The following is a 144179-nucleotide window of genomic DNA, read 5'->3' as shown; positions in this document are numbered from 1 at the left end:
GTGATTGGTGAGAAGTTTTTATTTTTCTTCTTATATTAGTCAGTAACTTTTAACATTGTTGTTGCCAATTTAAGGGTATCTAAGTGTTAATTCATGGCAGGAGAGCTCGTTCGGGTGTTATGCTCCTCCTGCACCATGTGGGAACTCAGGGACACTTTCGGTGTCCCTGACGACTACGTGTGCGGGAAGTGTGTCCACCTCCAGCTCCTGACTGGCCGCGTTGCGGAGTTGGAGCTGAGGGTGGATTCACTTTGGAGCATCCACGATGCTGAGAATGACGTGAGTATCACGTGTAGCGAATTGGTCTTACCGCAGGGAAAGGGTCCACAGCCAGCGAGGGAATGGAAGACCAGCAGGAAGAGTAGTGCAACGAAGGTAGTGCAGGGGTCTCCTGCGGTCATCCCCCTGCAAAACAGATACACTGCTTTGAGTACTGTTGAGGGGGATGACTCATCAGGGGAGGGCAGCAGCAGCCAAGTTCATGGCACAATGCTGGCTCTGTTGCACAGGAGGGCAGGAAAAAGTGTGGGAGAGCAATAGTGATCGGGGATTCAATGGTGAGGGGAATAGATAGGCGTTTCTGCGGCCGCGACCGAGACTCCAGGATGGTATGTTGCCTCCTTGGTGCAAGGGTCAAGGATGTCTCGGAGCGGGTGCAGGACATTCTGAAATGGGAGGGAGAACAGCCAGTTATCGTGGTGCACATTGGTACCAACGACTTAGGTAAAAATAGGGATGAGGTCCTACGAAACGAATTTAAGGAGCTAGGAGCTAAATTAAAAAGTAGGACCTCAAAAGTAGTAATCTCGGGATTGCTACCAGTGCCACGTGATAGTCAGAGTAGGAATCGCAGGATAGCGCAGATGAATACGTGGCTTAAGCAGTGGTGCAGCAGGGAGTGATTCAAATTCCTGGGGCATTGGGACCGGTTCTGGGGGAGGTGGGATCAGTACAAACCGGACGGTCTGCACCTGGGCAGGACCGGAACCAATGTCCTAGGGGGAGTGTTTGCTAGTGCTGTTGGGGAGGATTTAAACTAATATGGCAGGGGGATGGGAACCAATGCAGGGAGACAGAGGGAAACAAAAAGGAGGCAAAAGCAAAAGACAGAAAGGAGATGAGGAAAAGTGGTCGCGGAGAAACCCAAGGCAAAGAACAAAAAGGGCCACTGTACAGCAAAATTGTAAAAGGACAAGGGTGTTAAAAAAAACAAGCCTGAAGGCTTTGTGTCTTAATGCAAGGAGTATCCGCAATAAAGTGGATGAATTAACTGTGCAAATAGATGTTAATAAATATGATGTGATTGGGATTACGGAGACGTGGCTCCAGGATGATCAGTGCTGGGAACTCAACATTCAGGGGTATTCGACATTCAGGAAGGATAGAGTAAACGGAAAAGGAGGTGGGGTAGCATTGTTGGTTAAGGAGGAGATTAATGCAATAGTTAGGAAAGACATTAGCTTGGATGATGTGGAATCTATATGGGTAGAGCTGCAGAACACCAAAGGGCAAAAAACGTTAGTAGGAGCTGTGTACAGACCTCCAAACACTAATAGGGATGTTGGGGAGGGCATCAAACAGGAAATTAGTGGTGCATGCAATAAAGGTGTAGCAGTTATAATGGGTGACTTTAATATGCACATAGATTGAGCTAGCCAAACTGGAAGCAATACGGTGGAGGAGGATTTCCTCGAATGCATAAGGGATGGTTTCCTAGACCAGTATGTTGAGGAACCAACTAGGGGGGAGGCCATCTTAGACTGGGTGTTGTGTAATGAGAGAGGATTAATTAGCAATCTCATTTTGCGAGGCCCCTTGGGGAAAAGTGACCATAATATGGTGGAATTCTGCATTAGGATGGAGAAAGAAACAGTAAATTCAGAGACCATGGTCCAGAACTTAAAGAAGGGTAACTTTGAAGGTATGAGGCGTGAATTGGCTAGGATAGATTGGCGAATGATACTTAGGGCGTTGACTGTGGATGGGCAATGGCAGACATTTAGAGACCGCATGGATGAATTACAACAATTGTACATTCCTGTCTGGCGTAAAAATAAAAAAGGGAAGGTGGCTCAACCGTGGCTATCTAGGGAAATCAGGGATAGTATTAAAGCCAAGGAAGTGGCATACAAATTGGCCAGAAATAGCAGCGAACCCGGGGACTGGGAGAAATTTAGAACTCAGCAGAGGAGGACAAAGGGTTTGATTAGGGCAGGGAAAATGGAGTACGAGAAGAAGCTTGCAGGGAACATTAAGGTGGATTGCAAAAGTTTCTATAGGTATGTAAAGAAAAAAAAGGTTAGTAAAGACAAACGTAGGTCCCCTGCAGTCAGAATCAGGGGAAGTCATAACGGGGAACAAAGAAATGGCAGACCAATTGAACAAGTACTTTGGTTCGGTATTCACTAAGGACGATACAAACAACCTTCCGGATATAAAAGGGATCAGAGGGTCGAGTAAGGAGGGGGAACTGAGGGAAATCTTTATTCGTCGGGAAATTGTGCTGGGGAAATTGATGGGATTGAAGGCCGATAAATCCCCAGGGCCTGATGGACTGCCTCCCAGAGTACTTAAGGAGATGGCCTTGGAAATAGCGGATGCATTGACAGTCATTTTCCAACATTCCATTGACTCTGGATCAGTTCCTATGGTAACCCCACTTTTTAAAAAAGGAGGGAGAGAGAAAACAGGGAATTATAGAGCGGTCAGCCTGACCTCAGTAGTGGGTAAAATTATAGAATCAATTATTAAGGATGTCATAACAGCGCATTTGGAAGGAGGTGACATGATAGGTCGAAGTCAGCATGGATTTGTGAAAGGGAAATCATGCTTGACAAAGCTTCTAGAATTTTTTGAGGATGTTTCCAGTAGAGTGGACAAAGGAGAACCAGTTGATGTGGTGTTTTTGGTCTTTCAGAAGGCTTTCGATAAGGTTCCACACAAGAGATTAATGTGCAAAGTTAATGCACATGGGTTTGGGGGTAGTGTGCTGAAATGGATAGAGAACTGGTTGTCAGACAGAAAGCAAAGACTAGGAGTGAATGATACTTTTCAGAACGGCAGGCAGTGTCTAGTGGGGTACCGCAAGGTACCGTGTTTAAACGCAGAGAAGTCTTGCTGCAACTGTGGAGGGTATTGGTGAGGACACATCTAGAGTTCTGAGTACAGACTGTTCTCGTTATTTAGGGAAGGAATTATTTGCATTGGATGCATTTCAGAGATGCTTCACGAGGTTGACTTCGGAGATGAGGGTGTTGAATTATGAAGATGGGCTCAGTTGGTTAGGCGTATACGCAATACATTTCAGAATAATGAGAGGTGATCTTTTCGAAATGTGATAATGATGGGGTTTAACATGGTGATTCCAGAGTGGATATATCCACTCATAGGGAGTGCTAAAACTAGGGGACATAATATCAGAATAAGTCGCTACCCATTTAAACCTGATATGGGAAGGAATTTATTCCCTCAGCGGAATGTAACTCCATGGAATTCTCTGCCCCATCGAGCTTTGGTTGCTGGGTCATTGATTATATGAAAGGCGGAGATAGATAGATAGATTTTGGAGCGATATGGCTAAAAATGTTTACTTGGAAACGGGCAGGGAAGTGGATCTGAGTCCGTAATCAAATCAGCCATGATCGTACTGAATGGCGGAAATGGTCCACTCCTGCTCCTATTTTCTATTGTTCTTATGTTCTCTGTTTTAACAGCAGCGACTGCATTCAGCGGATATAAACATAAATCGACCACAGCATAATAAAAGGGGGCTGCACCTGCGGCATCAGTTGGGCTGCAGTCAGAGAAGGCAAGATTGACAATTTGGCAGAACTCTCTCAGAGCATCCGTTGTACGGTGACTGCGGGTCTGAGGACGGTGACTAAACACTTTATTATGAAGCAGTTCAGAGTGTGGGGAATTGTTAATGTTTTCCAGCGAGCTTCATCACTGAATATTTTCTTGCATTTTCTCTAAGATTTAATATACGGCCCCAGTGCAGTGACAAACTAAAACTTTACTAAGCCCGCAATGAGAATGTTACAGCACAGTCTGCCAATTGTGTTGTTCCGGCTCTATGACAAAGCTCGCTGCATAACCCATTCCCTGCCATTTTCGCGCATAATATATGTCTCCTCTTTTCAATTCTTTACCCACTTCCCTTTCAAAGATTACACCTGGTAAGGCAACGTTCGAAAGCCGAAGAAATTAATTGATCGCAATAAGCGCATCTGAATGCATAGATGTCCCGGTGGAAATATTCACAGTATTTCGCACTATACAAATCGGGCATACTCCCGTAAAGGGCAAATTCCCAACTTGCGCAGTAACACACCCGAATGCCACACAGGGGCAAAATCCCCACTTGTGCAGTTACACACCCGAGGGGCATGCATTGTGCAAAATCCCCACGTGTGAAGTCACACACCCAGACAACACTTGGGGTAAATTTCGCACTTGCGCAGTTAAACAGCACGGAAAATACATGTGTCAACAATATTTGTTTTATTTCAAAATATACTTTATTCATAGCAAAATTTGCACAATACATTGGAGAGCAGTTCAGTACATTTGCATGCGGACAGCAATTCCAAACCATACATTTGGATGCTTACTGCAGTTCCGTTCAATGCATTTGCTTGCTTTACATTTCCACGCACAGTTCAATATTTTCAAGTATACACTGTAATACTGTCATCAAATTACGCTACATATCGCATTAAACGGTAAGGGATAGTGGCAGTATACGATACAGAGGGTAGCGTTACATTTCTTTGCAACATAAATTACATAACACAATTTGCATTATACATGGCACAACATTGGTTCTTTCAGATCATGGTGCTCTATGTATACAAAAAGTTTACTACAAGTACAGCCCGAGGGGAGTTTTATATTGATTCCAGCCCCTGGGCTTACCGTGGCGGTAAGGCTTTAAACTATGGCTCTTCACCATCGTGCTTTTGCAGCGACTGCACTGATTTTTAGTGCGTCCCTCAGCACGTGTATCTGGATCTTGGATTGCATAAGTCTGCCACACGCAGACGTGGAAATCTCCTTGCACTAGAAGACCAGAAGGTTTTGGCAAGACCAAAGTGCACCACAGGAGCGTGAGATGATCCAGACGTGCGCCTAGAACAACAACACCGAGAGCACCTCACTCCTGTTGACCAGGTTCTTTCCTGCAATGGAGCGGGAGCGCAGCTTCCACCATCCCAGTTTTTGTTTCCCTTTAGCGATACGCTCTTCCCAGTTTTTGCCATATGTCCCTTCCGCTCCGAACAATATTCCCAACACCTTCAGGAAAACTGGCTTCACGGTGAAGGGAATAAAGGATCGGTCGGCCCAATTGCCAAAGAGCATGGCCTCGCTTTTGCTGCATTTGACCTTCACTCCCGAGAACAGTTCAAACTGGTCGCAGATTGTGAGCAATCTGCGGACCGACTGCGGATCCGAGCAAAAGTTGGCGACTTCTTCCATGTACAGGGATGTCTTGACCTGATCCACTCCACTGCTAGGGATCATGACCCCTCTAATGCCGACATCTTTCCTGATGGACTGGGCAAAGGGCTCGACATGGCACACCAACAAGACAGACGAGAGAGGACAGCCTTGCCTGACTCCAGATCTGATTGGAAAGCATTCAGTTTCCCATCCGTTGATAAGAACTGCGCTACTGATGTCTGTGTAGAGCAGTTGGATCGAATTGCGGATACGCTCCCCAAACCCCATTTTGGAGAGCACGTTCATCAGGTACATGTGCGATATCCTGTCAAAGGCCTTCTCCTGGTCTAGCCTGATTAAGCAGGTGTCGACCCTCCTGTCCCGCACGTAGGCCATCGTATCCCTGCGTAGTGCGAGGCTATCAGAGATGTTTTGCCGGACACAGCGCAGGTCTGGTCCAAGTGAATCAAAAGCTCAAGAGCAGACTTGGCGCTGCTGGCGATGACCTTTGACAGGATCTTGTAGTCCACATTGAGCAGCGAAATGGACCGCCAGTGTTTAATTTCCTCCACTCCCCTTCTGCTTGCAGATGAGGGTGATGATGACTTTCCTCATCGATTCTGACATGCTGCCGGCCAGAAGCATATCCTCGTGCACTTACAGCCGTTCTGGGCCCATCCTGTTCCCAAAGAGCCGAATACAACTCGACCGGTAAGCCGTCGCTTCTCGGAGTTTTATCCGTCTCAAAGGACCGGACGACCTTTGTCAGCTCGTCCAGAGTTAGGGGGTGGTCCAGACTCTCCTGCTCGCTGTCGTCTAAGACTGGGAGGCCGCGTGTTCTATGGGCTTGATGTCATACAGCCTGGCATAGAAGGATTTGCTGAACCTCAGCATGTCACGCTGTGAAGACGTCACAGAACCTTCTTCTTCCTTTCTGCTTGTGATCACAGAGCACCCCCTGTGTACCTTTTGGAAGAAGAAATGCTTACACGAGTCATCCTGCTCGACGGAGCGGATTCTGGAGCGGAAGATGATTTTGGAGGCATATGATGCAAAGAACGAGGCTTGCTGGTCCTTCACCTCATCGAGTTCCTCTGCGACATTGACAGCCATCGAATGCAGCAGGAGCAGCTTTTTCATACTCTTCTGGAGTTGGGACAATTCCCCCTCTCTCCCTCTCGCCTCCTGAACACCTTTGAGGGTGAAGAACTTATTATTGTTCATCTTGATTGTTTCCCACCAGTGCATCGGGGAATCGCAGAGATGGTTTACCGTTCTCCAACCTTTGTAATGCCACAGAGCCGAATAAAACTCGACCGGTAATCCGTCGCTTCCTGGGGTTTTACTCGTTGCAAGGGACTGGACGGCCTTTGTAATCTCGTCCAGAGTTAGCGGGTAGACTAGACTCTCCCGCTCGCTGTCTTCTAAGGCCTCTGAGATAGACGACAGGGAAGACAGGGAGGCCACGCAGCCTGTGGGCTTGACGCCATGCAGCCCGGCATTCAAGTATTTCACTTCCAAGTTCATGCATCAACTGCACCAACTTTAAAACTCTCCAGACTATTAAAATGTCAAAGCAGCCGCCCTTTGTGAAAGGGGACATTGTGCATTTTTATAAATGAGTCGTTCAGACGTTAAGAATCAATCAGAGAACTCTGGGAGTGGAAGCAAGTCTTCCTCGATTCCGAGGGACTGCCTGTGATGATCAAACCGAGAGATTCCTTCAGGGGGCGAGGGAGAGGTGTGTAACTGATGTGATACAGAGGGAAACCAACAGGGGGCGATGGTGAGGTGCCTAAGTGTGATGTGATACAGAGAGAATCCAACAGCGGGTGAGGGAGAGTTGTGCAACTGTGATGTTTTACCGAGTGAATCCAACAGTGTGCGAGGAAGAGATTTATATCTGTGGTGTGATATCGAGACTATCCTACGAGGCGGCGAGGGTGGGGGGAGAATCTTTCAGAATGCCGGTTCAAGGTAACAACAATAAATCACATTTCAGTGGCTTAAATGTCTCCCTTGCATCTCGGGGACCAGAATTGCAGACAGTAGGGAAGGTGTGGTCTGAGCAGAACATGACGCTTTTTGAGCATGACATCCGTTAACTTGGGTTACCCACATAGTTCAGTATTCTTTAGCTTTCTTAACTGCTACTTTGAAGAAATTGGCCATTTTGAGCATTAAATCAACTGGAACCCATAAATCTCTTCAAATTCACAGGTAGCTATTTTAGCACACTTAATTTCGATCATTTCGGTAATGGGCACGTGTGCAGACACAGCAGGAGCGGCGAAAGACTGTGGAGGGACGTGATCGGGTCCCAGTTGAAGCGAGAGTTCTCGGCCAGCATCACAGGAGCAGCACGGGCCAGCCCACACTGCGATATAAAAAGGGAGGGTGAGAGAAAGCTGGTAATTATAGACCGATTAACCTGACATCTGTGGTGGTGAAAATGTTGGAATCAATTATTTATGATGAAATAGCAGCGCATTTGGAAAGCAGTGACAGGATCGGTCCAAGTCAGATTGGATTTATGAAAGGCAAATCATGCTTGACAAATCTTCTGGAACATTTTAAGGATGTAACTATTAGCGTAGACAAGGGAGAACCAGTGGATGTGGTGTATTTGGACTCTCAAAAGGCTTTTGACAAGGTTCTGCACAAGAGATTGGTGTGCAAGATCAAAGCACATGATATTGGGTGTAATCTACTGACGTGGATAGAGAACTGGTTGGCAGAGAGGAAGCAGAGAATCGGGATAAACGGATCCTTTTCAGAATGGCAGGCAGTGACTAGTGGGTTGCCGCACTGTTCAGTGCTGGGTCCCATATACACCTTTCCAATATACATCAATAATTTGGATGAAAGAATTGAGTGTAATATCTCCAAGTTTGCAGATGACACGAAGCTGGGTGGCGTGTGAGCTGTAAAGGGGACGCAAAGAGGCTGCAGGGTGAATTCGGCAAGTTAGGTGAGTAGGCAAATGCATGGCAGATGCAGTATAATGTGGATAAATGCGATTTTATCCACTTTGTGGCAAAAACGCGAAGACAGACTATTATCTGAATGGCGGCAGATTGGAAAAGGGGAGGTGCAACGAGATCAGGGTGTCATGTTTCATCAGACATTGAAAGTTCGCATACACGTGCTGCAGGCGGCAAATAAGGCAAATGGAATGTTGGCCTTCATCGCTATGGGATTTGAGTATAGTAGCTGGGAGGTTTTACTGCAGTTGTACAGGGCCTTAGTGAGGCATCATCTGGAACATTGTGTTCAATTTTGGTCTCCTCATGTGAGAAAGGACGTTCTTGCTATTGAGGGAGTGCAGCGAAGGTTCACCACACTGACTCCAGGGATGGCTGGACTGTCGTATGAGGAGAGACTGGATCAACTGGGACTTTATACATTGGAGTTCAGAAGGGTGAGAGGGGATCTCATAGAAACATACAAGATTCTGACGGGACAGGACAGGTTCGATATGGGTCGATTGTTCCCGAAGTTGTGGAAATCCAGAACCAGGAGACACAGTCTTAGGATAAGGGATAGGCCAGTTAGGACTGAGATGAGGAGAAGCTTCTTCACTCAGAGCATTGTTAACCAGTGGAATTCCGTGCTGCAGAGAGTTTGTGATGCCAGCTCATTGGATATATTCAAGATGGGCGTTAGATATTGCTCTTGCGGCTAAAGGGATCAAAAGGTATGGAGAGAAAGCAGAAAGGTGCACTGAGGGAATGATCAGCCATGATCTTCTCGAATGGTGCTGCCAGCTCGAAAGGCCGAATGGCCTACTTCTCCACCTATTTTCTATGTTTCTATGTTTCTATTTGTGCGCACTGGGTCCGTGCAGCAGAGCAGGTTTCCCGTGGTCTTGTTTAACCCTTGCCACAAGACCAAATCTAGCTTTGTCAAAAGCGTTTGGAGTCTGGTGTGCAACGGGCATCACACGTTTAAAAAAAATGCACGCAGAGGCAGCTTCCAAATGGAGGATGACGTTCGGGTTCTTCCTTCCAAATACCTGTGAACTCATCGTTTTTTGGGGGGTGGAAGCAAGCCATCCTCGTTTCGAGGGACCGCCTAAAATGAGATCTTAACAATTCAATTTGGTGCTCGGAATGTGTTGGGCAAATCTAGTTTCTTGATCTGAATGATTTAAGTGTTTAAAATTGACTCGGATTTGGGATCAGAGGTTGGTTCAGACATTCCTGCATTGTATAATATCTTCGCAGGGGCAGGAAATGCGATTATTGAATGAAGTTTCAGGTTTTTTTGGATTGAATAGTATGAGGATTCATAGATGTCCCTCGCAGATGCACAGGGCTGAAGCTGTTTACAGTCAATGGTCTGAGGGAATGGAGTTCTTCAACAGTGCCTGACAAACTTCAAACTCTTGAAACACATGAAGCAACCAGAGATGGGGGCGATATGCAAACCTGAGACCCCAGACGAGAGCAGAAGTAAGGTATGTTCACAGTCAGCCATTCTCAGTTGTGGGAGTTTCAGCATCATAGGAAGTCCCTCGGAACCGAGGAAGACTTGCTTCCACTCTTGGCATAAGTCCTTAGGTAGCTGAACAATCCAATTAGAGAACCACAGTCCCTGCCACTGGTGGAACAGATAATCGTTGAGGGAAGGGATGGGTGGGGAGTGTGATTTGCCACACGCTTTTTCCGCTGCCTGCGCTTGATTTCTGCATGCTCTTGACAATGAGTCTCGAGGTGCTCAGTACCCTCCCGGATGCACTTCCTCCACTTAGGGCAATCTATGGCCAGGGATTCCTGGGAGCCGGGGGGGATGTTGCATTTTGCCAAGTTGGCTTTGAGGGTGTCCTTGAAACTATTGTGTCTGTGAGCACTCTAGTAATGACACAACGAGGCAAATTATAGTACTTGAACTGTGGTGACCTTAGTCCATTTATTACAGCTCCTGAGTGAGGGTATATCATGGTGAGCTCCCTTATATTCGTAGTTACCGGTCGTGAACAGGTGACCCCCTAGTTATCCACCAGTTGCACCCTCTGGTGCTACATGCATAAGGTATACAATGTGAAGATACATCCAGTAGTCTTATTTAACTGTACATTGAGTGTACAGGATATATACTTATGGAAAATATACACAACATCACTCTCCCCATGTCTTGTGCCACTGGCCTTGGCATTGGGTGCTCTGGCCCTAGACTTGAGTGACCAAACCCCTTGCATTGTGTCTATGCTTTGACTTAGCTCTCTCTCCCTGCACACCCCCAAGCCCTTATTGCCACAACATTGGAAAATGTTCAGCAGTGGAAGGTTAGAGGTTGCAGTGGTGGTTGAGTGGGTTGTGGCTGTGATCCTTGTGTGTCTATAGCTGCATACAACCATTTCCCTCCCTCCCCATACATGGACCATGTGTGTGGCTCAACACCTGCATGTGCACACTTGTACAAAAGGAAAGAACAAAAAAAACATATGATTAATTACATCACTCTTTGGGTTTTGCAGTAGAGTAAGAAGTTCATATTACAGGTATGTTACATGCGTGGCATCAAAAGTCTTGCCACTGGGTTATGTAGGTGCAGGTGGGTGACGACGCTAGTTCCAGAGTAACCGGACTGTGTCCAGATTTTCTGATTGCGGTGTTGCGCCCGACCCCCGCCAGTTGGGTGGGCTCGGATAGCTTACCTGGGCCTTTGCCATTGCCTAGTGGTGGGTAGAGCGACAGGAGTGTGCGGCGTCACTGTCATCATTTGAGGGCTGCTGTGTCTCCTTGGTGCTCTTCAGCGGTAGTGGGAGCTTGGTCATCCCAGCTGCCGTCAGGGGGGCAGGAGGGTGCTGGCTAATTGCTCCTGGTACTGGCCCTGGTGGCCAGAGAGGTCGAGGCGATCTGGTGTAGGGTACCAGTGGTGGTGCCTTTATCGTCCGCTGATTACTGGCCCTGCAGTTGGTATGCTCCCTCTGTGAGTGGCCACACTCCCTGCAGCATCACATTGGTCCTGGAGGCGCAGGCTCAATGATCAGGTAGCCCGTTGGACCTGGGTGCTTCCGACAGAAGGTTGCCGTGTTTTGTCCGCGAACATTTAGAATACAGCATCGCTCATCATTTCTTCATTTGCTGTCATAATACATTGGCTCCAACCGCAATCGCCCGACTCAACACGGTTCGTTAATCCACATACTTGCCTTTGTCAATTACATATTTTCTATGTGTATTATTGGCATCGCTGTACCAAGTTACATTTGTATCATAATCATCATCATTTGCAGTCCCTCGGAATCGAGAAAGATTTGCTTCCACTCCCAAGATGAGTTCTTTGGGGGCTGAACAGTTTTTCTTCAGCATCGTCATCGGCAGTCCCTCGAAATCTCGGAAGACTTGCTTGCACTCTTAGCATGAGATCTTAGGTGGCTGTACAGTGCAATACGAGAACCACGGTCTCTGTCGCTGGTCGGACAGATAGTCATTGAGGGAAAGTGGCGGCAGGCAACCTGCTTCTCCGCACGCTCCTTCCACTGCCTGCGCTTGATTTCTGCATGCTCTCGGCGACGATGCTCGAGGAGCTTAACGCCCGCCCGAATGCACTTCCTCCATTGAGGGCGGTCTCTGGCCAAGGACTCTCAGGAGTCAGTGGGAATGTCGCATTTCATCAGGGAGGCTTAAGGGCGTCCTTGTAACGTTTCCTCTGCCCGCCTTTGTTTCGTTTGTCTTGGACGAGTTCCGTGTAGAGCGCTTGCTTTGGGAGCCTCGTCTCTGGCATGTGGACTCTGTAGCGTGCTCAGCGGAGCTGATCAAGTGTGGTCAGTGCTTCAATGCTGGGTATGTTGGCCTGGACGAGAACGCTAATGTTTGTGCGTCTGTCTTCCCAGGGGATTTGCAGGATCTTGCGGAGTCATCGCTGGTGGTATTTCTCCAGCGACTTGATGTGTCTACTGTACATCATCCACGTCTCTGAGCCATACAGGAGGGCGGGTATTACTGTGACCTTGTAGAACATGGATAGCAGGAAAGGGGTACTAGGGAATGATCAGCCATGATCTTATTGAATGGTGGTGCAGGCTCGAAGGGCCGAATGGACTACTCCTGCACCTATTTTCTATGTTTCTATGGGGGCGGTGTTGGATCTCATCATCAATGCCTGCTCTTCTTGATAGGAGGCTCCCGAGATTGGGGAAGTGGTCCACAGCTGAACGGACCACCGCCTAATCCGATCAATCAACATCAACATAGACCCAAAGCGAAGGGGGCAGCAGAAGCAATGTTGCAAAAAAGACAAAGCCGGAGCAGTTAAGGTTCCAGCTGAGCATGCCATTTACAATCAGCGCCTCACAGCTAACCTGGCGTGCCTTGATGACCCCGAGATGCAGCATGCCCACCGCACTTGTTCTGCCCTCCAGGCCTCCATAACCTGTGACTGCAAGGAGACGCTCGCTCACTCAACCAGGAAACACCAGAACTGGTTTAATGAAAATTATCAGGAAATTCAAGAACAAATAGACTGCAAGTGCAGGGCATTAAACAGCACCCCAACTCGGGAGCATCAAAGTAGCTTTATAGAGAGCTAAAGGCTAAGTTCCAACAAAACACCCGGGACAAGAAGAACTGGTGGTGGATGGAGAAAGGACAGGAGATACAGCATCTGGCCGACTGCCAAGATGTGCGAGGAATCTTCACCTCATTCAAGGCCACATACGGACCAAGCTCCCAAGGCCCCACCCCTCTCCTGGCCAAAAACAGGGTAACACTCATCAAGGACACAAAGGCAGACAGGGCCCGCTGGAAGGAACACTTCGAAGATCTCCTCAACCAAAAATCTTCCTTTGACGCGAGGGTTCTCGATTCCATCCCGTAGCATACCACCCGCCATCAACTCAGTGAGCCCCAACACTAAATGAGGTAGAAAAGCTTATAAGACAGCTAAAAAAACAACAAGGCTACGGGAGCGGATGGAATCCCTGCTGAGGAACTGAAGTATGGCAGAGAGGCACTGCTAGCGCGAATGCACAACCTCATCTCTAGCATCTGGAGAGCATGCCGGGAGATCTTAGAGATGCAGTGATCGTGACCATCTTCAAAAAAGGGGACATGTCCGACTGCGGCAATGAGAGAGGAATCGCCCTGCTATCAACCATTAGGAAAGTCGTCGCTAGTGTCCTCGTCAACCGTCTTCTCGCTGTGGCCGAGGAGCTTCTCCTGGAGTGAAAGTGCGGATTTCGTCCCCTCTGGGCACAAGGGACATGATCTTTGCAGCATGACAGCTACAGACAAAATGCAGGGAATAGCACTTGCCTTTTTACATAGCCGCCTTCGACTTTACAAAGGCCTTCGATCGCGAAGGTCGATGGAGCGTCCTCCTCCGTTTTGGATGCCCCAAAAATTACGTTACCTTACTCCACCTTCCCCACGACAACATTCACGCCGTGGTCCTTACCAACGGATCAATCACGGACCCAATTAATGTCCGTACCAGAGTCAAGCAGTGTTGCGTCATCGCCCAAAGCCTTTTCTCAATCTTCCTCGCTGCCATGCTCCACCTCACAGATGTAAAGCTCCCCGTTGGAGTGGAGCTAAACTGCAAAGCCACTGGAAAGCTGTTCAATCTTCACCAACTCTTGGCCAGGTCCAAGACCACTCCAACCTCTGGCGTCGAGCTACAGTGCGTGGACGACGCCAGCATCTGTGCACACACAGTGGCTGAACTCCAGGACATAGTCGACGTATTTACCGAGGCGTATGAAAGCATGGGCCTTACGCTAAACATTAATAATTCAAATTCCTCCACCAGTCGGTCCTCGCCGCACAGCACAGCCCCCCAAACATCAAGATCCATGGTGGGACCCTGGTCAAAGTGGCTGAACATTCCAATACGAGAGTCACAGATCCTGTTACAGGTGGGACAGACATTCATCAAGGGAAGGAGTCAGTGGGGCTGGTTTGCCGCGTGCTCCTTCCACTGCCTGCGCTTGACCTCTTCGTGCTCTTTGCGCTGAGACTCGATTAACCCTCCCTGATGCATTTTCTCCACGTCGGGCGGTGTTCAGCAAGGTCTCCCAGATGTCAGTGGTAATGTCGCACTTTACCAGTGGGTCTTTGAGGGTGTCCTTGTAAAGTTACCGCTGCCCACCTTTGGCTCATTTACCATTTGAGCAATTGCTCAGGGATTCTCGTATCTGGCATGCGAACTATGTGGTCTGCCCAGCAAAGCTTATCGAGTGTGCTCAGTGCTTCAATACTGGAAATTTTAGACTGGACAAGGACATTGATGTTGGTGCGCCTGCCCTCCCAAGGGATTTGCAGGATCTTGCGGAGACATCGTTGGTCATATATCTCCAGCGACTTGAGGTGCCTTCATTCTATCGTCCATGCCTCAGATCCATACAGGAGGGCGGGTATTACTGCAGCCCTGTAGACCTTGAGCTTGGTGGTATATTTTCGGGCCTGTTCTTCAAACACTCTTTTCCTCAGCTGGTCAAATGGTGCACTGGCGCACTGGAGGCGATGTTGAATCTGCGCATCAATGTCTGCCTTTGTTGATAAGAGGCTCCCAAGATGTGGAAAATTGTCCACATTTTCGAGGAATACGCCGTGAATCTTGACGATTGGAGGGCAATGCTGTGTGGCGGGGACAGGCTGGTGGAGGACCTTGGTCTTATTGATGTTAAGCGTAAGCCCTGTGCTTTCATATGCCTTAGTGAATAGATTGACTATACCTTGGACTTCAGCCTCAGAATGCGCGCAAACGCAGGCGTTTTCCATGTACTGCAGCTCAACGACATTTGTCATTTAAATCGTTGAAATGTCTATCACTGGCATCACTGTACAAAGAGTGGAACTGTCCCTTTAATTTCGATGGATTGCCGGTTTCCATTAAGAAGGCGTTGCAATCTTCACTCCAATCCGATTTGCTGCTCGGCATCATGTGTTGCTCCTTCAACGTTGCCCATCGCTGTCTGGCCACTGCCATCTGTACTTCAGGTGCTTCACCTCGTGGTGCGGGCGCCAACGTTTTTCTCTTCACGAGGTAGGCTGCGCTGATTCTTTTCTCCCCAGGATTTGCCAATAAGCAGGAAATTAGTTTCTGCGCCGATTTTCTTCCTGCCAGTGGAGCATGGAAGGTGAGGTCGGGTCCTTTGAGATGGATCATCTCGCCGTTGGGTTGAATGGTCTGTGTCGTCTCCACGCAGTTGAGTTGAGTGGCTGGTTTCTCAGATGCTGTGGTGCATCCAAATTCGGGGCCACGTCGTAAGTCGATCGCCGGAGGCGATAGGCTTTCCTAGCTCCTACGGATTTTTTTCATCCATCATCTTCCTAGCAGCGTTGGACCATCACCAGCAACGACCCACAAAGGTAACTTGTGCCTCGCGCCATCATGGGACACCTGAACATCCTCGCTTCCAACGACTGGGAAGGTGCCCTTTGGGAAGGTCTGCAGCTTCACTTGGATCGGGATCATTTTAGATCGTTCGATTGGTTTGTCACAGAATTTCTCAAAGGCTGCCTGATTCATTGCAGCTATTGGTTCGCCCCTGTGGTCACATTTTCTTTTCCAAAATATACTTTATTCATGTAAGATTTTCACGATACATTGGAAAATAGCTCAGTACCTTCTGGTCAGCAAATCCATCCAATTCGTTTGGATGCTGACAGCAGTTCCATATAATGCACTAGCTTGAATTGCATTTCAAAATACAGTTTAGTACATTCCATAAGTCACATTACATGCAGGACTGTGCAAATAAGAGAGATAATGTAAATAATGGAGCAGATGAGAACAGGTTTACATTAGATTCCAGGATACATTTCAATACCGGTCACGAATCATGTTACAAGTGGCAGTATGCAGCTGAACGCATACACGGAATGGATGAGAATACATTTATATTTCTTTACAAGTTACTGAACCGTGCAGAGACTTTCATCATACATGGCACAACACAGGTGTTTTTTAGTACATGGTGCTCTATATATACACGCAGATTAACAAGTACAGCCCTAGAGGGGCCAGACCTGCGCCACGTACAACAACACCGAGAGCACCTCACTCCTGATGACCAGGTTCTTTCCTGCAATGGAGATTGTGCGCAGCTTCCACCATTCCAGTTTTTGTTTCACTTTGGCGATACGCTCTTTCCAGGTTTCGGTGCACGTCGCATCTGCTCAGACCAATATTCCCAACATCTTCACTGTAGTCTTGTGATCGTTAGGAAAGGCCGGGTTTAAAATAAACCCAAGGAAAGCATAAATCGGACAGGCCATCGTACGAAACCTGGGGCATGACATTAGTCAGGGGATCAAAACACTCCCGACCGATCGGAAAGCAGCGACCGCCAACGTGCCCCGACCCCACCAAGTGGGCGGCGTACGGCGGGTAATGGGATTGTTTAATTACTGTAGGAATTTCATTTCCCAGTTCGCAACGATCGCAGAGCCCATTCAGCGTTTAGTAAAGGGCGGAGTGGAACAAGAGAAAGCCTACGAACGATTGAAAGCCAGGATTCAATCAGCCCCTGCCCTAAAACTACCAGATATGTCTGAACATTCCACGCGTATTACAACTGGAAGGGGGCTTTTACAGTACAGTAGTGACTGAAGAGAACGGGGTCGCAATAAGAACTGTAGCTTATTACTCCACCCAGGAGTCCCCAATATTAAAAGGGCTCCATCGATGTGTGGCGGCCCTCGATTGTGCAGCTTGGGTGCGAGAGTTTGTGAGCCCGTGACAATGTCAGGATAGTTGGTCATACACACGAAGCACACGATAGTGGAATTGTTGAACACGGGAAGGCTAAAAACAGTGTCAGATGCCCGATGGGCTACGTGGGAAGCATTGTGATTACCCAAAGACCAGTCAGTGCAGTTATTAAGAGATGTCGGGTTTAACACAGCCGAGGGATTGGTGGCTGAAGGCGAACCCCACCAGTGTCAGATAGAGATCGATCAGGAAGAGGAGGGAGAAATACGCGACGAACCCCTAACCCACTCCGCCATGACCCTTTATGTCAAGGTATCCCATCGGCACATCAACGGGTGGGTTCGGACTGGATGGGCTGTAGTAGACCAAGACAGGATTACACACCGGCGAGGGGGGCTTGAAGGGACGGTTTCAGCTCAAGTAGCCGAACTAGTACCGCTAACAGAGGCCTTGAAGCTAGCAGAGCGAAAACGTATAAACATCTACACAGATAGTCGATACACGTTCGGGGTGGTCCACGACTATATGACAGCCTGGAATAGACGGGATACATTATACCGGGGGGGACATATCAGACACGAGAATATAGTCCGAGAATTAATAAAAGTCGTCAAATATCCCCTCGCAGCAGCCGTAATAAAGGTTGAGGCCCACCAGAAGATTGAGAGCAAAGAACAACGGGGAAACATGTTAGCAGACCATGCAGCCAGAAGCGCCGCTGAAGAGGATGAACCCCACGCTATCCTGGTAGCCACAATAGGGCCGGAGGAATTAAATATACAAAAAATACAAGAAGAAAATAGCCCAGAACAGCAGTCCATGTGGGAAGAAAAGGGGGCGGTAAAGGGGGGAGACAGTGTGTGGAAAAAGGGAAGGCAGGTAGTGGCCCCATCATCTACCCAAACTGAACAACTGAAATTTGATCATGAAACAGACCACTCCAGAAGAGATGGAACTTTAAACTGACTAGTGAAGGACAGGTGGTTGGAGGGTATGGGACAAGATGTCGCAAAACATTGTCAGCGATATCTGATATGGGCGCAACATAACCCCGTAAAACCTATAAGGATCAAATTGGGATATCAACCACGCCCAAAAGGACCGTGGAAAAATTAACAGATTGATTTCAACCAGACCATTACCCAACAGTAGAGGGAAGAAATATTGTTTGGTTATCATAGATCAGTTCACCAGATGGGTGGCGACATTCCCCACTCGGGGCTGTGGGGCCACTACAGTGGCCCGCATCCTCGCCTTCGATATCATCCCACGTTGGGGGGTATCCCTTCAGATTGATTCAGATCAAGGCACGCACTTCGCAGGACAAGTCATGAAGCGGGCCTGCGGATTATTAGGAATCCGGGAACTGTTCCACATTCCCTATCACACCCAAAGTTCGTGAATGGTAGAACGTATGAAACGTACCCGTAAAACCGTAATTGCAAAGGCAATAGCTGAGACGAAAAAAGGATGGGTGGACGTCTTACCCTGTATATTGAAGAGGCTCAGCACCACCCCGAACCGAACAAAGGGCCTGACCCCTTTTGAGTTAATGATCGGTAAGCCATGAAACTCCCCGAGAATGTAATAGTGGGAGGGGAAGATATGGGACATTTACGAGATCGTATTAAACAATATGTTAAACAATTAGATCCACAGTTAAAAGAATTGCGACAGGAAGTGAGGGACCAGCAGACCATATGCAACCTGGAGAGACAAGACCAGGTCACGACCGAGCCTCACCTGCCACATGTCAGGGATAACGTCTTAGTTCAAGTCACCGCTGAATGCACTGATTTCGCCCAAAAGTGGATAGGATCCTCCGTGATAATTTTAACTAGTTACATATGTGCATACATTGACATGAAAGGGAAGGGCCAGTGGAAACGCTGATCTCAGTTGAAAAGATATAACTAAAACTATGTCGAACCCCGAGGTAGTTCCTCTCAAAGAGACCGCCTGGTATACCGTAAAATACCAGAAGTGGCAAAACATCTTCAACGACGGAATGTTTACAGGTGCAATGGTAGTCCTGATATTAGTAGGAGTATGGATAGTATTTAAATGGGCGACCAAACAAGCCTGAGCTCGGCCCGTGCGATACAGAACAATCGAATATATAGACCAGGACAGGGAGAGGTGGAGATGGAGCGGATATAAAAATTTGGATAATCTAATTTTCACCTCAAATCTTACAGAACAACGTCACTGCGAGCAAATCAGAACATAACACCTGGTGACGAAAACTGCTCAAAATTTTCAGATAAAACGTTAACCGAGATGGAATCGCAGTGGCCACTTCAGCTCTGCAGCATGATACAAGGGAACTCAGCACTCATACAAACATCAGATAACTCGGATTGACTACGAGATATAAAGCAAACACAGGACATTTACTCGAACTATGGGATTTTGTTTAATTTAGCTGATGGGATATGGATCCCGGCAGCCAAAGACTGGAGCAAAGACAGGAATTATTTTAATGCCTGGCTGAGGGTATATTCGAGCAAAAATATGGTATGCGTACACTACTCCGCGGATACAAGGGTCACCTGCATCAGGAGGGAAGATGCCCGGGGACCTGATGAGAGCACTTTCGGGATAATTTGCGCGCCCCCGTTAAACCCGAACTCCAACTGGTGGACATTTACCTAAAAGGGGTGGAGATATATGTGATTTTGAAGAGATGGGAGCAGCCGCCCGATCTCTGTACGTTTGTTTTTCACCACACTCGACACCGCCCCTCAGAATGACTTTCACTTCACCCGGGGTCTTGCCATGCCCTTAAATCGAAACTGGACCGCAGAACGGAATTGCATTACTTAACGAAGGTGAACTATTATATGTTAATGTTAAGCATGAAATTATCCTGTTCTGATCATTATTTCAGGCATAGAAATGCCGGAGTATTGTACAGAACAAGGGAGGACGATGTATAGTGTAGTAAGTAGGGTTGTAAGGCAGCAGGCTGCCGATGCCTTGCGTGCCAGTAGGATCCGAGGACAAGAGCTGGTGCATAGGCATAAGATGGGAAGAATTAATGACGCAGCTACCGGCTTTAACACCGGGACATCCATAGTCAACTCACTGGATATACAAGGGCTGAATGAAAACGTGGACCAATTTAAAGAGGTGATGAGTGAACTGTTAGAGCGGACAGAGCAGAATCAGAAAGACCCAGCCGAGTTAGGAAGGGAACATAATAAGAACATAAGAAGATAAGAATTTGGAACAGAAGTAGGCCATCTAGCCCCTCGAGCCTGCTCCACCATTCAACAAGATCATGTCTGTTCTGTCCGTGGACTCAGCTCCACTTACCCGCCTGCTCCCCATAAGCTTTAATTTCCTTATTGGTTAAAAATCTATCGATCTGTGATTTGAATATATTCAATTAGCTAGCCTCAACTGCTTCCTTGGGCAGAGAATTCCACAGTTTCACAACACTCTGGCAGAAGAAATTCCCTCTCAACTCGGTTTTAAATTTGCTCCCCCGTATTTTGAGGCTGTGCCCCCAAGTTCTTGTCTCCCCGACCAATGGAAACAGCCTCTCTGCCTCTATCTTGTCTGTCCCTTTCGTTATCTTAAAAGTTTCCATAAGATCACCACTCATCCTTCTGAACTCCAACGAGAAAATACCCAGTCTACTCAATCTATCATCATAAGGTAACCCCCTCATCTCCGGAAGCAGCCGAGTGAATCGTCTCTGTACCCCCTCCAAAGCTATTATATCCTTCCTTTAGCAAGGTGACCAAAACTGCACACAGTACTCCAGGTGCGGCCTCACCAATACCGCATACATTTGCAAAAGGACCTCTCTGCTTTTGTGCTCCATCCCTCTCGCAATGAATGGCAACTTTCCATTCGCCTTCCTGATTACCTGCTGCACCTGCAAATTTACTTTTTGGGATTAATGCACAAGGACGCCCAGGTCCCTCTGTACCGCAGAATGTTGTAATCTCTCCCCATTGAAATAATATTCCCTTTCACTGTTTTTTTTTCCAGAGTTGATGACCTCACACATTCCGACATTGTATTCCATCTGCCAAATCTTACCGCATTCGCTCAACCTATCTAAATCTCTTTGCAGCCTCTCTGTGTCCTCGACACAACCCGCTTTCCAACTAATCTTTATATCATCTGCAAATGTTGTTACATTACACTCTGACCCCTCTTCCAGGTCATCTATGTATATTGTAAACAGCTGTGGTCCCAGTACCGATCCCTGTGGCAAACCACTAACCACCAATTTCCAAATCGGAAAGGACCCATTTATCCCGACTCTCTTCTTTCTTTTATCCAGCCAATTCTCTATACATGCTAATACATTTTCTCTGATTCTGCATACATTTATCTTCTGCAGTATCCTTTTGTGTGGAACCGTTTCGAATGCCTTCTGGAAATCTAAATACACCACATCCACGGGTACACCTCTATCCACCATGCTCGTTGTATCCTCAAAGAATTCCACTAATTTCGTAAAACATGATTACCCCTTCATTTTTCCATGATGCGTCTGCTTGATTGCACTATTCCAATTTAGATATCCCGCTATTTCTTCCTTAATGATAGCTTCAAGCATTTTCCCCATTACAGATGTTAAACTAACTGGCCTATAGTTACCTGCCTTTTGTCCGCCCCTTTTTTTAAACAGAGGCGTTACATTAGCTGCTTTCCAATCCGCTGGTACCTCCCCAGAGCCCAGAGAATTTTGGTAGATTATAACGAATGCATCTGCTCTAACTTCCGCCATATCCTTTAATACGCTGGGATGCATTTCATCAGGACCAGAGGACTTGTCTACCTTGAGTCCCATTAGCGTGTCCAGCACTGCCCTCCTAATGACAGTGATTGTCTCGAGGTCCTCCCTTTCCACATTCCTGTGACCAGCAATTTTTGGCATGGTTTTTGTGTCTTCTACTGTGAAGACCGAAGCAAAATAATTGTTTAAGTTTTCAGCCATTTCCACATTTCCCATTATTAAATCCCCCTTCTCATCTTCTCATGGACCAACATTTACTTTAGTCACTCTTTTCCGTTTTATATATCTGTAAAAGCTTTTACTATCTGTTTTTATGTTTTGCGCAAGTTTACTTTCGTAATCTGTCTTTCCTATCTTTATTCCTTTATTATTCATTCTTGGCTGTCGTTTAAAATTTTCTCAATCTTCTAGTTTCCCATGAACATTGGCAACCTTATACGTATTGGTTTTTAATTTCATACTCTCCTTTATTTCCTTGATTCTCCACGGCTGGTTATCCCTTCTCTGACTGTCCTTCTTTTTCACTGGAATATATTTTTGTTGAGCACTGTGAAAGAGCTCCTTAAAAGTCCTCCACTGTTCCTCAATTGTTCCACTGTTCTGTCTGTGTTTCCAGTCTACTCCAGCCAACTCTGCCCTCATCCCACTGTAGTCCCCTTTTTTAAAGCACAGCACGCTCGTTTGAGACACGACTTCCTCACCCTCAATCTGTATTCCAAATTCAACCATACTGTGATCACTCATTCCGAGAGGATATTTTACTAGGAGATCGTTTATTATTTCTGTCTCATTGCACAGGACCAGATCTAAGATCGCTTGCTCCCTTGTAGTTTCTGCAACATACTTTTGTACTAAACCATCCCATATGCATGTTATGAATTCCTCCTCAAGGCTACGCCGTGCGATTTGATTTGACCAATCGATATGTAGGTTAAAATCCCCCATGATTACTGCCGTTTCTTTTTCACATGCCTCCATTATTCCCTTGATTATTTCCGCCCCACCATGAAGTTATTATTTGGGGGCCTATAAACTTCGCCGACCAGTGACTTTTTCCCCTTACTATCGCTAATCACCATCCACAATGATTCAACATTTTGTTCATTAAAGCCAATATCTTCTCTCACGACTGCACTGACATCTTCCTTAATGAGCAGAGCTACCCCATCTCCTTTCCCTTCTTGTCTATCTTTCCGAATTGTCAGATACCCATGTATATTTAATTCCCAGTCTTGGCCACCCTGCAACCACGTTCCTGTAATGGTCACCAAATTATAACCATTTGTTCTAATTTGTGCCGTCAACTCATTTACTTTATTTCGAATGTTGCGTGCGTTTTGGTCAAGCATTTTAATACTAGTTTTTAAACCATGATTTTTAGTGTTGACCAATCCTGCAGCCCCTTTATATTCATACATATTATCCCTTCCGATCACCTTGTGGTTTACACTTATCCCAGTGCTACTCTGCTCTGTTGCCTCCTGCCTTTGCATCCTTTCTTGGGATCCTGTTCATCTGAGCACTCACCCATTCTAACTAGCTCATACCCTCTCCTATGTTCCGAATACTCCTTGCATTGAGGCACCGAGCCTTCATGCCTGCCTTTTTATTACACTTTGACGCTTTAGAATTTTGCTATCCAGTGGCTCTTTTTGTTTTTTGCCTTGGGTTTCTCTGCCCTCCACTTTTTGTCATCTCATTTCTGTCTTTTGCTTTTGTCTCCTTTTTGTTTCCCTCTGTCTCCCTGCATTAGTTCCCATCCCCCTGCCATATTAGTTTAACTCCTCCCCAACAGCGCTAGCAAACACTCCCCTGAGGACATTGGTTCCGGTCCTGCCCAGGTGCAGACCGTCTGGTTTGTACTGGTCCCACCTGCCCCAGAACCGGTTCCAATGCCCCTGGAATTTGAATCCCTCCCTGCTACATCACTGCTCAGCCACGTATTCATCTGAGCTCTCCTGCGATTTCTACTCTGACTAGCACGTGGCACTGGTAGCAATCCAGAGATTACCACGTTTGAGGTCCTAAGTTTAAATTTAGCTCCGAGGTCCTTAAATTCGTCTCGTAGGACTTCATTCTTTTTTTACCTATATCGTTGGTAGCAATGTGCTCCACGACAACTGGTTGTTCACCCTCCCTTTTCAGAATGTCCTGTAGCCGCTCCAAGACATCCTTGACCCTGGCACCAGGGAGGCAACATACCATCCTGGAGTCTCGGTTGCGGCCGCAGAAACGCCTATCTATACCCCTTACAATCGAATTCCCTATCACTATCGCTCTCCCACAGTTTTTCCTGCACTCCTGTTCAGCAGAGCCAGCCACGGTGCCATGTACTTGGCTGCTGCTGCTTCCCATCAATATTACTCAAAACTGTTTATCTGTTTTGCAGGGGGATGACCACAGGGGACCCCTGCACTACCTTCCTTGCACTGCTCTTCCTGCTGGTCTTCCATTCCCTAGCTGGCTGTGGACCCTTCACCTGCGGTAAGATCAACTCACTATACGTGCTACACACGTCATTCTCAGCATTGTGGATGCTCCAGAGTGATTGCACGCTCAGCTCCAATTCCACAACGCGGTCCGTAAGGAGCTGGAGGCGGATACACTTCCCGCACACTTCATTGTCAGGGACACCGGACGTGTCCCTGAATTCCCACATGGTACAGGAGGAGCATATCACGTGACCGAGCTCTCCTGCCATGAATTAACCCTTAGATACACTTAAATTGGCAACAACAATGCTGAAGTTTACTCACTGTTATAGAAGTGAAGAAAGAAAAACTACTCACCAATCACCAGCCAATCACTTACCCCCTTGGCTGTGACGTCACCTTTCTGTTTCTACTTCTTTTTTGCTTTCTGCCTTTAGCTGTCCAAGCAAGCCTCTCCTCAACGCTGGGCCCCGGACTCCCTGCTGTGCCTTTTATAGGCCTCTCATCGAAGTCCCAACTGCCTCTTCACGCACCTCCTAAACGCTGGGCCCCGGACTCCCTGCTGTGCCTTTTATCGGCCTCTCACCGAAGTTCCGACTGCCTCTCCACGCATTTCCTCGACGCTGGGCACTGGACACCCTGCTGTGCCTTTTATAGGCTTCTCACCGAAGTCCCGACTGCCTCTCCACGCACCTCCTCGACGCTCCTTGATGGCATGGAGATACAATTCGATGGAATTTCAGTGACCGAGACACATGTCAAAACAAGTAATCGTCGAATTGACAGAGAAAAGAAATATGACGTATAGCTCCGACAAGGGCCACTCTCTCATGCTTATGGTCCGTGGATGGTCTGACAGATACGACAAAATCTCGATTAGATCCAAAGCGGGCAGTTACCGGACGGTATCAACAGCTCACATCTATCTTCGCTAGCCAAGCTGGAGGGGACACAGGATAACTGCACTCTGAAGGGACTAACCAGAGCATACCCAACGATTCCAAACTGCCAGAAGGACACAACAGCGGGAGTGGGGAGTGTCTTGATGATCCCTATAGTCACATGAGTCTCAGGTCAATTTTCCCTTTATCAACGGGAGAATATTGAGGTTGTATGGGACAATGCCTCCCACCGTTACTACTTGACTGCAGACTCCTCTGTACGTAGAGATAACACGCTTTACGGCGTCTCCCTGACAGGGTGCAGACAAAGGGTGGAGATCACGGTGTGCCCCCACCCGGTGGGATAGGGAGATTTAGATAAGTGTGGTTTTAATCGAACCGATAGATGCGTTTTGGAAATAGTACCAATCCCTACACATTTTGCTCAGGCCGGGTACGGAAGAAAGGTAACTGCAATGACTCCACCACGGAACACTCATATCAGTATAACAGCTTGCAATGCCAGTTCCCGCAACCAAACTTCTGCTTTATACCTCTACGACCCATTACTATAGGGCAAGGCCGTATTATCCAAGTTAGACGGTGAGGTACCGAAATCATTAATGCCACTGATCAACTACATGATCACCTGCAGGACTATGACGAGCTAGAACAGGTCCTTATTCCCCATTTAGCAGAGGTATTAAGGGAATTAAGACTTAGAGTCGTACAGTCTGTTAAGTTCTAACACCAACTGTGGACAAAGGTTGTGATACTGGAAAAAGACACAGACATCGAGCTGCAGGTTGAGAGTTGGTGGCGGAGGGTGTGGAACTGGGGGATGAATGTAACATCCACCCTTGGATTCAAATTATATCACACATACTAGTCTGAATACAGCTTCTACTAGCGGTAGCATGAGGATTCATGGCTTGCCGATCTTGCAGACATTATGCACAACAACGGAGGTTTAACACCAAAGCTCCGATAAGCAAGGTGTTTCGCGTAATAGGCGAAAGGGGTAATTCTAACTATATTGATTTTATTTAACAACTGGGACTCCTGAAATCGCGTGACTGGCCAGCACGTTGAAGCAGGGAGTACCAGTTGATACAAAACTATAACAGAAGAGAAATTAGTGTAGGTTTCAGGGGGCTAGGACGAGCCCCTTGACCGAAAGGGGGTGTTGTTATCGCTGAAAAATCTTCCCCTATGGCAACGGCACAAGTAGCATAATGTTAGAACTAAATATGTAACTGTAATATTAAATGTATGTGTAAAATGTATAAAGATGGGTGCCCGTAATTTAGCAAAGCTTCAAGGGATTTTCTATTAGCTGAAGGAGACTACATTCATGGAAACTGATAACTGTTATTTCCCTAACACAGGCCCAACAAGCAGGTTTTGCAGATGTCTCGAATCAGCCAGGCCTCAGACATGATGTTCTATTTACAACATGTTAGGACAATACGACACTGTAACAGGACGAAGATACGGAGGGTACCCAAACACAGCACGCAAGGACAGTAAGATAAGCGATGCCTGGACCATGTCACAAGATACATGAATAATTCTTAGCAACACAACTCTTAGCAACACATGAGGCAATTCCACAGTCACCCAATGTTTAGCGACCACTTCTATTGGTTTAATTGAATCTACATGTAATCTATAATCAATATGATTGGATAGTGTCCGGCCGAAATGGGCTGATGTAACTGGAGTAAATTGCAGTAAAGTGTTGTATTACATATAAAAATCCATGAAATCATTTGTTCGGCGGAGAGAGGTACCTGGACCCACCAGTTGCTTCATCTCCCCGCTGGCGTAATAAACCGTTTTGATGTATGGACTGACCTGAGTGATGAGTGATTCTTGGAACGGTACTTTCGCGCTAACAGCGCCCAGAGAGGCACCAAGAAGTTTGTGGTCCTGGCCCTCCAGACCCTGGTCGGGAATCGATATCGACTATGCGGGCCCGTTTCTCGTTTCAATGTTCCTGATGGTGGTGGCTGCTTTTTCAAAATGGATTGAATGTGAAATAATGTTGGGAGGCACCGCCCCTGCCACCATTGAAAGCCTGAGGGCTATGTTTGCCACCCACGGCCTGCCTGACATACTGGTGAGTGACAACCGGCCATGTATCACGAGTGCAGAATTAAAGAATTCATGACCCGCAATGGGATCAAACATGTCACCTCGGCCCCGTTTAAACCTGCCTCCAATGCGCAGGCAGATGGGCCAGTACAAACAATCAAACAGAGCCTTGAAGGAATCACAGAACGCTTACTCCAAACCCGCCTGTCCCGAGTACTGCTCAGCTATTATACGAGACCCCACTCGCTCATTGGGGTGCCCCCGGCTGAGCTACTCATGAAAAAGACACATAAAACTAGAGTCTCCTTGGTTCACCCCAACCTGCATGATCAGGTAGAGAGCAGGAGGCAGCAAGAAAATGAAAACGATGTTCGTGCCACGGTTTAACGGGAAATTGATCTGAATTATTCTATTTGGTGCTGAAGTAGCGATATGTTGACAAGTGGATCTCGGGCACGGCAATAGCTAAAGAAGGGAGTAGGATGTTTGTAGTCAAACGAGAAATTGACATATTTGCAGAAAGTACCTGGAGCAAAAGAGGTTGCAGTTCACAGACTGCCCTGAACAACCCACCTCAGAAACTACCTTTTTCGAGCCCACAACACACACCCAAAGGATCAACGACACCACGCCAGAGCAGGAAGTCTAACCGATCACGCCCACCAGCCCAGCAAGGCTAGGCTCACCCAGCAGCCCTGCAGACCCAATAATACGCCAGCCAAGCGAGGGGACAGCCAACACACCAGCACAGACATTCTTACCGAGGCGGCCCTCCATGGAAAGAAAGGTTCCCAACCGCCTCACCTTGTAAATAGTTTTCACCTTCACTTTGAGGGTGAGTCATGTTGTGTATCTGTTAAGCACAAACTCCCATCTTCCGCCACCTGTAAGCTCATCTCCTGAAGTCCCAACGGATTCCAGCAACCCTTGGGAGCACTTTGTATAAGCCAGCTTCTAAGGCCTGTTCCTGACTCTGGAGTGCCTTATTAAAGAATGAGCTCACTGTTACTTTAACCTCTCTTTGTGCCGTCTCATCTGTGTTACGAACACAACAGGCAGGCCAGTTAGGAAATGTTGCATGCGCATTTTGTTCTGAGCATGAACACGAGAAACGTTATGTGTACTGTATAACCAAGAGATCAGGATTCGTCAGCATTCACTCGAGCTCGATCACCCAGTTTCTGAGCTTGATCAATGGCTTGAGCCACTGCTGTGTATCCGGGAATCTGAGAACAACTTCCTCGACAATACTTTCCACGCTATGTTCACCCCACCGTTACTTGAGGTGCAGGATGAGTGTAAATGGCTGCCCACGGTTCAGGATAGGGGAATCCACAGTGCAAAACAGGAACCACTTTTCACCTGGCGCAAGAGGTCTTTCGACCCATTTTGACTAAGTTAGATTGGTCGACATATCCAATATTCACACTCCCTTCTCTTGACCTGCAGCCATCTAATGGAGCAAGATATTGAATACCTGCTATGGGTTTTGAAAGCTATTCGGAGTATCATATATAAACTTAACATTTGTGGCAAAGTATTCGAACCACATCCATAAGTTACGATAAAACATTGAACGGATGTTGTGGGCAGCAAATCTGGAATTTTCGATTTGTCAATTTTCATCCTCGCTGATACAGGCCATCCCTGGGAAATTGACACGCGCTGGCGGATAGAAACATAGAAACATAGAAAATAGGTGCAGGAGTAGGCCATTCGGACCTTCTAGCCTGCACCGCCATTCAATGAGTTCATGGCTGAACATACAACTTCAGTACCCCATTCCAGCTTTCTCACCATACCCCTTGATTCGCCTAGTAGTAAGGACTCCATCAAACTCATTTTTGTATATATTTAGTGAATTGGCCTCAACAACTTTCTGTGGTAGAGAAATCCACAATTTCACCACTCTCTGGTTGAAGAAATTCCTCCTCATCTCGGTCCTAAATTGCTTACCTCTTATCCTTAGACTGTGTCCCCTGGTTCTGGATTTCCCCAACATTGGGAACATTCTTCCTGCATCTAACCTGTCTAACCCCGTCAGAATTTTAACGTTTCTATGAGGTCCCCTCTCATTTTTCTGAACTCCAGTGCCTACAAGCCCAGTTGATCCAGTCGTTCTTGATAGGTCATTACCGCCATCCCGGGAATCAGTCTGTTGAACCTTCGCTGCACTCCCTCAAAAGCAAGAATGTCCTTCCTCAGGTAAGGAGAGCAAAACTGTACACAATACGCCAGGTGTGGCCTCACCAAGGTCCTGTACAACTGTGGGAACACCTCCCTGCCCCTGTACTCAAATCCCCTCGCTATGAAGGCCAACATGCCATTTTCTTTCTTAACCGCCTGCTGTACCTGCATGTCAACCTTCAATGACTGATGTACCATGACAACCAGGTCTCGTTGCACCTCCCCTTTTCCTAATCTGTCACCATTCAGATAATAGTCTGTCTCTCTGTTTTTACCATCAAAGAAACTTTATCTCAATGCCTTCTTGGAACTAGAAACTACACATTTCCAAATAAAACTTTAACAGAAACTTAGATCAAGTCAGTCACTCAGCTCCGATATCAGTAAGCACCTGGTTTGATAGTTTAACTTTTAATTCGTGTTAGCTGCACTTCGCACGCTAATAAATACCCTCGTGGCTAGCAGGAGCGTATACCACTTGAGTGTAATTACCACTTCGGTCGACAGCACAGATACAATCTGCAATCTGTAAATAAAGTTGCTCTCATGTCATATCAGCAATTTTAGACTGATGGTCTCACGTTTGCTGTTCTTCCCGATAGTTGCTCAAACAATGTTCTTTGCTTTTAGGAGTTAAGCATTCCCTCTGTGTAAACTTAGGTTAAGGAGGATTCATATTAGAGGATAATTGGGCTGCAAGTGTTCAGCTGAACATGATTGTTCACTGACTCTGATTGACATCAGTCTCCTCTGCCGCAGACATTCTAACGGGAGTGTCTCTCTCTGGTATACATAAGAGGGTGTTTCCCTGTCTTCTCTCAGTATCAGTTGAAGCATTGACTCCTGCACACACTGGTATTACCGTTTCACAGGAAAACCGAAGTAATGGAAAGATGTCAATCCAATGCAGCTGGAATAGTCAGCACGCTTTATTCCGTACAAAAGTTTTACGACCCGATACTCGCTGCTGTCGGTGTTCCTGGTGAGTCTTTCTATACAATCATAGCATCTTCCAATATAGATAGAAAACTTATAACCATCTGTCAATTGAGCAACCTTTTTCATGAGTTACAAGCTAATTAACCGAACCCTGACATCCGATTATTAATATTATTTAGCTCATTAGATTGTCTCTGCATAGACCCTGCACTTCCGCTCTGTGACTGTCTCTCTCGTCACATAGTCAGCGATCTCCATTCAATGATTCATGATCCTCGACTAAGCCATGCTTTCTCCATGTGGTTGAATCGTGTTAGCATTTGTGTTATCTTCAACTGGGTTATGCTTCTTTCTTTGATTGATAAAGAGTTCTGCCTTCTGGCTCCAATCAATTTACTCTTCAACATCTGCATAGAAAGCAATTCATAGGCGGAGTGTCGCAACATCTAAACCAAAAAAAATAGGTGTGATTCCTTTTGAACGGCCTGAATAAAGTAATAGCGTTAAGAGCATAGAGTTTTTTATTATCAAACTGGAGTTGCCATACTATAATATGGTAGTCTCTGGCTACTGCATAGTCCAGTGACAGGTGTAAATTCACTTCATCATTCATCAACAATGTTAGATCCACATCAAAACAGCGTGACCCTACTTTGGTAAATAAAAATCTTTTGATATCATTTCAAGCTTAAACCTTACATTCTGAAAATATCGAACGCTGGTTGGTTTACAGCGCCTGCTGTTGTTAGGAAATTATCTCTCTCTCTCTGTCCCTCTCTCTCTCTCTCTCTCTTTGAGTCTCAAACCCCAACCTAATGCGATTGAACATCTCTCAGAAGTTGTTTTAGCTTAACATGAGATTATAAGAACTAGAAGCAGGTATATGCCATTTGCTCCTCAAGGCCGCTCCGCCATTCAATAAGATCATCCAGATTTGATCATGGACTCAGCTCCACTTCCATGCCTGCTCCAAAAAACCTTTTATTGCTTTTATAGCTCAAAAATCCGTCTTTCTCCACGTTAAATATATTCAATCTCCCAGCCCCCACAGCTCTCTGGGGCAGAGACTTCAATAGTTTTACAACCCTCAGGGTTTGCAGTTTTAAATTGGTGGCCCCTTTATCGAAGAATGCGCCCTAAGTTTTGTTTCCACGATGAGTCGAAACATCCTCTGTGCAACCAGCTTGTCGAGCCCACGCATTATCTTATGTTTCAATAAGGCCACCTCTCATTATTCTGAAATTCAATGATTTTAGGCCCAAACTAAAAAAACCTATCCTCATAACTCAAACCCTCTTCTCCAGAATCAACGTAGTATAACTTCTCTGAACAGCCTCCAATCCAAGTTTATCCGTCCTTTAGTACAGAGACCAAAACGGTATTCGTACTCCCCGTGTAGTCTGTACAGTTGTAGCACGACTTCTCTGCTTTTATACTCTATCCCCTTTGCAATAACCGCCAACATTCCATTTCCTTACCTGATTATTTACTGTCCCTGCATACTTAATTTTTGGGTTTCATGGACAAGGGCCCCCTAGTTCTCGCTGTACTGCAATACTTTGCAATTGTTTTCAATTTAAATTGGTCGCAAAGATAATTATTTCGTCAATAATTCACAATATTTTTAATGCAGCGGAATCTCGCTCTTTCCAGCAGAGTCTTCGTTACATCAGTTTAGCCTTTTCCCGAATGGTTGTGGATCGGATTATGTGTTCCAATAACATGTCTGTTCAGACATATTTGCGTGAAGTTATTCCAATTAATGATGGTCCATCTCTGAGATAGCCATTTGCCATAATATGAAAAAGGTAATTTGAATTGAAGTCCAAAATTTTTATTAAATAAATTGATAAAAAATTTGCTATCACTGATTTAATTTTCAATTTTATTTCAAGTCATGTAGACTTAATCATACTGTGTAATGAAACAGGACTAATAAGCAATCTCCTAGTCAAGGGTCCTCTATGAATGAGCGACCATTACATGGTTAAATTTCAAATTGAGTTGGAGGGTGAGAAACTTGGATCCCAAACCAGAGTCCAAAGTTTGAACAAAGAGAAGATAAAGGTATATTGGACTGGGAAAATAAATTAAAGCATGGGACGGTTGATGATCAGTGGCAGACATTTAAGTAGATATTACAAACTCTCAGCAAATATATTCCAATGTAAGAGAAGGGATAACCCTCTGTGGTCAATATAGGAAATAAGGATTTGTATGAAATTGAAAACAGGGCCTACAATGTGGCCAAGACTGGTGGGAGTCCAAAGGATTGTGGAAATTTTAAAAGCCAACAACGACAGTCTAAAAATAATAAAGAGACGAAAGATAGATAATGAAAGCCAAGTATTACGAAATATCAGACAACTTGTCAAAGATTCTACAGGTACCTGAAAATGAACTATTGGCTAAAGTAAATGTCGGTCCTTTTGAGGATGTTCCACAGTAATTAATAATGGGAACAGGGAAATGACTTAGAATTTGAACAAATGTTCTGTATCGCTCTTCACGGTGGAATACACTGAAAACATCCCAATCGGCGATAATTAAGGGGCTATGCGGAGGGAGGAACTTAATACAGTCGCTATCACTAAAGAATTGGTACCAAGTAATATAATGGGTCTAAAGCCGAACATGTCCCCTCGTTTGCAGTCGAGGGTCTTAAAAGAAGTGGCTGCAGAGAGAATGGAAGCATTGGTTGTAATCTACAAAAATTCTCTCGATTCTGGGGATCTCCCAGCCGATTGGAAAAACCGCAAAATTAACAAACCTATTTTAAAAAAATGAGATAGACAGAAAGTAGGAAACTGTGGACCAGTTAGCCTAACATCTGTCGTTGGGAAAATGGTGGAGTCCTTTATTAAAGCAGCAGTAGCAGGACATTTGGAAAAGCATGATTCAATCATGCAGCGTCAGCATTGTTTTATAACCGGGAAATCATGTTTGACAAATTTGCTGCCATTCTTTGAGGATGTGACGAGCTGGGTGGATAAGGGGGAGCCAGGGGATGTGGTGCATCTGGTTTTCCAGAAGGCATTCGATAAGTGGCTCCGTAAAAGATTACTGCACAAGAGAAAAGCTCAAGGGTTGTGGGTAATATTTCAGCATGGATAGAGGATTGGCTAACGAACAGAAAAAGAGAGAGTGGGGGTCAATTTTCGGTTGGCAAAGAGAAACTATGAGGGTGCAGGGATCGGTGCTGTGGCGTCAACAGTTTATAATCTATAATCAATGACTTGGAGGAAGAGACCGTGTGTAATGTAGCCAAGTTTGCGGTTGATACTATGATGGGTGGGAGAGCTATTGTGAGGAGGACACAAGACATCTGAAAAGGGATATAGACAGTATAATGCTTGGGCAAACATTTGGCAGATGTAGTATCATGTGTGAAAATGTGAGGTTATCAACTTTGGCAGAAAAAATGTAGGAAATAAATTTGTCATTTAGATGTTAAAATTTGAATACGCCTGCAATACAGAGGGTCCTGGGGATCCTTGTGCAGGAAACAGAAAACGTGAGTATGCTGGTACAGCAAATTATAAGAAAGTCAAGTGGAGTGTTGGCCTTTATTTCAAGGAGATGGAGGATAAATGCAGAGATGTCCTCTGACAATTGTACATGGTATTGGTGAGGTTATACCAAGACACTTTCGGTCTCTTTTCTATGAATTATATCCATGCATTGGAAGCTGTTCGGAGAAGGTCCACTAGATTGACTCTGGTGTGGAGCGTGTTGACTTATGAAGATAAGTTCATCAATTTGGGCCTATACTCCATAGATTTCAGAAGAATGAGGGGTGATTTCACGAAACTTATAAGTTATTGAGAGGGCTCGAAAAGTTGGATGCAGAGAAGATATTTCCACTTGTAGGGGAAACTGAAGCTCGGGGGCAAAGTCTCAGAATAAATGGCCGCCCGTTTAAAATTGAGATGGGGAAGAATTTCTTCTCTGAGAGGGCTGTGAATCTTTGGAATTCTGTGCTCACAGAGCCTTGAACTTCAGATTATTGACTATATTGAAGGCGGAGATAGACAGATTTTTGAGTAATAAGGGAGTAAAGGGAGCGTGCAGGGAAATGGAGTTGAGTCTATGATCAGATCCGTCATGATCTGATTAAATGGCGGAGCATGCTCCCGGGGCTAAAAGGCCTACTCCTGCACCTATATCTTATGTTCTTATATGCATATAAAATTTGCAATTTTTACATGCATTGATATTGTATTCCTTCGCAAGATGGGGCGACGCTGAAATATCCATCATTTGTTGCCCACACATAATTGCGCTGGAAAAGGTGAAGTAAGCCGCGTTATTGAACCGCTACATTTCGTGTGGTGAAGGCATTCCCACAGTCTTCAAACGGAGTGAGTTCCAGGATTTTGACCCAGCGACGATTAAAGAACGCTGATATATTTCCAAGTCAGTTTGGTGTGACATGGAGTGGAACGTGCAGATTGTGGAGATCTCATGCGCCTGTTGCCCTTCGCCTTCTAGGGCATAGATGGCGGAGGTTTGGGAGTAGTTGTCGGAGACGTCATGGCGAGTTTCCAGTAGAGGTTACACACTGCAGCCACGATGCGCCAGAGTTGGAGGGAGTGCATGTTAAAGTGGTGGGAAACGCTGACGATCAAGCGGGCTGCCTTGTCCTGGAAGTTTTTCATATTCGTGAATGTTGTTGGAGCAGCAATCATCCAGAGAAATGTAGAGTTTTCAATCACGCTACTGACCTGTGCCTTGTAGATGGTAGAAATGCTTTGATGAGTCTGTAAGTGAGGCTCGTCGCAGAATAACCAGCTTCTTCCAAGCTCGTGTTGACACAATATTTATGTGGCTGTTCTAGTGACGTATCTGGGCAATGGTGATCCCCATGTTGTTGAAAGCAGTGTCTTCAACGATGATCTTTCGATATAATATAAAGGCGAGGAGTTTAGAATTTCTCTTGTTTGAGATAGCCATTATCTGCCACTTGTGTGATACGAATCGTTCTCTTCATTGATCAGCGTGAGCATAAATGTTGTGCTTGTCTTTCTGCACCCGGCCACAGAATGCATCATTCTCTGAAGTGTTCAGCATAGAATTCAATATTGTGCAATCATCGGTAAACTTCTTTACTTCTGTCCATACAATATGTACACCTCTTCTGAAATGTTTCCATTATCTTTTAATTAATATTTGAAACAATCTTTACTTTGTTGCACGGGGAATGGAGTACAAAGCAGCGCAGACCTGCTACAACTTTACAGGGTTTTTTGAGACCAGACCACACCTGGGGTACGGCTCACAGTTTTGTTCATCTTATGTAAGGGAGGATAGACTTGCATTGAACGCTATTCAGAGAAGGTTCACTCGATTGATTCCTGAGGGGGTTGAATTATTAAGATATTGAATAGGTTGGGCCGATACACATTGGAGATCAGGAGAATGAAAGATGATATATTTGAAACGTATAAGATAACGAGGGGACTCGACAAGGGGGATGCAGAGGAAGGATATTTCCACCCCCAGTAGAATCTAAAACCACGCGTCATGGGTTAGGAATAAGGGTCCGCCCATTTAATACAGTAGTGAGGAGAAATGTCTACTCTCATAGGGTTGAATACCTGTGGAATTCTCTGTCCCAGAGAGTTGTGTAGGTCATGTAATTCAATATATTTAAATCGGAGATCGAGAGATCTTTGAGCGACAATGGAGTACAGGTTTGTGGGGATTGGACAGGGAAGCGGAGCTGGTTCCATGATTAGAACAGCCATGATGTTATTGAATGGCGGAGCGGGAAAGAGGGGCCACACGGCCTAATCCTGCTCCTATTTCTGATCTTCTTTTATACTTATTAAACCCGATTGCTATTTTCACTACATACAACTGGGAAATATTGCAGTAATAGGGAAAACAAATCTCAATTGATCCAAAAGCCAAATACTGCGGAAGGTGGAATCTGAAATGAAGTTAGAAACTGCTGGAAATCGCACGGGTCAGGGCCGCATCTGTGGAGAGAAACAGAGTTAATGATTCGGCTCGATGGCCCTTCGTCGGAACTGGAAAATGTTCGAAATTAACAGATGCTCCCTTGCTATTCTCCTTCCTAATCAAAGATAACTGAACACTATCTATGGGAAGGAACTGTGGCTGCATTTCACATCAACATAGCTGACTACTGAATGCAATCAAATTGCAATTCTTGCTCCCAATGTGACGTATAATGCTCCTGTTGATTTCTCATCCTTACAGCGAATTTAGTGACGATTGTGATCCTGTACTGGGGAAAGTGCGGCCTCTCCAAATGTGTCACTCGCTACCTGGTGGTCATTGCAGCGGAGGATCTCCTGGTCGTTATCCTGGATCTGATACTGAGGCAGATTCCCATTGTCTATTGGCTGCAGTTCATGTATTTGTGGAAGGTCACCCTGTTTAACATCCATGCCGTCTTGCTTTATGCTGCCACAGACTGTTCTGTCTAGTACACCGTCACTTTCACCTTTGATCGATTTGTGGCCATTTGTTGCCAGAATCTGAAAATTAAGTACTGCACCACTAAAACAGCGTCTCTGATTCTTGGAACAGTTAGTGTTTTGTTTTTCTTGAAGAACATTTTCTGGTACTTTCTGTATACCAGTGAATATCTTCTCAGGAATTATCCTTGGTTTTGTTTGATACAAAGTAATCTTTATTCTCACAGGTGTGGGTAACCCAACATTATATTCTGACCCCGGGAGTTCCATTTGTCCTGATTCTGCTGCTCAATGCTTTAACCGTCAGATTCATTTTATTTGCCAGCGGAGCGCGAAGGAGACTCCAGGGTCAGAGCAGAAGGGAGAGTCCCAGGGACCCAGAGATGGATAGCCGCAGGAAATCCATAACTTTACTGCTTGTTATATCGGGGAATTTCATAACTTTATGGGCGGTTCTTCTCATATAATCGCTTAGGAACAGGATGTGTTATTTGGGGCATCAGTCTAGTCGACTACATGAATTCGTACGATAAATGGGATTCATGCTGCAGCTTCTGAGTTGCTGCACGAACAATTTTATTTATTCTGTGACCCAGACGAAGTTCCGTGAGCAGTTCAAGATGTGTTGAAATATCCCTTCAATGCAATCGTTCAACTAATTAAATGAAGAGAATGTCAATGTCCAGAAATTGATCTCACCTCATATTCGCCACAGTTTACCTTGCTTGTTTACCTCAGAGAATGGTGTAGTTTTAGAATTTGTATTTGGAAAATAAAACTACTTTGCCGAAGGTCCATGGATAGAAATACATGGGGAATATAATCGGGTAAATTGTCCAATGGTAGCAAAGACACAACACCAGACTGAAGTTGGGGGTAAGTTGAAATCTAATCCAATGTAGTCTATTAATCCGCATAATCTTACCTGAGAACATAATAACATAACAAAAAGGCGAAGGAGTAGACCATTTGGCCCATCGAGCCTGCTCCACCAACTCAATAAGACCAAGTCTGAATTGATCATGGACTCAGCCCCACTTCCCTGCCCGCCGCCCAAAATCCTTCACACCCTTAACTTTCAAAAAACTGTCGAACGCTGCCTTAAAGGTATTCAATGACCCAGCCTCCACTGCTCTCTAGGGCAGAGAATTCCATAAATTTACAAACAATTGAGAGAAGAAATTCCTCCTCATCACATTTTAAATAGGCGGCCCCTTATTCGAACTATTTTCGTCCTATTCTCCCCTATCAGTGGAAACAACCTTTCAGCATATATGTTGTGGAGACCCTCATAATCATCTTTTCGATATGATCATATCTTATTCTTCTAAATTGCATTGAATAGAGCTCCAACTTAGTGAATCTTCCTTTATAATCACAACCTACCCCTCTCATCTCCGGAATCAACGGAGTGAACCTTTCCTGTACTACCTGCAAAGCAAATGTATATTTCTTAAATCTGCTGACTAAAGCTGTAGGCATTATTCGAGGTGTATTCACCCCAATACCGTGCATAGCTCTACCAAACTTCCCTGCTTTTATGCGCAACCTCCTTTGCAATAAATGCCAAGATTCAATTGGCCATCCTGATCACTTGCAGTACCTGCATACTAACATTTTGTATTTCATGCACACGTATCCCCAGGTCCCGCTGTATTGCAGCGCCATGCCATTTTTTAAATAACATCTTGCTCTTCGATTTTGAAGCCAAGATCCATGACCTCACAGTTTCCAACCTGATACTCCATCTGCCAATTTTTTCCCACTCACTTAGCCTTTCTTTATCCTTTTGCAGGATGTTTTGTTTCTTCCTTACACATTGCATTTCCTCTTATCTTCATTAGCAAACGTGGCTACTTTACACTCGGTCCCTTCAAGTAAGTCGTCAATATAGATTGTAAATAGTTGGGGGCCCAACACTGATTCGTGAGGGACCCAACTACATACAGATTGCCAACCCGAGAATGAACCATTAACCGCGACTCTGTTTTCTGTCAGTTAGCCAATCCTCTATCAAAGCAAATATATATACCCCCAGCCGTTATAAATTAATTTTGTGCAGTAAACCTTTATGTGGCACCTTGTAAATGCCTTCTGGAAGTCAAAATACTCCACATCCACTGGTTCTTATTTTTCCACCCTATTCATTACATCCTCAAATAATTCCTGCAAATTTGACAAAAATGACTACCCCTTCATAAATCCACGCTGATTCCGCCTGACTGAATTATGCATTTTCAAATGTCCAGCGACTGCTTCTTTAATAATGGACTCCAACATTTTCCCTAACACAGATGTTAGACTAACTGGTCTATATCTCCTGCTTTTTTCGACCTCCATTTTTAAATACGGGTCTTACATTTGCATGTTTCCAATCTGTTGGTATCTCCCCAGAATCTAGGGAATTTAGGTAAATTACAACCAACGTATCCACTATCCCTGCCACTACTGCTCTGAAGAGATTAGTGTGCAAACATTGTGCCCAGCGGATTTATCTGTTTTACTGCCTTTATCCTACTGACAACCGCTCCGTTAGTGATATCGATTGTCATAAGTTGCTCCCCCCACCAACCCCCCTCCCCCTCCGCCCGCTATCGAAGTGTAATATTTGAAAACATCAAGTCATGTGGCAGCATTTTACACCTCGGCATAAGGTGCATTAAAATATCGTGGTTTGAGCTTCTGCTATCACCATCATCCTTCCCTCGCAACCTAGTGACAGAGAATGTGGATGGGATAGTGTCGCGCCTGCGAAGGTAACGGAGATAGAGACGGATTATATCTTGAATATATTTAAACAATTATAGTTGAAAGATTGCTTTTGGTTTGAGCCAAACATCGCCAAAATGCATTCCGATATGAACAAATGAACTGGGCTTAAAAATCAGCTTCAGTTAATTCCACAAGATATAATTGGACATAATAGTGAAAAGACTTGCATGTCAGATGCGGGACATGAACCCACGCATCCAGAATAGACCGCCCGGTCATCCTGAGCCTTGGAGCAAATCATCACTGTGCCTGAATTTCTTCAGAGGCGGAAAAAGGGCTTCACTCATTATTGTCCCCCGTAAATGCAGAGAGAAGGCTCAGTGAGCAGGATAAAAAGCGGTTTGGTTGACTTGACCTTATGTTCTGTGCACGTAAAAGTGGCCATTCAGCACATCATGCCTCTGCTGGCCTTCAACGAATGTACTTGAGTCACCATTCTGTGAAGCAATGCATTCTTTTAATGAATGTTGTGTAAAACATTTAATTACTCCACATCCTGCCGAGTTTATTAAGTTGCATGTAATTACTTGAAAAGATTTTGTATTATAAAATCACTTTCCATACTCGGGCTGTCTCTTGCTGTGCTTAACCACTTACCGAGCAGGAAACACATTAAAGTTTTCAATTTCGGAATTAATACTTTCTTCGCTGATTCACAGTAATCAGACCGATGCTCCAAAATCTGTCTCACTGTTTTCCCCGTGTCAGGCAGAGAAGCACATGTGACCAAAACAGTGACTTCGCTTTTTGGTCCCATCTTCTGAAGCGCCGCATGGTCCCTCTCCGGCACTCAATGAGCTGTTGGGACTTTATTGTATCCTGCCTGCGCGGTAAGAGAGCATCGTGAAGAGCTTTGTGGGTAGTAGGATTTGAGGGATAGGACAGCTAGGGAGGCTATAAATCAGCTGGAGGTGGTAGAAGATAGCTTAGGGGATGTAGGAGAGATTCGGGTTGTGTAGAATACAGCTTTAGCGGTGTGGATGGGACCCTGGTGTGGTAGTGCTTGGAGAGGAGGGCGAGTTGGCGGGTGGCGGGGAGAGAGAGCTTGTGTGGGGAAGAGAGTTGCGGGGGACGAGTGAGCTTGGGGTGAAAATGGAGCTTGGGGGGCGTGAGAGAAGTTATGGGGGGAGATAGAGCTTGTTGGTGGACAAAGGGCTTGGGGGGAACAGAGAGCTCAGGGCTGGTGAGGGAGCTTGGAGTGGGGGAGAGAAAGCTTGGCGAGAGAGAGAGCTTGAGGGTGAGAGACGGCTTGGGAGATTGAAGAAATTGCGGTGCAGGGGTTGAAGAACTTGGGGGGCAGAGTTAGAAGAGCTTGGAGGGAATGTGGTAGAAGAGCTTGTGGGGGAATGGGTAGAAGAGCTTCGGGGAGGGCTTGTAGAGCTTGGGGTGCAGAAGAGCTAGCTGGATAGAAGAGCTTTGTGGGAGTAGAGATGCTTGGGGGTAGAGGAGCTTGGGTGCAGAAGAGCTTTGGTGGTAGAAGTGCTTGTGGGGGGCTAGAGAGCGATCTGGGGGGAAGAGATATCTGCACTGGGGGGAAGAGAACTCGAGGGGTAGCAGAGCTGAGGGATGTGTCGGAGAGCTAGAGGGTGTAGGATAGCTTGGTGTGTGGCGGGGGGACTTGCAGGGGGGTTGGTGAGCTTGATGTGGGCTAGGGGATTATGGGTTGTAGAAGGGCTTGGGGCGGTAGGAGACATTGGGGGGATGGGTCGAAGAGCTTGGTGGTAGGAGAGCTTGCGGGGGTGTGGCAGGATAGCTACTCGGGGAGCAGTAGAGCTTGGGTGGGTTAGGAGAGCGTGGGTGGGGTAGGAGAGCTTGGGGGCGGTAGGAGATCTTCGGGTGGGGTAGGAGAGCTTGGGGTGGGGCAGAAGTGCTTGGGGTGGGGTAGGAGAGCTTGGGGTGGGGTAGGAGAGCTTGGGGTGGTGTAGGAGAGTTCAGGAGATGGTAGGAGAGCTTGGGGGCGGAAGGAGAGCTTGGGGGTAGTAGGAGAGCTGGCAGGGTAGGAGAGCTTTGGGCGGGTAGGAGATCGTCTGGGGTTGGAATGCTTGGGGTGGGTTAGGAGAGCTTGGGAGGGGGTAGGACTGCATGTGGGTAGGAGAGCATAGGCGGAGGGTGTGGTTAGGACAGCTTGGATTATAGGACATCTTGGTGGGTCGGAGAGCACGGGGGGGTAGGAGAGCTTGGTGGGAAGAAGAGGTTGAGGGCAGAAAATCTTGGGAGTGTCGGAGATCTTGGGCAAGCAGTGACGTCTGAGGTACCACAAGGTTCAGTGCCAGGACCTCAGCTATTTACAATATATATTAATGATTTGGACGAAGGAATTTTATGTAATATCTTCAAGTTTGCAGATGACACAACGCAGAGTGCCAGTCTGACTTGTGAGGAGGAAGGTAAGAGGATGCAGGGTGACTTGGAAAGGCTAGGCGAGTGGGCAAAAGCATCACAGATGCAGTATAACGTAGATAAATGTGAGAGTATGCACTTTGGTGGCAAACACATGAAGGCATTATATTCTGTGTGGTGAAAGATTAGGAAAAGGGCAGGTGCAACAAGACTTGGGTGTCATGGCACATCAGTCATTGAACGATTGCATTCAGGTACAGCAGGCGGTGAAGAAGGCAAGCGGCATATTGGCATTGAAAGCGAGAGGATTTGAGTAAAGGAGCAGGGAGGACTTACTGCAGTTGTACAGGGCCTTGGTGGGACCACACGTTGAACATTGTGTTCAGATTTGTTCTCCTAATCTGAGGAAGGATATCCTTGCTATTGAGGGAGTGCAGTTCAGGTTCAGCAAACTGATTCCCAGGATGGCAGGATGGCATATGAGGAAAGACGAGATTTACTCGGCTTATATTCACTGCAATTTAGAAGAATGAGAGGAGATCTCATAGAAACATATAGAATTCTGACGGGACTGGACAGGTTAGATGCAGGAAGAATGTTCCCGATGTTGGTGAAGTCCAGAACAAGGGGTAACAGTCTAAGGATAAGGATTAAGCCATTTAAGACCGAGATGAGGAGAAACATCTTCACTCAAAGAAATATGAACCAGTGGCATTCTCTATCACAGAACGTTGTTGAGGCCAGCTCCCTAGATATATTCGAAAGGGAACTAGATATGACCCTTGCGGCTAATGGAATCAAGGGGTATTGAGAGAAAGCAGGAATAGGGTACTGAAGTTGCATGATCAGCCATGATCATATTGATTGGTGGCGCAGGCACGAAGACCGAATGGCCTATTCCTGCACCTATTTTCTATGTTTCTATGTTTCAATAAAATGAGGCTTGGGTGATAAATATTGAAATGAAACAAAGAGATATAGACAAGAGGAATAGAGAATAGGAAAATACAGTTTCCACTCTGACCTAATGCAGAAACTCGTCTGCTGCGATCCTGATGGCCACCCACAGGCTGGATACACTAAAGTCCCAAAAGCTCATTGTTTGCCGGAGAGGGACCATGCTGCGCTTCATAAGGTGGGACTATAAAGCGAATTCACTGTCGGAGATCTTGCGTTGGTGGGGGGGGCGATTAATTGCTTGGGGGCAAAGAAGATCTTGGGTGGACGGTGTCGAAGAGCTTGGGGGGAAGGTATCGAAGAGCTTGCGGGGAAGGTGTCGAAGAGCTTGAGGAGAAGGGGTCGAATAGCTTTGGTTGAAAGTGCATAACAGCTTGGGGGAAAGTGTAGACGAGGTTGGGGAGAAGAGGTAGAAGGACCTGGGGGAGGACGTGTACCAAACCTTGGGGGGCTAGAAGAGCTTGGGGTGCAGCAGAGCTATGGGGCAGTGGGTATGACAGCTGATGGGGTAGAAGAGAGCTGCGGGATGGTGGGTAGAAGACAGCTGCGGTTTTGCGGCGGAAGAATGCTTTTGGGGGAATAGTAGATGTGACCTTTGGGGTGCAGAACATGGCTTTGGTGGTGTAGAATGCAGCTTGGAGGCGGTAAATGAGCTTCCGGGGCGGGGGAGAGCTTGGGGTAGGTAGGAGAGCCTCGCGGGAGGGTAGGAGAGCTTTGTGGGGAAGGAGAACTGTGGGAGTGGGGGGCAAGCTGTGGGGGAAGAGAGACCTTGCGAGGGTGAGAGAGCTGGGGGAGAGAGAGCTTGGGGAGGAAGTGCTTTGGGGAGGCGGGTGAGCTTGGCGTGGAGAGAGAGAGCATGGGGGCGGAGAGAGAGCTTTGGTGGGAAAACTCTCCGTCCCCTAAGCACTCCTACAACACCAAGTACTGTTTCCCCACCAAGCCCTCCTACCCCACCAAGTTCTCCTACCCCCCAAGCTCTCCTACCCCCACATCTCTCCTACCCCCAATCTCTCCTACCTCAGCCCAAGCTCTCCTACCAACTCAAGTTCTCCTACCCCACACCCCAAACATGCTTAGATCCTCAAGCTTTCCTATCACAGCAAAGTCCCCGAAGATCCACCAATCTCACCTAACCCCAAGCACTCCTGTGCTGCAAGCTCTCCTATCCACAAGCTCTTAAACGCCCCAAGCTATTCTACCCACCAAGCACTCATACCCGCCAAGCTCTCATACCCCCCAAACTATCCTAAGCCCCCCAAGCTTTCCAACCACTCCCGGCAAGCACCCAAACTCTCCTAAATTCACAAGCTTTCCTCACACCCAGCATCTCCTACCACCACAAGCTCTCTTATCCCCCAAGCTCTCCTACAACCCAAGGTCTGCTACCCCCACGAAACTCTCCTACCCGCCACATGCTCTCGAACCCACCCAAGCTTACTACACCCGCGAGATCTCCTAAACCCCCAAGATCTCCTCACAGCCCAAGCTCTCCTACCCGCCATGCTCTCCTAACAACTCCAAGCTCTCCTTCACCACAAGGTCCCCTATATTCCCAAGTAGAATACCTCCCAAGCTCCGCTGCACATGCAACCTCGCCTACCACACGGAGCTCGCCTACCACCGCCCCCACCCTTAGCTGTCCTACGCCTGCAAGCTCAACTACGCCCCAAGCTCACCTAACTACGCTCTTGATAAAATCCAACCCATGTCTGTTCACATAATAGAACTAACTAAAGAGGCAGCGCAAGCTTACCCATTTTGTTAGGAACAGTGAGGCCAGGCAATGGAATTACAATTTAATTGGGGTGCAGGAACAGTTAGATGTGGGGGTGTCAGTACACAAGTCTTTTAAGGCAGCAGGACAAGTTAAGAAGGCTGTTAAAAAAACATATGGAATCCTGGACTTTATTAATAGAGGAATCTGGGGCGCAGAAGAGACGAGGGTCCTGGGGCAGCACGGGCCAGCCCATACTGCACTATATGTGTGAACTCGGTCCGTGCAGCAGACCTGATCTCCAGTCCTCTTGGCCAATCCTTGCGACTGGACCAAGACCAATCTCTATCAAGCCCGTGCGGTAGATGGGTTGTAACGTGCAGCCCACGTTAAAAAAATCCACGCAGAGACATCTTCCACCCTTCAGGATGCAGTTCTGGATCTGGAATATTAGGTCCTTCATTGAAACACATGTGATCTCATCCCTTTTTTGGCGCGGAAGCAAATCATCTTCGATACGAGGGACAGCCTATGATGATGATGAATAGAGGAATCGAGTCCCCTGGGAGGTCAACCGCATCAAAGTTTGTGCTCTCGGCCAGGCCAACATCCCCAGCTTCGAAGAATTGACCACACGTGACCAACTCCGTTGGGCGAAGAAACAGTATCCACATGCCCGTCACAAGACTCCCAAAACAAGCATTCGACTCAGAACTCCTATACGGCAGGCGATCCCCAGGTGGGCAAGGAAATGTTTCAAGGACACCTTCAAAGCCTCCTTGATAAAGTGCAACATCTCGACCGACACCTGGGAGTCCCTGGAAAAAGACCGCCCTAGGTGGAGGAAGTGCATCCAGGGAGGCGCAGCGCACGTCGAGTCTCATCGCCTTGCGCATGCAGAAAACAAGCGCAGGCAGCAGAACCAACGTGCGGCAAACCATTTTCCCAACCCACTCTTTCCTCCAACAAGTGTCTGTTCCAACTGTGACAGAGACTGTAATTCCCATATTGGACTGTTCAGTCACCTGAAAACACACTTTTGGAGAGGAAGCAAGTCTTCTTCGATTTCGAAGGTCTGCCGAAAATGATGATGAGAGAACAAAAGCAAGGAAGTTATGCTAAACCTTTAAAAAAACACTGGTTAGGACTCATCTGGAGAATTGGATATAATTCCAGGCACCGGCATTTTAGGAAGGATATCGATGCCTTGGAGAGGATGCAAAATACATTTACTAGAATTGTTCCAGAGATGAAGGATTTTATTTACATGGCGAGACTTGAGAAGCTGCTGTAGTTCTCCTTGGAGTAGAGAAGGTTGAGAGGAGATTAGATCGAGTTGTTCAAAGTCATGAATTGTTTTGATAAGGTAAATAAGGAGAAACTGCTTCCAGTGTCAGCCGACTCAGAAACCCAAGGATACGGATTTAAGATCATTGGCAAAAGAAACAGAGTGGAGTTTAGGAGAACTTTTTTTAAAACGGCAAGTTGTTGTGATCTACATTGAATGCGCTGCCTGAAAGAGCGGTGGGAGCAGATTCAAAAGTAACTTTCAACAGAGAATTAGTTGAATACTTGAAAAGGAAAAATCTGGAGGGCGACAGAGAAAGAACAGTGGAGTGGGTCTAATAGGAACGCGTTTTCAGAGAGCCAGCAAAGGCAAGATGGACCGAAAGGCCTACTTCTGTTCTGTAAGATTCTATGATTATGTAATACTGAAGCTGGATTTTAGTGTGGAATCCTACCGCTGTGTATCGGAGCGTACAATGCACCACACGGACACACACATACAGACGCAGTGCACTGTAGGAATAGGAATCATGTAAATTTACAGCACAGTGGTAGTGAGGTTGGGATGGCATCAAACTGAAAATTAGGGTTGCAAGCAATAAAGGTGCAGCAGTTCTCATGGGTCACTTTAATCTGCATGCAGATTGGGCTCACCAAACTGGAAGCAATAGAGTGGAGGAGGATTCCCTGGAGTGTTTAAGGTATGTTTTTTCTCGACCAATATGTCGAGCAGGCCATCCTCGACTGGGTGTTGTGTAAAGAGAGGGGATTAATTGGAAATCTTATTGTGCGAGGCCCCTTGGCGAAGAATGAACATAATATGGTTGAATTCTTGATGAAGATGGAGAGTGACACAGTTAATTCAGAGACAAAGATCCTGAACTTAAAGAAAGGCAACTTCAATGGTATGAGACGTGAATTGGCTCGGAAAAACTGACAAATTTTATTGAAGGGTTGACGGTGCACAGGCTATGGCAGACATTTAAATAGCACATGGATGAACTTCAACAATTGTACATCTCTGTATGGCGTAAAAATAAAACGGGGAAGGTGGCTCAACCGTGGATAACAAGGGAATTCAGGGATAGTGTTAAATGCAAGGAAGAGGCAAAATACAAACCTGACTACTAGGAGAAAATTAGAATTCAGCAGAGGAGCACAAAGGGTGTAATTAGCAGGGTGAAAATAGAGTACAAAAGGTAGCTTGCAGGGGACATAAAAACTGACTGCAAAAGCTTCGATAGGTACGTGAAGAGAAAACGATTAGTGAAGACAAATGTAGGTCACTTGCTGTCAGAATCAGGTGAATTTATAATGGGGAACAAAGAAATTGCAGCCTAATTAAAAACATTCTTTGATTTTGTCTTCACTGAGGAATACACAATTAACCTTACGTAAATACTGCGGGAACGAGGGACCAACGAGAAGGAGGAACTGAACGAAATCCTTATTAGTCAGGAAATTGTGTTCGGGAAACTGATGGGATTGAAAGCCAATAAATCCCCAGAGCTTGATAGTCTGCATCCCAGCGTATTTCAGGAAGTGGCACTAGAGACAGTGGATGCATTGATGGTAATTTTCCAACATTCCATGGACGCTGGATCAGTTCCTTTGATTTGGAGGGTAGCTAATGCAACCCCACTTTTTAAAAAAAGGACGGAGAGAGAAAAGAGATAATTATAGACCGGTGAGCCTGAAATCGGTAGTTGGCAAAATGTTGGAATCAATCATTAATGTCGGAATAGCAGCGCATTTGGACAGCAGTGACAGGATCGTTCCAAGCCACCATGGATTTATGAAACAGAAATCATGCTTGACAAATCTTCTTGAATTGTTTGAGGATGAAACGAATAAAGTGGACAAGGGTGAACCAGTGGATGTGTTTTATTTGGACATTCATCATAGGCAGTCCCTCGGAATCGAGGAGGACTTGCTTCCACTCCAAAAGTGAGCTCTTTGATGGCGGAACAATCGGATACGAGAGCCACAGACCCTGTTACAGGTGGGACAGACATTCATCGGGGGAAGGTGTCGGTAGGGCTGGTTTGCCGTGCGCTCCTTCCACTGCCTGCACCTGGCCTCTTCATGCTGCTCAGGTCGAGCCTCAAAGTGCTCAACGCACTCCCGGATGGACTTTCTCCAACTTGTGAGCTCTACAGCCAGGGTCTCCCAGGTGTTAGTGATCATGTAGCATTTTACCAGCGAGGCTTTGAGAGTGTCCTTATAATGTTTCCGCTGTCCTCCTTTGGCTCATTTACCAGGAAGGAGCTCCTTATTAAGAATTTGCTTTGGGAGTCTAATGTCTGGCATGCGTACTATGGGGCCTGCCCAGCGAAGCTGATCGAGTGTGGTGAGTGCTTCAATACTGGGATGTTAGCCTGGTCGAGGACACTGATGTTGGTGCGTCTGTCCTCCCAGGAGATTTGCCGGATCTCGCGGAGACATTGTTAGTGAAATATCCTCAGTGGCTTGAGGTGCCTTCTGTACATCGTCCATGCCGCTGACCCATACAGGAGGGCGGGCATTACTACATCCCTGTCGACCATGAGTTTGATGGTGAATTTGAGGGACAGGACTTCAAACACTCATTTCCACAGGCGGCCGAAGGATGCACTGGTGCACTGGAGGCAATGCTGAATTTCCAGATCAAAGTCTGCCTTTGTTGATAAGAGGCTCCCGCGATATGGGAGATGGTCCACGTTGTCTAGGGCTGCCTCATGGATCTTGATGATTTGAGGGCAGTGCTATGTTGCGGGGACAGGCTGGTGAAGGACCTTTGTCTTACGGATGTTAAGCGTAAGGCTCATGCTTCAATATGCATCAGTGAATACATTGACGATATCCTGGAGTTTAGCCTCTGAATGTGCACAGATGCAGGCATCGTCCACATACTGCAGTTGAATAACAGAGTTTCGGTGATCTTGGAGTTGGCCTGGAGGCGTCTTAGGTTAACCAGCTTCCCCCTGGTTCTGAACTTTAATTCCACTCCAGTGGGGAGCTTGTTGATTGTGAGGTGGAGCATTCGCCTAGGAATGAGAAAAGTGTTGGAGCGATAACGCAGCCCTGTTTGACCCCTGTGCGGACCAGAGTTTTGTCTGTAATGGATCCATTGGTAAGGAACACGGCCTGCATGTCATCGTGAAGTAAGTGAAGGATGTTGTCAAATTTTGGAGCCATCCGAAACGGAGGAGAACGCTCCATAGACGCACACGCGTCACAGTGTCTAAGGCCTTTCTAAGTTCGAAAAAGGCCATGTATAAGGCTGACTGTGCTCTTTGCATATTTTCTGCAACTGGTGCGCTGCAAAGATCATGTCTGTTGTGCCCCGTAGTGGAAGAAATTCGCAATGTTATTCCGGGAGGAGCTACTCGCCCACAGTGAGAAGATGATTGAGGAGAACTCGAGCGACAACTTTCCCAGTGGATGAAAGCAGGAAGTTTCCCCTGAAGTTGCCGCAGTCGGACTTGTCTCCCTTTTTAAAAATGGTCTCAGTCACTGCCTCGCTCAGATCTCCCGGCATTCTCTCCTCCCTCAAGATGAGAGAGATGAGGTCATGTATCCGGGCCAACAGCGCCTCTCTACCTTATTTTAGCCCCTCAGCACGGATTCCATCCGCACCCGTAGCCTTTTTATTCTTCAGCTTTTTTATGGTTTTGCCTACCTCGAGCAAGGTTGGCGTTTCACTGAGTTGATGGTGGGTTGCATGCTGCGGGTTTGAATTGAGAACACTCGAGTCAAAGGCAGAGTCTCCATTGAGGAGATATTCAAAGTGCCCCTTCCATCGGGCCCTGACAGCCTTTGTGTCCTTGATGAGTGTTTCCTCGATCTTGGCAAGACTGGGCTGGATCATTCGGACTTTGGATCGAAGGTGGCTTGACTGCAGCGCAGAATCCACGCACATCTTGGCTGTCGAACTGTTGTTGCATCTCATGTGCTTTCTCCATCCATCAGCTGTTCTTTCGGTCCCGGGTTTTTTGTTGGACCTAAGCCTTGAGCCGTCTGTAATGTTGTTTTGCAGCTCTCGAATGGGCTGTTGCTTGATGCTCAGAAATGTATTGCGCTTGCAATTTATTAGTTCTTCGATCTCCTTATCATTTTCATTAAACCAGTCCTGGTGTTTTCTGGTTGAGTGACGAAGTGTCTCTTCACAGGCACTGGTTATAGCGGCCTGGAGGGCAGAACAAGCGCTATGGGGATTCAGCATCACAGTGTCATCAAGGCACGCCTGATTGGCTGTGAGGCGTTGGCTGTACATGGCTCTCTGAGCTTGCTCTGTAAGTGCCACGGAATTAACTTTTTGTGGAACTGCTTCTGCTGTCCACTCTGCTTTGCAGCAATGTTAATGTTGATGATGGATCTGATTAGGCGCTGGGTCTTCGGCCAGGGACAGCAGCGGTCGGTACGGAGTCCCTTCGGCCAGGGACAGAACTGGCTTGTTTGATCTAGGATGCTTTGCATGCCAAGGACTTAGAAGTTTGGGTCTGCTGTTTTGCTGCTTTATTTTGTTGCTGTGTTTTTTGTTTGGTTGTGTGTGGACTACTTGACGATCGATGGCAGCAGGAGAATGAACAGCAAAGATTTGGAAAAAAAAAAGGAAAGGGTGGGAGAGAAAACGAATACAGCAGGGAGAAGCGAACAGCTTGTTGTTTGTTTGAAGGCAGTGTGAATGTTGCGAGCAGGCTGTGGTGACAGCAAAAGTCTGCAACACTTAGTATTTGCAGTTGGTCTCCCTTCCAAATACTAATCAGGCATTACTTTGCTTCGCATCCGAGATCAGACATTTTCAGACTGCTACGGCCGTAGCGATATAACATGGGGTTCTCTCTTTACTCAAAAAGCGACAAACAGCTGCTTATTGCATTATATCAGCTCCAACTTGAATGCTATTTACCAGCTCGAAAGCATTTGTACTTCTAACATTTCCTTTTACCAGCCTTGCCACCTTGTTTTCAATCTCTCTTCGCGCCGTTTCTCGCTAACACACACACAATGTTTAAGCCCGAGCTTCCATTGCTAAGTACAAATCAGGCATGTGCCTATTAGACAGAGAGCGAGAGCGAGAGCGAGAGTTGTAGAAAAATCGAAGGAAACAATGGCAAATGGCGTGCTGAATGAAGGCGGCAACAACCTCGACTAATAGGTAAAACCGAGTACACCTGGTGTTAAGAATCGAACTCAAGTACAAATCAGACCTGTCCCAACTTTGGTGCAGAAATGAGCTACGGTGTGATAGTTATAGCGCAATGTTTGAGTTTGATCTCAATGGTTTGGATGACAAGGACTTTCTGGTTTGGGTGTGTTGTTTTGCTCGGTTACTTTGATGTTGTATTTTTTGTCTAGTTGTTTGTGGATACCCTTGACATTCTATGACAGCAGGAGAATGAGTAGCACAGATTTGGAAAAATAAGGGAAGAGAGTGAGAGAGTAATTGAATGCAGTAGGGAGAAGCGAAGAGCTTTTGTCGATTGTTTTATGCCAGTGGGAAGGTTGCGACCGTCCTGTGGTGGCAGCAATTGCCTACAGTACTTGATATTCCCAGTCGGTCTCCCTTCCAAATAGTTACCTGGCTTTAGTCTGCCTCTCCTCCGAGTGTAGACTTCTTCAGACTGGCATGGTCGTAGTGAATTAGCAGCTGGTTCTCTCTTTACTCAAAGAGCAACAGAGAGCAACTTATTGATTTCTGTTAGCTCATGCATGAATGCTCTCAAACATTTGAATAGAAACAAGGAAACATAGAAACATAGAAAATAGGTGCAGGAGGAGGCCATTCGGCTCGTCGAGCCTGCACCACCCTTCAATAAGATCATGGCTGATCATTCATCACAGTACCCTTTCCTGTTTTCTCTCCATACCCATTGATCCCTTTAGGCATAAGGCCATATCTAACTACCTCTTGACTATATCCAATGAACTGGTATCAACAACTCTCTGCGGTAGGGAATTCCACGGGTTAACAACTCTCTTAGTTAAGAAGTTTCTCCATAATCTCAGTCTTATCCTGATCCTTATACGAGGTCCCCTGGTTCTGGACTTCAACAACATCGGCAACATTCTTCCTGCACATCCAGTACCATCTGTATTTGATATGTTTCGATGAGTTCCCCTCTCATACTTCTAAACTCCAGTGAATATAAGCCCAGTCAAAACGTCTCTCCTCGCATGCCAGTCCAACCATCCACGGGAATCAGTCTCTTGAACCTTCGCTGTACTCTCTCACGAGCAAGAACGTCCTTTCTCAGATGAGGAGAGAAAAACTGAACACAATATTCCAGGTGAGGCCTCACAAAGGCCCTGTACAACTGCAGTAAGACCTCCCTGCTCTTATGCACAAATCCGCTAGCTATGAAGGCCAACATACCATTTGCCTTCTTCACGGCCTGCTTCAAGTGCATGCCAGCGTATAATGACTGATGTACCATGACACCCAGGTCTCGCTGCACTTCCCCTTTATCTAATCTGCCGCCATTCAGATAACATTTTGCCTTTGTGTTTTTGCCATCAAAGAGGCTAACCTCACATTTATTCACATTACACTGCATCTGCCATGCGTTTGCCCATTCAACGAACCTGTCCAATTCACCATGTAGCCTTTTAGCAGCCTCATCACAGCTCACTCCATCGTCCAGCTTCGTGTCATCTGCAAACTTGGAGATATTACACTCAATTCCCTCATCCAAATCATTAATGTATTTTGTACATAGTTGGGGTCCAACACTGAACCCTGCGGTACCGCACCAGACTCTGCCTGCCATTCAGAAAAGGATCCATTTATCCTGAATCTCTTCTTCCTGCCTGCAAAGCAGTTCTCTAACCATGACAGTACATTACCGTCAATAACATGTGTTATAATTTTACACATCAATCTCTTGTGTGGGACCCTGACAAAAGCAATTTAAAAGTCCAAATATGCCAAATCCACTGGTTGTCCCTTGTCCACTCTACCAGTTGCATCCACAAAAAATTCTAGATTTGTCAAGCAGGATTTCCATTTCATAAATCCATGCTGACTTGGACCGATCCCGTCACAGCGTTTCAAATGTGCTGCTATTTCATCTTTAATCATTGATTCCAAGACATTCAACCACTACTGATGTCAGGCTAACCGGTGCATATTTGACCGTTTTCTCGCTCCCTCCATTCTTAAAAAGCGGTCACTCTTATCATTCAAAAGGGACGAGGAGGTGTATCTGAAGGAAATAAATCCACGTCTGCCGGTATACGACAGGGGAGTGGGGCTCTTTGATAGCTATCATTGTGCCGACGAGCCGAATGGTCTTCTTTCGCGCTGTAACAATTCCATTTTACTGTAAATATATCAGTTAGTGGCGCATGGAAGCAGAATATTTCAAAGCGACGTGGCTTCAGTCGGCACAACAAGAGGCATCCGTTTCAGAAGATTCGGGTGCGCGAAAATTCGGGTTTAGTGACCATGAAAGCATCATTTTTGTTTGGTGAAGTTTCGGTCAGAGACATTTTTGAGAAAGGAATTTTTTGCAGAAAGGGATTCAGCATTTAATCTTCTTTCTGGCTGTAGGCGTCACATTTCTTTTCGATGTTATTCTTCCAGAATTTATATTTCTTTGCTGTTCCACAATAATCAGTCCCTTGCTCTACAGTCTATCTCACTGTTTCCCCAGTCCAATATACATGCGACCAGCAATGAAGGTGATGAAGCAGATCACTAAAGCACAGTGTGTAACATGGTTTATGGTTTCAGAGGTAAATTGCAGAGCACAGAAAATTGTTCAATTAAGGACTCTCCTTCAGTTAGCATTAGTTGTGCAAATGAAGATCATCAGTTAATTAATGACGTTGTTCCATGAAAGGAGGATAACATATGAACGATTATACATTTTCTGCATTTCGAAAGATACTGGTTAATCAGGATAGTCTGCACGATTTGTTCAGGAAGGGTCTCGTTTGAATAACTTGAATGCAACTTTGGAGGAGGTCAACAGGTGTGTCGATGAATTAGTGCCTATGTATATGGATTTTATCAATGCATTCGCTAAGATCCCACATGCAGATTGTTCATGTAAGTAAAAGTCCATGGGATCCAGGGAGAAGTGGCTAATTGGATCCAAATTTGGCTCAGAGACAGGAAACAAAGGGTAATGTTTGATGGGTGTTTTTGTGACTGGAAGGATGTTTCCAATGTAGTTCCGCAGTTTTCAGTGCGAGGCCGATTGCTTTTTAGGGCATTTATCAATGATCTAAACTTGAATATAGGGGTTATGATTAAGACGTTTTCAGGTGATAGTAAAATAGATAGTGTGGTTGAAAATCGGGAAGAAACTGGAGACTGCACGCAGATATCAATCAACTGGTAAGGTGGGCAGAACAGTGGCAACTAGAATTTAATCCAGAGACGTGTGAGATCATGCATTTGTGGAGGGCGAACAAGGAAAGGGCTTACTGGTAGGACATTGAGAAATATAGAGGAACAAAGGGAACTTGGATTGCTTGTCCACAGATACCTGAAGGTAGTTGGCCAATTGGATAAGTCACTTAAGAAGGTATACGGAATGGTTGCAATAATCGGCAGATGAAAGGAACAGAAAAGCAAGTGGGTTATGCTAGAACAGTATAAATTTCTGGTTAGGCCATAGCTGGAGTACTGCGTGCAGGTCTGGTCACCGCATTGTAGGAAGGACGTGATTGCCAGGTTTTAGTGCAGGGTACAGTGGAGATTTACATAGATGTTGCCGGGATTGGAGCAACTTTGCGATGAGGAGATTGGATCGGCTGGGTTTTTTATCCTTGGAACAGAGGAGGCTGATGGGCGACACCATTAAGGTGTATAACATTAGGAGGGGCATAGATATTGTAGATTGAAAGGGCCGATTTCCCATAGTAGAGGGGTCAACAACCAGGGGGCATAAATTAAAAATGATTAGTATACGTGTTAATGGGAATTTGAAGGGAACATTCTTCATCCAGATGTTTGTGGGGTCTGGAACTCACTCGCTGAAAATGTGGTGCATAGAGAAACCCTCACCATATTTAAAAAGTAATTGTATGTGCATTTGGAATGCCGTAACATGCAGGGTTACACACCAAAAACTGGACATTTGTTGGTCGATTCGGATTCGATGGGCCGAAAAGGATTCCTTCCATGCTGTAATCTTCTATGATTACATAATATCGGTCAGCATTACTTTCATGATGCAAAACAAGTCGATCGGCTGATTAATGGTGTTTCCAGCGAAAAAACGTTCGTGTAAACTGGGGCTCGAACTCAGGTACCAGAGATTAAGAGTTTTATGAGGTTGCTGTTTGGAGTACGGGGAGACTTGGCTCGAACCGGAGCATTTTGCAGCCCAGTGAAGGGCGGTAAACCGTAGTTGATGCTGCGTTCGCCGCTTTCCGCCGGCAGCGGCTGATTGGAGAGTGCAAGACTGGAATGTTGGGGCTTGTCCCGCCCTCAATCACTCTCGAGCTGTGGAAGAGCGATTAATCGATGGTTTCGTTTGTGGCTTTGATTTTCGATGCGACGCGGCAGGATCCTTTAATTATCTCTCACAGCTGAACTGAATGCACAGAATGTGCAGCTTCAAGCTGGGGTTTCTGATCCGTCAGGGCTGCAAACGGGAGGGAGTGAGAAACACTGTGCAGATCTTGAGTGTGTACATAACTGTACAGAGAAATCAGCAAATGCAAAAGCGTCAGGAGACACTGCATTCTGTGAATATTGAACCACGAATATGAATTATTCAATTTGTTCTAATCATTAATGGAACATGTTTGCAAAATGCTTCCACGCGGTGTCGAACCGGGGACATTTCACGTTGCTAGGCGAACGGGATAACCACTACACTACGGAAACAATATGGTAGAGGCAGTGTTCGGAACATAACCATAGATTTAAGCTCAACAGCTGGACTACTCTTCAGAGACTTGCGTTGTGAGAATAGAATGACGGTGCGACATTGAGCAATGTTTTGAGTTTGGCAGGAATTGATCCCGAGTTTCTCTGTCTTTTTACATAGGAACAGGAGTGGCCATTCCACAGCAAGTGCTTAGAATCTGGAATACACTGCTTTAAAGAGCGGTGGTGTCAGATTCATTCTTATCTTTCAAAACGGAGTTGGATAAAGATTCGAAGAAAAAAATTGCACAGCTGCGGGTAAATGACGGGTATGTGGGACTAGTTGAGGGTTGGCATGGGCTCGAAGGGCCGAAAGGCCTTCTTCAGTGCTGTAAACATTCGCTTATTCTGTGATTTTCTAAGTTAGTGGCACATTTTATTGCGTGTATGGAAGCAGAATATTGCAAAGGTACATGGATTCAGTTGGCACAACTAGGGGCATCTGATTCAGAAGATTCGGGTGCGCGAAGATTCGGGTTTAATGTCTTTAAATGCATCATTGTTGTTTTGTGAAATTTCGGTCAGAGAAATGTAAGGGAAAGGAATATTTTGCTGAAAGGGAGTCAGCATTTAATCTTCTTTCTGGCTGCTGTGTCCACATTTCTTTTATAGGTTATTCTTCCATTTGTATATTTTCTTTGCCGTTTCACAATAACCAGTTCCTTGCTTTACAGTCTATCTCACTGTTTACCCAGTCTCAAATACGTGTTCCCATGACGAACATTTTGAAGCAGAGCACTAAACCACAGTGTTTATTGTTTAAGAGGTACATTGCAGAGCACAGAAAAATTATTCAATTAAGGACTCTCCTTCAGTTAACATATCTTTAGTTGTGCAAATGAAGATCATCAGTTGATTAATGATGTTTTCCCGTGAAAGCAGGATAACATTCAACGATTCTACATTTTATACACTTCGAAAGACACTGGTTAATCAGGACAGTCAGCACGACTTTTTAAGGAAGGGTCGCGTTTGATTAACTTGATTGCATTTCTGGAGGAAGTCATCAGGTGATTCGATGAAGTAGAGTGTATGATGTAGTGTATATAGATTTTATTAATGCTTTCGCTAAGGTCCCAAATGGCAGACTGGTCATGCAAGTAAAAGCCCATGGGATCCAGGGCGATGTGGCAAATTCGATCCAAATTTGGCTCAGACGCAGGAAGCAAAGGGTAATGCTTCATGGGAGCTTTTGTGATTGGAAGGATGATTCAAGTGAGGTTCCTCAGTTTTCAGTGCTAGGTCCATTGCTTTTTATGGTATTGATCAATGATCTAAACTTGAATATATGGGTTATGATTAAGACGTTTTCAGGTGAAGGTAAAATAGGCAGTGGAGTTGAAAACGTAGACGAAAGCTGGAGATTGCAGGCAGATATCAATCAACTGGCAAGGTGGGCAGAACAGTGGCAAATGGAATTTAATCCAGAGACGTGTGAGATCGTGCATTTGTGGAGGGCTAACAAGGAAAGGCAATAACATCAAAAGGTAGGACATTGAGCAATATAGAGGAACAAAGGGAACTGTGATTGCATGTCCACAGATCCCTGAAGGTAGCTGGCCAGTTGGATAAGTTAGTTAAGAAGGTAAACGGAATATTTGCATTTATTGGCAGAGGCAAGGAAAAGAACAGGAAGTGGTTTATGCTAGAACTGTATAAATCTCGGGTTAGTCCATAGCTGGAGTACTGCGTGCAGTTTTGGTCACGACATTGAAGGAAGGACGTGATTGCGCTGAAGAGGGTACAGAGGAGATTTACATAGATGTTGTTGGGAGTGGAGCAACTTTGCTATGAGGATTGGATAGGCTGGGTTTGTTTTCCTTGGAACAGAGGAGGCTGATTGGCGAAAGTTAAGGTGATAAAATTAGGAGCGGACTAGATATTGTTGATTAAAAGAGCCTATTTCTCATAGTAGAGTGGTCACCAACCAGGGGTTATAAATTAAGAGTAATTACTATAAGGGTTAAAGGAGATTTCAAGGGAACATTCTTCATCCAGATGTTTCTGGGGGTCTGGGACTCACTGCCTGAAAGAGTGCTGGAGGCAGAAACCCTCAACACATTAAAAAGTTCTTGGATGTGCACTTGAAATGCCGTACGTTGCACTCCTGAAACTGGACATTTGTTGGACGGTGCGGATACGATGGGCTGAAAAAGACTCCTTCCAAGCTGTAAACTTCTATGATTATATAATTGTCGATTAACATTACTTTCATGATGCAAAACGTGACGATCAGCGAATTAATGGTGTTTCCAATGAAAAAATGTTTGTGCATGCTGGGCTCGAACTCAGAAACCTGAGATTAAGAGATTTATGAGGCTACCGTTCCGTGTACGGGGAGCTTTGACTCGAATCGTTGCATTTTGTATCCCATTGAAGGGTGGTAAACCACTGTTGATGCTGCATTCGCCGCTTTCCGCCTGCAGCGGCTGATTGGAGATGTGCGGGACCGGAATGTTGTGGCTTGTCAAGACCCTAAATGACTCTGGAGATGGGGAAGTGCGATTAGTCGATGGGTTTATTTGTGGCTTTGATTTTCTGTTGTGAAGCGAGGTGCTATGGCAGGATCATTTAATAATCTCTCACAGCTGAACTGAATACCTGGAATATGAAGCTTTGAGATGGGATTTCTCCACCGTCGGGGCTGGAAACGGGAGGGAGTGAGAGACACTAACTGCAGTTTGAGTGCGCATAGAATTGTAAAGAGAAATCAGCAAATGCAACAGCGTCGTGGGACAAAGCACTCTGTTCATATTGAGCCAGTAATGTGAATTATTCAATTTTTACAAATCATTAATTGAACACGTTTGCAAAATGTATCAGCCCAGTTCCGAACTGGGGACCTTTCACATGTTTGGCAAATGTGACATCCACTGCACTACGGAAACGCTCTGGCAGATGTAGCGTTGGGAACATAACAAGAGCTTTAACCTCAACAGCTGGACTACATTTCTCGAGGTTTTTATAACGGGAACAGAATGGCGGTGCTATATTTAGCAAGGTATTGAGTGTGGCAGGAATTGATCCCATGTTTCTCTGTCTTCATACATAGGAGCAGGAGTGGCCGTTCCTCAGAAAATGCCTCAAATCTTCAATACACTGCTTTAAAGGTCGGTGGAGGCAGACTAAATCTTATCTTTCTAAACGGAGGTGGATAAGTATCCGTCGGAAAAAAATTGCACAGCAGCGAGTAAATGACCAGGGCGTGGGACTAGTTGAGAGTTGGCATGGGCTCGACGGGCCGATTGGCATTCTTCCTTGCTGTAATCATTCCCTTATTCTGTGATTCTGTAACTTAGTGGCACATTTAATAGTGAGCATGTATTGATTCGGCACAACTAGGGGCGTCTGATTCAGAAGATTCGGGTGCGCGAAAATTCGGGTTTAATGTCTTTAAACGCATCATTTTTGTTTTGTGCTGTTTCGGTCATAGAAATGTTTGGGAAAGAATTTTTTTGCTGAAAGGCACTCAGTATTTAATCTTCTTTCTGGCAGTTGTGGCCACATTGCTTTTCGATGTTATTCTTCCAGAATGTATATTTTCTTTGCTGTTTCACGAACAGTGCTGGAAACGGAAGGGAGTGAGAAACACTGTGCAGAGTTCAAATGTTTACAGAACGGTACAAAGAAATCAGCAAATCCAACAGCCTCGTTAGACACTGCACTATGTTAATATTGAACCACGAATATGATTTATTCAATTTGTTCTAATTATTAATGGAACACGTTTGCAAAATGCTACCAACCGGTTTCGAACCATGGTCTGTTGGCGTGTTAAGCTCAACGTGTTAACCACTGCACTACAGAAACGCTGTGGCAGATGCAGTGTTGGCTACATAATTGGAGCTTTACCCTCAACAGCTGGCCTGCACTTCAGGAGCTTGCGTTTTCAGAATAGAATGACGTTGCGATATTTAGCAAGGTTTTGAGTGTGGCAGGAATTGATCCCGTGTATCTCTGTCTTTATGCATAGGAACAGGAATGGTCATTCCTCAGCAAATGGTTAGAATCTGGAATACACTGCTTTAAAGGGTGGTGGAGTCAGACTCAATCTTATCTTGCAAAATGGAGTTGGATGAGTTTTCGAAGGAATAAAATTGCACAGCTGCGGGTAAATGACGGGGAGTGTGACAAGTTGAGATTTGGCATGGGTTTGACGGGCCGAATTTGGTACTTCCGTGCTGCAACCATTCCCTTATTCTGTGATTCTATAAGTTAGCAGCATAATTAATAGTGTGCATGGAAGCAGAATATTGCAAAAGGACATGGATTGTGTCGGCAGAGCAAGAGGCATCTGACTCAGCAGATTCGGGTGCGCGAAAATTCGGGTTTAATAACTTTAAAAAGCATCATTTTTGTTTTATGAATTTTCGGTCAGAGAAATGTTTGGGATAGGATTTTTTTGCTGAAAGGGACTCAGCATTTAATCTTCTTTCTGGATGTTGGCGTCACATTTCTTTTCGATGTTATTCTTCCAGAATGTATATTATCTTCGCTTTTTCACAATAATCAGTCCCTTGCTCTACAGTCTATCTCACATTATCGCCAGTCTCATGTATTTTTACCAGCAATGAGCATTTTGAAACAGACCACAGAAGCATAGTGTCTAAAATACTTTATGAGGTAAATTGCAGAACACAGATGAATTATTCAATTAAGGACGCTCCTTCAGTTAACATTTCTTTAGTTGTGCAAATGACGATCATCAGTTAATTAATGACGTTTTCCCGTGAAAGCAGGACAAAATTTAACGATTTGACATTTTCTACATTTCGAAAGGCACGAGTTAATAAGGACAATCAGTACGATTTGTTAAGGAATGGTGGCGTTTGTCCAACTTGTTGCATTTTTGGAGGAGGTCACCAGGTGGGTCGATGAAGCACTGCGGATGATGTAGTCTACATGGATTTTATTAATGCTTTCGCTAATGTCCCATCTAGCAGACTGATCATGAAAGTAAAATTCCATGGGATCAAGCGCGAAGTGGCAAATTGGATCCAAATTTGGCTCAGAGTCAGGAAGCAAAGGGTAATATTTGATAGGTGTTTTTGTGAATGGAAGGATGTTTCCAATGGAGTTCCGTTGTCTTCAGTGCTCGGTCCATTGCTTTTGATAGTATTTATCAATGACCAAAACTTGAATATAGGGATTATGATTAAGAAGGTCTCAGGTGATAGTAAAATAGGCAGTGTGGTTGATAATGATGAAGAAAGTTGGAGAGTGCAGGAAGACATCAATCAACTGGAAGGTGGGCAGAACAGTGACAAATGGAATTTAATCGAGAGTCGTAATAGATCGTGGCATTTGTGGAGGGCTAACAAGGAAAGGGAATACACATCAACTGGTAGGACATTGAGAAGTGTAGAGGAACAAAGGGAACTGGGATTGCATGTGCACAGATCCCTGAAGGTAGTTAGCCAGTTGGATAAGGTGGTAAAGAAGGCATACGGTTTAGTTGCCTTTCTTGGCAGAGGCATGGAATAGAAGAGCAAGTGGGTTATGCTTGAAATATATAAAATACTGGTTTGGCCACAACTGAAGTACTACGTGCAGGTCTGGGGAATTAAGTTTTGGGTAATTAAGCTGGGCAAGTTGAGGGGTGGGAGCGCAACGGCAAGTACTGTGCATAAAATAACGCCTTCAGCAGGTAGAACTGTAAATGGCAGGGCCTACACGCCTGCAGAGGTCAGACGAGGAAGAGAGAGTCTGCTTTGGGCAGTGAAGGCGAATCCATTTATACCATGTTGGCGTTGCGGCGGTAAACATCGAGACTATCAATGTCGATTCAAGCACTGCGTGTGCACGGGCTGTGGTACAATGGGGCACCTCCAGCGAATGTGGAAACCCGCCGCGACTCCCCACGTGGCAGAGTCGGCAGGAGATGAGCGATCCGGCGCTGATCATGCTAAACGAGTAAAAGAGGCAACTCGACCCGAGACTAAAGAGGAAGTGTATCGGGTACACACATTAGCAACAAAATCTTCCGATAATGTTGAAAGTCAAATAAATGGCATTCCCGACTCCATGGCATTGGACACAGAGTCGAGTCAGTCAATTATGTGCCAGAAGGCTTTTGAGAAACTGTGACAACTAGGCACAAATTCCCAAACTAAGCCCGATCCATACCAAGCTATGCACTGACAGCAAAGAGGTCATATATGTAATTGGCAGTGCAGCATGCAGTTATCGTACGCTGGAGCTGTGTACGATTACCATTATGGATTGTACCAGGCGATGGCCCAACGCTGTTCAGCAGAATCTGGTTCGGAAAAAAACAATGGAACTGGGACGCCAACAAAGCATTGTCTTTTGTGGATGACGCCTCGTGTGCCCAAGTGTTAAACAAATTCCCGTAGTTATTTGAACCAGGCATCGGCAACCTCAAAGACGCCAAAATGCAGGCCCATCGAGTCCCTGATGTACAGCATGTTCATCACAAGTCCCGCTCGGTTCCATATATGATGTAAGAGAATGTCGTGATCGAGCTGGACAGACTTCAACGAGAGGGATATTATCGCCAGTCGAGTTCAATGAGTGGGCGAGTCCAATTGTTCCAGTGTTGAAAAGCGATGGGACGGTCAGAATCTGCGGGGAATACAAATTAACGATCAATCGAATCTCGTCACAGGACCAGTACCCACAACCCAAAGCGGATGACCTATTCGTAACGTGAGCAGCGGGGAAGTGTTTCACGAAGTTGGATCTAACCTCTGCTTACATGACACAGGAGGTGCCTGAATCTTCGAAAACATTGACATGCATCAACATGCACAAAGAATTGTTCATATGCCACAGAGGCACTTTTGGTATTCGCTCGGCTGCAGTCATCTGCCAGAGGAACATGGAGAGTCTGCTGAATTCGGTTCCGCAAAACGTGGTGTTTCGAGACGACATCCTGATCATCGGTCGCATCACCACCGAACACTTACACAACCTGGAAGTGAATGTAAGCGAGTGGACAGCGTGGGACTCAGGCTGAAACGCTCCAAGTGTGTTGTCTTGGCGCCAGAGGTCGAATTTTTGGAAAGAAAGTTTGAAACGAATGGTATCAGACCCACGGACTCCAAGATGGAGGCCATCAAGAATGCATACAGACCAAAGAATGTGACGGCGCTTCATTTGTTCCTGGGATTCCTCAACTATTTTGTTAACTTTCTACCGGAGTTGTGCACTTTGCTGGAACCATTGCATTCATTGCTTCGCAAGTGTGATGACTGGGTTTGCGGTAAATCTCAAGAGACAGCATTTACTAAGGCCAGAAACCTGCTGAGTTCTACCAAGTAACTTATATTGTATGACCCGTGTAAACGTTTAGTACTAACTTGCAATGCATCTTCGTACGGGGTCGGATGTTTGTTGCAGCAATCCCATATGTCAGGTTAACTGCAACCGGTTGCATATGCATCCGGAAGTTTATCAATGGCTGAAAGAGCCGACAGTACGTTTCAAAAAGAACCCCTAGCATGCGTATAAGGGGTTAAGAAATTGCACCAATATCTATTTGGAGTCTGGTTCGAGCTCGAAACCGACCACAAACTGCTCATTTCGCTGTTCTTAGAAAGCAAAGGTATTAACATCAATGCTACGTCCCGCATCCAAAGATGGACAATAACATTTTCTGCGCATGACCATGTCACAGACCAGGCGTTGAGAACTGTGCTGATGCCTTCAGTTGGCTACCATTGGCCACCACCGGGGTGGAAATGGTGCAGTCCGCAGACGGTTTGTTGTAATATATGTTTTTGAGAGCGAGGGTCACCCGTCACGCCTCGCCAGATCAGGACCTGTGGATCAGGAAAAGCCATGACCCTGTGCTATCACTAGTAAAAAGCTGCATAGAAACATATAAACAAATAAAATAGGTGCAGGAGTAGGCCATTCGGCCCTTCTAGCCTGCACTGTCATTCAATGAGTTCATGGCTGAACATGCAACTTCAGTACCGCATTCCTGCTTTCTCGCCATAACCCTTGATCCCCCGAGTAGTAAGGACTTCATCCAACTCTTTTTGATTACATTCAGCGAATTGGCCTGAACAACTTTCTGTCAAAGGGAATTCCACAGCTTCACCACTCTCTGGGTGAAGCAGTTTCTCCTCATCTCGGACTTAAATGGCTTACACCTTATCCTTAGACTGTGACACCTGGTTCTGGACTTCCCCAACTTGGGAACATTCTTACTGCATCTAACCTGTCCAAAGCCATCACGATCTTAAACGTCTCTATGAGATCCCCTCTCATTCTTCTGAACTCAAGTGAATACAAGTGCAGTTGATCCAGTCATTCTTGATAGGTCAGACCCGCCATCCCGGGAATCAGTCTGGTGAACCTTCGCTGCACTCCCTCAATAGCAAAAATGTCCTTCCTCAAGTTAGGAGGTCAGAAATGTACTCAATACACCAGGTGTGGCCTCACCAAAGCCCTATACAACTGTAGCAACACCTTCCTGCCCCTGAACTCAAAGTCCCTCGCTATGAAGGCCAACATGCCATTTGCTTTCTTAGCCGCCTGCTATACCTGCATGCCAACCTTCAATGACTGATGTACCATGACACCCGTCTCGTTGCTTCTCCGTTTTCCTAATCTGTCACCATTCAGATAATAGTCTGTCTCTCTGTTTTTACCACCAAAGTGGATAACCTCACATTTATCCACATATTACTTCATCTGCCAAGCATTTGCCCACTTATCTAACCTATCCAGGTCACTCTGCAGCCTCATAGCATCCTCCTCGCAGCTCCCACTGCCACCCAACTTAGTGCCATCCGCAAATTTGGAGATACTACTTTTAATCCCCTCATCTAAATCTATAATGTACAATGTAAACAGTTGGTGCCCCAGCATAGAACCTTGTGGTACCCCACCAATCACTGCCTGCCATTTTGAAAAGTACCCATTTACTCCTCCTCTTTGCTTCCTGTCTGATAACCAGTTCTCAATCCATGTCAGCACACTACCTCCAATCCCATGTCCTTTACCTTTTCACATTAATCTCTTGCGTGATACCTTGTCGAAAGTCTTCTGAAAGTCCAAATATACCAATATAAGTAGTTCTCCCTTGCCCACTCTACTGGAAACATCCACAAAAATTTCCAGAAGATTTGTCAAGCATGTATTTCCCTTTCACAAATCCATGCTGACTTGGACCTATCATATCACCTCTTTCCAAATGCGTTGCTATGACATCCTTAATAATTGATTCCATCATTTTACCCTTCCTTGATGGGAGCTGATCGGCTGTTCCCGGAAAAAAGCAAGACGAAATTAAGCCGTTTTATTTCTGCAAGGATGAAATGTCCTTCCAATCGGATTGTCTCCTGTGGGGGAATCGCGTGGTTTTGCCAAAAAATAGGCAGGGAAATGTTTATACGCGAACCACACAGTATCCTTCCAGGCATAGTCATGAGGAAGGCTCGTTAGGCGGCCCGGCATTTACTCAGAATTGGAGTCATGCATACACCGATGTAACACTTGCTCACAGTTGAGAAATGCACCAAGGAGGCCCCACTGAGTCTGTGGTAATTGCCCTCCAAACCGAGGTCCAGGTTCCACGTATATTTCACTGGCCCTTTTTCTGGTAATGATGTATCTTTTAGCAGTGAACTCTTAATCGAAATGGATTCAATGTATAATAATGTCATCATGTACGTCCACTGCCACCATTGAAATCCTCCGGGCCATGTTCGCCACCCATGGCTTGCTCAACGTTCTTGGTAATGAAAGTTAACCATGCTTCACCCGCTCGGAATTCAAAGAGTTCAAGTCCCGCAATGGCATCAAGCTTGTCAGGTCTGCCCTTTTAAGGCGGCATCCAATGCGGCATCCAATGGTCAAGCAGAACGGGCAGTCCAAATTATCAAGCAGTGCAGTCCCGGTTATCTCGGGTTATGCTCAGCTACCGCATGCGACCCAACTTTCTTAGTGGTGTTCCCCCTGCAGAAGTGTTAATGATGAGAGCACTCAAAATCAGGCTCTCCTTACTTCACCCGGATCTCAATGATCAGGTAGAAACTCGGTGTCACCGGCATAACGTGTACCACGATCACGTGGCTGTATCACGTGACATTGTGGTTAACGACACTGTGTTTGTTCTTAATTAGCTTCATGGTCCCAAATATGTTTCTGGCACTATTTTAGCCAAGGAGGGGAATCGAACGTTTGTTATTATCTGTGTGAATGGAGAAAGATACAGAGAGCATTTGGATCAGACGAAATTGTGATTCCTTGACAACGAAGAACAGTATGAAGAGGACACTACCATCATTAATCCACCAACACACACCCAACCAGCAACCGACCTCGCTGTCAACCACGAGGATGAACTCACCATGCCAGCAGTCCGATCCGCCGAGCCGCGTTGCAGTGCAGCAATGATCCGACCAATCACCCATGTCAGGAGTTCAACTGAGGCGATCAACCAGGATCGCCTCAACTTGCAAATAACTTGTATCTAAGATTTTTTTTGGGGGGGCTGATGTTATTTTTGTAACCTTTGCTAGTACTTAAGACTTGCCACCAGGGGGCGCCGCAGCTGTTGGAGACCCAAGGGTCATCTGCACATCCCGGGCAATCAGGTATCAAAGTTAGTCTACCATGCAGTTTCCTGACTCTGGAGTTTGCTTAAAGAGACTTAGATCATAATAGTTTGAGCTTACAGCATACAGTCTTGTGGAGTTATTCTGAATATAACAGCAGTGAGAAGACATTTTTCACCAACGAGAAGATGTGTAAGCTCACGGGGTATTGCCACATGAGTCCTGCAGCATATTCAACAGAAACAAGTATTCTGCTGAACAGGTCACTGAGAATATTGTGCTCAGTATCACAATGCCCCTGCATTGGACATCTCGCTGATTCTGTTTTATAGAAACATTCAAAGCTTATCGATACGAGGTGCACCAAAATCCAGTTGTAGATTAAAAGACTGGTTGTAGCACAGCAGGAGGCCATTAGTCCCATAAAGAGCGTGCCGGTTCTCAGCTAGTCCCATACTCCCGTCCGTTCCTCGTAGCCTGCAACAAGACATCAATGGGTAAAGAAAGATTCATACTGAAGGACATGAATGATGTAAATTCGGGCCCAATGTATTCACACATATGTCCCTTCGCGCTTACAGTCAAGTAAAGCAGCACGTTCATTCCAGTTGACTTAAGGTAGAGTCTATAATGTGAGGCTGCCGAGAGCAACGGCAATGTAGAGCTACTAATGCTGCAAAATCTTATTTGATCATTCAAGTCACATATTCAAAGTTGTTTTTTTAAAGATAATCAAATATTGTTGACTTGTAATAGTCAGCAATGTTTGTACCGACAGTTGGATGCCTGTGTTCAGTTGGAAAGCTGGCTGAAGGAACATGCAGTGTGACAGAGCTGGACCTCAGCAGATTTACCGTCTGCGGAGCAGAACATGAGCCTCCTGATTGAAAATGTTTCTCCAGTCCAGCTCAGAGGGGTTTCAGCGCAATGACAGTGGGATGGGACTGTGTCCACTTGTATAACAAGAAGTGAGGGGGCATTTTCCCTTCCGGAAAGGAAACTAATGATCCAGTTGCAGTTTCAGAGGCAGAATTTATTTGTACCAAGACTGAGCCGAGCCGATCACGTGGAGAGAAAACAATTCTTTCTGTCTGTTAATTCAGTTGGCATTTCAACAAAAATAAGAAACCACTATGACTTAGTCATTGATGGTGCAGCTTAATGGATACGAAATTTATTTATGGTATGTATCATAATGTTATCAGGAAATTGAGGTTTTGAGAGATTTAGATTCAAAGCCGATTTTATTTAATATTCAGTCAAACGCTTGGAATTTTCTATGCAACTAATAAAGCAAACTAGCACAATCGATTCGCAAGCCGTCGCCTTAACCTCTCGTCTATTATCTACGTAAACTCAACCATTCCATTTCACACTTTTCAATACAAAAAAAATTCAAAAGCAGGATTGCATACATTCTATATATACATTTCGGGAGATCGAGGCCCTGATAAAAGGAAGCAGAGTTCGAGAGGAGGAGCAGCGGTTCAGGAGATCGAGGCCCTGATAAAACGGGGCAGAGTTCGGGAGGAGTAGCAGCGGTTCGGGAGACCAAGGCCCTGATAAAAGGCCGCGGAGTTCGGGAGGAGGAGCCGTGGTTCGGGAGATCGAGGCTCTGATAAAAGGACGCAGAGTTCGGGAGGAGGAACAGTGGTTCGGGAGATCGAGGCCCTGATAAAACGGCGCGGAGTTCGGGAGGAAGAGCAATGGTTCAGGAGCGGGAGATCGAGGCCGAAGGTGAAACAAATAAGTAAAAATAAATCAAAATTGATGTCAAAGCTGATAGTGTAAGTGATTGGCTAGTTGAATGATGTGTAGTTTTTATTTTTCTTTTTTTTTTCCTTTTCGTATCAGTAAGGAAGCTTTGGCACTGTTGCCAAATTAAGTTATATTAAGGGTTAAGTCATGTCAGGAGAGCCCAGTTCCGTGTCATGCTCCTCCTGTGCTATCTGGAAAATCAGCGACACTTCCAGTGTGTCCAGCTGCAGCTCCTGTCAGACCGCATTGCGGCACTAGAGCTGCGCATGGTTTTACTCTGGAGCATCCGCGATGCTGAGGATGTCATGAATAGCACATTTAGTAAATTCGTCACACTGCAGGAAAAGTTTTCAAAGGCCGATATGGGAATGGGTGAGCAACATGCAGAGCCATGGAAGGAAGGTAGTGCAGTCGTCCCCTGCAGTCATCCCCCTCCAAAACAGATATATCACTTAGATACTGTTGTGGTCATGGCTCATCAGGGGAAGGCAGCAGTAGCCAAATTCATGGCATGGGTGTCTGTGCTGCAGAGGAGTGCAGGAAAAACAGTGGGAGAGCTATAGTAGTAGTGGACTCTATTGTGAGGGGAATAGATAGGCGTTTCTACGGCCGCAATGCAGATTCCAGGATGGTATGTTGCCTCCCTGTTGCAACGCTCAACGATGTCTCGGTGCAGCTTCTCGAAATCTCGACTTACAATACATGACTCTGACACCTTTAGCTCCAGCACCACGGGATGAATCTCACTCAGTCAAATGCTAAGTGAAGACCTCCAATATGGTACAGTTTCACGAGGTATTAATACAGTACAAAACAAGTTATGCTCCCATCCTGTGTGTTGGTTCTGTCTTTGCAGTCAGCGAATACCGATAAATAGTTAATGATTACCACATCCTTGTCTTGACATTATTTCCAAATGTCTCCTTCATCAGAGTTATTGATTGGCCAGTCAGCCATTACTCGACGAGGGTGTCATAATGTGCAATTACCAGCCTTGCATTGTGTCAGTATTGTCCAGTTTCCTTGTCAGTTATTTGAGCCCATGATTTCCATAGTGGTTGCTTGGATATTTGGCTTCTTGCACATTATTAATGAGTCTGTACAAGAGATAATGGCTTGTAATTTTATTGTCTATTCGGGGGGGTGAATTGGTGCTGCATGGATAATGCAGGGGAGCACAATGGGTGGTACTTGTCACAGCAGAACAGTTTAATGTTGTCTAGCGGCTATTAATCAGCTCTCAGCAGTTTCAATCCAGGTTAGCATGTTTTTGCAAACAGACTGTCTGTTGCAGAAATTTCTGGAAGGACCAGGTCTCCATTTTGTTTTATGTCAGAAACGTTACAAAAAAGAGTGTAATGTAACTTCAAAAAATACATTACCACATTTCCCCCTTTTGTCCTTCACAAGGACAACTTATTCCATTCCGATCTTGCACAATCTCTCTTTTTACATTTCCACACAAGAACCTTCAGTAGTTGTTGCGACCATAACCCGAGCAGTGGTCTCGGTTGTTAACACTGTTTTTCCCAACCTGGCACAGCAACACTTAACCAAGACAAGCAATAGATATCGGGCGAAGACTATCAGCAGAAATATGATCAAACCCTGTCCCAAAGATCTCCCTCGTGATCCCAACCATCCCGATGCCCAATCCCACAGGCTGTTACCGTCCTGGACAATAGTCTGTTTGTACTCCAATACCTTTTTCCGAATATATTCAGCTAGACTGCCGATTTCTTCTGACTTATTCCGTATGTACGTACAGCATTCTGCACCTATTAACGCGCATATCCATCCTTCTTTGGCTCGGAGATAATCTAATGCCATACAATTTTGGAGAGTCACTGTTCGAATGGTTATCATTTCGTCATTCATCCCTTCAAGGGCTTGGGATATTGCGTTGGTTACTGATTCTGCTAAATTAGCCAGTTCCCGTAATTGCCATTCGTTTTATGCTATTCCATAGGGTGGTATCATTACCTTGAATATTTCACTTAGCCATGTCAAATCCCGTTTAAGTCTACAACCCCATAGCCATTCCTTAGCGTCTTTGTTGACCTAATAAAGGGGACCACGTATCCTAAGTTACAGGACCAAGATGGCTGATAACAACCGGTGGGCTTTATTGCCACAAATAAACTTGGTGCAATATAGGACGTCAGCTCCTTGTCCTTTCATGCGATACATAAGAGAGTGGTCTCACCGTCCCACCCTTCACATGAGGCTTTAGTATCGCCCATCGTCAAGTTAACGGTGGCTATCTTTCTCCCGGACATGAGATTTGTTTTGGCTTGCCATTTAGCCATTTGGGAGCACTTGCTGCGTCCCATTCCTGGTTCTTAGGCTCATGACTCACTAGGCACATTATACCTTCAGGTTTTCCTATTCTGGGAGCAATACTTAGGAAGGATGGCTGACGGTTATTATTATAATTTGGCTGGTACCATCCCTGGAAGGTTAGAAGTTTTATCCCTGCTGACTCCATTCTGTTCGATGCTTCGTTTCTGACACCTTGTTTAGGTTTGCCCTATTTTGCACTATCAATCTTTCAACAATTTCTGATTCGTTGAAGGGGACGGATCTTAGTGGAGTAACCCTTTAGGAGTGGATAGGTACATGGGAACAAATCCAACAACTAGACAAGTTTCTTTCTTGAGCATACTTATGACACAGTGCCATAAGTACGTTTTCCTGCAGTTCCCTTCGTTCGCATTTCTGTACCCCTGGTATTATCAATAACGCAAAACAAAACCCTGTCAAGCACAGCACCATCAGTCCCCATAAACCGTACAGTTCCTTATTCATCTTCCTTTTTCTGTTCCTCTGGTTCCTTGTTCCCTTCCTCCTGGTCGGGTGCCCTTTTGCAATGGGATGCATGGATCCATGTTAGTCTTTCCTTTACCTTGATTGCAGTATTCGTCGCCAGCAAAACCTGGTATGGTCCTTCAAATATTGGTTGTAGACTGCTTGTTCTTTTAAAGAGTTTGATGCAAATGAATTCCCCGGTCTCCACGTTATGACACTTCCCTTCCGCTGGCTTGACTTGAGCTTCTTTTACCTCCGAGTGAAAGCTGGAAATACATTTGGTTAGCGCAATACAATAATTCAACATTTTTTCTTCCATTTTGTGGATGTCCATTTGATTTGCAGTAAATGGTGCTGTAAAAGTTCGTCGTTGGGGACGTCCCATAACTATCTAATGCGTTGACAGCTCTGATGTTCTGTTGGTTGCAGATCGCATTACCATCAAGGCTAAGGGCAACAGTTCTATCCATTTTAGTCCAGTATCATTGCATAATTTGCCAGCTTATATTTAAGCATTCCATTGTTATACGGAAATATTTTCCCATAGAGCAACGCACATGTAGCATAATGTTAGAACTAACTATGTAACTGTAGTATTAAAAGCGTGTGTACATTTTATGAAGATGGCTGCTCGTGGTTCAGCAATGCCACAAGGGATTTCTGCAAGCAGAAAGAGACTGCATTCCTAGTTACTGATGTCTGTTGTTTCTCATACATGAATAAACATGTTTTCTGCAGATGTCACTAAGCAACGGGCTTTCAGGCTTCAGATTAGACGTCCTGGTTCATGTTAGAAGAAGACGACCTCCTAAAATGACTAAGATAAGGAAACTGCCCAAATACAGCACCCAAGGACAGTAGGATAAGGGAGGTCTGGAACATATCACAAGACCATGAATAATCCTTTGCAACACATGAGGAAATAATGCAGTCACCTAATGTTCAGAGACCACTTCTATTGATCTATTTGAATCTATATGTAATCAACAATCAATATGATTGGATAGTGTTCTGCTGAAATGGGCTGATTTAGCTGTAGTAAACTGTTGTAAAACATATAAAAATGAATGAAAACCTTAGTTCAGCGGAGAGAGGTAACTGGACGCACCAGTGGCATAATTTCTTCGCCGGCGTAACAAAATCGTATTGATGTATGGACTGACCCTGAGTGACGAGTGATTCTTGGACGGGTGCATTCGTGCTAACAATGGCGTCACAAACAGGACATTGCAGAGTCCGTTGGGAATCCCCTGCATAATCCAGGTGAGTATTGCCAGTAGATCCCGTGGGGATGGGACCAGGTGGTTCCAGAGGCCGATGCAATATCCACACTGTAAGCAGGGTCGGACCAACAATCAAAACGGTGGAAGGGAGTCGTAAGGAGACATAGATCACTGCGGGAATAGCACTCTTGTGACCTGACAGTAGATTGAAACAGGCTACTATAAGTCACGCCGGGTACAGGCGGACCGCTGAGAGTTAGATGGTCTGCTACAAGACGCACCGGAAATTAAAATAGTAGACCTCTGAGAGCTAGATTCCGAACGAGCTACCCACCCCAATATTTGCAAGTTAGAAACGCTCTACGACAAGTCGTGCTGGAAGAAAAAAGCGGACCTCTGAGAGTTAGACGTTCTACTACAATTCACTCCGATAAAAAGGGATGGACCTATGAGAGTTCGATCGCTTATGAACTAACCATCCCCAAGACACATTATGGCCAGTGTAACAACAAAACTCGAGTGGGGGCCAGAAAGGACACTTACCCACCACCTGGCGGAGAAACAAAAAAATGTAAAAGTAAAGGAGTGTATTCTGATTCTTGGAGCCCACATAAAATTGACAGAGAAAGTAAATCAGTCATGTATTAATCTAACATCATGTATTAATTTATAAAATATACCTGATAGTGACTATCTTAAGTGGTGTATGGCTCCAAAAAGAATAGAGCCGGCCAACAATAAGCTTTGTTGAATGAAGAGAGACTTTTGTGAATGTCTGTCTTTGAGTAAGAATGCTTGTGTGATTTTTTGACTGCGGAATGAATTTTTCATGTGTTCTGAAAGCCTGTTTGGAAAAATGATGGAGCTGTCTGTTTGTGTTAGCTCCACCCACCGCTTTTGTCGACAGAGTGAAAGTTTTTGGAACCCTTTGTAGTGTTGTCCTATATGTACGAAGTTTTAAGTTGGAAAAGCAGGTGTGGATTTATTCGGATGATAAGTTACAGAGCTAGCAAATGCACAAAGGATATAGGTTTGTTGAGCAAAAGATAAAAAATACGTGTTCCCGGTGGTGTTAAAAACATTGGATTTGACAGGATCACTTAATTGTCGAAAGAAAATCGGCAATCATTGATTACATTGTGTTGAAAAATATAAATTTAGCCTGGGAATGAGATAAATGATGCCTTTAAAAAAAAGCCTGCATGGTTCTCTCGAGGTTGCGGGCTGGGGACGTACGCTCCCATTTTCCCTTGTGTAAAACCTTGATGCGAAAGCTTCCAGCTCAGTAAAAATAATTTTAAATAAAAGTTTGGCATTACAAAATTTGAATTGGCATTTTGTGATTATAAGAGAAAAATACGGAGAATATAAGAGCAAAATACTAAGATAGATTCAAGCTAAAAAAAAAGTTAATCTGGTCTCTTAAAAAAAAAGAAATAAAAATAAAAAGTTTGGAAACAATCTAGAAATACCTTCAGTGATCAGCTCAAACTCCTGGGCGAGTGGTGAGCTATCTGCGAAGGTATAAAAGGGACTTTTCAAAAAATAATTTTATAACGGCAAGCTTTAGCAGTTTAGAAAAAAAGACATTGTAACGGCCATGAAAGTGGAACATTTGAGATAACGAAAAGCAGCTCTCAAAGCATAAGTGCTAGACTCCGTTCCAGTTATTGAAAAGACGAAAAAAAGATAAAGACGCAACCTTGAAAGAAAACAAATTGAACGATGTTGAAAGAAAAAGTGTCTTCGATTGTCTGATGAATCTAAATTAACAACTTTACGGAGACACGTGCCCTCTGTGTAAAATACAAAACCGACTTTGAAATAAAAGAAGATCTGAAAAAAAAGACGTAACGAACTGAATCGGTGCTGAAAAAAAAGAGTGTTTTCGATGGAAAAATACGTAACTTACCAAATAGTAGTTGATATTGGCCGTGAAAAAGATATTGGTTTAATTGAAAAATATTAGCAAAAGGTAAAATACACTCTGCATTGATAATGATTTTAAATTACGAGAAAGATTCACTGTAGTTTGAAAAGATTTTGAAATAGACGCTGTTTATCAAGAAAAGTCCCGAACAGTATAAACAAGCAGGAGAGTTTTGAAAATAACGAAGAGAAATGTTCTAAGCTATGCGAATTCAAGCACAAAAAGAAACAAAAACTGGGGATTAGAAAATCTTACTGAATTTTTAAATTCTTATTGAAAATGGAACTGGCATGGAAGTTTAGATTTTGTGCTGAGAGAGAAATAAAACACAAGATTTGCCGTGTGTACGGGACAGTAAAAAAAAACGAAATATTGGAATGTATACAGCTTGTGTGAAAATTGGATTTCAGTAAACAAAATAGCTATTAAAAATGTGTGGTCTCGTTTTAAATCAATTAAAAAAAAACTTTGGCAAGTAATTGAATTTGAAGTTTCGAAAAAATTGGAGTTTATTATAAAGTGCTGTCTTTCCTGATGAAAATACATTTATTATGACGGCTTTGTAAATTATTTATGCTGATTTAACGGATTCCTAATTTCTAAGCATGTCTTGAAGGCACAAAGACTTAAAAAACATTTTGGATGTTTTCACGAAGTCATGTAATGACATCAGGCCTTCGTACAAATCTGTAAAGGAGTTAAACCCTTTGCAATGACAGCTGTTTTATATTGGACATTATTAATTTGGATTTCGTAATAGAATATAGACTCACTGATAGATAGAGGAATTGGTGGGATAGTCAGTATAAAAACAAAATAGAACTAGCCTATGTAAGAATACTTGCCTGATACAATAAAGAAATAGATACTCAAACAAAACTAATTCAAGAGTTAAAAGCTAAGATAAATGAGCTGGAAGAGATTTTTTTAAAAGGGACCAGATGAATGGAGCAGTGCGCTGCCATAGCTCCATCACCAATGGCAATCGAGACAATGTACCCCAAAGTTGGGAGCCCACAAACCCAACCTAACCCTTACCTCCGATTTCACAGAGTGACCTCGACATGCATGGATAAAAGATGAGTAGATCAGAATCTAAGCCCTGGTGACGACCAGGATCTATTTAAAATTTGCAGATAAAACACTCCCCGAGATGGAATCACCGTGGCCACTTAAGTTCTGTAGCATGATACTAGGGATCTCGACACTCATACAAGCATCAGATAACCCGGATGGACTACGGGGGATACAGCAAATGCAGGAAAGGCACACTTACCCGAACTATTGGGATCTTGTTTAACTTAACTGATGGATAATGTATCCCAGCAGCCAAGGACAGGAGCGAGGACAGAACTTATGTTAACGCATGAAATTGTGCCTGTTCTGATCAATAGTTCAGGCATGCAAATGCCGGAGTATTGTACAGAACAGGCAAGGAAGATGTATAGTGTATTAAGTAAGGTTGTAATGCGGCAGGCTGCCAATGCCATGGGTGCCAGTAACTTCCGAGGACAAGAGCAGGTGCATAGGCATAAGACGGGAATAATTAATGACGCTGCTACCGGCTTTAATATCGGGACCTCCATAGTAAACTCACTGGATATAAAAGGGCTAAACGAAAATGTGGAACAACTTAAACGGGTGATGAGGGAACTGTTAGAGCTGGCAGAGCAGAATCTCAAAGACCAAGCCGACTTCGGAAGGGAAGACATGGAGATACAGTTAGGTGGAATTTCAATAATCGAGACACATGCCAAAACAATTAATCGTCTAATTGACAAAGAAAAGGAAGATGCCGGAAAGCTGCGACAAGGGCAAGTCTGTCACGCTTATGATTTGTGGATGGTGGGACAGGTACGACACAACCTCGATCAGATCCAAAAGGGGGAGGTACCAGACTCGATAGACAGCTCACATCTGGCTCAGCTGGCCAAGCTGAAGGTGACACTGGATAACTGCAGGCTGAAGGGACTGACCAGAGCATACTCAGCGATCCCAAACAGCCAAATGGGCACAGCTGCGGTAGGGGGATTGTCTTGATGATACCCATAGTCACTCGAGACTCAGGTCCATTTCCACTTTATCAACTCGAGAATCTCGGGGTCATATGCGACAATACCTCCCTCCATTATGACTGAACCGCAGACTCCGCTATTCATAGAGATAACACGCTATTCGGCGTCTCCCTGACAAGGTGCAAACAAAGGGGCGAGATCACGGTGTGCCCCCACCCACTGGGACAGGGAGAAATAGATGAGTGTTCTTTTAATCTCACCGATGGATGCGATCTGGAAATGATTACTGCTCCTACACATTTTGCCTGGGCCGGGAACGGAGGCAAAGGGAGATACTGTGTCTCCACCACAGAACACTCACATCAGTATAACGTGGTTGCAATGCCAGATCCCGCAACCAAACATCTGCTTTATATCCATATCGCCCGTTACTATAGGGCAAGCCCGCATTATCCAAGTTAGACGGCGAGGTACCGAAATCATTGATGCTGTCGATCAACTCATTGGTCACCTGCAGGACTATGACGAGGCACCTATTCCCCATTTAGCAGAAGTATGAAGGGAACTAAGAATCAGAGTCGGACAGTCTGTTGAACTCTACCAATAATTACGGACAAATAGTGAGATACTGGAGAAAGATTCCGACAGAGAGCTGCAGGATGAGAGTTGGTGGAGGAGGGTTGATAACTGGGGGATGAATGTCAACATCCACCCTTGGATTCGAATTATATCACATATACCTTTCGGAATAGAGCTAGTCCTAGCGTTAGCATGGGGAGTCATGGCTTGCCGGTCCTGCAGACATTATGCAAAACAACGGAGGTTTAACACCTGAGCTCAGATAAGCAAGGACGTTCGTGTGACAGGCGAAATGGGTGATTCGAACTAAATTAATTTGATCTAAAACAACTGGGACTCCTGAAAACGCGTGACTGGCCAGCACGTCAAAGCATGGAGCACCGGGTGATACAAAAACATAAAATAACATAAATTAATATCGGTTTCAGGGGGCTATGACGAGTCCGTTTACCGGAAATGGGGGATTGTTATAGATAAAGATTTTCCCATATTGATCAACGGCACCTGTAGCATAATGTTAGAACTAAATATATAACTACAGCATTAAATGTGTGTGTAAAATGTATAAAGATGGCTGGTCGTTGTTTAGCAAAGCCCCAAGGGATTTCAGACAGCAGAAAGAGACTGCATTGATAGCACTTGATAACTGATGTTTCTCACACAGGAAAACAAAGGAGCTCTGCAGATGTCCCTAATCGTTGGGCTTTCAGGCCTCACACAATAAGTCCTGGTCCATGTTCGAACAATTCGACTCTGCATCAGGATTAAGATAAGGAGACTGCCCAGAGACAGCACCCAAGGACAGTAAGATAAAGGTGGGCCCAGACCATGTCACAAGACCATGAATAAACCTTAGCGACACATGAAGCAATCACGCAGTCACCTCAAGTTGAGAGACCAATTATATTGGTCTATTCGAATCTATATGTAATCTGTAATCAATATGATTGGATAATGTCCGGCCGAACTGGGCTGATGTAACTGTAGTAAACTGTTGTAAAACCTATAATAATCCATGAAACCCTTTGTTCGGTGGAGAGAAGTACCTGGACCCACCAGTGGAATCATCTCTGCGCCAGCGGAATAAACCGTTTTGATTTCTGGATCGACCCTGAGTGACTAGTGATTCTTGGAAGGTTACATTTGCACTATCAAGAAGAGTGAGAGGTGATCGCATTGAAACAGATAAGGTTATGAAGAGTAATGACATAACCTGATTCACTTGACTGGAGAGTCAAGAGCGAAAGATCATAGTCTCATCATCGGATGCTGGGATTTTAAGATTGGGATGAGATGGAATTTCTTCACTCAGAGGGATGTGAAACTTGGAATTCTCTACCCTAAACGAGCAGATGATGCTCAATCGTTGAATATATTCTACGCTGGGCTAGTTGCATTTTCGGTCTCTAGGGGAGTGAAGAAATATAGTGGTCAGCTGGGAAAGTGAAGTTCAGGTTAATAATCAGCCAGGATCTCGTTGAAAATCGGTGCAGGTTCCTAATTATTATGTTCATATACTCACAAAAGAAAATAATTACCAAAGCTTCTGTTCGAACGTCCGTAATTATTGAAGGAAGGACAAGAATGCGAATTAATTTCATTTTTTCCGAATTTCTGGAAGGTGTTTACAGATAACTTGCAAGAATTGTAACAGTTACGAAATTTAAACAAAACATTCTTTTTACATTCCTTTGCTGATTAGTTTGGAATACTGATTGAGACAGAATATCAATACTATTACTCAAGATACTTTTATCAATCGCAACAAAAAAGAGCAGACTCCAGTTTTGTGCTGATTGAGGGCACCACAGTGACAATGGAGATTTTAGGTCAGTGCCTGGTAAAAAAAAAAGAGGTGAAAGGTCAAATCGGTGAGCCGAGTTCAGACTGGTTCATGCAGCCGAATACTGGTCACGTGACAAGAGCTCACTCTATTTGTCAATGGGGAATGGTGTCCAATAGAGAAACACGCGCCTGCAATTTTCATGCGAACTTCAAGGAAAGTTACCAATATCGGCAAACTCAAGACATTTGTTTCAGTAATAAATGAGACTGTATTGATGATTTTAAATTGGGGTGCCCGATCGCAAAGTCTGCAGTGTAAGGTGGATTTCCCTGTTGTCCAAATTATCCGTCTCCACTGTTGAAACTCTTCACTGGTATCTTCAATCCATGAACTTGAAATGTGCTAAATTTGAAGGAATGGGTTAAGTTTAATCAGTGGAAAAAGCGGGAAAAACATAAATAAAGCAAACAAACAATGCATGCTACAAAATGGAAGAAGTGTTCACACAAGAGCTCTCCCATTTTTCTTATTAACAGAAAGAAGAACGGTCTACGGTGAAACATGAGTCTAAATTGTGATCCACTTACGAAGAACCTGTCACTTAACTTGCTTGTTTTAATTTTCATTTTCTAACTAAATTGAGGATCAGTCTCCAGGGAGATTCACCACAATCTTCAGCTCTACCCTGAATTTCCTTTGGACCCCTGCATAAATACACGTGTTTGGACAGGACCTCAAATACTTCAGGATCGTTCCGGCTCCAGGGCTGACATATCCAAGGTCTGTGCGGTCATCTCACTAATAATTGATGTTTCTCTGCCTGGTAGTTAACAAACTAACGGCAGATGTCAGCCACACCAATATAACACTGAATGATATAGTGAAGAGAATAATGACGGATTCCCATTATTATGAATGAGAACGCCCCCTCCAAAAACACAAAACATTAATAAAAAGTGAAAAAATACACTACATATATTAAATGAATTAAAAAAAAACGTTATTTAATAGTTATTATTTCTTTTAAATACCGTTTTTTTTACATTTACTAATTTTGTTTGAAAATCAATTTAACGTATTGGGCATGTTTTTAAAAAATGAAATGTGTTTTTTTAATTGAATTTTTTGGTTTTATGTGTGTTTCCAATTAATAATGCCTGTAACAGAAGGGTATGTGCCTGCTTGTATCAGGTGCAAGCAGTTTCAGGACATCTTCTGGGCAAATTATGGGTAAATTCAATAATTTCGCCCTTGCAAAAATCTTGGCTGAGATACAGAAGATCTGTCAAGCTCCAGCTTGATCGACTGGAGAAGCAAATTTTCAGCGCATGCCCATTGCACACTGATAACTGCCATTTGCGATACCTTCCTGGGTCCGTACACATTCGGTATGGACCCGAGATGCCGCAATTTAGGCCCCAGTATGTTACGCCCGATTCCATGAACCCTGATTGTGTGTAGTAACCACTTGTGTGGCATAACATCGAATATTTTTGGAAAATCTAATTACAGTACATCCACTGTTTCCACTTAAATACCATTCTTGTTACAACCTCAAATACTCTACTTGGTTTGTTAATCATGACTTAACTTTCATCATTCATATTGACACTGGACCACCATATTTTGATTTTTTCTGTTAGCAGGTCACTAATAATAGATTCTTTGATTAGCATTTTCCCAACTTCTGGTGCCAGGCTCACTGGTGTCAGTTCCATGTTTTTACATTTCCTCATTTCTAAAATAGTGCGTTATATCTCACACATTCCAAACTTTCGGACCGTTATATAATCTAAGGAGTTCTGGAAGACCAAAACAAAAGCATAATTTATCTCTGCAGTCGAAACTTTATGAACCATTGGATGTAAGCCATCAGGTCCAGGATATTTGTCAGCTTTTAGTCTCATTAATTTATCCAGTCGATTTCATTATCATGCTAATTCCTACTCGACACTTGATTCCCCATTATTTCGAGAATGTTTTTATTTCTACTTCCGTGAAGACAGATGGAAAGTATTTGTTTAATGTCGCTGTCATTTCCTCATTCCCAATTATAATTTTTAGGGTCTCATCCTGTAATCCTCCTTAAGGTGATCCCGGGATTGGCCAACAGAAGTTAAGTAAAACAGTTGTTGACCTGCCCTAATTTGGAGTCAGACGGTGCTGGAGTGGGACCCCGATTTACAATCTTGCCGAAGGGCTGGCTCGATGTCGAACCCAGCCAAACACTCCTATGTCTCGACTAGGGAGCTGCATCGTACGATTCACTTTGGAAGCTGACAGATTTTAAGCTTAGTAAGCCAGAAGATCAAACTTAATTGAGCTCCGGCCTCGCTTGTTTGAGTGAATGTTAAACTTGTGGAACATTCTTCGTGATCCTTTCCACCAGTAGCTCAATATATTCCTCAGAGTCGAGAATGGAAATGAAAATCTGGTAGCGCCAACTGAGGGCGTCTCTCCGCAACATCATCAACAACAAGCTGCATTTATTTAGCGCCTAAAACTTAGTAAAATGGACCAAGGCATATCCAGGAGCTTTTATCAAAAGAAATGTCATATCCAGATACATACGCAGATATTAGGACATGTGTGCAAAAGCCTGACCATGTTAAGCAACGTCTTCGTGCAGGAGAGAGGGGCTAAGAGGAGTGCAGACTTTTGGAAATTTTACCAGAGTTTGTAGCTTTTGCAGCTGAAGGCATGGCCGCCAATGATTATGCGCTAAAAACCGGGGATTCAGTAGAGGACAGAATTGGAGGAGACAACATTATTGGAATTTTTTAGCGCTGGAGCAGGTTATACAGAAAGAGAAAGGTCGAGGCCATCGAGATATTTGAAAAGCATGGATGACAGTATCACATTCGTGGTTTTGATGGACCAGTATCTAATGTCGGTAGTTCATGTAATGATGTGTGAATGGGATTTGATGCCAGTTAGGATGCAAGCAGCAGAAGTTTGGATAAGCACAAGATTAACGAGGGTGCAAGGTGCCTTTGGAATAGTAAAATTTTGAGATAACAAAAGCATGAGGTAGGACCTTACAGCAAGTTGAAAAACGATTAGAAATCAACAGAAATAGGAGTTTGCAACTGAATGAATTATTGTGAGTGTAGAAATTACTGATTCCGAATGATCAGACTAAATCCTAATATTTATAATAGAATCCTTCCGTAGAATTTCAATGGTGGTTTTTACCTTGATATCATGAAGGGCAGACGTAGTTGCTTGAAATCATTCAGTTATCCATTTCCATACCTCATCATCATCATAGACAGTCCCTCGGAATATTGCTTCCACTCCTAAAGTTAATTATTTGATGGCTGAACAGTCCAACACGGGAGCCACAGACCTTGTCAAAGGGGAGATAGATATTCGTCGGGGGAAGGGGGTGGAATGAGTTACTGCTTTGACGCACGCTTCTGTCAATGCCTGCGATTGTACTCTTCAATACTGTACCGTAAAATAAGAAAATGACTGTCCGAATCTTAAGCTTCCTTCAAAATAGAGTAAAATCAGGTGGAGTTTAAAACGTTTCCGATTTCAGAACCCGCCTGTTTATCCTCGACCTGATAGATTAAAATAACGCTCCTGTCGTCTTATCACATACTTTCATAAAGAGCGCCAGTGCCATGTTAGCCTTTTGAATAATTCGATGACTCACAGGGAGATTCTTACCAAAGCTGCCAGTACCTTTCTATTTCCGAAACCTATGCAAAGAGCCCAGTCATTTCCCTGTATGTCCATGTGTCTCTTTGTGCTGGATATCACCGCATGTGAACGTAGATGAAACATCCAATATGTGACATTCATCTGCTTCAGCGGTGATGTTAATTAAATTCAACTAAAATTAATATTTTCCAATCAATCATCTGCTGAGTGCAAGGCCTCTGCCAAAGTTTTAAGTCTAGAATCGGAAATTAAAACCAGTTCCTTACATCCCGTGCCAGATGCATGATATTGGATTTAGGTATATGGGCACAACACATACTTCAGCAAATGTTTGCCTTTGCTATTCCACAGATCAGTTCGTTTCGCAACCATTTGCTAAGACAGACAAAGTAGTAATATCCCAGACTCTAGATTGGCTCAGAATCCTTTGGAAGGAGGTAAAGGGAAACGATGCCTTTCTTGCAATTTTGACATAACTTGGCAGTCGGGAAACTGATGGAATCGCTTGAATGCTGTTTCTTCACGCCGCCGAATGTTGCCCTCATTGAAGGCAACGAGGGAGTGAAATAAGTGGCGCTGGTGGAGGGGGAGGGACGTGGGTAAAACTGGTTTTCCAGCGTCACCTGCCAGATTGCCGCCCAGATTGTAATGATAACAGTAAATGAGTGTAAGTGATGTGTGGAGAAAGTGCATGTCCACATATGAGTAAACACTTTTAGCACATGCTCAGAAATGTACAGTGGTTACCCAGTCTTTGCCAGACAGGTCGGTTGCCACAAAAAATAACGTAGCTCCTAGTGGGTGAAAGGTGAGGAGGGTGAATTGGGAGGAGGTTTGGGCAGAAAATAAGACGCATTATGTCAACAAATTAATAGCGCCGTTGACCGTTTATTTGAAAAGTGTATCTCTGCATCATAGATCAACAAATTTGTGCACTATAGAAAGACCAAAGAATTAGAGCTGGTTACTGTTGAATAACAGAATAAGTTTGGCACGATATAAACCGCTATCACAGCATTCAGATTTCTCTTTTGTCTGTTTATTAATAAGTTGTTTTTTCAGAATTTGCTCTTAGCTTCACACGTGTTTTTCGATTAAAAAATTGAGGCCAAACATGAACTGGATTTAGACGCCACGACACAAAGTGACTTCATATTCAATCATACAATCACAGAATTAAAAAACACAGAAAAGGCCGGTCGGCCAATCGTACCGATACTGGCTTTCGGAAAGAGTTATCCAATTGTACCCTCGTCCCTGCACTTTCCCCTCAACAATGCAACTTTTCCCGTTTTAATTTTAAATCCACTTAAAATTTGAAGGTTATTATTGCATCTGCTTCCACCTCAATTTCAGGCAGTGCGTTCCAGATCATAACATGTCGCTGTTAAAATGCTTTTCTCCACGTAATTTTCAAAACCTTTTGCTAATTGCATTAAATCTATGTTTTCTGGTGAACGACTAAGCTGTCAGTGATAATAGCTTCTCCTCATTTATTCGATCAAAGCGCCTCATAATTTTGAACACCTCTATTAATTCTACCCTTAGCTTAACTGCTCGAAGTAGAATAATCCCAGCTCTATTGGCTTTCCACATTACTGAAACACAGCATCCCTGCAAAACATCTAGTAAATCTCCTCTGCACCCTCTCCAAGGCCTTAATATCCTTCCTAATGTTTGGTATCTAGATTTGGACACAATGTGCCACTGTAGCCTAATCAATAATTGACAGAGATTTCACATAATCTTCATGCTTTTGTACTCTGTGCCTTTATTCACAAAGCTAATTAAGCCGTATACTTGTGAGTATCTGTGTTAGCTTGTCCTAACACTTTCAAAGATTTTTGTTCCTGAACTCCAGGCCTCTAGATTTCTGCATCTCTTTAAAATTCGATTTTTACTTTAGAAAGACCCTCCTCGTATTTCTGTTGATAATGCACCAATTCTGAATTCTCTCCATTCAATGTTATCTGTGATGATTCCATTTCTCTTCATTAGTATTATTGGAACCTTTTCTTTCATGCAGGTGCAATCAGAATGTTGTAGTTTGGAAGTTGGATGCTGGTGTTTGAGTGGGGCCGTGCTGATCAGTAGGCTTATCGGAAGGCTGGGTAGGAAAATTAAATTGTTGAAAAACCGTAAATAATTGAACAAAGAAATACAAAAATAAGCAAACAAACAAGCTGATGTTTGGTGATTGCCTACACGTACTGTGTGATTCACACCAATGAATTATAATTGCGGCATACATTATAATATCTAGGATTTACTGTAAAATAATGGTGAGGCGAATGACACTCTGTTATTTATTCATCAATTGGAAGCTATTTCGAGCCTTCACAGATGTGCAGTTCAATTCGAAAACATGGAGTTGCTTCCGAGATCCACCACTATTGTGTAAGCTGCTCGAAAATGGTATCTTGCTTTCTGGCTCCCCATTCAAATGTATTGAGCTGCGTGACTTTCTTGTATTTGCATTGGAGAGAGGGATTAATCTCGCCACAGAAAACTAAAGATTATCCATATCAGTCCATGTACCATTTTCAGTGGTGTGATAAGTTTTCTTTTCTGCCAATCGGCCTCTCCAATACTGAGGATTAAATTTTCTGAATGCGGATACTAATGTCTTCAGATTTTAATTGTGGATGGAAATTATTTTAAAAACTAAAAAATCGACACAATTCATTGACATGTCTTTCTGTTTCTATATTCTCTCTCTAAATTCAATATTTCGTTCCCTTTTTCATTTTGCTTTGAATACCCGATTTGACATTGCATTCACTATTCTGAATTAAATTCCTGTTTTAGAATTCATGCTGTTTATTTCAAACCATCAATGTTATTGTTTAAGGGGAGGGGGCGCAGATGCCCTCGAGAGGCCGCCAAAACATCGGAAACTATATTTACTGCAACTTCAAGTACAAAAGGTCGTAGAAAGTAAATGGAATCCAGTTTCACCGGATTTGATCTGTTCAATGTAATATCAAGAAGCGCCTGAGCGCACTGGATACAAGAAGCCTATTGGTCCCTTCTACATCTGCTATCATGCAAAATTCTTGTGGTCCAGACGAAGCCCGCCTCTAACCAAGATTCAACAGTGCAGCTGCGACATTAATATCTAGCAGACTATGTGTAAATCTGCCCATGTATGATATGTCTACAAAAAGCAGGAAAAATTCAATTCAACCAACTTTAGTCCCATCAGTCTTCCTTCAGTCATCAGCAACTGATGGAAGTGTCGTAAACAGTGCCATCAAGCGGCCTTTGCATACCAATCACCTGCTCACCGATGCTCAGTTTCTCAGCTCCAAACCTCATTACATCCTTGTTCCAAACATGGGAAAAAGAGCTGAATCCTGGAGGTGAAGTGAGAGTGATTGCCCTTAACAAGAATTGACATCAAGGAGGCCCTGTAAAAGTAAAGTCAATGGAAATCACGGGGTTCAAATTTGCACTGGCTGGAGTCCGACCAAGCAGAAAGGAATTTGATTGTGGTTGTTGGAGGTCAAACATCTCACCCCAGGACATCGCTTTCGGAGTTCCTCAGGGCAGTGTCCTGGGTAAAAACATCTGCAGCTGCTTCCTCAATGACCTTCCCTCCATCATAAGGTGAGAAGCACGGATATTTTCTGGTGATTACACAGTGTTGAGTACCATTCTCAATTCCTTAGAAAATGAAGCCGTCCATGCCCGCATGCAGCAAGACATGTACGTCATTCAGGATTGGTCTGATAGGTGGCAAGTAACATTTGCACCATACAGGAACCAGATAATGACTATCTCCAAAAGGCGAGAGTCTAAGCACCGTGCCTTGAAATTCAACATCCATTACCATCGCTAAATCTCCCACCTTCAACAACCTGGGGTTCACCATTAACCAGAAACATAACTAATCAGTCACATAAATCCTGTGGCCACAAAAGCAGATCAGATGCTTGGTATTCTGCGGCAAGTGATTCACACCATGATATCGCAAAACCCTACAACTCTACAATGCACAAGTTAGGAGCATGATGGAACAAGTCACGGGTGTGATGGAATACTTCTCAGTTACCTGGATGGGTGCAGCTCCAACAACACTCAAGAAGTTGGACAGCATCCAAAATTGTCAGTACCCCATGATTGGCGCGACATCCAACACAACAAACATTCACCCCTCCACCAACGTCGCCCCTTGGCTGCCGTGTGTACCATCTGCTGTGCTCGACATAAACTCGCCAAGGTTTTTCGTCAATACCTCGCAAACCAGCATCCTCTCAGTACAATGGCATTCAGTGCATGCGATCAGCGTCACTTCCACGTTCCCCTGCAAGGTACACACCATCCAAACCTGAAACGTTATCGGTATTACCTCATCATTACTGGGTCAAAATCCTGGAAATACCTCTCGAACAGCATTATGGGAGTACGTTCATCATGCGCATTGCAACATTTCCAAAAGGTGGCTCACCACCCCCTTCTCAAGGACCAATAGGAATGGGCTATAAATACTGGCCTTGCCAACGATGGCCACATGCTAGGAACGCAGCCAAGGAAAAAACATAGTCGTGCATCATTCAGTTTAATAATACTCAAACGTGATTCTCCCTGGCCCGAGGTCAAAAGGATCCATTCCTTGATACTTGCTTCCTCACTTACCAAAAATATGTCTAGTGCATGGAGAGCGCGGTTTGCTGCTGGCTACTGTAAATCCTGGTTTATTATTTCTCATTGGAATACATTTGGAATATAAATGCTAAGTTATGCATTTTTAGCGTCACTATTCTGAAGAACCGTAAATATTGATTGGCAATTTTGTTTTGTAATTACAAACCTTATTGACTTATATTATCGAATATTTCCACAATTCCATGCCTACAACAATGGATACGAAAATTGATAACGACAGATCCAACAATGCCAGCAGGTAGATAACGTGCATAAGACTGAAACGGTATATCAAGGATCAGGAGCAAGGACATGTTCAGGACACTCAGAAATAAGACGACTTCAGGCAATGAGAACTGTCGTACATACCGCAACAGCACAATTTAAGGAGAATATGAAATCGAAGCTTAAAGATTCGCCGATTGTGGTCAAACAAAAAACATTGGGAATTAAGGTGATATCTGCGAGTTGTGCGAAACGTGCATCGGAAGCCCGCTGTGCGCTGCTCCACATTTTTCATTCTAATTGAATTCAATGGAAAATAAAATTTAGATGAGATTATCGCAGGCTAATTTCAGGCCCATTGTCTCAATATTAGGTGACCACTCTCAGGGCACCGACAATATGTCTTCAGCAGAAAGCATATTTCAGTGCGGGGGAGGAGATTAATGGACCAGGGCGTGGAAATACTATTCAGCCCCGTTTGCGAGTTTGAGCTGTGCGCTTACATAACAACACTGACCGCAGTGTTGGAACTCTGGAAGAATAATTAATTGCAGCTCCACTGCACCAAAGGCTGAGCAGGGAGCAGCCGCAAAACGGAGGTCCGACTGCGCCATCACATGCCATCGTATGTAATTACAACTTAACCTCTGCTCGTCACAAATGTGAACAGCTCAATATATAACTGGAAATGTTAGAATCGGTTGTGCACATGGAATGTACGGACAGGCCGAAGACTCTTTGAATGTACGCAGTGCCAAATAATAAAATCATAGCATGTTCCAGCAGAGAAGGAGTCTATTAGGCCTCTGCTTGCACCTTGAAAGACATAGCGAAATGAGGCACAGCCTCAAGTCCTTTGCCCACAGACCCGCATGATTTTCCATTCAACTACTTATCCAGTTCCCTTTTGAAAGTTATTATTCAGTCTGCTTCCGCCATCCTTTCAGACATTACAGATCAGAACAGGCCGTTGCGTAAAAAACATTTCGCCACATCTCCCCGCTCATTTCATTTGCCAATTACATTGTATCTGTGCCCTCTACTTGCCGACCGTATGCCATTGGAAACAGCGTCTCCTTATTTTCTCTATAGAAAACATGATTCACACTACCTATGTAATAAATCTTTTTGTTAGCTATTTAGGGATTTTCATTGAATTTAAACAGTATCTCTGAAGATTTATATCAACTTCAAATTCGTTTCCAATATGCAGCAGTTCGCAGAATGTTCTCTGATCCCAATGTAACGCTGACTTGACTCTGTGTTGTGGTTACACCTCGTAATATGAAAACCCCCAAAGGTTTTAGAACGCCTCCTTAAGTGATTTCTCACGGCTTCTCTCTCAAGTTGATCCGCTGAGCATTGGTTTTATTACACCTGCATGCGCGTGTGAAATGGAAAGCGACGCAAAGCTATGCTGTGAAGGGCAATCTGAATTATTTTTGTTGGAAAGTATTCAATTGTGCAAACAACCATAATATGCCCGAGTGAAGTCTGATTATAAACTCATATTCATGCATTAACAAGTTATGAAAGTCCATTAATACAAAAGTATTCGTAGTCAGCTGGCATAATGTTGCCAATTCGAGGTAACACACTTTAGGAAGCATGTGAAAGCCTAGAGGGGTGAAGATGATATTTTATAGATATATACCAAAGATGAAAAATTTCAGTTACGTGGGGAGACTAGAGAACTGGATTTGTTCTCCATACAGCAAATGATGTTAATTGAAAACTTGATAGAAATAATCAAAATCATGTAGGCATTTGATAGATAAAAGAATCTGATTTCAGTGGCAGACCGGTCGGTACCCAGAGACACAGAGTTAACATCGTTGGCGAAGGGCCCAGAGGTGAAATGAATATAAACAATAGGCAGCGAGTTGCTGTGATCTCTAATGCATTGTCTGAAAGCGTGGTTGAAGCAGATTCAATAATATATCTCAAAGGTGAATAGGGTAAATACAATTCTGTACTTACAACCAAATTAAGGTCCCTAAAATTGCCGACACCTCTCGAAGGGCAGATAATATGAGGGATTCTAACCTCGAAGTAAATGAACAACAGGACCAGATTGGCTGTGCCAAGAAGGGTACATATCGCATTCAACACCAGACACGTCGCCACCTTTGAAGAATATGCAAAAATTATAAAATATATGAATTGATTATATCTTTACCAAGCCATTATTTGTCTGTGTGGAAAATCTAGTGTAAACCATATATTTAAAAACATTAATTAATTCCAAATTCTATACAAAACGCACTTATTGCAAAACCATAGAATCATAGAATCTTACAGCCCACAAGGCGACCAGAATGTCTGTGCCGGCTCTTTGAAAGAGCAGTCAAATTAGATGGTTTTTTTCTGGAATAAACATTTGACATATTATTGCAGGCTATGTAGCTGTCTTAAATGACAACAGAAAGTGTGGGCTTTATATCAATCTAATTGGTCGAGGATAACGTCTTTTTCATCTTGGATTTTGCTGAGCCAGCTGAGTGGTGTGACTAGCGGGGAAACTACACTGGTCAGCGGTAGAGTCAACTGAACAAATAATAACATAATTATATGGACAATCTCGGCGAACCAATCATCAGGGACAGAGGAAGTTAGGAACATTTGAATGCAATTCAGACCCTCGAAACTGTTCCACTATTCAATTAGATTGTTTCTGAAATTTAGCTTAACTGTACCGCTCGTCCTGGGTCCAAAGAGCCTTAATACTATTGCCCAGTAAAAATGAAATTCCAACAAGTGTTTGGAATTATAACTGCGCTTAAAGTGGAAACAATATTGTGGTAGATTTTAAAAGAGGCTGCCGACTCGCTATCACCGCTTTACCATCATCAAAGTCCGATTTTACCCACATTGAGAGTAAAACAGAAAATATCGATTATGAATCCACTGGAACTGAATATCGAGGCTGACGTCTGATGGGTAACCGATTCATTATCACTTGATTTTCTCGCCTGCAATTCTTCAATTCCATCCCCAAGATCTACGCATTAGAGGGGTTACCACTTATATGAACAATCCCAGTTTACGGCATTGTTTTACAGAAGGAAATAATCAGCTCAGCAAACATAAATTCAAATTAGTTTCGTATTCCACAGAATGGCTTGTTTTGTTTAAATGGTGAGTTATTATGCAGATACTTACAAGGCATGTAGACAATGTCTTTCCAAGAATACACCTCAGTACTCCAGAAAGTATAAACTAAAATAAAGTGACATATCAATTTCACTTGATAAAACATGAGCATAATTATTGGAACATAGTATCACGACTATGTGTTTCAGCGCCTCGAGCCAATGCCACCAGTTAGTTAGATCCTGGCTGATGTGTAACTTGACTTCATCTGCATGACTTGATTCTGCTACTCATAATAAAATCATGTAACATACATCGATCATCGACAGTTTTGAAATTTTCAATTGATCTCGACCCTCAATTACTTTTGGGGGAAGGCTTTACGAAATTTACAATGTTCATTATGTAAAAAAGTGTTTCCTGACAGGAGCACTGAAATGCCTCGAACTAAGGTTAAGCTTATGTTCTGGACACCGCCCCCCACATCCCCCCCCGGCCCCAGAGGAAATAATTTCTCACTATCTCCCATATTATGTACTTTAATCTTCCTAATCATCACAGCTAGAAGCCCCCTTCATCTTCTATCCTCGAGGGAATGTAAGTTTAATTTATGCAATCTTTCCTCCCTATTAATATTAATTCGCCCCGGTATCATTCTGGTGAAACATAGAAAGATAGAAACATAGAATATAGGTGCAGGAGTCGGCCATTCGGTCCTTCGAGCCTACACCACCATTCAATAAGATCAAGGCTGATCATTCCCTCAGTACCACTTTCCTGCTTTCTCTCCATACCCCTTGATCCTCTTAACCATAAGGGCCATATCTAACTTGCTCTTGAATATATCCAATAAACTGGCATCAACAACTCTCTGCGGCAGGGAATTCCACAGGTTAACAACTCTCTGAATGAAGAAGTTTCTCCTCATCTCAGTCCTAAATGGTCTACCCCTTAACGTGAGACTGTGTCCCCTGGTTCCGAACTTCCGCAGCATCAGGAAAATTCTACCAGTATCTAACATGTCCCGTTCCGTCAGAATGATATTTGTTTCTAGGAGATCCCCTCTCATCGTTCTGAACTCCTCATATGTCAGTTCAGTCATTCCGGGATTCATTCTGGTGAACGTGCGCTGCACTCCCTCAATAGCAAGAATGTTTTTTCGTCAGATTAGGAGACCAAAACTGAACACAATACTCCAGGTGAGGCCCCACCAAGACCCTGTACAACTGCAGTAAGACCTCCGTTCTCCAATACTCAAATTCCCTAGCTATGAAGGCCAAAAGTACCATTTTCCTTCTTCACCGCCTGCTGTACCTGTATGCCTGCTTTCAATGCCTGATGAAACAGGACACCCAGGTCTCGTTACACCACTACTTTTTCTAATCTGTCGCCATTCAGCTAATATTCTGTCTTCGCGTTTTTGCCCGCAAAGTGGATAATCTCACATTTATCTACATTATACTGATTCTGCCATGCATTTGCCCTTTCACCTACCTGTCCAAGTCACCCTGCAGCCTCATAGCGTCCCCTCATAGCTCACACCGCCACCCAGTTTAGTGTAACCTGCAAACTTTGAGATATTACACTCAATTCTTTCATCTAAATCATTTATTTACATTGTAAAGAGCTGGGGTCTCAGCACTGAGCCCTGCAGGCATTCGACCTGCCATTCTGAAAAGGACCCGTTCATCCCGACTCTCTGCTTCCTGTCAGCCAACCAGTTCTGCATCCATCTCAGTATCTTAACATCAATATCATGCGCTTTGATTTTGCACACGAATCTCTCGGGTGGGACCTTGTCAAAAGCCTATTGAAAGTCCAAATACACCACATCCGCTGGTTCTCCCATATCCATTCTACAAGTTACATCCTCAAAAAATCCCTGAAGTTTTGTCAAGCATGCTTTCTGCTTGATAAATCCATGCTGACTTGGACCGATTCTGTCACTTCTTTCCAAATACGCTGCTATTTAATTCTTAATAATTGATTGCAACATTTTCCCCATTACTGATGTCAGGCCAACCAGTCTATAATTACCCGCTTTCGCTCTCCCTTCCTTTTTAAAAAGTGATTCCTGATTAGCTACCCTCCAGTCCAAAGGAACTGATCCAGAGTGGAACGCCTGTTAGAAAATGGTCAGCAATGCAACCACTATTTCTCGGGCCACTTACTTAAGTACTCTGGGATGCAGACTATGAGGGCCCGGGAATTTATCGGCCTTCAATCCCATCAATTTTCCAAACAAAATTTCCCAACTTATAAATTTATCCTTCAGTTCCTCCTTCTCACTAGACCCTCGGTCCCCTAGTACTTCGGGAAGGTTATTTGTGATTTCCTTCGTGAAGGCAACACCAATGTATTTGTTCAATTGGTCTGCCATTCCCTTGTTCCCCATTATAAATTCAACTAAATCTGACTGCAATGGACCTACGTTTGGCTTTACTAATCTTTTTCTCTTCACTAAACGAAAGAATTGTTTGCAGTCATTTTTAAGTTCTCGGCAAGCTTCTTCTCCTATTCTATTTTCCCCCTCTTAATTAAAACCTTTGTCCTCCTCTGCTGAATTCTAAATTTCTGCCACTCCTGAGGTTTGCTGCTTTATCTGGCCAATTTGTATGCCTCTTCTTTGGATTGAACACTATCCTTAATTTCCCTTGTTTGCCACGGTCGAGCCAACTTCACGTTTTATTTTTACTCCAGGCAGGGATGTACAATTGCTGATGTTCATGTATGTGATCTTCAAATGATTGCCATTGCCTATCTACCGTCAGCCTTTTAAGTATCATTTTCCAATCTATTCTTGCCAATTCACGCCTCAAACCATCGAGTTTTTACTTTTTTTAGGTTCCGAAGCCGAGTTGCTGAATTAACTGTGTCACTCTCCATCTTAATGACGAATTCTACCATGTTATGGTCACTCTTCCCCAAGGGGCCTCGCATAATAAGATTGATAATTAGTCCTTTCCCATTACTCCTCACCCAGTCTCGAATGACCAGCTCCTTAGTTGGTTCCTCGAGATACTGTTCTTGGAAACCATCTTTAATAAACTCGAAATCCTCCTCCACCGCATTGCTACCAGTTTGGTTAGCCCAATCAATATGTAGATTAAAGTCAGCCATGATAACGGCTGTACCTTTATTGCATGCATCCCTAATACCTTTTTTGATGCTGTCCCCAACCTCACAACTACTGTTTGTTGGTCTGTAAACAACTCCCACAAGCGTTTTCTGCCCTTAGGTATTTCTTAACTCCACCCATACCGATCTCACATCATCCAAGCTAATGTCCTTTCTTCCTATTGCATTAATTTCCTCTTAAACCAGCAATGCCACCTCGTCTCCTTTACCTTACTCTCTCTCCTTCCTAAATGTTGAATACCCCTGGAGGTTGAGTTCCCAGCCTTGGTCACACTGAACCCATGTCTACGTGATGCCAATTACATCATACCCGTTAACTGCTATCTGCACAGTTAATTCGTCCATTTTTTCTGAATGCTCCTCGCATTGAGGCACTGAGCCTTCAGGCTTGTCTTTCAAACACACTTTGCCCCTTTTGAATTTCGCTGTAATGTGGCCCCTTTTGCTTTTTGTCTTAGGTTTCTCTGCCCTCCACTTTTACTTTTCTTCTTTCCACCTTTTGCTTCTGCTTCCATTGTACGTCCCTCTGTCTCCCTGCATAGGATCCCATCTCCCTGCCACTTTCGTTTAATTCCTCCCAACAGCACTAGCAAACACTCCCCCGAGGACATTGGTTACGATCCTGCCCAGGTGCAGACCGTCCGGTTTGTGCTGGTTCCAGCTCCCCCAGAACCGGTTCCAATGTCCAAGGAATTTGAATCCCTCCCTGCTGTACCACTCCCCAAGCCACATATTCATCTGAGTGATCCTGCGACTCCTACTCTGAATGGCAGGTGGCACTGGTAACACTCCTGAGATGACTGCTTTTGAGCAACAATAACTGTCTGAAATCTTGAAGTGTAAATTTCTGGTTGATTATTCACCAATCACCGAAGGTTGAATACAAAAGCAGTGAACAAATAAGGATCTCGATACATAAAGACTTTACATAAATCGGGGTGTAGTATTTATTGTTTCTGTCGTTACATTCAGAATTCCCGTTCCTCTAACTTCCCATTTCTTTGTTATTTTAACGGGAATGTTATTAGGTTTTGAAAAGTGGATGCCTTCGATAAAATAGCGACAATAGAAGAATATTACAGACAGGCTCCACACCTCCATGCAGCAATTACAAAAATGGCTAACATCGCATCAAAATAATTCTAAACAGATTTAAAATTGACCAGTGTCTACTACAGGCATTGGACGGAAACTCACCAACAGCGCGCCACACCACTGTGTTCTTTGCACTCTTGCCAACAATCTCCGATTCAGAATTAAAACCGTCCAAAATAAAATTAAAGTTGTACCCAACATAATCTGCACAATCTGAAAGAGAACAAGTATTGCACTGGGTAAACAATGCTAGCACTCCATAATTATACAAAATATACCAGTGGGTGTGAGAGCGAGAGAGAGGGGCGAGAAATGTTGAGAGAGGGGTTGAGGAGGAGAGCGAGAGATCAAGGTAAAAGACAAGTAAAGCTTTGTTGAAATCTGATTGAGATAATTCGTTTAGCACAACGCATGCATGATTTAAGTTCACTTAAATGTTCACTGCATCGGACAATTCCTCACATTACCATGTTTAATTTTATAGCAGATGTTGGGGACCATGAAGCTTGTCTCCATGTATGAAACATGAACAGTTTGGAAACGCAAGGACACACATTGATAAACACACTATCGAGACAAAGGCTGCTAAGAGGCAAGTTGCCAAGGCAACATATATCACAGTAAAAGCTAAACATTGACGTACTTACTGCATTAACGCAGAGCTTGTAGAACAGAGGCAAAGTCCGAACAATAAGTCGTTTAATAAACAAAAAACTTGGCCTGAGCAAAAAGTGCAACTACTTATCACGTAGGCACAGGCCGAGTTTCTGCTACAGCATGCGGGTATTTGCTTTCTCCCCCATGGCAGAGCGTTCTCGGGTAGGTCTAGGGCCAGGCAGCCACACAGATGACCTCGAAGGATGGAACTCGTAGCTCCACGCCTGGGAAACTCGAGCTGTATGGGTGTCTTGGCACTGGGAAGGCTCTCAGGATCAGTAGTATGACGGCAGACATGAAGCTAAAAGTGATCATCCCCGGCCGCGGGACAGGTTGTATAATTCGCATGATATCTGGTCATTTAATATAATACTGTAGAATAGTTATATACAATCTAATACTGTCCTTATTCAAAGTAATAAAATGTAATATGATTACAAGGAACACTCGTGCATGAATCATTAGCTGAGTTATTGCAGCCAGACTAATAATTCTTTGTTACTACGAAAGCCACGGAGGAAACTCTCCAACAAACATATGCATGTGGAACACCTTAAACAGCAACACACTCCACCAGTGGTGCACTTTTGCTGTTTTGTGTACCCTCTACAAGATGCACTGCAGCAACTCGCCAAGCCTTCTTCAGTGTCACTGCCAAAAAGAAAACGCATTAGCCCAGAAAGACGAGGGCAACACCACAAACTCCCCACCAAGTTTCACATTATCCCGACATGGAAATATATCCGTCGTCTCTTCTTGGTCGCTGGGACAAACCCCTTGCAATCCTTTGCTAAGAGTACCTTGACCATATGGATTTCAGCTGTTCAAGAAGAAGGCACACCACGACTTTCTTAAGGGAAAGGGTCAGCGAAATAATTGATCATCTTTCTAGCGAGGAGCCGATCCCCAGATAAAATTTTAAAACGTTTTGATTATACAGGTTAAGGAAGCAGTTAACAAAGCTTAAGGGATTTTGAGCTTTATGAATAGAAGTATGGCGTATAAAAGCGTGGATATGATGATAAACCTGATTAAAACATTGGTTCGGTGTCATTCAGAGTACTGTGTCCAAATCTGGTCACCACACGTTAGGAATGAAGTGAACGCCTTTGAGAGGGTACGGAAAAGGATTATGGGATTGATTTCAGGGATGAGGGATTTCAGGCATGTGAATCGATGGAGAAGCCGAGGTTGTTCTCCTTGGAGATTGAGAGGAGATTTGATAGAGGTGTTCAAAATCTTGAGGCACTGAGCAGAGCAGATAGAGAGCAACTGTTCCCATTGGGGCAACTGTCCAGAACAAGCTGAGACAGATATAAAGTAGATGAAGACTCTGCGAATTGATGATTGTATAATGTTTTCATGATCATATTTCCCCATGTAAATAGCGATATTCTACATGTGATCGTACTCACGTTGTTTTTAATTTCGCTATGAGTAGCGACAGAAACTAACCTTCATCAGCTAATTGATGATGTCCCTACATGAAGTAACTGAAACCGAATTTGTTCAAGGCGTCTTGAAAGTAAGGCTTTGCATTCTGAAATTTTAATCTGCTCGGGAAAGAATAAATGCATAAAATAACGCTTTAAAATTACACCAAAATCTTTCGCAGTTCCCTGCTTAATTCCTCGAATGTTCTTTCTTCTGATTGGTGAACAATTCCGGGAGCCATCCTGGATCACTAGGCCTTGCCGAGTACCGGATTGCGGGTTATTATTGGGACTGATGACGCTTTTTTCCATGCGCAGTGAAGTTGCCATGTTGCAAATGCGGATTGGGCAATGTATCCTTAGTGAATAAGAAGGTAGTTCCATAGACATTCGAATGCCACAGTTGTACTTAATAAAGAGTAAACAATACTCCTTATCATATTATAATTTGGCAATGCAAATTTGTGATATTTTAGCCACCTAGCACCGAATCTATAACTAATTTATTCCAATGCAATACATTTCGATTGATGCAAAAATATCACACGTTTTTACCATGTACATCAGGTTCATTCATTTGACTCTTGAGGCGTGCTTCGTTTTCACTAATCACATCTTGGGGATTTGAATAATTCAGTTACTATAGTGAAAAAATAAATCTCTGAATTGAACTTTCTAATGAGTCGTGAACTTTAATTGGAGATGGGCCAAATCGATGGACATATTTTTCCTGAGGTGATAATGTGCTTTGTTCTGTCTGATATCCGTCCTGCATTTACAAGCATCTATATTTCATCATGGATTTCCCTCTAATTACCAAGCAAAATATATTTCCCTGCACAATTCTTTCAATGCAGCCGAACGATAAATTTTCCAATTAAATTTCATCCCGTTCTCTATATTTATAATAATAAACAATGAACAAAATGTAGTACTAATGTTTTCGCCTACGCTGCTCATTGAACTAAAAAGGGACATAACTGCATCAATTCAAAAATTGGTGTCTTGTTCGCCTGAACGCTAAGACGTAACTTTACTTCTGCATTGTGTTAAAAAGAAATTGAATGCTAAGTTGTTAAAATTAAACTTACGGGACATGTTCCTTGTGTTTGCTGAACAGGCACAGATTTCTAATTTCAAAAAGCAAGATTAGCTCAAGTAGGCATTGTAATTTACTTTCGTCATCACAAAGGATATTGCTGCAATACCCAGATATAGAAATATAATACCTAGAAGTTACAACAAAAAAACAGGAAAACCCGCATCACGAGACCCTGCCGGCGTTGAACATTCAACTGATAACATTACAGAAAAAAAGTATTTGAGTGAAAACAACAGGCTTTAAATCTGATAACTGCGTTCTCATTATATACATCTGATATATGCATTCAGTTTCCGGCACAGGAATGATGGGCCGAATGGCCTCCTTCTGTGCTCTACTATTCTATGATTCTATAAGGGGTTGCGTTGTCTAAAACCACCGTTCAGAATTCCAATTCATAATTATTATTGTATGAAATTCTTTTCTGTTGTGCATATGAATATTCCATCTCATCTCCTGGTCTGGTTTTTAACGCGTTACATGATATCAACTGAAAATTTCGGACTGGAGATATGCCTTCATCAGAGAAGATATTGCAACATTTATGCAGATAAACTTCTCACAATTCTATATACGTTGTTTGCCTTTTTACAGACGGTACCGAATGGGCTCTTATCCGCCTGCGCCAGATTTTCCCTTCAGTGAACCTTGATGGAAAGGAAAATCTGGCGGGCGCATAACAGGCGGCTAATCCCACGATGCCCATTTTACACCATCGTCCAAGGTTTAAGTTGCCTTCATTATTTGCAACTAATGCCATGTCTCTTTGCTAAAATCAGTTGTCTGTCAATATGAACTCCGCATAACTTACCCGTGATTATCGGTCACCGATCAGGAATCGGCCTCCATCTTTCGCCCTCTCGAGCCTTTCGAATGGAACACTTGAGTAACACTGCGGGGTGTTTCTGATATAGCCGAATTTCATGGGGGTGGAGTTTGACCCTGTTCTTTCACCAGCTTTACAAAACAACTGTCCAAAATTGCATTTCCCTGTTCGCTGTTCCTTCAGTTCAGTTCCGTGGATAACAGCTGATATTTAAAAGAATGATTGCGGAATTCTGACATAGAATTTGAGTCCAGATATCACAATTGATTCTATATGTGTAGAGAGGCTTTGTGTGTCCGAACTGATTGTTTTTTTTTATCGGAAGGCTAAATAATAAATTGAAGGAATAGATGCTAACATTAGACCGTAGATTTCAAATAACCTCTGATTATTTAATTATCCCCAAGCAATCTCCAGACGAAAATTCATTATCTTGTTCATTCTCTCATGAAACCCAGTATCAAAATAACGTATTAATCTGCCCAATGTTTTTTTATTTATTTTAGGCGATGTCGCCTTTTAATGCCAATCTCTTGTTGTCCTGGATGGACATCAGAGGCTTGTTGATCCATTTCAGACGGCAGTTAAGACTGAACAGCGTTGGGTAAGAAGTGGAGTCATATATCAGCTGAGACCGGGTAAGGAATGCAGGTTTCTTTCTCTAAAGGACATCAGTGAACCAGCTGTGTTTTCACATCAAACTGCCAGTTTACCAATTATTTTTTTGATGCCAGCGTTTTATTACCAGAATTTTTCAGAAAAGGATATCAAATTCTCAAGCTGGCCTATTGGGATTTTAGCTCACAGTCTCTGGGTTATTAGACGAGGACGTCAAATAGATAGTCGTGTTGAATAACAGTGGCGTTATCATACCCGAAGTCATTTGCTGAATTGTGATACTATTGATCAAATACTTGAATACGTGGTCTGTGTTGCCCTACCTTATTATATTGGCAGATTATAAGTTAGGAATAATGTGTATATTAAACCCATGCACATTTACGATACACGGGTTAATGATTCGGTGAGACATAGGGAACAGGACAACCCTTTGGATATTGCATATAGGTGATTTATTTGTTCTTTCCACTAAAGATCGAGAACAGGACCGTCATGTCTGGGGTCTGTTCCGAATCGGACCACGTTCTGATAGGTGCAATTATCTTTGTCGTTACCAATGCAGAATGGAATTTTACACAGATTTGTAAGCAACTTGACAAAAATGCACATGGGTTAGCAGTTGATTTATGTTTCGGGCCAGGATGTCCGAAGCAAACTAAGGTGTTCAATTCCTTTCTCTCATTCTTCAGCATCAGCCGTGGCTCAGAAAGTTAGTACCTTATCGGTTCAAGTCCCACTCCAGAGACTCGAGCAGGAAAGTCGAGGCAGTGCAATACTGTCGGAGTTGCCGTCCTTCGGATGAGTAATAGGATTACATAGATTATCAGATTCAGAAACAGGCCATCCAGCCGAACGAGTCAATGCTGGCGTTCATGATCCACTCGAGCGTCCTCCCATCTATCGTAATTTATTCTGTCAGGAAAACACTCCGTTTCCTCCTCCCTGATGTGATTATCTAGCCTTCCCATAAATATATCTACGTTATTTGCCTCAACCACTCCCTGTGAAAGATATTTCCTGATTCTCTCCAATCTGTGGGTACATAACTTCGTTCTGAATTCTCTGCTTAATAATCTGGTGACTATATTATATTGATGGCCTCGAGTTGTTCTCTTCCCTACCAGAAGAAACACTTTTATGTGGATAATTTAAACCCAGGCCCCGTCAGCCCTCTCAGTTGCCCGTAAAATATTCGAAATTACCATTTTGAATAAAATCAGGGGAGAGATCCCTGCTGTATTGCACAAGTTTAAATCCCTTAATCAACATCGGTAGAAACGCATTATCTTGTGATTATCTCATTGCTGTTTCATGAAGCTTGGCATGCGCAAATTGCCAACCGTCCTTCTAACATTACAACAGTGACTGCACTTTAAACAATAATTGTATTGGCAATAAAATGCATTGGGAAGTCCGGTGGTTGTTAAAGCCGCTATATAAATGCATGTCCTCCTCCTGGTTTATTTTTTCCCGTCAGGCTGTTAATACCATTGAGTGGATCAATATGAAAAATACACCAAAAGCAGTTCGGACGCCAGGAGTCCGAGAGTTCGGGAGGCCACAGAGTTCCGGAGTTCAGAGCCAAGGAGTCCGAGGATTCGGGAGGCCACAGTGGTTGGGAGTTCGAACGGAAGGAGTCCTAGTGTTCGGAAGAACAGGTGTCCAAGATTTCGGCAGGCCACAGAGTTCGATAGATCGGAAGACAGGCGTTATAAGACCATAAGAGCATAAGAAGTAGGAGCAGGAGGAGGCCATACGGCCCCTCGAGCATGCTCTGCCCTTTAGTACGATCATGGCTGATCCAATCATGGACTCAGATCCACTTCACTGCCCGCTTCCCATAACCCGCTAATCGCTTTTCAGTTAAGAAACTGTCTATTTCTGTCTTAATTTTATTCAAAGGCCCAGCTTCCACAGGTCTCTGAGGCAGCGAATTACACAGATTCATAACTCTCTGAGCGAAGAAATTCCCCTCATCTCAGTTTTAAATTGGCGGGCCCTTATTCTACGCTTATGCCCACTAGTTCTAGTCTCACCTATCAGTTTAAACATGTTGTTTGCATCCGCTTTGTCAAGCCCCCTCTTAATCTGATCGAGTCCTAGAATTTGAGAGGCCACACAGGTAGGTGAGTTCGCGAGGCCACAGATGTTGGTGAGTTCGGGAGGCCAGAGAGGTCGGTGAGATTAGATGGTAAATATCTCTCTTTACTCAATTTCTGATTCAATCGATTTTAAACTGGATAAGTCGAATTAGAGTGATGGCAGGCAGCTAACTCCCGTGGACTGCATATTCTGCGGTATGCGGAAAGTCCTGGAAGCTTCGTGCAGCCGTGAGAACCAGGTGTGCAGGAGAACAATGGGAACAATGAAATGGCAGACGAGTTGAACAAATACTTAGGTTCTGTCTTCAGGAAGGAATACACAAATAACCTTCCATAAATAGTAGGGGACCGAGAGTCTAGTGAGCAGGAGAAACTGAAGGAAATCACTAATAGGCGGGAAGTTGTCTTAGATAAATTGATGGGATTGAAGACCGACAAATTCCCGAGGCCTAATAGTCTGCATCCCAGCGTAATTAAGAAAGTGTCCCTAGAAATAGTGGATGCATTGGTGATCGTTTTCCAACAGTCTATGGACTCTGACTCAGTTCCTATGGGCTGGAGGGTAGCTAATGTAAAACTACTTTTTAAAAAAGGAGGGAGAGAGAAAACGGGTAAATATAAAGTGGTTAGGTTGACATTTGCAGTGGAAAAAATGTATGAATCAATTACTAAAGATGAAATAGCAGCGCATTTGGAAAACAGTGACAGGATCGGTCCAAGTCAGCATGGATCTATGAAAGGGAAATCCTGCTTGACAAATCTTCTGGAATTTTTTCAGGATGTAACTCGTGAAGTTGACAAGGGAAAGGATGTGTAAGTGGTGTATGTAGACTTTCAAACGCTTTTCACAAGGTCCCACACAAGAGATTGGTGTGCAGAATTAAAGCACATGATATTGGGGGTAATGTGCTGACGTGGATAGAGAACTGGTTGGCGGAGAGGAAGCTGAGAGTCGGGATAAACGTGTGCTTTTCAGAATGGCAGTTAGTGGCTCGTGGGTTGCACAGGGCTCAGTGCTGGGACCCCAGCTATTTAAAATATACATTCATGATTTAGATGAAGGGATTGTGTGTAAGATCACCAGGTTTGCAGATGACACTTAGCTGGTTGGCGGTGTGAGCAGTGAGGAGGACGCTAAGAGGCTGCAGATTGTTCTGGACAGATGAGGTGAGTGGGCAAATGCTCGGCAGCTGCAGTATAATGTGGATAAAAATGAGGTTATCCACCTTGGAGGCAAAAAGATGAAGGCAGAATATTATCTGTGTGGCAGCAGATTAGGAAAAGGGGAGGTGGAACGAGACTTGGGTGTCATGGTACACCAGTCATTGAAAGTTGGCATGCAAGTACGGCAGGCGGTAAAGAAAGCAAATGGAATGTTGGCCTTCATAGTCAGAGGATTTGAGTATAAATGCAGGGAGGTCTTACTGCATTTGTATATGGACTTCGTGAGGCCTCACCTGGAATATTGTGTTGATTTTTGCTCTCCTATTCTGAGGAAGGAAAGTTCTTGCTATTGAGGGAGTGCAGCGAAGTTTCACCAGACTGAGTCCGTGGATGGCAGGACTGATATATGAGGAGAGACTCGATCGACTGAGCGTGCATTCACTGGAGTTTGGAAGGATGAAAGGGGATCTCATAGAAAAATAAACAATTCTGGCTGGACTGGAAAGGTTAGATGTAGGAAGAATGTTCCCGATGTTGGAGAAGTACAGAACCAGAGGACACAGTCTACGGATAAGGGGTAAACCATATCGGACAGACATGAGGTGAAACTCCTTCACTCAGAGAATTGTTAACCTGTGATCTTCCCCACCACAGAGCATAGTTGATGCAAATTCATTGGATATATTCAAGGGGGAGTTAAATATGGCCCTTACGGCTAAAGGGATCAAAGGGTATGGAGAGATAGCAGGAAAGGGCTGCTGAGGTGAATGATCAGCCATGATCTTATTGAATGGTGGTGCAGGTTCGAAGGGCCGAATGGCCTACTGCTGCACCTATTTTCTATGCTTCTATGTAACAACTATATAATATTTACAGGAATATAGAAAGTTAAGCGGTAATATTAAAAAGCATATTAGAAATGCTTAGAGAGACCACGAAAAATTATTGGCTAGAAAAATGAAGGAAAATGCTAAGATGTTCTATCAATATATTTAAAATAAGAACGTAACTAAAGAAAGGTTAAGGATTATTAGAGACCACGAGGGTAATGTTTGAGAAGATGTTTGAAAGATTCTTAACGAATACGTTGCATCTGTTTTCACTAAGGAAAGGGGCAATTCAGATATTGCTATCGAGGCGGAAGGTGATATTCTGGAAGAAATACATTTAATGAAAGAGGAAGTATTATGGGCGTTTGGCAACATTGAAAGTAGGTACCTCCGTAGGCCCGGACGAAATGCATCCCAGGCTGTTGAGCGAAGTAAAACAGGAAATATCAGAGGCCTTGACCAATAATTTTCGAGTGCACTTTGGATTTTGGCATGGTGCAGGAGAAATGGAGGATTGCTAATGTAGTACCCTTTTTTAAGAAGGGAGAAATGGATAGGCCATGTATTACAGGACAGTCAGCAAATCTCAGTGGTGGGAAAATTATTGGAAACAATCCTGAAAGACAGGAGAAATCTACATTTGGGAAGGCAAGGATTTATTAGGGAGAGTCAACACAGATTTATTAAAGGAAGTTGGTGTTTGACTAACCTGATAGATTTTTTGAGGAGGTGACAAGATGGTCGATGAGGGTAGTGCATACAATCTGTTGTATAAAGACTTCAGCAAAGCTTTTGATAAGGTCCCACATGGTACATTTGCAACGGAGTTTAAAGCCCATGGGATCAGTGCAAAGTGGCAAGTTGGATCCAACGATGTTTTGGTGCTAGGAAGCAACGGGAACTGGTTTGTGGATGTATTTGCAAATGGAAGGATGTTGCCAATGCAGTTCCACGCCGCTCAGTACTGGGTACCTTGATTTTTGTGGTATATATCAACGATTTAGATTTGATTATAGCAAGTATGATTAAGAAGTTTGCAGAAAATACTAAAATTGGCTGTGAGCTTGATAATGAAGAGGAAAGTCATGGGCTGCAGGAGAATATCAATCTTCTGGTAAGCTGAGCAGAGCAGTGGCAAATGGTATTTAATTTCGAAAAGTGTGAAGTAACACACTTTGAGAGGGCTAATAAGGAAAAGGTGTACACATTTAGTGGTAGGCCACTTGATAGTGTAGATGAACAAAAGGACCTTGGAGTGCTTGTCCACAGATCCATTAAAGTTGCAGTCCAGCTGGATAGATTGGTTGCAAAAGCATACAGAATGTTTGCCTTTCTTGGCTGAGGCATAGAATATCAGTGCAGGGAGGTTATGCTTATATTTTTTAATAACTTTGTTAGGCCAGAGCTGGAGTAATGCGTGCAACTCTGCTCGACGTATTATAGGAAGGACGTGATTGCACTTGAGAGGGTGCCAAGGACATATTCGAGGATGCTGCCTGGAATAAGGAATCTCAGTTATAAGGAGAGATTGGATAGGTTGGGCTTGTTCTCATTGGAACAGAGACTTTGAGAGGAGACCTCATTGACGTGTAAAACATATTGAGGAGTCTGGATATAGTGGACAGAAAGGGCCGATTTCCATTGGTGAAGTAATCTATTCGGAGGTTGCACAGTTTTAAGGTGTTTGGTGGAAGGTTTAGAGGGAAGCTGACTGGGGCGGGGGTCGGCTTCTTTCCGCAGAGGGTTGTGGGCATCTGGAACTCACTTCCTGGAAGAGTGGTGGATGCAGAAACCCTCTCCACTTTTAAGAGATGGTTGGATGTTCACTTAAAGTGCCATAACCTGTAGGGTTACGGATCTAGAGCTGATAATTGCGATTAGATTAGATGACCTTTTGTTGTTTGGTGCAGATATAATGGTAAGTACTGCAGAAAGAGAATACGTCCAGGGAGATCTCCTGGACAAGATTCGATCGCCTGGATGGATCGGAGTTAAATTTGCCAGAATTTTTCCTCCGAAATAGTCCTAGTTTTTTAACAGTTTTTTCCTTCTCCCAGGCGATCACATGACTTCGGTTTGACTGGAGTTTAGCATGTTTCTGTGTAAGGGGTGCCGCTGTTGTGTGAGGCGAACTGGTTTTCTTTCGGCCATTGATAGTTTTCATGGGTTTGTATGTTGTCTTCGGGGCTGCAGGCCTGGGGGCAGATGGCTCTTTTTCAAACGGCATGGACAATATGGTCCGAGGAGGCCTCCTTCTGCCCTGTATATGTCTATATTTCTATTTTTGAATTCGGTTTTTGACAGCCTGCCTGCAGATGGCCGATTATCTCAAGGAATATCAAAGATATGAGCTGCCCAGAACGCTACCACCGCATTTGCCTTTGTCCAGACTACACTGGCTTTTAAGACAGGCAGGCAAAAATGCAATATAGCATTTCATTTATTCGTTCTGGCATGTGGGTGTCGCTGGCAAGGGTATTCTGAGCGACCTTTTTGTAGCGCTGCAGTCCTACTAGTTAAAGAACTCCCATAGCGCTGCAAGGCATGGAGTTCCCAGATTTTGTACCAACAATAATGAAGGAAATTCGATATGATTGCAAGTCAGGATGGTTTGTAACTTGGAGGATAACATACAGGTGATGGTGCTTCCATGGACCGACTGCCTTTGTCCTAATAGGTGGTTGCGTTTGGGTGGTGCTACCGAAGATGCCTTTACGAGTTGCTGTAGTGTAGCTTCTCGATGGCAAACACTTTGTTCCGATGTTAGAGGGAATAGATTTTGAAGGCGGTGGATAGGTTGGCAATCAAGCGGGCTACTTTGTCCTGGATGATGTTGAGCTTTATGGGTGTTGTTGGAGCTGCACTCATCCAGGCAAGTGGAGAGTATTCAATCACGCTGCTGACTTGTGCCTTTTATATGGTAGAAAATAGTTTGGGGAGTCAGGATGTAAGACATGCCCCGCTGAATATAAAGCTTCTGATCTATTACTTTTGCCATATTATTTACGCTGCTGGTCCAGTTAAGTTTTTGTCAATGCTCACAACCAAGGTGTTGATTCGGCGATGCTAATGCCAATTAATATCAAATGGACGTTTATAGACTCCAGCTTTTTGGAGATGAACAGCGTTCAAACGGGAGACGGTTCGTGTACAGTCTCGGCACATGCCCACAAGGGAAAAGGAAAGGCCAGAAAAACCAGCGGACGCTCCTAGATTTAGAGAAAAGCGCGAAGAATAAAAAGGGGTGTACGACAAATGTCAACTTGGTAATACAAGGGATTTAGGCTCAGTAGAACAAAGTAAAGACGATAGATTAAAAAATAAATAACAGAGGGAAAGAGTCAGTACGAGAATAGTTTTGCCGCAAACATAAAATAGAATCCAAAGTTTATATCTGCATGCTAACAATAGACGGCATGGCATAAGAGGAGGGGCCAGTTGGGACAAAACTGGTGATCAATTGTGAAAGGCAGAAAGCATTTTTGAGGAACTAAATGAATGTTATGCATCAGTGTGTATCAAGAAGAGGAGTTTGGAAAAGCTGCTGTGAGCACGAAGTTTGTTGAGATATTCGATGAGATAAAATAGATAAAGAGCATGCACTAAAAAGGCAAGTGGACAAGTCATTCGGTCTGGACGGGCTCCATCATAAGTTGTTTAAGGAACTATGGGAGAAACTTCCCCGTTGCTGGCTACAATCTTCCAATCCACATTAGATGCATAGAATAATACAATCACTGCACAGATGAGCATTCCAGTTAGTCCCACTCTACACTCTTCTTTGCATATCACAGCATTCGTACTCCCTGAAGTATTTCTAAATTCCATTTTGAAGGCTACTATTGAAACTTTTTTCGACCACACTATTGAGCAATGTATTCCACATCCTAACTAGCAGTTGCATCGTATCTGTTCTGCCAAGAAAGAGCTTTCCAGCCAAATCCCACATTGCAGCACTTCAACCGAGGACTTGTGGAATATATTTCAAGTGCATATCCAAGTACTCTGAAAATGTGATAAATGTTGCTGCACCTACCTTCCTTTCAAGCGGTGAGATGCAGTCCCACAAGTCCGTCTGGGTGAAAAAGGTCCTCTCCAGCTGCGCTATAATCCCTCTACTAATTACTTGAAATCCATGCCCCCTTGTTATGTTCCACTCTGCTCTGGAAATAGGAACATCCTTTCCGCTCGATCTAGCCCGTCATAATTTTTTTGCCCTCAATCAAGTCTCCCCGCAGCCTCATCGTTTCCGAAGAAAATAACCCCTGTCCAGCCAAATCTTTCTCAAAGCAAAAATGCTGCACTCTGGAATAATTGGACTGTGATTTCCAGAATGCAAGTTGAAAATTTGCTACTGACACTTAACTTGGACGTGAGTAAGATAAAAATAAACTTGAGGAGGACATTGACTGCTGGTGGAATGGGTGGCCATATGGCAAATGAAATAAAACTCAGAATAATGAGATCTGGTCCATTTCGGCAGTAAGAATGATGTGGGACAACAAGCCTTCTTAAAGCATTTCAAAGTAGGTGGAGGATCAATGTACTGAGTGACTTTTAGCAGAAGTATTTTGGGGGTTCTAGATTAGCTTAAAAATTCAGTTAATAAAGCATATGGGCCCCTGGGTTTTATCAACAGAATCATTGAGTAAAAAGCCAGGAAATTATGCTAAATCTATATAACATATTCGTTTTGTCGCAGCAGGAGGATTGTGTCCAATCCTGGGCGGAACACTTTAGGAAGGACGTGAAGGTTTTGGAGAAGGTACAGAACAGATTTACGAGAATTATTCCATGGATGAGAGAGTGAATTTAATTGGACAGACTGAAGACGCTGTGGTTGTATTCCTCAGAACAGAGAACGATAAGTGGATATTTTTTAGAGCTAATTAAAAATTTTTTGGTTTATATGGAGTAAACAAATCGAAAATGCTACCAACACTTATGGGCAGAGATTTAAGGTAATTTTCAAAAAAAGCCAGAGGCACCATAAAGGAAAATTTCATGCGACAAGTGGCGAGAATTTGGAATACACTGCATGATACTTGGATGAAAAGAAGATTCAATAGTATCCTTCAAAAGGGAATTTGATAACTACTTGAAGGAGAACGATTTACATTAATAGAGCAAAGGAGTGGGACTACGTGCATTGCACTTCGAAAGACCCAGCATAGACTGGATGGAACGAATGACATCCTTCTATGCTGTACTATTCGATGATTCTAGAAAAACTTAAACCTAGACTGAAATAAACAGCTTGAATTTCTATAGCGCCTTTCATGACCTCCGCATTAATGCGCTTTTCGAAGTAAGTTCACTCTGATAATGTAGGAAGGGCGGCAGCTAATATGCGCACAGCAAGATCTCACGAACAGCAATGTGATAATGACCACACAACATGTTACATCATAATTTTGGTTGTTGGCCAAATATTGCCTCAGCACACCAGGCAGAGCTATTATGTTCTGCTTCAATATATTCGGAGACTTGCATCAACGCCTCATCCAAAAGACAGCAATTCCGAGAGTGCAGCGTCCCTCAGTGCTGGCACTGGCAATGCCAGCCTTGATTTTGTGCTTGTGTGGCTATCAAGTTCTCAACATTCTCATCATCAAAACTAATCAATTCCTGACCAAATGCTGACTCTTAATTAATCAGCATGCTAAACAACCGACCTCCGCCTTTTCAACACAACTAAAAAGCGCGGACAATGAACCTCTCGATAGGCCCAGTAGGCTGCAGATAGATAATGGTGCAGTTCTAGGGGTTAGCTTTCTGCCACTGACGGAATATGGGTTTGTTACTTTTATATTTTGCTTTTTTAACTGAATATGACAGAAATCTTCTGGTATGGATAAAATTGTTGGACAATTCTCGGTTACCGTTTAGTTGGGTTAACAACTTTAATTAACCCCTAGTGGTTAATGGTTACAAAGGGATATATTTTACCAAATATTTTTCAGACTGCGAGAGTGATTAAATGTACATTTTCTTGCTTCCTGTTCACAGCTCGACTCACTACATCCGATCAGTCACGAAGCCATCTCAGTTTAGGCGGTGACCTATAATGTGATTCGAAGATGGTCGAACACGCAGGCCTGCATGATATTATCTTGGTCAGGCGCGTGCTTTGCAGCAGTTTCTGCTCATTGGCATAGCAACCCAACCGCAGCCGCTGGTTTCTTCAGCTGCACATCTGTTGGAGTCATGAACTTTGAGTTTAAGTTCTGTCGAGCCTATTAGTGGAGGAGGTGTTCTGCAAAAAAACTTCGACGTGGAGGGATGATTGCAATTTGTTGTTCATTTAAGACAAATTGTGTGAGTTTTGGTTATTTTGAGACGCTAAAGTAATTTATCATTATTGCCGACTTTTCCTAATGCTTCAGGTTTAGCACATTTCAAAATTTGGGTCGCTGGAGTTTGATCTGAACTTTCCATTAATGTCTAAACTGGGTACAACCTGTTAGTGCAGCACTTGAACCGTAGCCTTTTGGGATATATTTCAAGTGCATATCCAAGTACTTTGAAAATGTGATGAATGTTGCTGCCTCTACCTACCTTTCAGGCGGTGAATTCCAGTCCCACAACGTAGTCTGGGTGAAAAATGCCCTCTTCAGTTCCTCTTTAATCCCTCTACTAAATATTTGAAATCTCTGCCCCCTTGTTATGTTCCAGTCTGCTGTGGAAATAGGAACTTCATGCAACTCATAATGTTTTTGGCCTCAATCATGCCTCCTCTCAGCCTCATCGTTTCCGAAGTAAATAACCACAGTCCAGCCAATCTTTTCTCAAAGCAAAAATGCTGCAATCTTGCAAATTGGACTTTGATTTCCAGGATACAATTTGAAAATTTGCTACTGACACTTAACTTGGTGTCAGTAAGATACAAATAAACTTGAAGAGGACATAGACAGGCTGGTGGAATGGGTGGCCATACGGCAAATGATTAAAACTCAGAATCGTGTGATATGGTCCATTTCGGCAAGAAGAATTATGTGGGACAACAAAGGCTTCTTAAAGATTTTAAAGTATGTGCAGGAACAGAGTACTGAGTGAATTTTAGCAGAAGTATTTTGGGTGTTCTCGATTAGGTTAAAAACTTATAAAGCATATGGGACCCTGGGTTTTATCAATAGACTCATTGAGTACAAAGCCAGGAAGTTATGCAATATCTATTTAAAATATTATTTTTTCCGAAGCTGGCGGGGTTGTGTCCAATCCTGGGTGGAACACTTTAGGAAGGACGTGAAAGCTTTGGAGAAACTACAGCAGAGATTTACGAGAATTGTTCCAGGGATGAGACAGATAAGTGGATATTTGCTAGAGATAAGTACAATCTTGAATGGTTTATATGGAGCAAACAAATCGAAAATGCTTCCAACATTATGGGCACAGATTTACGGTATTTTTAAAAAAGGCCAGAGGCACCATAAAGGAAAATTTAATGCGACAAGTGGCGAGAATTTGGAATACACGGCATGGTACTTGGATGAAAAGAAGATTCAATAGTAGCCTTCAAAGGCGAATTTGATAACTACTTGAAGGAGAACGATTTACATTAATAGAGCAAAGGAGTGGGACTAAGTCCATTGCACTTCGAAAGAGCCAGCATAGACTGGATGGAACGAATGACATCCTTCTATGCTGTACTATTCGATGATTCTCGAACAACTTAAACCTAGACTGAAATAAACAGCTTTAATTTCTATAGCACCTTTCAGGAACTCCGCATTAAAGCGCTTTTTGAAGTAAGTTCAGTGTTGTAATGTACGATGGGCGGCAGCTAATATTCGCACAGCAAGATCTCATGAACAGCAATGTGATAATGACCACACAACATGTTACTTAATAATGCTGGTGGTTGGCAAATATTGCCCCAACACAGGAGCGAGAGCGTCTCTGTTCTGCTTCAATAAAGTCGGAGCCTTGCTTCAACGTCTCATCCAAAAGATAGCGTTCCCTCAGTGCTGGCACTGGCAAAGCCAGCCTCGATTTTGTGCTAGTGTGGCTAGCAAGCCCTCAACATTCTCATCATCAAAACTAATCAATTACTGACCAAATGCTGACTCTTAATTAATCAGAATGCTAAGTAACCGACCTCCGCCTTTTCAACAGCTAAAAAGTGCGGAGAATGGACCCTCGATGCGCCCAGTACGCTGTTGATAGATAAGGGTGCAGTTCCAGGGGTTTGCTTTCTGCCACTGACGGAATACGGGTTTGTTACTTTGATATTTTGCTTTTGTAACTGAATATGACAGAAATATTCCGGTTGGGTAAAATAGATGGACAATTCTCGCATACCGTTTAGTTGGGTTAACAACTCTAATTAACCCCGAGTAGTTAAAGGTTACAAAGGGATATATTTTACCAAATATTTTTCAGACTGCGAGAGTGATTAAATGTACATTTTCTTGCTTCCTGTTGACAGCTCGACTCACTACATCTGATCAGTCTATAAGCCATCTCAGTTTAGGCGGTGATCTATAATGTCAGTCTAAGAAGGTCGAACACGCACGCCTGCATGATAATATCTGGGTCAGGCACGTGCTTTGCAGCAGCCTCTGCACATTTTCATAGCAACCCAACCATAGCCGCTAGTTTCTTCAGCTGCACATCTGTTGGAGGCATGAACTTTGATTTTAATTTCTGTTCAGTCTATTAGTGGGGGTGGTGTTCCACAAAAAAACAGCGAAGTGAAGCGATGATTACGATTTGTTTTTTTCATTTAAGTCGAATTGTGTCAGTTTGGGTCATTTTGAGACTCTAAGTAATTTCTGATTATTGCCGAGTTTTTCTAATGCTTCAGGTTTAGCACATTTCCCAAGTAGGGTCGCTGGGGTTGGATCTGAACTATCCATTAATCTCTAAACTGGGTGCAACCTATTCGTGCAACTTCAATCGGTGGGCAAACACTTCTAATGAAGACCCCGAAAAACATTTAGTTAGCATTTATAAATGCATGCTTAATTTAAGGGCTGTCTGCAAGGATTTAAGACAGTCACGTCACGTTTGATAACGTGCAAGGACTCTTTTATAAAGTAACCTATTGCATAAATGGAGGGGATAACGTAAAGTCAAGGTTTTGCACAAAAGGTATGTTTGGAGAATGGTGGACAGGGAGCGACATTCTGCTCCATCCAACCAGTCCGGTACAATTGTGATGCCTTGTGAATCGGAATTTATAAATTCTCGACACCACCCAAAACCATGTGAACTACTGCAAAATTTAACAAAACAGATAAAGGCACAGGATGATGAGTAGTAAAACATCAGGGAAATTCCTCTATGAACGTTTTATGTGATTACAACTAGTCCACACGATTATAGTGGCCCACGTTTACGCTACCTGATATCTCCCCATTGTACGACATGACCACCATAACAGCAAGTAGCCGGTCCATCCCTCTCTTGATGGGATGCAGCGACTCGACATCCATTGGACAAGCCAGCAGCCTGTTCCACTGGTGCACTATCATTTTATTAAAACAATCTTGAAATCTTAACTCTGGCCATACCTAATCAATGTAATCGAAGCATTTTGTCTAGAAAAAGGCAATCATTCCCATTCACATCTTACAATGTTGAAACTTCACTGCAGCGTCTACTGTTCTCTCAAGTATACAGACCCAATTCTTTGAGCCAACATGGTAACGAGGATAATTCAAAAACGGGTATTAGACTTGCGGCACTCCTCTGCACCAATTGTATCTGCATGTTCGCTCAGCTTGTTAAGGGACCGAAGTTGGACACCGTTTTCTAACTGAGGACGGACTACCGCCTTGTGAAAGAACAAACTGGAACCCGGTATGCTTATATTTATAGTTAATTGTCCAATAACTACACCCTCGAAAAATCAGACCTTTTGGATCAGAAAGAAATAGCACCATGGATAGAAAGCTGAATGATGGACAAAATTCAAAAGGTTAGGTGAAATTGATGTGAGTTAGACTGCAAAAGGTTGGAGGCAGTTTTGGAGTCTAATCAGGAATGCAATTTTATGCTTTGTGTATTTAGACAATGTAAATTTTGAAATAGCAAAAAATATTTCGAAATTTGCCTCAACACAAAATTAAACTGTATGTTAAACTGTGATCATGTCAGTCAGCGCATTCTGGAAAACAGGTTGATAGGTTGATGTATTTGATGATTAATATGGATAAGTGAAATATAAGTGTGCAGGCTGATAGGGTTTTGTTGACACCTTCACAGAGGAGGAGGACGAGGCAGATATTGCAGGAGTCCGCTGATTCCATCTCGCTCTCCAACAAGTACTCTGTTCTGTGTACCGGTGAGGCGAAGGTGGCTCTGGGGAGTGCAGCCAACGCCATGTCCATGGCACCACGGATGGCTCAGATGCACGGGGGCGGGGAGGGGTGGATGGAAAAGAATAGAAGAACTATAGTAATAGGGGGTTCCATCGTCAGGGGAGCATATAAATGCTTCTTTTGCCGCAGACATGACTCTGGGTTAGCATGTTCCCTCCTTGGTTCCAGGGTCAAGGATGTCAATGAGCGGCTGCAGTATATTTTGAGAGGAGAAGGTGGACAGCCAGAGATCGTGGTCTATAAATGAACCATTGACAGCGGTAGGAATACAGATGCGACCCTGCAGGCTGAGGTGATGGAGCTACGAGAGAGATTAAAAAGCAGGTCCTCAAAAGTAGTAATGTCCGGATTACTCCAAATGCCGCGAGCCAGTGAGTACAGCAATAGGAGCACAGAGCAAATGAATACGTGGCTGGAGAGATGGTGGAGGCGGGAGGGATTTATTTTCCTGAGGCATTGAGACCACTTCTAGTGGAGTTTGGCCCTGTACAACCCAAACGAGTTTCTCCTCAACAGAGCCGGGACCAATATCCTCGCGGGGTGGTGGTTGGGAGAGTGGCGGTGGAGGTGGTCCGGGGGGTTGGGGTAGCTAATGCTGTTGGGGAGGGTCTAAACTAACTTGCCAAGGGAATGGGAACCTGGAAATAGTTTCAGTAGGGAGGGGAGTAAAGCTGGAAATTGAGAGCAAAAATAAAGAAAGTGAGTTTGAAGGAGGGAGGATACAAGCAGAAAAAGGGATAAAACATCAAATTTAAAGGCACTTTATCTAAACGCACGTAGCATTTGTAACAAAATAGATGATTTAACGCCACAAATTGAGAAAAGTTGGACTGGGAAGAAAATATTTAGGGGTTTTTGAAAATCCGGTAAGACAAACAGAAAGGAAAAAGAGGTGGGTTAGCAAAATTGATAAATGATGGCATCACTGCAATAGTGAGAAACTATGTTGGCTCAAATGATCATGATGCTGAAACAGTTTGGTGGAGTTAAGCAATAATAAGGGGAGAAGTCACTGGTGGGCAAAGTCGAAAGGCACCCTAACAGGAGCAACTCTGTTGCTCGCAGCATAAACCAGGAAATAGTGCGGGCTTCTAAAAAGGGAACAGCAATAATCATGGATGATTTTAACATCCAAATGTAATCGACAAATCAAATTGGTCCGGTTAGCCTTGAGGAGGAGCTCATAGAGCGCATAATGAACGGATACCTTGAGCAGTATGTAACGGTACCAAACCGGCTGCAGGTTATCTTAAATCTTGCCTGGTGTAATGAGAAAGGATTAAAAAGCCAACTCCTAGTAAAGGATACCCGAGGAATGAGTAATCATAGCATGATTGAATTTCAAATTCAGATAGAGGGTGTGAAGGTTGCATCTCTAACTCGCGTACCAAGCTCAACTAAAGGAGACTATGAAGGCATGAGTTCAAAGTTGTCTAAAGTGGACTGGGAAAATAGAATAATGTGTAGGACGTTTGATGAATTGTGGTTTACATTTAGGGAGATATTTCGCAACTCTCAAGAACATTATATTCCAGTGGGGAGGAAAGGATATCAGAGTAAATATTACCATGCGTGGCTAACTAAAGAAATAAGGGATGGTATAGAATTAAAAACAAGGGCATATAAATCACCATAACCAGTGGGAGGACAGAAGATTGCGAAGAATTTAAAGCCAGCAAAGAATTCGTTATAAAATTATGAAGAAAGGGAAGATAGACTATGAAAGTAAACTAGTACAAAATATAAAGTACATTGGCAAGAGTTTTAATAAAAAGGAAAAGAGTGGCTAAAGCAAATGTTGATCCCTTAGAGGATGAGACCAGGGAATTAGTAATGGGAACATGGCAATGGCAGAAACTCTCAACAAATAATTGGTATCTGTTTTTACGGGAGAGGAAACTAACAATATTCCTACAGTCGTTCGTCGAGGAGCTGTGCCGGTGGGATGGAGGAGCCAACTACATTCACAATCACTAAGGAGTTGGTACGCAGTAAAATAATGGGACTAAAGGCAGATAAATGCCCTGGACCTGATGGCTTGCCTCCCAGGATATTAAGAGAAGCAGGGACTGTGGATGAATCGGTTGTAATTTACCAAAATTCGCTGGATTCGGCAGATTGGAAGAGTGCAAATGTAACACCACTATTTAAGAAAGGAGACAGACATTTTGTTTGAGGAAGGATGAGGCCATTCAACAACTGGTGCTTTTTCACCATTGCATTAGATATTGGCAGATCTGTATCGGAACTCTATCCACTCGGCTTTGCTCTGCAACCCTTCTGTCAGCCGTTGTTAAAAACAAATCTCACTTTTTGCATTTTCATTTGACATAGCTTCAACATATTTGCACGGCAGAAGAAAGGAATGGACTCCTTATCGAGGATTCCGCATTACAACCTGTAGGATTAAACCATCGTCGCAAACAATGGGTAAAAAAAACAGCCCCATTACTTGTCATGGTAGATGCTATAACCGTTACCACAAGTGGAAGGTTAAATCATTCCCATCTTGCGAGCGTGGAGCTCCTAATCAGACCCAGGTGCACATCCTTGACAACTGCGCTCAGAGAAAATTTGAGGCTGCTGAAATATTCCCACTCTGTTACACCGGAAGAATTAGCCTGGATAAACAACTTGATTCTTTCTGTGTTGCTGCTACCGAACAAAGATCAAGAAGCGGAACATAGTTCCAGACTTACATAACCCTTGGATTGAACAGGTGCTCCCCGACATCAGTCCTAAATGTGCATTGTTCTAATTGTAAGGCTCTGTCCACTAATTCTGGGCTCTCCCAGCAGATTTTAATGTTTAATTTTATCTGCCTCATCAAATACGTTAAGTTATTTAATAATCTCAATTGGATCATCCTTCTTCATATTCTATATTCAACAAGCACGGCTTTTGGGAATTACATGGTCAGCACATGTGTAAGCTCACTCCACGTCTTCGGATTACGTTACCAATGGGCAGTTGAGAATGAGGGGGTTGAAGACGATGCTTAAATCTTTGAGGATACTCCTAAGGTAACAGTGCGTGACAGGGAGAGCCGCAATTGCTGGAGATGCTATGGTTATATTTGGATAGTAAAGCATGGAATCAATCGGGAGGAGTAGCTTTGTGTTGGAATCCCTACCTCCTGCAAGGTATGCAGCTGCTAAAACCAGTGGTTCTGCTTCGAATGCAATTGACAATTTGCATAAACTGCTACAAAGATCATCCTTGCCCAGATAATGTCATGCAGAATTGCGGGTCCCGCCATTTTAGATACATTTTCGCACACCACCTAAACCCAGATGGATTATTGTATCGTCAGATGCACGGAGTGAATGAGAGAACAGGAAAAAAAGATGAACTTTAGCCATCTGTTGCAGTCATGCACTTATTTGGCAACAACATCTGCTTTACTCCATCAACTGCTCTTGGAGAGTCAACTAAATTTTCACCAGGAAATATTTCACATTTTGTCACGGAAACTAAATAAAATTAAAATGCCATATGGTATCAGTATCCGAGTGCTGACGCATTTACCTCGAACTAGAGCGGACTCAGCTCAGAGAGAGGTTGATTGTCTGCATTTTTTCCCATTACGAATACAGACATCGTTTACTCTAAATACTCCACAATAGATAGACCACAAGTATGTAGCAGCCCAACATGAAATTGAAATTGGACGTAGGCGGGAACACAAATATATGTGCTTGATTCATGGACAGTAGCGAGTAAACATTGCACTCATTCATTTCGAATTCCGCTATCCATTCGGCCGACTGAATCGTGCTGTAACATCTGTGCTTTTCTATTCCTATATCTGCTTGTTGGAAGATGTTGTTTGGAACTCCAGAAGTAAATTAAAATCCATGTTTGAGGTAACGTTACATGTTTAAATTTGAAGAGAGTGAAGCTTTTTACACCAAAATCTATGTCTCCCCGGCAAACATCATATTTGTAACAATGCATTTAGTGTGTACTTAACACAAGATATAAAGGAAATAATGGCATCAATTTGTATACGTTCCAGAGAACTAACTAACTTCCAAGACACTAACTTTTATGTTCACTCATTAGTGATAACCTTTATATGAATGAAGAGTGTAACCTCATACAATAATAACATGAGCTTTTTTTAAATGTGTTTCATTATTACAATAATAGACAAGAGGATGTAACTGAAGTGGTAAGATTTTCCCTTGGCTCTATTGGAAGATTAACGTATATATGCCGCGGGGTATTTTATTTTGGTTGTTGCAACGGAACCTCAATCAAAAACATGATGCTAGTGATTTGAGGACAAATATCAAGCAGAAAAAAAACATGAACACAGCAACAATATGCTGATCGATTGTTACCCAATCATTACTTTCATATAAATTTCAAGACGTTGAACACAGTATTGTTCAGATATTTCGTTTTCCTGGTTTTATGAACTAAAAATATCAATATTCTTAATATTTGAATGGTAAAAACAAATACATTCCTAGATTGAAATAAACGAATTTCATGAATATGACTTAAATTATCAAGTTGAAAAATGCAATCGGTATTAATTTAAATAGAGATAAATAAAAAGAGATCAGCTGCCAGCTTCATTAATGTCAGGTGGCAATATGCAGAACGTATTGTTTCCTCATTACGAAGAGATATTTTAGCACAATAATGCATGTGGCACTTGCTTCTTATTCGCTAAGCGTTTATCTTCCAGGCTTTACTTGGAACATGGAGACTTCACTGAACACTGAAGGGAACGTAATGAGTCCCCATATTAACCCGCAATCATATAAACATAGAAACATAGAAAATAGGTGCAGGAGTAGATCATTCGGCCCTTCGAGCCTGAACCACCATTCAATAAGAACATGGCTGATCATTCACCTCAGTACCCCTTTCCTGTTTTCTCTCCATACCTCTTGATCCCCTTAACCATAAGAGCCATATCGAACTCACGCTTGAATATATCCATTAAACTGGCATCAACAACTCTCTGCGGTAGGTAATTCCACAGTTTAACAACTCTCTGAATGAAGAAGTCTCTCCTCAGCTCAGTCCTAAATGGCCTACCTCGTAATCTAAGACTATGTCTCCTGGTTCTGGACTTCCCCAACATCGGGAACATTCTTCCTGCATCTAACCTGTCCTGTCTCGTCAGAATCGTATACGTTTCTATGAGATGCCCTCTCATCATTCGAAACCCCAGTGAATAAAGGTTCAGTTGCTCATGTCTCTCCTCATATGGCAGTCCAGCCATCCATAGAATTAGTCTGGTGAACCTTCACTGCACTCCCTGAGTAGCAAGAACGTCCTTCCTCAGATTCGCAGAACAAAACTAAACACAATATTCCAGTTGAAGCATCAATAAGGCCCTGTACAACTTGCAGTAAGACCTCCAGGCACCTATACTCAAATCCCCTAGCTATGAAGGCTAACATGCGATTTGCCTTATTCACCGCCTGCTGAACCTGCATGACAACCTTCAATGACTGATGAAGCATGACATCCAGGTCACGTTGCAGATCCCCTTTTCCTAATCTGCCGCCATTCAGATATTATTCTGCCTTCGTGATTTTGCCCCCAAAATGGATAATCTCACATTTATCCACATTATACTGCATCTGCCATGCATTTGCCCACTTAGTTAACGTGTCCACTTCATTCACTCTGCAGCCTCTGAGCGTCCCCCTCAAAGCTCACACCGCCACTCAGTTTAGTGTCATCTGCAAACCTGGAAATATTACCCTCAATTCCTTCATGCAAATCGTTAATGTATATTGGAAAGAGCTGGGATCCCAGCACTGAACCCTGCAGCATCGCACGAGTCACTGCCGGCCATTCTGAAAAGGACGCGTTTATTCCAATGCTCTGCTTCCTGTCTGCCAACCAGTTCTCTATCCACGCCAGTACATTACCCCCAATACGATGTGCTTTGATTTTGCACACCAATTTCTTGTGCGGGACCTTGTCAAAAGCCTTTTGAATGTCCAAATACACCACATCCGCTGCTTCTCCCTTGTGCACTCTGCAAGTTCCAAGCTGAAAACATTCCAGAAGATTCGTCAAGCATGATTTCCCTTTCGTAAATCCATGTGGACTTGGGCCGATCCTGTCACTGCTTTCCAAATGCACTGCTCTTTCATCCATAATGATTGATTCCAACATGTTCCCCACTACTGATGTCAGCTAACCGGCCTATAAATACCCGTTTTCTCTCTCCCTCCTTTTTTGAAAAGTGGTGTTACAGTAGCTATGCTGCAGTCCACAGGAACTGTTCAAGACTCGATCGACTGTGGGAAAATGATCACAAATGCATCCACTATTTCTAGGGTCACTGCCTTAAGTACTCTCGTTTGCAGACTATTAGGCCCCCTGGATTTTATGAGACTTCAATTTAATCAATTTCGCAAACACAATTTCCTGCCTAATATGGATATGCTTCATTTCCTTCATCTCACTAGACCAATTGTCCACTAGTACATTCGGAAGTTTATTTGTGTCTTTCTTCGTTTAGACAAAACCGAAGTATTTGTTGAATTGGTCTGCAATTTTTTTCGTCCCCATTAATAATTCACCTGAGTACGACTGCAAGGGACCTGTATTGTCTTCACGAATCTTTTTATCTTCACATATTTATTGAAGCTTTTGCAGTCATTTTTTATGTTCCGTGCAAGCTTCCTCTCGTACACTATTTTCCCCCTCTTAATTAAACCCTTAGTCCTCTGCTGTTGCATTCTAAATTTCTCCCAGTCCTTAGGTTTGTTACTTTTTCTAGCCAATTTATATGTCTCATCCTTGGTTTTAACACTATCTCTAATTTCACTTGTTAGCAATGGTTGGGCCACCTTCCCCGTTTTATTTTTACTCCAGACAGGAACGTACAATCCGATAAAAGAGAAGGTCCAGTGAGACGCGGAGGCTCCCAGACTGATTCACCGACCAGAAGAGCAACTGCTACATGAATTCAGATGGGAAAAACGAAAGCACTATGTGTAAGATTAAACGATTTCTATACTCTTTTTGTCCTTCTCAAGTAAGTCACAATTTGAACTGCTTTGAACAGTTTACATTCAAAGTGTCTTGAAAAAATTGTTTTCAGTAACAATTTAAGGGGACAACATTAATTTGCTGATGAAGATTCTTCCCGTCGCTATTCCTAGTGAAGCTAAGGGAAACCTTGATAAGCGCATGACAGTCAAATGACTGGAAGCAACAACTGGTAGCTGCAATGTGAAGGAGGATTTCCTGGAGTTTATATTGGATGGTTTTCTTGACCAATATATCGAAGAACAAACATATCGATATATAGAGATTAGGTCATCCGAGACTGGATCTTGTGCAATTAGAGAGGATTCATTAGCAATCTGGTCGTGCGAGTCCCCTTTTTGAGGAGTGACCATAATATTGTTGAATTATTCATTACGATGGCGAGTGACCCAGTTAATTCAATGAAAAGGGTCCTGAACGTAAAAAAAGGTAACTTCGATGGTATGAGACATGAATTGGCTCGGATTGACAGGCGAATGATACTTAAAGGCCTGCCAGTGGACAGGTAAGATTTTGGTCAGTGGGAGAACTTCAAGGTTTAACCCTTTTTAAATCATTTCAAGATTGGTGTAAATTACTCGTCACAGTTTCGAGTAGCTCTAAAGGTATAATAAGATTACAAGTTTAAGTAAAACTGCAATATGAAGGAGATAGGATTCTTGTAGATTTAAGCAAAGACAAACAAGCAAGCTAGCTTAGCTAATTAGACTGCTTGTAAAAACTGTTTCGCTAAACAGGTCAGCGATGATTCAGGTAGTAACACCATAAAAATAAGGAGCTTGGTGCAGCCTTGCTTGGAGTGCAGCGGCAGGTCAGAGTGCAAAGGTAAGAGTTTGGTAAGTGTGTGAGTTAAGGCACGTGGGAGCGGGAGGTGTTGCTTTGTCTTGTTTTCTGCATCAGTGCAGACTCCCCGACATGGGAGGAAAAGAAAACGAAGTGTGACATCACAGCCAGAGATTCGGTGACGTCGGAACGGCCTATAAAGTCCAGCTGGTGCAGCTGCAGCAGGGAGAGAAGGCAAAAAAGAACTACAAAGAAATCGAAAAGTGACGTCACAGCCAACGGAGTAAGTGATTGGCTGATGATTGGTGAATAGTTTTTTAACTTTTGTTTTCTTTATCATTAAGTAACCTTTAGCATTATTGTTTCCAAATTAAGTTAATCTCGGGGTTCATTCAGGCAGGAGAGCTCCGATACGTGTTATATGGGAAGTCAGGGACGATTCCATTGTCCCTGACGACCACATATGTGGGAAGTGTATCCGGCTGCACGCCCTGACAGACCGCATTGCGGCACTGGAGGTGCAGGTGGATTCACTCTGGAGCATGCGCTGTACTGAGGATTTCGTGAACAGCACGTTTAGTGAGTTGGTCTCACTGCAGTTAAAGGTTACACAGCCAGATAGGGGATGCGTGACCAACAGGAAGAGCAATGGAAGGAAGGAAGTGCATTGGTCCCCTGCAGTCATCCCGCTAAAAAACAGATACACCGTTTCGGGTACTGTTGAGGGGGATGACTCATCAAGGGATGGTAGCAGCAGCTAAGTTCATGGCAGCGTGGGTGGCTGCGCTGCACAAAGGGCAGGAAAAAGAGAAGGAGTGCTATAGTGATAGGGGAATCTGTACCGAGACTCCAGGATGATATGTTGCCTCCCAGGGTGCAAGGGTCGAAAATATATTGGAGTGGGTGCGGGACATTTTGAAGGGGAAGGGTAAAGAGCCAGTTGGCCTGGTGCATATAGGTTCCAACGATACAGATAGAAAACGGGATGAGGTCCTATAAGAGGAATTCAGGGAGGTAGGAGCTGAATTATAATGTAGGACTTCAAAATTAGAAATCTCAGGATTGCTACCAGTACCATGTGCTAGGCAGAGTAGGAATCGCAGGATAGCTCAGATGAATACGTGGCTTGAGGAGTGGTGCAGAAGGGAGTGATTCAAATTCCTGGGACATTTGAACCGGTTCTTGGGGAGGTGGGAAAAGCACAAACCGGACGGTCTACACCTGGGCAGGACTGGAATCAATGTCCGAGGGGGAGTTTTTGCTCGTGCTGTTGGTGAGGGGTTAAAGGAATATGGCAGTGGGATGGGAACCTATGTAGGGAGACAGAGGGAAGTAAAAAGGTAGTAGAAGCAAAATATAGATATAAGAAAAGTAAAATTGGAGCGCAGAGGAACCCCAAGGCAAAATGCAAAAAGGGTCACATTACAGAAAAATCCTAAAGGGGAAAATTGTGTTTAATTGAAAAGGCTGAACGCTCTGTGCCTCAATCCGAGGAGTATTCGGAATAAGGTGGACGAATTAACCGCGCAGATTGCAGTCAATTGTTTTGATGCAATTTGCATCACGATACATGGCTCCAGGTTGGCCAAGGCTGGGAACTCAACATCGAGGCGTATTTCACATTTAGGATGGATAGACTGAAAGGAAAAGGAGGCGGGGTGGCGTTGCTGGTTAAACAGGAAATGAATGCAATAGTAAGCAAGGACATTAGCTTGGATGATGTGGAATCAGTGTGGGTGGAACTAAGTAATACCAAAGGGCAGAAAACACAGGTGGGAGTTGTGTACAGACCACCAAACAGTAGATTTGAGGAGGGGGACAGCATCAAACAAGAAATTAGGGACGTGTGCAATAATGGTGCAGTAGCTATCATGGTCGACTTCGACCTACATATTGAATGGTCTAACCTAACTGGTAGCAATGCGGTGGAGGAGGATTTCCTGGAGTGTATTAATGATGGTGCTCGAGACCAATATATCCAGGAACCAACTCGATGGCTGGCCGTCCTCGACTGTGTGATGTGTAATGAGAAAGGACTAATTAACAATCGTATTGTGCGAGGCCCCTTGGCGAAGAGTGACCATAATATGATAGAATTATTGATTAAGATGGAAAGTGAAAGTTAATTCAGAGACTCGGGTCCTGAACTTGGTGAAAGGTAACTTCGATGGTATGAGACGTGAATTGACTAGAATAGACTGGCGAGTGATACTTAAAGGGTTGATGGTGTATTGGCAATGGTAAACCTTTAAGAATCACATGGATGAACTTCAGCAATTGTACATACCTATCTGGAGTTAAAATAAAACCGGGAAGGTGGCTCAACCGTGGCTAACAAGGGCAATTAAGGATCGTGTTAAATCCAAGGAAGAGCCATATATATTGGCTTGAAAAACCAGCAAACCTGAGGACTGGAAGAATTTTATAACACAGCAGAGGAGGACAAAGGGTTTTATTAGGAGGGGGAATATAGCGTATGAGAGGAAGCTTACTGGGAGCATAAAAACTAACTGCAAAAGCTTCTATAGATATGTGAGGACAAAAAGATTAGTGAAAACAGATGTAGGTCCCTTGCAGTCAGACTCATGTAAATTTATAATGGGGAACAAAGAAATGGCTGACCACTTAAACAAATAATTTATTTCTGTTTGCACGAAGGAAGACACAAACCTTCTGGAAATATTAGGGGACTAAGGGTCGAGCGAGAATGAGGAACTGAAGGATATCCTTATGAAGCAGGAAATAGTTTTCGGGAAATTGATGGGATTGAAGTCTCACAAATCCCCGGGGCCTGACAGTCTCCATCCCAGAGTAATTAAGGATGTGTCCACAGAAATATTGGAAGCATTGGTGATCATTTTCCAACAGTTTATCGACTCTGGATCAGTTCCCATGGACTGGAGGGTAGGTAATATAACACCACTGTTTCAAATTCAAAAGATTCTGAAGGGGTTAGACAGGTTGGATGCAGGAAGAATGTTCCCAATGTTGGGCAAGTCCAGAACCAGGGGACACAGTCTAAGGATAAGGAGTAAGCCATTTAGGACAGAGATGAGGAGGAACTTCTTCACCCAGAGAGTGGTGAACCTGTGGAATTCTCTGCCTCAGAAAGTTGTTGAGGCCAATTCACTCAATATATTCAAAAATGAGTTAGATGTAGTCCTTACTAGTCGGGGGATCAAGGGGTATGGCGAGAAAGCAGGAATGTGGTACTGAAGTTGCATGTTCAGCCATGAACTCATTGAATGGCGGTGCAGGCTAGAAGGGCCGAATGGCCTACTCCTGCACCTATGTTCTATGTTTCTATGTTTCTAACAGGAGGGAGAGAAAAAACGAGTAATTATAGACCGATTAGCCTGTCATCAGTAGTGGGGAAAAATGTTGGAATCAATTATTAAACATGAAATAGCAGCTTATGTGGAAAGCTGTGACAGGATCGGTCCAATTCAGCATGGAATTATGAAAGGGGAATCATGCTTGACAATCTTCTGGAATTTTTTGAAGAATGTAACTCGTAGAGTGGACAAGGGAGAACCAGTCGATGTGGTGTATTTGGGCTTTCAAAAGGCTTTTGAAAAAGTCCTGCACAAGAGATTGGTGTGGAAAATCAAAGCACATGATATTGGCGGTGATGTACTGATGTGGATAGAGAACTGGTTGGCAGAGAGAAAGTAGAGATTCGGAAAAAACTGGTCCCTTTCAGAATGGCAGGTAGTGGCGAGCGGTTTGCCACAGGGCTCAGTGCTGGTACCCCAGCTCTTTACAATGAACATTAATGATTTAGATGAAGGTATTGTGTGCAATAGCTCCAAGTTTGCAGATGGCACTAAACTGGGTGGCGATGTGAGCTGTGAGGAGGACGCTAAAAGGCTGCAGGGTGACTTGGACAGGTTAGGGGAATGGTAAACTGCATGACAGATGCACTATAATATGGATAAATCTGAGGTTATCCACTTTAGGGGCAAGAACAAGAAGGCAAAATATTATCTGATTAGTTAAAGGGGAAGTGCAACCTGACCTGGGTGTCTTGGTTCATCGGTCAATGAAAGTTGGCATGCAGGTACAGCAGGCGGTGAAGAAAACCGAATTGAGAAGGAATTTCTTCTCACAGAGAGTTGTGAATGTGTGGAATTCTCTGCCCAGGGAAGCACTTTACGCTAGCTCATTTATTATATTCAAATCACAGATAGATAGATTTTTAACCAATACGGTAATTTAGGGTTATGGGGAGCGGGCGGGTAAGTGGAGCTGAGTCTGCGGCCAGATCAGCCATGATCTTGTTCGGTGGCGGAGCAAGCTCGAGGAGCTAGATGGCCTACTCCTGTTCCTTGTTCTTAAGTTCTTATGTTCATCTGTTGTTATGTTCTTATTAATGTTGGGGAAGTCCAGAACCAGGGGTCACAATCTAAGGATAAGGGGTAATACATTTCGGACCGAGATGAGGAGAAACCTCTTCACCCAGAGAGAGGTGAACCTGTGGAATTCTCTCCCACAGAAAGTTGTTGAGGCCAATTCACTAAATATATTCAAAAAGGAGTTAGATCTAGTCCTTACTACGCGGGAGATCAAGGGGTATGGCGAGAAAGCTGGAATGGGGTACTGAAGTTGCATGTTCAGCCATGAACTCATTGAATGGTGGTTCAGGCTCGAAGGGCCGAATGGCCTACTCCTGCACCTATTTTCTATGTTTCTATGCACCAATGTATGTCCTGTATTTGGACTTTCAAAAGGTTTTTCACAAGGTCCCACACGAGAGATTAGTGTGCAAAATTAAAGCAATTGGTATTGGTTTAATGAATTGAGGTACAGAAAGAACTGGTCGGCAGACACTAAGCAAAGAGTAGGAATAAACGGGTCCTTTTCAGAATCGCAGGCAGGGACTAGTGGGTACCGCAAGGTTCAATGCTTCGACCCAGATATTTAAAAAATACATTAATGATTTGGACGAAAGGATATAAAGTAATACCTCCATGTTTGCAGATGAACTAAGCTGAATGGGAGTATGAGCTGTGTGGTGGATGCTAAGAGGCTGCAGCTGAATTCGACAGGTTAAGTTAGTGAGCAAATGGATAGCAGATGCAGTATAGTGTATAAAAACGTGAGGTTATCCACCAAGGTGACAAAAACAGGAAGGCAGAATATTATCTGAATGCTGACAGATTAGGAAAAGAGGAGGTGCACCGAGACCTTGGTGTAATGGTACATCAGTCATTGTAAGTTGGCATGCAGGTACAGCAGGAGGTGAAGAAGCCAAATAGGATGTTGGCCTTCGGAGCAAGGGGATTTGAGTATATGTGCAGGGAGGTCGCACTGCAATTGTACAGTGCCTGCTGAGGCCACACCTTGGATATTGTTTACAGTTTATTCTCATAATCTGAGGAAGAACATTCTTGATATTGGGGAAGTGCAGCGAAGGTTCATCAAACTGATTCCCGGGATGGCAGGAATGACATATGAAGAAAGATTGGATCGACTCGGCTGATATTCACTGGAATTTAGAAGAATGAGACCGGATCTCATGGAAACATATACAATTCTGTGGAGATTGAACAGGTTAAATGCAGGGAGAATGTTGCAGATATTGGGGAAGTTCAGCACCAGGGTTCACAGTCTAAGGAGAAGGGGTAAGCCATATAAGACTGAGATGAGGAGATACGTCATCATTCAGAGAATTTTGAACCTGTGGAATTCACTAAAACAGAAAGATGTTGAGGTCAGTTCGCTAAATATATTCAAAAGCCAGTTAGATTTCACCATTACGGCTAAAGGGATCACGTGTCATGGAGAGAAAGCACGAATGTGGTACTGAAGTTGCATGATCAGCCATGATTATATTGATTGGTAGTGCAGGCACGAAGGGCCGAATGTCCTACTCCTGTAACTATTTTATATGTTTCTATGTTTCTATAATAGTTTGTGCTGAAGAGGGATATCGGGAGATTGGTGTGTAGTATTAACGTGGGTATAGAAATGTTCGCCAGAATAATCTATTTCCGTGTTATAAATGCGATGCAATTATATTTAATGAGCATTGTAAACACTTTCAGTAAGATTCCGAGTGCGATTTCGCTTGTAGTCCTGATCGTAGCATATGCCTGCATTGAAAGTTAGTCACAAGATTTGGACTTCAGTTATTGCGCACACCCAGATGCCCTTGCGAAGCTGGCAGTGGACCAACTTCTTGAAACTCAGCCTTCATGCTGTTGATGGTCCTTCCACAGTGCTGTTGGTTAGGGTGTCCCAGGATATTGAACCAGCTGCTATGAAGTACAGCGATATATATCGAAGTCTCATGGAATTGACTCCGAGGTGATGCTGTTCCCATGCACCTTCTGCTCCTGTCGTTCTGGCGGTGTTCTTCGTGTTAGAGGTAATGTTGAAGAAGTCATGATGCGTTGTTGCTTTGCATCCTGTAAGTGGAGCACACAGTAACCACGGTGCGCCGCTGGCTGAGGGCATTATTGTTTAAGGTGGTCGAAATGCGTACGTGTTCATTCAGTGATCTCAATCATTTTTCTGGGAAGTCATATTAGTCTCGATCCTTGATCACTCTCTTTCCGACCCCGTCTCGTTCTGTCGCACAAACACACGTCCACGTTGATTGATTTTATACAAATTGCCTTGTATTGCTCAGAATGATATTTGTTCTATTTTAGTTCACTCGGATTTTGTGGAGAATATTTTTAATAATATATGGGACACATTTCATTCTGAACCCCTAATTCAATATCATGAGAACACAGCTCACATTAGTGGAGCGGTCTGGCGGCAAGTTTCCATTCAAGGTTCTTAGTAGACGGTGTTTGAATGATTTTCGCTGTGCAATAATTGAATATATGATTGAATTCTTTGCCATTATTTGCAGGGAAGACTTGCAATAATATTCCGATGCTTGTCTCTATATATCAGATGAATAAAATAATTATTTTAAAACTACTAATAATTCCTATAAAATAGCGAACAGATAGAATGCCAGACTATCGAGGTTCCCCATTGTGAAGTCGGAAAATAAATTATGCAAGCCGACTTAGTTAAGTTCGTTGCGGAGAGCGTTCGCATATTGTTCATTGTTTACTGTCCGATGTTTGAGTGTCTGGGAAGACGCAAACAAATGGAAGCCATTTATCCCCTCCAGCGTGTTTCCCTATTCATTAATATCATGGTTGATCTGTACCTCAATTCCATTTACCTATCTTACACCCATTATCCAAAACTAAGCTCTCAAGCTGTTGACAACTTCAGTCGAACTAATGTTGAAAGCTTTTTGGGAGGATTGTTAAAGATTTTCACGCTACTTCGTGTGAAGAATGTATTCTTTCCATCAACCTTGAAACTGCACATCTCTAATTTGAAGTTTATGCCCGTAATTCTGTACTCCCGCAATAGAGAAAATCAGTTACTCTGCACCCAACCCATTTAAATCTTTAATCGACTTTTTCACCACAATCAGATCGCCTCTTAATTTTCTGGATTCAACGCAACTCATGTGCGAGCAAGTTTGACATTCCAACCAATCTCTTCGTATATTAGATTTTCCTGAATCCCTTCTGGATATATTGGTGACGATCTGATATTGATGTTTGCTAGTTTTGGACACCCCGCAAGTGGAAACATCTTCTCTACCTTTAACCTATGATATATTTTCATAATTTGAAAGACATCAGTACGTAACCCCTGAGTCGTCACGATTCAAGACAAAAGAACTCCAGCCTGCTCAGTCTTTCCTGATAGTTATTAACTGTCAATTTTGGTATTATTCTTCTAAATTTCGTGACAGCTACTCCAGTGGCGCTATAAACTTTTTGTAATATGGAGAGCATTTTACAGTAATCTAAGAGTGGTCAAATTAAGATTTTAAAGAATTTAAACAAAAATCCTCTTCCCTTCAAATATATTCGTCAAGAAGCCAACCCCAGTGCTCTGTCTGCAATTTGTTGGACTTACTTAACCTAGATCTCTAATTTTACTGATTTACAAATCTAGATCCCTTTGCACCTCTACCCTATTCCGACTCTTAATTCCCAATGAATAAATGGCCTCCTTATACCACCTACCAAAACGTACCAGCTCAAGCACGTTTCGCACTTTTGGAGACGACCAAATGCACTACCAGTGTCATTCATAATCCCCAAAATGGTCCATTTTACAATCGTAAATTTCGATTTGATTTTCTCCTTCAATGGGACTGTCGCTAGGAGTAGGATCATCATCATTGCAAGAAGCAGTCTTTTTTCCGATTGCACTTAACATGTTCTTGCCACTGATACACAGAGATAATGTGTCGTCCTGATACTCATATTCTTCCTCCGAGCGCTGTTGGAGCTGATGATATCGATCGACGATTCCATTTTCGAATGCAAGGCGTTGTGCAACAATTCTAAAAAAAACATGTCAACTACATGATGGTAGTTATGAGGAGAAATTGCCAAACAATATATATATTTCTGCTGAAAAGTAACACAGACTGTGAGTTTAAATAGTAACTTTCATGTTGGTACGTCCCAAATTTATTTGCATCCAATGAAGCAGCATTGAATTCCGACCGACAGCATTCTGATGCCTCCATCACCGTTGTTGAATGGATTTCCTTCATACAGTGGGAGATTTTGCAGAAAGATCACTATTGTGATGGCGTCTACGTTCAGTTCATAAAATACCGTGCTCACTTTAATCCATCAAGGCGTGTGAAGCTAAGGACTTTAGCTGAAAAAAGCACAGCTGAAAATAAACAGATAGGGAGAAATGCGAGAACTGCACAATAAATTATAGACCGTTAAAGAACAGATGGAGGAAATTCGGCCCATCGTGCCTGTGCCGGCTCTTTGAATGATCTATCCAATTACACCTGCTTCCCTGTCTTTCCTCCATAACCGTGCTATTTGTTTTTTACCCTTCCAGTATATATCAATTTATCTTTTGAAATTAACTGTTCAAAATGATTCCAACACTCTTTCCGTCAGGGCATATTTTTAAACTCTTACCAAAGCACATGTGGATTACGAGCGAGAATAAGCCATACATACTTCGAGTTCGCTCTACCATTCAGGATGATGGTGGTTGAAGTCGGACTTCAACTCTGCTTTTCCGACCTAACCCCATATCCCATGACTCCGTAAGTGCAACAAATCAATCCCTATCAATCTTGAATATAGTCGTCGACTGAGTCCCTATAGTCCTCCGGAGTAGATTATTCCAATGAATCACAATGCTCTGATTGAAGAAATTGCGACACATCTCAGTCCTCAATAGCCGACGCCTTATAATGAGATTATCATTTCTCGTTCTGGACTCTCCAGTCAGGGTAAACAATCTCTCACCATATACACTCTAAGAATTTTCGACATTTCAATTAGATAAGGTCTCAGTTTTATAAGATCTAGTGAATATAGGTTCATTCAACTCAATATCTTCTCACAGGACAGAAATCGATCCCCAGCAATCAATCGAGTGGCTGTTGGTTGCTCTTCCTCTCAGGCAAGTAAATCCTTCCTGAGTAAAGTTCATCAAACTGTACACAGTGCTCCAGGTCAGGTCTCCTCATATACCTCTCTAGTTGCAGCAAGACGTCCTTACTCTTATACTCCACCCCTTGCAATAAAGACGGACATCGCATTTACCTTCCTCACTGATTGCTGTGTCTGCATTTAGTTTTCTTTGATTCGTGTAGAAGAAGGTACAAATCCCTCTGCATAGCGGCCTGTACCAGTCTCTCACCCTTTTCATTATTCAGCTTTTAATTCTTCAAACAAAATTGCAAGTCAAATGAACATAGATCATTAACGGGTGTTGTGGACGAACGCTACAATAGGTGAGAGAAAATTGGAAAGGGCAGAAAGATGGTGGCTGACACGATGTGTTCAGGCAGAAACAATTATCAACGTGTCTAATGTAAAGCTGACCCTTATATCTAGACGAATAGAATTCAAGGATTAGAAATTACACTAAAGCTATACATAACCATGCCTAGACAGGAGTACTCTGAACTATTCAACGCACTACACCTTCGAACAATATATTGGTCATGGAGGGAGTGCAGCTTAGAATTAATATCAATCCTGGTTTCCATGGGTAAAGTTATGAACAGAGATTACACAAATGGGGGTTGTATTCTCTGGATGTTCGAAGGTTAAGGGGCGATATGATCTAAGCTTTTAAGTTATTATTGGAAACTCACAGGAGAGGTAAAGAAATTATATCCACTGGTCTGTGAATGCAATACTAGGGGGCTGCACGTTGAGCCAAACCTTTCAAGAGTGAATTCAGGTAACATTTGTGAAAACAAAGGGTGCTAGAAGATTGGAACTCGCTTTTGCGAATAGCGTTTGGTTTTATGGCAATTGTTAATTTATAAGCTGAGATTCATAGATGTTTTTATCCAAACTTATTAACAGATATGTGGCAAAGGTGGGTATAAGAGTTAGGTCAAATATATGTCATGAACTCATTTAATGGCGGACTAGGATCCATGGATTCAATGGTCTACTCCTGTCCTTACATTCCAAAGTTGACAATTGAACGTTCCCCACATCATACACCATATTAAAATGCTTGCACAATCTCTAAACTGGTCTTTATCCTATTTCAAACACTTTAGTTGTTTCTAACAGTTTACCTTCCCACCTAGCATTGTATCATCATTAAACGTGGATATATTAAACGTGGCTCCCACCCCAAGTTCACTGATATAAATTGTAATTCTTTCAGGCCGAAGCATTGAACCTTGCTGCACACCAGTAGTTACTTCCTGCCATCACGAAAATAATCAGTTGATTCCTGCGCTGTTTTATGTCCTTTAACTATCCACACTAAAATATTGCCCCAAAATCTCCATGAGCACAAACCTATTTTCTTTATATTCCAAAACATTCACTCTCACTCTCTCTCACTCTCTCTCTCTCTCTCTCTCTCTCTCTCTCTCTCTCACATTCTCCCTCTCTCTCTTTCCCTCCTTCTCTGCCTGGCTGGTTTTCGCTCTCTCTCTCTCTCTCTCTCTCTCTCTCTCTCTCTGCTGCACTCCCTCTCTGTCGCTCTCTCTTTAGTTCTATCCTCATCTTATAAGAAACAGAGAAAGATTGAAATCTACAGCTCAGAATGAGGCAATTTCGTCCCATCATGTCCGCGCCAGCTGAAAAAGCCACACGTCCCTTGCTGCGCCTTATATGAGCATATTGCAAAGGCAGAAAGAAAAAGAGCATCCGGCGAAACCAAGCCGCCCAACAAAACTGCGACAACCAATTTTACTCTCCAGCCCATTCTGAGCCATGTGATCTCCCACGAGAGGCAAAAACCAGTTAAAAACACAGGCAAATTGAGGAACAAAATCTGGGAAACATCCTGGCCGACCCATCCAGGCGATCGAAAATAGTCCAGAACGCAACTCTGGCTGTAGTCGATTGCCTGCAGTACTTATCATCGTACCTATGCCAGCTAACAAGAGGGTACACCGTCTAATCCAACTTACCAACTCTATCTCCATAACCCTGCAGCTTATGGCACTTCAACTCCATCAAGCACTTCTTCACCACCTCATGTCAAATTCATCTTTCTGCCCCTTCCCATTTTCTCCAACTTCCAGTCGTGTTCCTTCCACACCATCCTGTTCCAAATACCAGCACCCATTTTGCACACAAATATTTCCGCCACATTTCATCGGCTGCCAGTCCCTTTCTCGTTATCGGCACCTTTCCTCCACCCCTCATCCCTTGAACCAATGACAATCATGTTACAGTTTTAAACGCAATTATTAAAATGCAAGATTTTTGCCAGAATGATACAGGTTTGCGTGATTGGTTGCAGATCGGGGGACTTTGGTTATTTTCAGAAAGGTGTGAAGGCGGGATTGTCCTCCTTCGCGCTGATAATGCTAAATATACAATTAATGGAGATCTGCAAAATTATGAAGATGTTTGATAGATTAAATAAAGTGAACGGTTTCCATTGTCAGGAGCGTCCATAACTAGAGGACACGGATCTAAGGTAAATGAATAAATAACCAGAGCAGAGCTGAGAATTATTTGTGTTTTTCCACAGCGAATTCCCTGACAGGTTGGTTAAAAAGTTTCAACATTAATTTCCTCAAGGGAGTTGGATATATACTTTCAAAAGGAAAATTATACATGGCTATGCAGAGCGAGTAGGATGTTCTATTGCACTGTTTATTTCTATGCATTTGAACCTCTCTCTAGGAGCAGGAAACTGAATTCACCAGGTGAAGCGCCAATTTAACAACCTATCCAACACTGCTCACCATCAAATTAATGAAGTATTGGCCCAAACAGCAGAAATACTCTCACGTTTGTCCTCCCAAACGAATTCTACACCAGAGTAGAACCTGAAATTTTCATAGGCTGTATAGTTGGCGGTTCACTTTTAAAACAGAATGATATATGGAACCGTGGTGTGGACATTAACTGGTCGACATGCTCACTACATATAGTGATACTGCCATTGCCATTAAGAAAGGAGAAGATTGGGTAATTCCCCTATTAGTCACGCCCGGAAACCAAACCGCTGTAAGTGACTGTGATAAATTTCACAAACATAATTTGTTTAATACAACTATCCTGAACACATTCCATTTTGCGGGACAATACAGCATGCTCTTATTGGTGACGTTGTTTCAGTTTCGGTCATGAATTTATAGACTATTTTTAAAATCTACTCTCTATTTGTTTTACTGCTGTGCGTTATTTAAACAAACAGTTTACCAAATAAATATACTTTGTTTGCAGTGAAATCAACTGAAGTGAATCCCTCCACAATAACAGCCTTCCTCCAGCTCATTGACTGACACAATGCTAGTCCCTGATTAACACAGTGGCGTCAATAGACACTCTGGATACTATTGGCTTTTCAACTGCGTCGCCACATCTTGGTTGATTGTGAGACTCGAATACCTGGCTTAGATATACATTAAATGAAGAACGGAAGCAGCCTCACGAGCTTGTGCTATTATCCATACTATCCACCAAGTCTGGCAAGCCCCGCCACAACCGGCAGCCTGAAGAGGCAAATCACCCTCAGCCAAACAAAATAATGGAAATGTCGAGCTGTTGACCTGGATCGCGTAATGGCTCAGGAAAACTGCTGGTTTCACAGCACTGGATGGAGCGAGTCTCCGATTCCAATCAGTTAGGGCTCCCATTCGGGATAATTTCTGGCATTGCTGTGCGAAAGTACCATCCTGGAGATAATGGGGAGTAATTTTCAATTTTGTAGAATTGGCCACCAATTATACACCCCGCTAACTGATCCTTTCCTTTGAAGCAGTTTAATTAAAATTGTGTACACTAGGGATAATGTGTCACACTGTGGAGATCTACAGAGATTGGGGAGAAGGGATAGTTTCCGGATAGGCTGTCAGAATGACGAGGATGTGTTAGGTTCGGGAGAAGGTGTCAGATTGAGAAGAAGCGACAGACTGTGGAGATTGGACAGATTGTGGTTGAGGTCCACACTGCTGGCGTCCCCTGGTCGAACCATCCCCAAGGCAGAGGACAGCCCATATCTTAGCCAAGATGCAGTAGAAAAGTTTAAAGTTAATCTATGTATACGGGAGCAGGCCACAGGGCCAAAGGACTGCGTGATCTAAATGTAATTTTTGGACTGTAACCACTAATTTAAAATTGGTTTAAAGATTGCATACATTAACGTGCGGAGCATTAATTCAACTACGCGATGTGTTTGCACCTTGGGGTACATCGCCAAGGTCAAGGCAGACGTGGTGATCTTGCAGGAGCACCATCAGTTACCGCCAGTTGTCGCAATGATGCCATACCACCCGTTTGGTCAGGAACAACGATTGCCATTCCTCCGGCCAGGGAATTCTGCTGCGGGGAGGCTACTTCACCATCACAGAAGTTAAGGAGGTGATGGGCGGCCGCCTCCTCGTAGCAGATGCATTGTATAAAAATGTTCCTCGAAGGCGAATTAAAGTGCATGCCTCGCCTATCCAGTAGCTCCCACTGCTGCTGGCGACATCCAGACTGGACGTTGTGGGCGGTGATTTCAACTGCATTATCGATGCGACTGGATGATCCAACAGAGCCGACAGCAAACTGGAGGCCACATCCAAACTCCTGATGGACGTAGCAAAAGACGCCAAGCTGTGCCACGTCTTCAGCAACTCTTCAGATGGAGCATCGCGCAGATACACCTGGTCGTGACCAGACAAGACCGTCCGTTCCAGAATAGACTTCCTGTTTGTGTCCCACACCCTCAAGGTTAGATCCACCGACGTCACGCCGGTGTTCTTCTCTGACCAATGCCTTCTACTGGCCGACTGCCTCCCACAAGAAGACCAGAAAGTTGGCAGAGGGATATGGAAGCTCATCGTGAATCTGTTGACTCCGGAAAACGTTGAGGAACTCAAGAGTGATTACAAACGTTGGAGAACCGTAAAGCCACTCTGTGATTCCCCGATGCACTGGTGGGAAACAGTCAAGACAAATATCAAGAGGTTCTTAATCATCAAACGGTGTTCAGGAGACGAGACGGATATAGGGGGAATTATCCCAACTCCAGAAAAGTATGCAAAACCTGCTCCTGCTGCAGTCAATGGGAATCGATGTCGCGGAGCAACTTGAAGAGATGAACGGCCAGCAAGCCTCGCTCTTTGCCTCAGAGTCATCGAAAATAATTTTCCATCCCAGAGTCCACTCCGTCGAGCAGGATGGGACGTGTTCGCGTTTCATCTTCCAAAAGGTACACAGGGGGAGCTCTGTGATCACCAGTCTAATGGAAGAAGATGGTTCTGTGACGCCTTCACAGCCCGCTATTCTGAGGATCAGCAAATCCTTCTGTGTCGGGCTGTACGACGTCAAGCCCACAGACCGCACGACGTCAAGTCCACAGGCCGCGCTGCCTTCCTCTATTTCCTGTCGGCTATCTCAGAGGTCTTAGAGGAGAGCGAGCGGGAGAGTCTGGACCACCCGCCAGCTCTGGAATAGCTGACAAACGCCGTCCGCTGCCTTGCAACGAGTACAACTCCCGGAAGCGACAGCTTACCGGTCGAGTTGTATTCGGCTCTGTGGGACTGGATGGGCCCAGACCTGCTGGAAGTGTACAGGGGTATGCTTCTGGCCGGCAGTATGGCAGAATCAATGAGGAAAGGCATTATCACCCTCATTTACAAGCAGAAGAGGGATAGGGAGGAAATCAAAAACTGCTGGCCCATCTCGCTGCTCAATGTGGACTACAAGATTCTGTCAAAGGTCATTGCAAACAGGGTCAAGTCTGCTCTAGAGCTGGTGTTCCACGCGGACCAGACCTGCGCTGTCCCCGGCAGGAAGATCTCTGATAGCCTGGTGCTACTCAGGGATACGATCAACTGCATGTGAGAGGTTGGACACCAGTTTAATCAGCTTGGAACAGGAGAAGGCCTTTGACAAGATGTCGCACAAGTACCTGATGGACGTGCTGTACAAGATGGGGCTTGGGGAGGGTATCCGCAATTGGATCCAATTGCTCAGACATCAGTAACACAGTTCTAATCAACGGGTGTAAAACTGAAAGCTTCCGGATCAGGTCTGGAGTCAGGCAAGGCTGTCCCATCTCCTCTGTCATGTTTGTGTGCTGTATCTAACCCTTTGCCGAGACCATCAGGAAGGATGCGAGCATTAGAGGGGTGACGATCCCAGGCAGCGGAGGCGCTCAGGTAAAGAGCTCCCTCTACATGGACGACGTCACCGTCTTTTGCTTGGACCTGCAGTCAGTCCACAGATTGCTCACAATGTGCGACCAGTTTGAACTGGCCTCGGGAGGGAAGGTCAATCGCAGCAAAAGCGCCGCCATGTTCTTTACAACTTGGTCCACCAATCCTTTATTCCCTTCACCGTTAAGCCAAATTACCTGAAGGTGTTGGGAATATGGTTCGGAGAGGACGGGGCGTGTGCCAAAAAATGGTAAAAGCATACCGCCGAAGTGAAACAAAAACTGGGATGGTGGAAGCTGCACTCCCTCTCCATCGCAGGAAAGAACCTGGTCATCAGGAATGAGGTGCTCTCATTTTTGTTGTACGTGGCGCAGGTCTGGCCTATCTCATGCTCCTGTGCTGCAGCAGTCACCCGTGCCGTCATCCAATTTGTCTGGAGGTCCAAAATGGAACGTGTCCGCAGAGACACGATGAACAATCCTCTGCGCAGTGAAGGATGTTCCGAACGTGGCCCTCATCCTGATGGCCACCTATGTGTGCGGCTGTATCAAGCTGTGCACCGACTCCCACTACGCAAACACCAAGTGTCACTACGTGCTGAGGTTCAACCTGTCCCCAGTGTTGCGAAGGATGGGTCTGGCCACGTTGCCGCGAAACGCCCCGACCAGTTGCACCATGCCTGTCCACCTGTCCTTCGTCGAAAAGTTTTTCAGTAAAAACCCCTTTGGCCACAAGGCCATAAAGCAGTGGTCGGCACTAAGGTCCTGGCACCCGACGAAAGAAGGAAAGGGAGGACCCGGTCGGGTGTTTCCCCGAGCTGAATTTCGAAATCGTTTGGCAGAACGTCTCATTGCCAGAGCTTTCACACAGGCACCAAGACGTAGCTTGGGTGGCGGTGAGGAGGGCACGACCCGTCACATACTTAATGCACAGCCGGGGTTCAGAAACGCGGCACTTTGCCCCGAGTTGGCTGTGGTGCGGACGTGACTGTCATCCATCTTCTTCAGGATTACCCCTTTGCAAGGCAGGTCTGGAAGGAGATGCAGTGGTTGCAGTCGAGGTTCATCCCAAGCAGCTCCGTTACAGAGACACATAGAAAAACATTGAAGATGGACACTAACATTTTCTGCGCATGACTATGTAATCTGTCACAGAATCGGCGTTGAGAACTGTGCTGATGCCTTCAGTTGGCTACCATTGGCCACCACCGGGGTGGAAATGGCGCAAGCCGCAGATGTTTATTGTGATATATGTTTTTGAGAGCGAAGGGTCACCCGTCACGCCTCTCCAGATCAGGATCTGTGGATCAGGACAAGGCAGGACCCTGTGCTATCACTAGTAAAAAGCTGCACAGAAACATAGAAACAAGGAAAATAGGTGCCGGAGTAGGCCATTCGGCTCGTCTAGCCTGTACCGCCATTCAATGCGTTCATGGCTGAACATGCAACTTCAGTACCCCATTCCTGCTTTCGCGCCATACCCCTTGATCCCCCTAGTAGCAAGGACTTCATCCAACTCATTTTTGAATACATTCAGCGAATTGGCCTCAACAACTTTCTGTGGAAGGGAATTCCACAGGTTCACCACTCACTGGGTGAAGCAGTTTATCCTCATCTCGGTCCTAAATGGCTTACCATTATCCTTAGACTGTGACCCCAGGTTCTGGACTTCCCCAACATTGGGAACATTCTTCCTGCATCTAACCTGTCTAAACCCATCAAGATCATAAACGTTTCTATGAGATCCCCTCTCATTCTTCTGAACTCCAGTAAATACAAGCCCAGTTGATCCAGTCTTTCTTGATAGGTCAGTCCCGCCATCCCGGGAATCCGTCTGGTGAAACTTCGCTGCACTCCCTCAATAGCAAGAATGTCCTTCCTCAAGTTAGGGGACCAAAACTGTGCACAATACTCCAGGTGTGGCCTCACCAAGGCCCTGTAAAACTGCAGCAACATCTCCCTACCCCTATACTCAAATCCCCTCGCTATGAAGGCCAACATGCCATTTGCTTTCTTAACCGCCTGCTGTACCTGCATGCCAACCTTCAATGACTGATGTACCATGACTCACAGGTCTCGTTGCACCTCCCCTTTTCGTATCTGTCACCATTCAGATAATAGTCTGTCTCTCTGTTTTTACAACCAAAGTGGATAACCTCACATTTATCCACATTATACTTAATCTGCCATGCATTTGCCCACTCACCTCACCTATCCAAGTCACTCTTCAGCCTCATAGCATCCTCCTCGCAGCTCACACTGCTAACCAACTTAGTGTCATCCGCACATTTGGAGATACTACATTTAATCCCCTCTTCTAAATCATTAATGTACATTGTAAACAGCTGGGGCCCAAGCACAGCACCTCGTGTTACCCCACTAGTCACTGCCTACCATTCTGAAAAGTACCCATTTACTCCTACACTTTGCTTCCTGTCTGACAACCAGTTCTCAATCCATGTTAGCACACGACCCCCAATCCCATGTGCTTTAACTTTGCACATTAATCTCTTGTGTGGGACCTTGTCGAAAGCCTTCCGAAAGTCCAAATATACCACATCAACTGGTTCTCCCTTGTTCACTCTACGGGAAACATCCTCAAAATATTCCAGAAGATTTGTCAAGCATGATTTCCCTTTCACAAATCCATGCTGACTTGGACCTATCTTTACACCTCTTTCCAAATGCGCTGCTATGACAACCTTAATAATTGATTCCATCATTTTCCCCACTACTGATGACCGGTCTATAATTCCCTGTTTTCTCTCTCCCTCCTTTTTGAAAAAGTGGGGTTACATTTGCTACCCTCCACTCCATAGGAACTGATACACAGTCTATTAAATGTTGGTAAATGACTGTCAATTCATCCACTATTTCCAAGGCCACCTCCTTAAAAACTCTGGGATGCAGTCCATCAGGCCCTTAGGATTTATCGGCCTTCAATCCCATCAATTTCCACCACACAATTTCCCGACTAATAAGAATTTCCATCAGTTCCTCCTTTTTACTAGAACCTCTGACCCCTTTTATATCCGGAATTGTTAGTGTCCTCCTTAGTGAATACCGAACCAAAGTACTTGTTCAGTTGATCTGCCATTTCTTTGTTCCCCGTTATGAATTCCCCTGATTCTGACTGCAGGAGACCTACGTTTGTCTTTCCTAACCTTTTTCTTTTCACATATCTATACAAACTTTTGCAGTCCGTCTTAATGATCCCTGAAAGTTTATCTCGTACTCTATTTTCCTGCCCTAATCAAATCCCTTTGCCTTCCTGTGCTGAGTTCTAAATTTCTCCCAGTCCCCGGGTTCACTGCTATTTCTGACCAATTTGTATGCCACTTCCTTGGCTTTATTACTGTCCCTGATTTCCCTTGATATCCACGGTTTAACCACCTTCCCTTTTTTTATTTTTACGCCAGACAGGGATGTACAATTGTTGTAGTTCATCCATGCACTATCTAAATGTCTGCCATTGCCCATCCACTGTCAACCCCTTAAGTTAATTCGCCAATCGATCCTAGCCAATTCACACCTCATACCTTCAAAGTTACCCTTAATTAATTTCTGGACCATGGTCTCTGAATTAACTATTTCATTCTCCATCCCAATGTAGAATTCCACCATATTATGTCCTTCTTCCCCAAGGGGCTTCGCACAACGAGATTGCTAATTAATCCTCTATCATTACACAACACCCAGTCTAAGATGGCCTCTCCCCTAGTTGGTTCCTCGACATATTGTTCTAGAAATCCATCCCTTTTGCACGCCAGGAAATCCTCCCCCACCGTATTACTTCCAGTTTGGTTAGCCCAATCTAAATGCATATTAAAGTCACCCATGTTAACTGCTGCACCTTTATTGCATGTACCCCTAATTGCCTGTTTGATGCGCTCCCCAACATCACTACTACTGTTTGGAGGTCTGTGCACAACTCCCGGTAACGTTTTTTGCCCTTTGGTGTTCTGCAGCTCTACCCATATAGATTCCACATCATCCAAGCTAATGTCCTTCCTAACGATTGCAATAATATCCTCTTTAACCAGAAATGTTACCCCACCTCCTTTTCCTTTCATTCTCACCTTCCTGAATGTTGAATACCCATGGATGTTGAGTTCCTTGCCTGATCATCCTGGAGCCACGTCTCTGTACTCCCAATCACATCACATCTGTTAACATCTATTTGCACTGTTAATTCATCGATCTTATTACGGATACTCCTTGCATAAAGACACAAAGCTTTCAGGCTTGTTTTTTATAACACCCTTTGTCCTTTTAAAATTAAGAAGTAATGTGGCCCTTTTTGTTTCTTGCCTTTGTTTGTTCGGCCTTTCAATATTGCATTTTACCTTTCTACTATCAGTTTCTGACTCCATATTACTTCGCCGTATCTCACTGCATAGGTTCCCATCCCCCTGCCATATTAGTTTAAACACTCCCGAACTGCATTAGCAAATGTTACCCCTCGGTCATCAGTTCCAGTCCTGCCCAAGTGCAGACCGTCCCTTTTGTTCAGGTCCCACTTCCCCAGAACTGGTTCCAATGTCCCAGAAATTTGAATCTCTCCCTCTTGCACCACTGCTCAAGCCACGTATTTATTCTAACTATCCTGCTCCCTCTACTCTGATTAGCACGTGTCACTGGTAGCAATTCACAGATTACAACCTTTGAGGTCCTACTTTTTTAATTTAACTCCTAGCTCCCTAAATTCAGCTTGGAGGACCTCTTCCTGCTTCTTACCTATATCGTTGGTACGTACATGTACCACGATAACTGGCTGTTCAGCCTCCCTCTCCAGAATGCTCTGCAGCCGTTCCGAGACATCCTTAACCCTTGCACCAAGGAGGCAACATACCATCCTGGAGTCTCGGTCGTGGCCTCAGCAACTCCCATCTATTCTCCTTACAATAAAGTCCGCTATCACTATATCACTCCCACTCTTTTTCCCACCCTTCTGTGTTGCAGAGCCAGCCACCGTGCCATGAACTTGGCTTCTGCTGCCCTCCCCTGATGACTCATCCTCCTCAACAGTACCCAAAGCGGTGCATCTGTTTTGCAGAGGGATGACGGCAGGGGTCCCCTGCAAAGGACACTGTGCTGTACGGGCTGTTCCCAGGGACAGAGACGGAGACAGACCTCATCTGCTGCTGCTGGAGGGCCATCAACTCGGTGAAAGGCGCACTTAAGTCTTGCCGAAACTTGCTGGTCTTCCAGAACAAGGAGATGTCCACGTCTGCGTGTTGAAGACTGGTGCAATCCAAGATCCAGGAATACGTGCTGAGGGACGCACTAAATATTGGTGCAGTCGCCGCAAAGGCACGGTGGGGAAGAGCCACAGTTTAAAGCCCTTCTGCCACAGTAAACCCAGGGGCTGGAATCAGTATAAAACTCCTCTCTGGCTGCAATTGGCAACGTTTTGTACACATCGAGCTCCGTGATCTAAAAACACCTATGTAGTGCCATGTGTAATGCAAGTTCTGCAACTGTTTTGTAATGTATGTTGCAAAGAAATGTAACGATACCCACACCCGTTCCGTGTACTGATAGTGCCAAATGTAACGTGATTTGATCACTATATTACATTGTATCCTGGATTGTACTGAATTGTACCTTGAAATGAAAAGCAAACAAATGTATTGAATGGAACTGCTTTTCGAATCCAAATGTATTTCATGGAACATCTGATCATAACCAAATGTACTGAACTGCTTTCCAATCTATTGTGCAAATTTTTCCATGAATAAAATATATATTTTGAAATGTTAAAAAAAATTCCCCAATGCTGCAGGATAAGGCTCACTGCTAATACTACAGGAGTGAGCCCTGTACCCACACTGACACAGTGAGGATTCCCCAATGCTGCAGGATAAGGCTCTGTGTTAATACTGCAGGAGTGGGTCCAATACCCAAAATGACACAGTGAGGGATTCCCCAATGCTGTAGGATAAGGCTCATTTTTAATACTGCATAGGTGGGCCCAGTACCTCACTGATACTGTGAGGGATTCGCCAATGCTGCAGAATAAGGCTCAGTGTTAATACTGCAGGAATGGGCCCAGTACCCACTCTGATACAGTGAGGGATTTGCCAATGCTGCAGGATAATTCTCAGTGTTAATACTGCAGGAGAGGGTCCAGTACCACACTGACACAGTGAGGATTCCCCAATGCAGCCGACTACAACAAGTTCAAGAGATTGCAGCATGATTGGATGGTTTAGGTGTGTTGTCAAATGCCTGGCAGATGCAGCATAATGTAGATACATGTGAGATTATCTACTTTGGTGGAAAAAGCGAGCAGGCAAATATTATCTGAATGTCGACAGATTAGGAAAAGTTGAGGTGCAACAAGACTTGGGTATTATGATACATCAGTGATTAAAAGTTGTCATGCAGATACTACAGACAATGAAGATGGCAAATGCCATATTGGCCTTCATCGCGAGAGGATTTTAGTATTGGAGCATGGAAATCTTAACGGATTTGTACCGGGCCTTCGTGAGGCCACAACTTGAATATTGTGTAGAGTTTTGGTATTCTAACCTGAAGAAGGATATTCTCGTTTCTGAAGGAGTGCAGCGAAGGTTTACCAGTCTGATTCCCGGGCCGGGATGACAGGTCTGGCATATGAAGAAAGACTGGAGCAACTAAGCTTATAATCACTGGAATTTAGAAGAATGAGAGTGGTACTCATGGAAACATATACAATTCTGAGCTGATTGAACATGTTAGACGCAGGAAGAATGTTCTCGATTTTCGGGAAGTCTAGAACCAGGGTCACCGTCGATGGATAGGTGGTAAGCCATTTAGGACCTTGATGATGAGAAATTTCTTCACTCAGAGAACTGGGAAATTGTGTAACAATCTACCAAGAAAGTTGTTGAGGCCAGTTCGTTATATATATTCAAATGGGAGTTAGATGTCGCCCTAACGGCTAAAGGGATGAGGGGTATGGAAAGAAAGCAAGAATGGGGAACTGAAGTTGCATGATCAGCCATGATCATATTGAATGCTCGTAGGCTCACGAGGTATGGAAAATGATCCACGTTGTCCAAACCCCCCTGATGGATCTTGATAACGGGGGGAGGGGTGCAGTGCTGTGTATTGGGGGCAGGTTGGTATTGGTCCTTTCTCTTGCGGATCTTTAGTGTAAGGCCCATACTCTCGTATGTCTCGGTGAAGGTGTTTATGATGGCGTTGTGTTCGGCCAAAGAATGTGCACAGACACAGGCATCATCGGCGTACTGTAGTCCCATGAAGGAGGTTGGGATCAACTTCTCTCTGGCTGGGAGACGGCCGGTATTGAATAGATTTCCGTTTCTCCTATAATTTAGATCCTCTCCAGCGGGGAGCTTGCTGAGATGGAGCATAGCAGC

This window comes from Pristiophorus japonicus, unplaced genomic scaffold (genome assembly GCF_044704955.1).
Source record: "Pristiophorus japonicus isolate sPriJap1 unplaced genomic scaffold, sPriJap1.hap1 HAP1_SCAFFOLD_165, whole genome shotgun sequence".
Taxonomy (NCBI): domain Eukaryota; kingdom Metazoa; phylum Chordata; class Chondrichthyes; family Pristiophoridae; genus Pristiophorus; species Pristiophorus japonicus.
The sequence above is the reverse complement of the archived record's forward strand: the minus strand, read 5'-3'. Positions refer to the sequence as shown.